Below are 144,179 nucleotides of genomic sequence, written 5' to 3' on the forward strand. Positions count from 1 at the left end.
AGTCATACTGGCCACATGACCATGGAGATGTCTTCAGACAGCACTGGCTCTTTGGACATCACTGGTTCATGGAGATGAGCACTGCCCCCTAGAGTCGGGAACGACTAGCACATATGTGCAAGGGGAACCTTTACCTTTACTTTAAGGGAGTGGTTCTCAACCTCTGGGTTGGGACCCTTTGGGGGTCGAACAATCTTTTCACAGGGATCACCTAAGACCATTGGAAAACACACATTTTTGAAAAAATACAGAAAACATAAAATAATTTGGTTGGGGGTCACCACAACATGAGGAACTGTATTAAAGGGTCGCAGCATTAGGAAGGTTGAGACTCACTGCCTTAAGGGAATAAAGATATTCAGATGAACCCATTTAAGAGGGTAATAAGTAATACACAGTAATAGTGCACTGAAAGACATATATTTGATAATTTACCAGTTTTGAGACATGATGGTTCCTTTTGGTTTTACTTCTCTGAATGTCTGTTTATTGGAGGCTAACATTTCACTTCCCACCAAGGTTTGGAGGTCAGAGGTTTCTAAGGGCTGCAAAAATGGATTGAAGATGGATGTAGTTCAATAAAGACAGTAAAAATTGTTTATTGGATAGTCCCTGAATACTGAAAACCAGTTCATCAAAAACATACATTCCACCCTGAAAATGTTTTTAAAAAATATAAAAAATTTAGGGAAGACCAGGTTCACCGATTTGGGGAAAGGCATGCCAGTCAAAGAGAATCCCTCAAATTTATGTAGCAGTGACAAATCTTCCCTTCCTGGCTTTCTCTAGTTATTTGGACCAAGGAAGATCCCCGGATTGAAACTTCTAGGGAGAATTAATACTTGGAATTCTCTCAAAGTGCCACACCCACCGCTTGCAGGTGCTAAACCAACAGGCCAGGAGGAAAATAGTGGTTGTTTCTATGAATCATAGCCCTTGCCCAGCTGTTGGGCACAGTTGGCAATCAAATACCCACTTGACCCAGAATAGCTTTTTAATTTTTTTTTATTTGCCACACATTCTCTTTGGTGGCAGCTGCTGGCATATTTGTGACCCAAACCGATATTCATGAAATATTATTGCACAGGTTGAAATAAAACAAAGCTGCAGCTGCCATGACCTCCAGCTGGCTGGAGAAGACGCCCTACTCATTTTAAAATACTCTGGTGCAGCTTGAGTTTCTACTTTATTAACTACAGCATTATGAAGCGGCCATGAAGGTTTAGTCTCATCTCCCCTCCCCTCCCCGAAAAAGATAAGCAAGGTTACTTTCAGCAAATGTTTGGCAGTCCAAAAAGTTAGATATTCCCAACCCCTGTTGAAACATGTAACTCCCCCCCCCCCCCCAGCCCGGCGATGTGGGTTCCGCAGTGTGGGAGTCAGCACTACGATTCCCAGAATTCTCCTCTGGCATGGCCACAGACAACAACAGGTTGTATACGCAAAAAGGCTGCTGCGTGGAGCAATTCCAGTCTTTTGTTTTTTTAATGCCGATCCTTTCAGGCATTCTGGTGCCCCTCCATCCACCTACACTCTGGATGACGCGCAGGCATGTCTAAAACTATTAAGAAATGCAAAGGGCATTTCTTAATAGTTTGTGTCTCTGCCTGGAGGGAACATTGAGGATATTAACCAAAGCTGCATATATAATCGAAGGGACAGGAGGACGCCAGGCTGTGACCTGGATCGCAATGCGTTTAGTTCCTTCTGAATGACGCCTTGTTCTGTTAATTCGAAGTGCTGGAATCTTATGTAGAAGATTCTGTTCGATTCCTGAAAATATGAAATAAATGCCCAGATCTCAGCGAGTTTGGCCGTCGTCTAAACCGCAAGAGAGAGTCCTTCTCGCCTCCAAGGCTACGGTGCACCTGCAGAGACGCTGCCACGTGATCGTGAAATGTGTGTAATTCTAGGTGCCGGAATTCCCCGCCCCTTTCCCCGCACCCAACTCATCGTAACTCCTGGTTATCCGAACTACACTACTACGCTACACTGTGGCGGCTTATTTGGTCTGGCTCACGGGCGGTGAATCTGGATCTCAAGTCTGAGAAATCCAGGAGCGCGGAGGACCACCTAGCTAACCACGATTTATTCTCCACGCGCGTAGTTCACAGCAAGGTGCGACCACGAGGCCCGGGGGTGGGTGGGGTGGAGCAATAGGCTTACCCCGATATATCCACGCGTGGAAGGGGATCAGAAACTCCCGTGTTAGACGCCTAACCCGGGAGAAGCGAAAACGCAGCTACGAACAAATACTGGGAAAACCTGATTGATCCAAAGGAAGGAGGCAAAAGAGCGCGGGGGCGGGGGGCGGAGGTCCCACCGGCATTTGTGGACACCCGTTCGGCAGAATTTAAAGTCAACGTGGAATACAAGGCGTGTCGTTAAACCCCCCCCCCCCCCCGGCTCCAGGTTACGAGCGGAGTTGTTGGGCTGCCTTTGCTTTCGGGCCAGCAAGGGTTAAAACGTGGAAGGCGTCTCTGGGCTGCCCCAGAGGTTGGCCCTTCCTGCCGCCACCTCCTCCTCTCCTCTTCTCGAGCGGACTGAAAGCAGCTGGGGCTGAGAATCGTAGCCAAGCGGAGCCGAAGCCACCTCGACTCGCGTTGTTTTCTGCGCCCGCGAGGCTAGCCAGGGCGCTTTCATTGCACGGAGGGGCTTCGGTCTCAGGTAACGCCGGACGTCGTTGCTGCTGTCCCTACGTGGAGAGCGATTCCGGGCTGCGGGACTTCGTGGTTTTGCGGGATGGGTAGGTGGGGGGAGCGAGGACAGATGGGGTCCGCGAAGGGAGGCTTGCCTGCCCTTGCTGGCCGCCGCCGCCGCCGCTTCCTTTAAGAGTGGGGGGCTCATCTGGACGGAGGGAGTGTCTCCCCTTCAGTTTCCTCCCAAGGATCTTCCGTCGCTTTTGCCTTTTCCGTACGTCTTCCCTCTGTTAAAATCCCCTCCTCCATTTCTTATTATAAATTTCGTGTCTGAGGATTCTCACATGACGGCGGATCATTTTCTCTCCCTGAGCAGAGTTTTTTCTCCCAGTTTTTTTTTTTTTGCTGCGCGCTCAAGGCATCCAAGGATTGTGCAGGGCAATGATTTATGTTCGAAGGGACTGGGAATGAGAAAGGAGGGGGAGAAGGGCCACGTCTCCACTTCGGAGAGCCAGCTTGACTAGTGATTTAAAAAAAAAATCTGGGGGCCTCTTCTCGTGTCTCTCTTGGTCCTTTCCTATTCCCGAGGATCCGAAGCTCGATTCTTTATAATGTATTGGGTAGGGCAATGGACTGTTTCTTCAGGGAAGAAAGGAAGGAGGTAGGAGGAAGAGAAAAGTCCCCCCTCCCCGAATAGTTTTGAGGCTGTGTTGTTCTGGTTCTGCTTCTCTGGACAATACTGGCAAGACAAGTAGAAGTTCAGTAGGTGAAGACTGTTCCCGGCATTAGGGGCATTGCTAGGAAATGGTTCCACTTGAGAAACGAAGGGATTTTCCAGGTTTGGCACCGATTTGAAGAAGCACTGGTGGGAACTCCCCCCCCCCTCCTACAGCAACTGGTGGGTTCCTTTTACACTAAACCTCTTCCTTGATTAGCAATAGCTTTTGGAAGCTGTCTGGCTGTTACTCAGGGTGTAAGAAGCGAGTGGGTTCAGTGACTGGCAGAAAAGCTCTCCCAGAAAAGCAAGCAACACACCCCCCCCCACTTCTCTTTGCTATTTGAGCATGAAGGCTGAAGTCCAGCAAATTGCCAAATTGCTGAAACCAAAGTGTTGGCTTGTTGCTTTCTCCAGGGGTGAATAAAAAGCAAGCAAGTCAGTTTGGAGGCCATTGAATGTTAAAGAGGCTTTTAAACTTTACACTCTCCTTCTGAAGATAAAAACAGCTGATTGAGTGAGTGAGAGGGAAACCACTAATAAGGAACAAGGTGCTCCTTTTTTACTGCCAACTGAGAAGGGCAGGGAGATTCCCTTTGCCCAAGGCTGGAAATTCCCAGGTTTCTCTCTCTACTCCTGGCTGAAGAAGGAGGGAGGCAAACAATAGATACTTGTGTTTACTTGTTCACTCTCTGGTGCATCTCAGTATGGAGAATGACTTCTGCATTCTGCAGCCATCTCATCCTGCTTATACCCTCTCTAGGCAGAGCAATTTAGAGGCTTGGTCATCACAGAAGTAGCCACCTGGCCTCTTGGAACCATGTGCTAAGCTCAAATTGTCCAGCTCTTCTTCTTATTGCTTGAAAAGGTGAGTCATCAGGTAGAATGCTCAGTTTAACATCGAGGGAGAGTGAGCAACTAAGCAACCTATCTTTCCCGTCATTTTCTATTAAGCTCCTTTTTACTTCCTTGTCTAAAGAGAAAGACTGAGCATGCAGATATTCCAGTTTTCCCAACTTGGTAACCTGGTGTTATGTCAGATACTAATTACTCATCATTCAACAGGGATGATGGGAGTTTTAGCGCAGCACACCTGGAAAGCACTTCATTGGGGGAAGAATGGGAGAGGGGAGAGGGAAAGTGAGGTAAGCAAATGCTGAACAGCGGTAGTATTGCTTCCTCAAGTCCTACTGAGAAGGTCAGGGAATCTCATAAGGACTGAGCAAATATATAGATGTGACAGCTCTCTTTTTGAAAGAGCAGCTGTTTTGCTCACTGTCCTATCACTTTGAATAATACAGTAAGAAAGATTTGAACCTCTGGGTTGAGTCTCTTCTGCTATCTTAGAACACAAGATAATAAGTTTGGAAGGGACCTTGGAGGTCTTCTACCAGTGAGAAAATGGTTGTTTCTTTAGCGGCCAACCTTTTGTGTTTTGTTGCCTGCCGGATTCACAGAAGCTAAATCAGGGTTGCTTGATTGACTGAAGTTTCCAATTCATAAAACCAGAGATCAAGATTTCAAAACCATTCTGCTGTAGTTGATAAAAATTAAATCAAAAGTAAGCAATTTCCTTATACAGTTTCACACAACATGGGAAAACTGTGAGATAGGATTCCCATATGCTAAGATTGTGTTAGTTTAGCTGTTTTTTTGAAGGACACCTCAATGGTTTGTGAATAAATAAAATTATTACTGTATGTTCAACACATTATGGTTAAAATAAAGGATGGTTTAATATGTAAAACAGCTGCCACGTGGCTGGAAGTTCTAAGTATTTGGAGTAAGAGGTAATAAATGAGAAAATGAATCTGGAGGGCCAAATCTACATGCTACACTGCCCAGAATAAAGCAAATCAAGGGTACAACAGAGGCTGTTTGCTTCTTGGCTCTATACCTCACCTGCCATATTGGGCCTGCAAAGTTCTGAACAACTTGGATTCCACTGATGCTGGAAACTATTTGTTGCCATCTAGAGGTCTTCTACATTTTTGCCTTGTTTGTTGAATCACTTCATTTTTTTGTCTTCAGAAAATTCGAGGATCTTGGAAAACTGGCTGGGCAAGGGAAATTCCAAGGTTTGATGAAAGGTCTTGTTCTTGCTTTCTTTTTCAACTTCCATCTTTTTGGGGGGAGAGGAAGAGAGAGGAGTAACTACAATAAATCACTTCGCCAGTTGCCTCTTTTTCTTTCAGGATAAAAGCATACCCATTTGATTAAGTGTTTGCTGTCCTGTATGGTTAGGCCCTCAGGAGTGTATATATGGGTGTGTGGAAAGAGTTAGTGCCATAAATTGCAATTGCACTTAAACTTATATACCACTTCACAGTGCTTTACAGTCCTCTCTAAGCGGTTTACAGAGTCAGCATATTGTCCCCAACAATCTGGGTCCTCATTTTACCCACCTCAGAAGGATGGAAGGCTGAGTCAACCTTGAGCATGGTGAGATTCAAACTGCCAAACTGCTGACAGCCAGTTATCAGCAGAAGTAGCCTGCCGTACTATACTATAACCACTATGCCACCGCAGCTCTTGATAAAGTTGGCAAAAAAAACCTTTAAATTGTAGGCTGATGTTACTGGTTCCAGTTCATAAGACACACATTCCATAATAGTTGGTTGTTGGGAGTCTGAGGATATTTGGAGGGTTTTTTTTTTAAAAAATAATAATCCCTGAAATCATCATTTTAGATATAGGGGTGGGGTTGAGTGATTGTATGTAATCAGTTGAAGAGAAAAAATAGACAAAAGGGCCTGGCCTTGAAACGTTATTACTAAAAAAAACCTTAGGTGTGACCCAGAAGATGTATGCTGAGGCACGCATCCTTGAATATCTCCACCTGCCCCTATCTTCCAAGATTGTCTCAACTAGTGGTGTCTCCTGGTGATAATTGAATTTGTCTGCCAATCATATTTTGCTAATGAAGTGGCCTAATTTGGCCTAGGTATTTGTGTGACATTTGTAATTTGGAGGTATGAAGAAATTGAGGCCCTCCAAAATTGGGTCTCATATATAGAGATTTGTTAGGGGCTTCTTAGGGAAATTGGAATGCAACAGCAGCAGTATTCTCATTGGTTTCTAGGACAGAACTTCGTTATGGTCATTATCACAACAACTGAAGGATCCCAACAAAGGGCAGCTTTCTCAAGTGAAGTTTCACTTGTTCAGAGTGATAAACCAATTAAGTTAATTCGGGCAAATAACTGTATGAGTTGGTACATTTTATAGTCAAATATGATTGTTCTGACCAAATTTGAGTCACCTCTAAGATTTTCCTGATCCATCTTGATCGAAATGTTGGTGGTTAGGTGCTTAATGGATTATAGTCCTATGTAACTATAGCTCAGAAAAAGATGTCATTGTGTTGATGTAACTGGGGATCTTTTTCAAGTTGCTTAGGAGAGTTATCTTCTTATGTTTAAAATTTAGGATAAAATTGATTTTTTTTGCTAATAGAAAAATAGGCTAGGAATACTTTAAATATATAAATAAATGGATTCTTCTGCAAGGAATAAGAAGAATTGGCAGATGCTATTAAGAAATTAGTATTTACTTCCTAAAATATAACTTGTCTTCCTAACTCTAAAATCTGTTATTTCCCCACCTGTTCGCATCCTGTGGAATACAAGTCAGCTAATGAGGTATAGTGGTTAAGGTATTGGATTTGATGTCAGAGCTGGAAGCCACCTTTGCATTCCCGATTTATCTGATGCATGCCTAATTGGGCCATGTGATGGACAGGTGGGTGCTGGGCAGGGACTTGGACCTTCAACTAGGTGGGGAAAACCTGGAAACTTTCAGATTTGTGTTTTCCCAGATGTGCCAATAGAACATCTCTAATAAAATGGGGACTTTGAGGAATATCAAGCCTCGGAGTCTTCTTTCATTGAGGGTGTTACTTGAAACCCTGACATTAACCCAAATCCATATAATCCCCCCTCTCAATTTCCCACACCATTAAATTTGGCAGGCCGGAAGGCCCAATGCAAAATATGGCTTCCAGGCCTGACACTGAACTCTAGTTCAAGTTTGCTCTCATGGATGGAAGCTCATCGGGTGATTTTTGGCCCTGACATTATTTCTCAGACTATTGTTAGGATAAAATGAAATGAAAGGCCTTTGTAGGCCGGCCTTGAAATCCTGGAGAAACATGGGATATAAATCTAGTAAATCATAGCAACTTAGATGATGGGTGTGGATGCTCTCACAAAACTTTAATGTGGAGAATGGTGCCTTGAAGAAGTGAAGCAGACTTGCCTAGAATTTTACATGCTTCAATAGAAATAATACTTTTCCCTGTAGATTTGGATCACCACATGCAAATTACATGCTTCATTTGGTAACTCTTGAATTTACTAACTAAACCGTTTATCTCTTCCATTTAATCCATTTACAATGGCTTCCATTTGTGGGTACATTTACATTTTCTGAACAAAAAATTCTACCTTGCTGTCTCAGATTATATGGACAAGAACTAAATTATATGCAATGAGTATGAGGTTGGCTTGAATGTTTTGCCTTTTGTTTTGTTGCTATTGTAGTCTTGGATGCTTCTTGGCTGGGCATACAGATATGCCAAATAGCCATAACACTGAAATGGAAACTTCAGGAACTAATGGCTTGCAATTTTATGGATGGATTTAGGCCAAGCTTGGAAAGTTCAAAAAACAACAACAACAACCAAGTAATTTTCTGAAACTCTACATGCAAAGGGCTCATTAACATGCAAGGCAGAAACTAGCTTTCTGCAAAACCTCATAAAAATATAAGCATTCTCAGCTGACCCATTCCAGAGAAGTTGGTTTGTAATCCTTCAAATTATATACAGACGATATAAAGTGGTGACTCAGAGGCAGTTCTTACATGAAAACCAATCGCTATAGAAGCAGGCCTGCCTCATCAGAAAGGAAAACAAATCCTAGTTTTTCTTGAGCACTTCATATATAGCATAGGACAGTTGTTACCCTGTGGGTCCTTTCACAGGGTAACAGCTACAACTTCTATAGTAGCATCATCTTGCCAAAAGATATGAGGAATTTTAATCTTAACAGACATGCTGGACAAGTTTGTGTTACAGTCAGATACTTGATTATTGCATACGCACATACTTTTCTCTGCAGCAATCTAAATATTTCAAGTTAGTAAGAAAATGTTTATTTCATGCAATGAACAGTGACTCCAGACATTAGGTTTTTTTATATTGTGATCTAACCAAACTGCAAATAATATCCTATCTAACTGAACCTCTCAGTTTTGGTGTTAAATATAAATCCTGGTAGAAGAAATGGATCTGCATAGTGCAGCAGTCTATGACATAGCAGCATCATTTTAAACAAAATAGCATAAGGATGACAAATAACACTGCAGTAGGTTTAAGCTGATCTAATATCCCAAAGCTAGAATCTTTCTAAGAATGAGTTGAATTGCAGATTGTTTAAACTATGACTTATGCCAAAATAGAGGGGGGGAAACCCCATATCCTTTCACCAGCTAGTTTAGAAGGCTAAGGCATCAAACTACAAACCAGAACACCTTGAGTTCTAGTCTTGCCTTAGGCACAAAGCCAGATAGGTGACCTTGGGCCACTTGCTGTCTCTCAGCCCTAGGAAGGAGGCAAGGGCAAACTATTTCCCCAAAACATTGCCAAGAAAACTGCAGGGACTAATCCAGGCAATTGCCAGCTGTCAACACTGGCTTCAAAGTGCCAAGAAACAAAACAAAACCTACCTTCCACCGGGCTGGATGCTATTAAAAGGTAAAGGTATCACTGTCAGTTGTGTCCAACTCTAGAGCATGGTGCTCATCTCTGTTTCTTGGCCAAGGGATCCAACATTGTCCAAAGATCATTTCCATTATGTGGCCGGCATGGCTATATCCAAAGGCATAAGAACACAGTTACCGTCTCACCAAAGTGGTACCTATTAATCTACTTGCATTTGTGTGCTTTCAAACTGGTAGGTGGGCAGGATTGCTATTCCATTAAGTAAATGTCAATCTTTCCAACTTGAACATTACAATAGAATGAGGTTATGCACCCAGACAAATTTGCTATAATATTCTCTTATCTTTTGTATGCGTTTAACAAGACCATCTATAGCACCTTGGAAACAATATATATCATTCCCGCATATACATCTTACATTCTACATTCAGTTGTAACAAGGCCTATGGGCTCTGCATTATTCATGTGATGTTTGTTTTCTTTTAATTCATCATTATGAATTAAAATCTAAAATCCAAGAGAACAAGCCACAGATGAATTTGGTAGGTATCTTAATCATAGACAGCATTCATACTATTAAGATCCTGCCATCCTGCATGTACCTGTTGCCAAGGCTTCTCCATCTGCCTAAGAAAACTCAGTGGTTTCAATTCAGATGAGTGAAGGATTGCAGCCAATCTTCCTTGTACCTCCCAGCATCGAGAAGTGAGTTGTGGAATTTTATTCTCTTTTCATTGTCGGCTTTCATGTTGCCTCTCCTTGCCAATCTTCAGTCTCTCTTCCCTTATCCCCCAGAAAAGGATTTTGCTGCTTAGAAATACCTTTCTATATATAGTGATACTCTGGGAATTATAATATTGCATTACTAGTTTTTCTTGAATTGCAATCAAGGTTTGAGGAATAGGCAGGAGCTTGATCGACCAGTGTTCTGGGTACTGGACATATGAGGATGCCAAATGTATGTTCTTGGCTACCTGAAAACAGTGCTGGTTCAGATTAAAAGACTGGCAAGGTTGAAACAGCATTTATTTGGTTTCAGCATATTGTGATGGGTGAACTCAGCTGCTGTAGTTGTAAATGTTGTGACAAGGTAAAGTGTGAATCTAGACACCTGTGGTCTATTCAACAAACCATGGTTATGCAAACCATGAGTCAAGCATGGTTTATGAAGTACTGCTTTTTCTCTCGCATCTGAAAGTACATTAAACTTTTCCTAGCTTGTATGGTGAAATTCCTTTTCTTTTAAAATATATTTCTATTGATGTTGCATTTAAAATAGTGCAGCACAGTGAAGCTGTTATGGCCATACAATCACAGTATATACACATAATCTCATCCATTAGCTGTCAGCCTACTTAATACATTATCTATCCTTCTATCCAATCACATTATTTACAATTGCTCCATCTTGGTGAGATTTCTTTAAGTTAAGACATCCTGAGTTTGAAGATTTTGGCTACTTGCCAGTGTCAATGGGGGAAATCAGCCTTGCATAAAATCTTCAGCCACAGGTTTCTATTTTGGTCTCAAGTAATTTACCTTAATTTTTAATGTTCCACTTGTTTTTCTAGTAGAGGTTGTAGACTATGGTAGGTCAAGCTGTGTGCTGTGTACTCTCAAGAGGTCTGCTCTGAAGCCAATGCAGTGCCCTCCAGATACATTGAGGCTCAAATACTCATGCTGATTGAAACAACAACTTTGATTACTTTGGGAATTTGTCGTCTCAGCACAATTGTTGTCGCAAAGGCTGGGAAGAGCTGGCCTATGGTGTGAACTGTATTTCGCAAAATTTAGGATTTCTGCCAACTGATTTTTTCCCCTGCCTCTGTTATTACTGTGTTTTGAGGGTTTGTGTGTATCTAACTTCCACTACGTGGAAAAGCCAATTGAGGTACGAAAGGAGAGATAGTTTCAGCTCTTTAGGGTCAGATCTCAAGCTGACTTTGGCTGCTTCTGTGACTATTGTGTACTGTGCCCTCTGAAGACCAGCCAAAGCTATGCCTTGTAACATTCATAAACATTTCCTGTGCACGCAGTTCTCTGACTTCAGTCAGCAGCTGAGACCATTGGGGTATAAAGGGTATACATTTTAAGCAGTGAGATATATTCCTCCATTTAAAAAATCTGGTTTGTATATTTACCCAGCTATGTACAGTATAACAATGCTGGATTCCACAGTGATTCTGAGTAGCATAGAACATTAAAAAAATGCAAAATAATACAAAGAAGGAAGCACAATAACATCCAGACAGAGCAATAAAGAATAAAACCTAACATAAATATTCCCATAAGAATCCTACCAATCCTGTTAGACTGTTAGAACATATGCAGGCTAGGGGCCTTAAGAGATTTCTGGGAGGTTGCTGTTCTGGAGGGTGGATGCTGAAACAGAAGATTTATTTCTTGGGTCTCTTACCAAAACATAAGTTTGTTAGATAATACCTGGAGTTCTATGGACGACTTGCCACAGCCGACTTGCTGCAGGAAAACTCATCACAACTAACATTCTGCCCCTCCTTTTGGATCCTTTGTTTGATATTAGTGTAACATTTGTCTCACAGCAAATTCTCCCATGGCGAGTTGGCCCTGGCGGCAAGTTGGCTGTGGCGAGTTGTCATAGGCCCCCTTTCAGCATGCCAAGTCAGTCTGATTGTACAGGATAGCCAGAACTTTTTGGAAGTAGATGGAGATAGATGGTGTTAAAATTCAAAATGTAATGCATTTGTGCTATTCATATCCCCTTTATCTTCATATGTTCCAAACTGCCTTCAAAACACTGTCTGTTGTCTTCTTTTTGCATGGACTTCATTTGGCATGCACTCCTGTGTTAAACACTGTGTGCACTGATACTGTTATGGAAAAGACAGCCTGCTAAAGAAAATGGTAAACTTGGCAGCATTTGCCATGACACACCTCTCTACTCTGTTATAAACACCCTTCAGTTTGATTTCATAGTTGTGCAATTAGAGATTGTTTGATTTAGGCTTAGTGACAGTTTGAACCTAGTCATTTTGGGTTGTAAAGCATGCTTAGCAAGGTCTGTTGGACTCTGCCAATTGTATCAGCAAACGATGGTTTTACACAATGTGTGAAAGTTGCTTTGGTGTGTCTAGTAGAAGAAATTGTTTCTGCTATAGGGTCTACAGATACGAAAGTTTAGACAGAGAAGGAGGAGGAATGTGTTAAGGAAAAAAAAATCATGCTGTTGAAAAATCCAAATGGCAGTGTTTTCTGCCAAGTTACAGATTATTCATTTAAGAGAAAAGTGTTTTCTTCTCAATTTTTTTTATGGTTACAAATGGGTGCCTGCATAAACTTCAGCTTTTTCAATACCACCCCCCCTCTCACAGGGAAAGGTCAAAAGACCCCAGTCTGTCACTTCTGGAAATGTTTCATCTCTGCTTTTAAATCTTGTAAGGTTTTTTTTTTTTTTGAGGCCTTGAGGATAGCTCAGATCAACTGTAAACAATGAGTCAGATATGGTGAATCTTACGAAAAAGATAACAGTCTGGAGAAACTTGTTATTCCACATGACTTCAATCTGCTTATGACAAAAACCTCTCTGGCCACTTAGGGGCAAAGGATGAGGGTGCCCTTCTATCACAGAGACATTCAGCCTATATGCATTGTGTTTCCTCTTTTCGGAAGCATTTTCCAGATTCTCATCCATCTCTGTTCCTTTTTAAAGTGGAGACACCAAAGGTTCAGCCTGATTGCCAATGTGTCATAATGTTTTATGCATATGTGCAGCATTCCTAGAGTAGCATAGCAGCAGAAAAACTGCTGGTTGATACACCATGCAGACAGCAAGTCCTTGTAAATAGCAATAGCATTTACACTTATATACGGCTTCACCATGCTTTACAGCTCTCTCTGAGCCAGAGAGTCAGCATATTTCCCCCAATAATCTGGGGCCTCATTTTTCCAACCTCAGAAGAATGGGAGGCTGAGTCAACCTCAACTGGTGAGAATCGAACTTCCGAATGCCAGTCAGTCAGCAGAAGTAGCCTGCAATACTGCATTCTAATCACTGCTTTCCTATTCATAAATGCATGAATGCTTTGTTAGCTTTTGCAAGATGAAGGGGTAGAGATGAGATATAGGCTTATTGAAACAAGATAGGGATTGGCAATATGATGCTTATGACATCATTAAAACTTCAGAACTGAAAGTGAGGCTGACATGATTTGAGATGTTATCTCCGGCACATTTTCTAATTTACTATATTAATTTTGTAATTGATTTGTAGTGATCACATCTAAAAGGGATCGGATGATAGCACAACTTGAAAAAAAGGTTGACCAGGGCATATTATAAAATACATGAAGCTATTGAGAAAGAGGAAAAAAAGATCCTCACAAATATTCTGACGCTATGTATCTATCAAATACTAGCAGATTTTTAATCTTCAGAGGGGAGAAGGCCTGAAGAGTTTGGAGTCCACTATTCTGAACAGCTGTACTCTGACGTTCATACCTTATTTATTTGCACTAATCTCCTTGTGTGAATCTTCATGGGTGTTTATATTAGGGGAAAGAGATAACTGCATCTTCCCATATATTTTTTAATAATGCATAATTGCTATGTTTTTGCTGTTTTCCAATTGTAAATTTTGGGGGTTTCCAACTGGAGCACGTAAGGCCTCTAAACAGCTGTCATTTCTTCTGAGGAAGAATATTGTTTTGTAGCCCAGGATTGTAAATTTCTAAGCATGTATCAAGCAAGTTTTAATATGAGAAATGAATGGAATAAAAAATTCTACAGATGAGGAGAGGAAAGCTTGCAGTGTTACTTTTTATCCAACTACCATCAATTGGACAGTAGGGACCAACGATAAAAATGAAATAATATTCTTGAAAGATGCTGAGAAAGCATGTGGTAGAAGAAAATGAACTTCATGTGTTAAAAGATGCATGTGGAAAAGACAATTGGCTGAACAAAATTTCCCTCTTTCCATGGAAGGGAACAGTATGAAACAATTTTAGCTTCTGCTAATTATTTAATAATTCCCAGATTTTTGGCTAGCTTATAAATATTTTCCAAATGAAGAACTGATGAAGGAGCAGTGAGCAGCTGCAGCAAGTTGTGGCACTAAGGAGATCTTGATCTAGACCAAGACTGAGAGGCTACTGAAAGAGTAGTCTGGGATAATAGGATTGCACCCTTTTTGGCTTTTCAAATGTTTTTAAAGGCTAGAGCTTAATCTAAAATCATTACCTCAAGAAAATCACTTAATTTTAATTTTTATTACGCTGAGTGACTTGTCCAGGCGGTGCCCAAGAGTCAGTCCTGACTCGAAGCCTTATTTAGATGTTTCTTAGCACTGTTTTGTCGTTTGCTCCCTATTGCCCAAACCAGATATTTTGATCACACTGAGTGACGTGCTTTCCACATAATGCTTAGCAGTAAAACCATTGTTTTGGGTGTGGCATAATATATCTTTCCATCATGGCATTGCATGAAGTGTAAACAAGGTGAATATGAATTCTTCAGCTAATTCTATGCTGTTCAACAATAACTTGGCTTAGGATCATGTTATGAGTGGCAGATTTTTGTTTTATTTGCTCCGTATTTGTTAGAATAGCTTTCTTGGGATTTACAGAAACTTCCTGCTGTTGTTGATATGATGAAAGAGTTGTTGTTGAACCTCAGACTCTGCCCCTTTAGAGTGTGCATGTGATACATTAATGCAGTCATAAAATGGGCAAAGCTTCTGGCACGAGACTGCCCTCCCAACCTCCCTCTGCAGAAGCTGCCAAAAGCTTACTTCATCTCTCTTCACGTAGATGTTTTGCAAACCTGTTGAACCTCTTGTGTTTGGGGTGTTGTTTTTGTTGCAAGAGAGTCCTCTGTATTGAAAGGCCCGGAACTGAAATAGTGTGCATGCAAGTCAAAAATATTAAATTATGTAGAAATCTGATACTTACTGCGTTAAATGCCTCCTCACACCTCTAGCAGAAGAATGCATTCCTCAAATTCTAGACCAAACTTGCTTGGTTGGAATCACTCAGCTCTCCAATTATATGGTCAGCACCAAGTTTTGCCAGTTTGACTGCTATTTGCTAGTTTACTTTGAAGATATTACTTTGAAAGGTCCTCTGAACTGGAAACTTCTATCTACCCCTTTCAAATCTGTTTTTCCAAGCATTCATGAAATAGACAACATTTCTTTCCCACTCCTCACTGTTTGTCCCAGGTTTCTGCATAAAGTACTGAGATATGTCAGATAAACGTCCACCTTGGTGGACTCTTTGAGGGCCCCTCTACAAGAAAAGAAGTCAGCCTGTGCTGGGTGTAGAAAAGAAGTCAGCCTGTGCTGCTAATTTGGGGGCACTTAGCTTGAGCTACTTGAATGAGAAGATAAAAGATAACAATATAACATAACAGTCCTGCATATGTTTACAAATACCGAGGATCTTTTCTGATATCTAGTATTGGTTTCCTCAGGGTTTGAAGCTTGTCTTACAGTAATAATAAGATACTTTTTTTAATTTTAGGAAAGTAGCTTAATAACTGGACCTTCGTTTTTGTCACGGTCTGTAATTTTACAGCCAGATGATAAAAAAGCAGCACATTCTAAACGGTGGTGGGTTGTAGGCGGTATGCCCCGGTACAGGCGTACCAGTGCCTGCCGGGAGCACCAGGTACCATTCCGGTATGGTGCTCCAGAGGGCCCACCCGCCCGCCCTCATTCTTTACCTGTATTTGAAGGAAACGGGCGATTTGTGCATGCGCACGCAGCGTATGGTGCCTGCGCGACGCTCTGCTGAGCAGCTGGGGCGTTGCAGGGCATCGCAGGTGGTAAGGACGCATGTCCATGCTGTGCATGCTGCACACATTCCCGTTGCAATGGGATCCGGAACCCACCACTGATTTTAAGTTATCTCAGTTATCTTGTTTCTCTCTGAGCTTGGTTGTTTTCTTCCAGACATTTCATTACCAGAGGTGGTATTCTGCTGGTTCATCCCAGTTCAAAAGAATCGGTAGCAGCGGCAGCGCATGTGCAATTCTGCGCATGCGCAGAAGCACCGCACATGAGCACTCCTGATTTTGAACCAGTAGCAAAAATAAGAGGAAACCATTACTGTTCATTACCCAAAATAGTTAACATCATCAATGCTAGCCCTCATTTCAATCCTGAGCTACAAATATTCTCCTTTATTGGTCTAAATTATCTTTCTTCCACATCAAGAAGAAAATGTATGTCAGAAATCTTCTAAGGACATAAGAAACACTCAAAGATGCAAGATTAAGAGGAAGCGACCTATAGGGACAGCAAATCGACACAGGTTAATGACTGTGTCATTTCCATTTTGGAATTCTTAAGGTCATTTCCATTTCTGAAATTTTCTACTAATTTTTTCACAGTATTCAGAGTCTTCTGATCAGCACTCATTGTTCTAGGAGCATCAGATAAAAGTATGGTACCAGATCAGCAGTAGTAGATTGGGGCCAGTCTATTCACTTGTTGTTTCACCCTTCCTTCTCCCTCTCCCCCCCTCTCTCTCCCCCTCCCACATATCCTGTTAAGTTCCTGGGAGCATTGCTTGCATACATTTCTTGGCACTACAAAAGAATCCTTCATTTAATATGCAGCATGTGTGGTGGTCTGCAGCTTCTCCTCCCCTTCCTGGTTTTCTGATTTTGCTGTTGCCCTCAGATGCTGAGAATAGAACTTGAATGATTAGCAGGGAATAATAATGGGAGTCAGCCAATGGCCTGGCCCCACACCAGAATTCATCTTGTGGAGTGAATAAGGAAAAAGGAACTTTAAGAAAAAGCAAATAGTAAGGCTTGGTAGGCACAAAATAAAGCCCAATGAATACAAGTTTCTATTTGTCTTCACAGGCCAACCAAAATATCAGCTTCTACTTCTATTTTGCAATGGTAATACAGTGCAAAATGTAGCCTATAAAGAGAGTGATGGCTTGCATATTAATTAAACAATTGATCTCAGCTAATTACACATATTTTTGGAGGGGAAAAGAGCTGCAACTTGAGAAATAGGATGAATGAAGAATAACATAGACTTTATTTTAAGACGGGGGATAAATTTTTACCATTTCTTTTACTCCAACTTAATAGGAAGTAAAAATTAAGTGTTTGTCTTGTACCAAAATAAATAAAATTCTATGTGATCAAGAAAGGAAGACCACACAAACAAGGAGAAGGCTCATTTAAGTAGTATTAAGCTGTAGTTTTGTTATTTGAATGTGAGCACTTTTTGAATTTAGTATCATTTCTAAAATAAATTTGATTTCCAGAAGAAAATAGCTTACATCATATTTCATATTTTGAACAATCTCCTTTAATTTGTTCAGTACAGATTTAGGCTAATTGATTGTATGTATATATGTATGTATATAATTAACCAGTGTAACGCCATATCCTGCGCTGATGAGGCTAGTTTATTTTGCTTTTGCCATCTAATCTAAAATAGTAAAATAAAACTATTTTAAGAAAATATAAGCTATATTCTTATTTTTCTTTGTTTAGGCTGTTTCTAGGTCTAAACATTGTGTTTTACTTTTAACTTCTCAAAATGATTGAAAAATTATTATTAAATCATATGAAACTCCAGTACTGTTATTTTTTTAAACAACAAATCAATTTTAAAAGTTTGATGGTGCAGATTTACTGTTAGTGCTACTTTCTCTCTCTATTATTTTAGCTTATTTTGATGGATTTCCTCTAGAAGAAGTTGGGTTGACAGTCTTCAGGGTTGGATTAGATGATTGATTCATGAATAATTGTCTTTCTAAATAAAATCATTCAATTGTAAGTAACATTAAGACCTGCAGTAAATTAACAAGGCTCTTATTTTGTAATTATATTCCTCCCCCATGAAATGTTACTTATGTTCTTGTCATTAATAGCAGAACTGAATTGTGATCCTCCCACCATTTTACTGCCAACTCCTTGGGTAGCATTTACCTGTTTGATTTGAGAAAGTGGTTCTACTTCTTCACCCTTCTTACCACCCACACTGCTGCTTTGTTGACATTATAGGAGACAGCTTTATTATCAGATTGTAGAAGCTGGCCCTGACCGGAGACCAGTCACCTAACCTGAATCTGTAATTTCAGTAATGGTGCTGGAAAAACAGTGTTTGGCAGATTGAATGTGCAGCTCTCTCCCTTCTATTCATAATTTCAACTGGAAATGAAGACATCCCCACAAGCCAAAGTACTTTCTTGAGTACTGGGAAAATTGTGCCTTTGATGGACAAACTAGTCTCATAACGACCAGCACCTCGGTGACTGAAGAATTGGAATTGCAGATTCGTTTAAAATAATTCAGGTTTCTTTAATCTTTTGTAGTGATTTTTCTTAGGGCTACAACAAGGAACTCAGCAAATATGAGTACCTATAGAGTGTACTGTATTTTTACTTTATTTTTACATTATTTTTTTTTAAAAAAACCTTTCAAAATAGTCCCCTTAGTTATTCTCCCTCCAGCGACCAAGAATTGTGCCACCCAGAATTGCCTTTGGATGGCTATATAAATTTGATAAATAAATAAAATAATAATTAAGGCTATAAACAGAACTTTTTTTAGATTAAGGGCCACATTTGTTCTTTGAGTAATATGCTGGGGGTCATTCTCTGAAAAAGAAGGCTAGAACAAGGCATATATCTAAATTGAAATGTAATTAAATGAATCTAGTGAATATAATTATGATTGTATTATTTCCCTGTCTGCAACCTTAAAAATTATAATTTACTTGCAAGTTAAGAATTGCTTCCAGTGATTTGAGGAACAGCATGGGGTTTTAGGGACTCTTCTAAACTAGAAAGAAGATGCAACAGACATACAATATTGATAAATTTTAAGATTGTACTATGGAGATTAAGCATGTAGCCTTATTCCCCAATTGCATCATAGCACCAGAAACAAGATGCCCAAAAGTTCTTACTCACTCTAGGGCAAATGCAAAATTACATGTTATGCCACATAAAGTGTAATGTAATTAAACCTTTAAAAACATGTGTTCTCTTAGGAATGGAAATAAGTTGAACCCTTGAGTTGAACTCAGTAACATTATAATTAGTTTCTTCTCTCTGCCCAAAACTGTGTTAACTAGGATTATCTTTTGCTAATAGAAACCAAAACAATATTCAGGGTTAGTAATTTAATATGTACCACTCAGGTTCCATACACAGATTCTGAAAAATAGTGATACTAAATTACCCTGCGCTCATTCATACAGTAAAATTATTATATTATTCTGAACTTTATGAAATAATTACTGCAATAACTACAATTTTTAGTACTTTTTGTGGAACTTCCTACGTCAAACATTCCTTACCTTTTTGGCTTCCACACCTCAAGTTTCATGCATCATTGAGTCTCTCGAGTATAATCCAGTCAGAGCAATTTCTGAAGTCAGTAGAAAATATTCTGTAACTTTTGAATTTTTTTCCACGCAAATTTTATACTTAATGTAATTTAGGAATCTATATTTATCTTATTACAATAGTATTAGGAAATTGTACACCTGGAGCCTAGGCATAGAACTGTGTGAAGACTCATTTTGAAGCAATGATTTAAAAGAGATTCACTCTCAGTGTTCGAATTGATGATTTGATTTGAGGCATTGAATTGAATTAGGTACCTTTGAATTGCTTTGGGGAGATATAAACTAATTCAGTGGACTTTCTGATGCTGCTGGCATTGGCAACAGCTTCATGTTGTAGCTTTCTTTGCAGCTTTAGCTAAAGCAGAAGAAACACTGTCTAGTGAGATGGGTTTCTTGAAGTTGTTATGAATAGCAAATGAGCAGGGTCTTTCTCGTGTGTGTGTGTGTGTGTGTGTGTGTGTGTGTGTGAGAGAGAGAGAGAGAGAGAGAGAGAGAGAGAGAGAGAGAGAGAGATCTGTCTTATCATATGTTGAATAAAACTTATGCAAGTGAATCTTTAGATTAGCTTGTGTGGGAATGCACTAATCTGTTTTCTTTATATCATAAGCACTACATATATAAGAGCTTGGTGGCACAGTGGTTAGAATGCCGTATTGCAGGCTAATTCTGCCAACTGCCAGCTGTTTGATCCTGACTGGCTCAAGGTTGACAAAGCCTTCCATCCTTCCGAGGTCAGTAAAATGGGGCTTGTTGGGGGCTATATGCTGACTCTGTAAACCACTTAGAAAGGACTATGAAGTGGTATATCAGTCTAAGTGCTATTGCTATAATAACTGTAACACCCTCTTCTCTGAATGCGGAGAGTATCCACAGGATGACGGTGACTTTGATGCAACTGCACAATTGGAAGCCCCAATTTTTATTTTGCGGTGTTGTGTGCGAAATACATGTAAAAAAGAGGTCAAAGTTTATCAGGCTATTGCAGTTACCATCTTCATGGCCACTTGTGGTAAAGTGGAAGTATATGTATTCTTCATATCACTTATTTCTTCATTTATACATTTTCTTGAATTCAGAAGCTGTCCATTTCCACCAGATTCTGGGCAGTTTACAACATTAAAAGCAAGGAAACAAGGGGATATCCTTCCTATTTTAATTGTGGAACTGTATATTTTATATTTTTGAAATTACATTGTGACCTACAATGGCAATAAGCCTCCATTAATGTAAGGCCCAGACTGAAGAGAAGTCCTATCAAGCTTGCTATTGGAAAACCCTGATAAAGACCTCCTTTCAATGTTCATTTACGTTATAAAAATCAATTCATATACTTTTATCTTTCCTTGGCATTTTCCCCTGTTTAATAATTATCTCCACAGATTCACTTCATGCAGCATCTAATCTAATATAAGCCAAATAAATAGGTGCTTTATTCATTCTTGCACTATAGTGGAATTTATCCATGTTTGATAAGTGCAGCTTTAAAAAAATAAGTATCCCTGGGATTACAGTTCCTAACTACTATCACAGTCATTTGTATACCTTACTGAACATGCCTTTCTCTTCCAAGCTATATATAGCTAATTCTGGGGCTAGAAGTTCTTCTCTAAGCCTCTTGGTCATTGCTGCAGCTTCATTTTAACCTAATAAGCATGCTCCATTGTGGAAAAGAATTTGCTGACTCAATCAATGTAATTGGTTTCAGTAAATTGCATTTGATCTGGAAATCCATACATAGATACAGGGAAATAAATGGTTCACATATTTTTGCTCCCTTCCCCACCTCTTCTTGTGATGAAGTGGTAACATAAGTAGGCCTTACTGGATCCTTCAGCTGCCCTGCCCTGTCCTGGGTCTCGTTTTATCCAGTTAATTCTTGAAAGTCATTCCATGCGCCTGTGGTTTTGAAACTATTATCATAAATGTTGAGGCTGTTGATTATGGGGAATAAATATCTCAAAGTACAGCTGTACATCTTGTACAGATATCACCTTCCCAAAAAAATCTTTTTAGTTCTGTTTTTCATTTAAAATAGTGCAATGTTTTAAATGGTTTCATAAAAACTATATACAATCATTTTGAATGGGGCAACTAATATCCGTATTGTAACTGACGGTTCAAAAACTCCATCCTATTGTTTCAACCAAAAAAAAAAAGTTTAAAAACAAAATAGCTGCCACTTACCATAGAAAGAATGCTTCAAATATCAATCAACCACAGAAAAATCTCTGACAGTCCGAACTAACCGGTGGCCTGGCTCTGCTTAACTTCTAAGTACATGATGGCAAACCTATGGCACATGTGCCCGAAGCGGCATGCAGAGCCATGCTACCTGGCATGTGTGATGTTGCCTGTTCCTCTTCTAGGTTTGTGGCGTGCATGCACATTTGATGATCAGCTGGCCTTTGCGTATGTGGCAGTGCCGGAAACCGGAAGAGCTGGTCCTCTGGTTTCCATCATGTGCATGCATGGTGGCCAGCTGATCATCACATGCGCATGTGCACCAGAAACCAGAAGATCAGCTGGCCAGGGTGCATGCGCACCAGAAACTGGAACTTCATTTCCCGGCATGCACATCCCCCTTCAGCAGCTCCTCTTCTGGGTTGCGGCCCCACTCAGTGCTGTAAAGGTTTGCCATCGTTGTTTTAGGTGGATTCAATTAGACATTGATGATCTTTCAATGAATAGTTTCATAGCCATTTATGGTTTCCAATATCAGCGATTTAAATTGAACCTAGAATCAAATTGGTGTTGGCCTATCTCAGGGGTGTCAAACTCATGGGCATCACATTGTCATCATGTGATGTATCGTGACTCCCTCCCTTTACTAAACCGGGTGTGGGTGTGGTTAGCACGTGATGCATCTGGCCCATGGGCCATATGTTTGACACAGTTGGCCTAGCTGGTCTCAAAGTATAAGTATGGTTTAACCCTGAAAATATCCAAATCTCATTTTGTACTAAAGAATGCTTTTAATTAGTTTTGAAGGCAGCCTTGCACATGCTTCTGAGCATGTTAGGCAAACACTAATATATCTTACTTAATGCTAGCATCACTAGGTGCTTGGGATGCATTAACTATGGGCAATAAGGTCCTGAAGTTCTTACCATGGTTTCTTGTGTTGCTTTTAAGCATGTAGTACTCCCAGTAGAGGAGAACATTCACCATGTTGATGGGTAGCATAGTTCCAGGCAATAAATACTTTTGCCAATAGATAGACAATAGTTTGGAGAATTGGTTTTGAACATACACAGGAAGGCTTTTATAAAAACTTCTGGATGCTTTCAAGTTAGGCTTTTGTTCCGCTACCACAGAATTTTATAGAGGCTCCGAATGAAGCTGCTGGATATGTAATCCTTCCAGGTCTTCCACTTTTTATGAGTTTCCTTCAGCTCAAGCTGAATTCCTGTGGATTTCATGGATGCATTCATATTTTTTTCTTGGCAATGATAGGAAAACGATTTGCCATTAACCTATGTTGGGGATAAGGTTCTGATTCCCAGTCTAGCCTACAGCACTGGAATGTTCTGATGGTCTGCTGTTCCTGAGATCCAAACCTGCTTAGTTTGCCAAAATCATCTAAGAACCCGACTGTGTATCTTTTTTATTTCCAAAAAAACTCTCCAACCTGTCAAAGGGAAACTGGAATAGGTGTGCAGTGCAGTCTTGGTTGTTAGTGTTAAAATCCTGTGAATGCAGAATTTAAGTCTCTTCAGATGTGGGAAAATGTGGATATTTCCAGCTATTTATCAACTAGTGCAGTGTTGGCAAACCTTTTCAGCACCAAGTGCTGAAATGGGAGCATGTATGTATGCGCGTGGGCATGTGCCAGAAAGTGGAAAAGTAGTTGTCCGGTGCACATGTATGCATCGGGAAGATGATCTTCCGGTTTCTAGTGTGCACATGCTCACCAGCCACCTGGTATTCCGCTTTCTGGCATGCCTGCACACATGAAGGCCAGCTAGCATGCACATGCCAGAAACTGGAAAAGCAGCCGCCTGATCTCTTGGTTTATGGCATGCACATGTCCACTGGCCACCTGGTTTTCTGGTTTCTGGTTTGTATTCCTGCACAACGACCAACTGGCTAGCGTGCTGGAACCTGGAAGACCAATAGGCGATGGCTCGCGTGCCCAGAGAGATTGCTCCGTGTGGCACTTCTGGCACATGTGCCATAGGTTCGCCATCACAGGACAAGTACATACAACTCTTGATTTTGATACATACTTAAGAGAAGTTTTCCTAGACATGTTTTTTGTTCTCTTATTGCCTCATGCTTAGAGCTCTCTACTCTCTGGCATTCTTGATGGCATCAATTTCCTCAGTGTGAATTGCCAAAAGGCTAAATTAGGAACAAATGCTTGAACATGCTTATTTCTTCTTCCTTCCCAATTTCTTTTCATTTTATGCTGGGTCAATTTCATTATAAGCTTGAGAGCAAGAATGTGCCATTAAGTCTTAAAAAAAAACACCCTTTCTGGGAATCTTTTGGGCTGAAATGCCTAAATACAAAATGCCTAAAATATTTTTTGTATTATATTTTATTTTTGCATGTTTCAGTTGTAGAAGCTTTTTTGCAGCCATTCCAAACCATCCTTTGCTGGCTCATGGGTCTTTTGTGTTATTCCATCCTTCAGCTACAAGAAGCAAATGTATCCCTGTTAGCTCCTTTTGAAGAACCTGAGAATCCTAAGTACTCCTTATAGTTCTCTACCGACGACTTAATGGCCTATATGAATTTAGGAATAATAAAGGGAGCCCTAACTTTTGAGATTACAGTCCTCCCGCCTCTTAAAATGTCCAAGTTTCAAGTTGGAGTTGCACAAATCTGATTCTGTTCAGGCTTGGTGGGCACGTGATCTCCAAATTTAAAGCATAATGCTCTGTGCAATTGGAAGAGGCCACCCAGCCTGCTTTTGTTCTTAAGTTAGCCCATCTCCAGACGATCTGGACTGAAATGCAGCAACACATATGCCTGTCTGGAGCCCTTGGAATCCCTCCCACCCCACCCACCCCGGTTCTCCATATGTACTTCCCTGTATAAATCCAGCCTCTTCTTCAGTTGCCAAATTCCTGTGGTACTTGACACCATATGTATGTTCTTCCCCAGCCCCTCACTTAGCCAGAGCTCCATCTGCATAGATTCTTCCGGTCAAAGTGATAAATGCTCTTGTGGCTTTTTGACCATGGTGCAACAAATGGTAGAGGAGACTTAGGATAATGTTGACAAATCAGTGTTGGGACTTGGTTATGAAGCTTGCCAATTCTTTAAATAACAAGTATCCATGCTGTTCTATTTAGTGCATTAGGATCACCCAACTATTCAGTAATAGGCGCCATTCTGTTCTGGTCCAGTGAGTATAAAAATCTGTTCATTAATGTGATGCTGCTAATAAGATTTTCCTTGTTTTCTTTGTTTAAAAAAATCTGAAATTTCCCCTTTAGCTTAATATAGACTGAACAACTGCTACTCAACATAATGAGAAGACGTAGCTTGTTGCTCCTTTAGACAAAATTGAATACTGATGTCAGAAGTTGGGTTGTTTGAGTTAGGGCGAGGAGATGGGGAAAATGAGGATGGAGGCCATTATTGGGGGTTGATTAGTGAAAAGTAACATGGAAGAATCCAGAAATCTAATGCTTGGAGTGCTTTTAAGCTTTTAATTAATGTTTGATTATAACATCACGTGTCTCCTTAAATCAGTGCTTCTCAACCTTGGCCCTCCTGAAGATGCGTGGACTTCAACTCCCAGAATCCCCCAACCAGCAGAGCATCTTCAGGTGATCAAGGTTGAGAAACACTGCCTTAAATCATGCAATCTAGAAATATTAAGTGTATAAAGGCTGCACTTGGACTGATGTTGATATAGATAGCCTCCTGTGTCTTTTGCAATATATGTGTCTCAGTTATTTCAGAGATGGGATGTTAAGATGCATATAAACATTTAACCACATTGAACAGCTAATATGACTGACTTTAGTCCTGGCCCAAGAATATGGTTTTTCTAGGTGATGGTGTATGCTACTTAGGTGATGATAACACTACCTATGAATGCTGACATTTGTATTTTTATGAAATTATCCTCTAAGCCTTGGGACCCTGGGCCAGTGCATTTAATGTAGAACTTCAGCATCACTGGTTTTTTTATTGGTGAAAACATTAAAAAATTGAAGTTATGATTTGATAATTAGAAATAGCAATAGCAATACTACTTAGACTTATATATCGCTTTACAGCCCTCTCTAAATGGTTTACATAGTCAATTATTGCTCCCAACAATTTGTGTCCTCATTTTATCTCAGAAGGATAGAGGCTGAGTCAACCTTGAGCCTGGTGAGATTTGAACTGCCAAATTGCAGTCAGCCGACAGTCAGCAGAAATAGCCTGAAGTACTGCACTATAACCACTGCACCACCATTGGTCTTAGAGTAGAGCAGAATGTGGAAAGAAGGGACCCATGATGTAATCTTAAAGATTGTATGTATGTATGTATGTATGTATGTATGTATGTATGTATGTATGTATGTATGTATGTATGTATGGTATTGTATCAGAACCCCTGGTATGCCCAAATATGGGAGGAAGCATACTGCTTCCTTTCTCTGTCTATTGGCTCGTCACAAGAGACCATCACAACAGAAAGCCATTATTTTTACTGTTGCCTTTGTTACATTTGTGTTGCATTTGTGCTGATAAATAAATAAAGGGAGACTAGTATAGATCTATTTCAAGCTATTTAGCTCTCATCAGCTAGCCATACCCTTCCTGGGAATCAAACATATCTCTATCTCTATCTCTATCTCTATCTCTATCTCTATCTCTATCTCTATCTCTATCTCTATCTCTATCTCTATCTCTATCTCTATCTCTATCTCTATCTCTATCTCTATCTCTATCTCTATCTCTATCTATCTATCTATCTATCTATCTATCTATCTATCTATCTATCTATCTATCTATCTATCTATCTATCTATCTTTAAATTGATGTAAAAAGAGACTGGCAGCCACTTGTCTGGAATGGTATAGGTTTTCCTGCTCGAACAAAGGGTTGGACTAAAAGACCTCCAAGTTCCCCTCCAACTCTGTTATTTGACAATTCTGATGTATGGAATATCTTTTTGTTTTTTTTCTTTCTTGGTCTTTTTTCTTTCATTTCTGTTTACTTGCCACTTTTCCTTTCTTTTCTGTTTAAATATGCATTGTTTTTACTTTGTAAAAACACTTCTTTAAATAAAAATTAATTAATCAACTTGAAACTTGTCAGTGGACAAGTCACATTGGGATTTTCCAGTGCATTGGCAACAGTAAATTGGAGGATTCAATGTGCTATGGGTGTTTCAAGGGTATGAAATAAGCCTTTTAATGTTACAATAGTAGTTAAGGAAATGGAGCAAACAAATTACCTCTTGGGTTTAAGCTTTTGTGCATATGTTTAAACCAGATCACATAGCCAACATAATGGTTATCAACTATGTAGAACATTCTATAGTAGGAAGTGAAAATACAGTCTTCTGACTGGGTTCTGTGTGGCTTACGTGCTTTTTTGAGCAAACAAAAATTGTTACCCTCAGTGAAGCAATTAAATTCTTGACAATATTAATTCTGGAGGATTAAATGAAGAATTTATGAATTGTGAGTATTAAATTGGAAGATTTTAAAGGTTAAAGTACAATTGAAACCAGAAACTTTTCTTTGAAGCTAATGGGTAAGGAACTACAAAAAAAAATGTCCCATCATGGGACATTTTTTAAAATAACTGCAGTGAGATGATTACATGCTCAAAAATGAAAAAAGTTCAACACTATCCACAATGGAGGAATTATTGGTGAATATGATTAGAGAAGAATTAATATCTACATTTATGCTTGATTGGAAATCTGGTCTTTTTGCATAAAATGGGGAAAATGTACTTATGATTTGTGGTTTTGATGATTAGAAAAAACTGGAAAGTAGGAAAAAAGTGACTTCTTTTGTAACCACGCAGTGAAAGATAGATGTAATTCTATATATATTTGCTGGAAAGGAAATTGGAAGCTGATTCTGTTTCTTTTTATTCTTTCTCTCTGTACTTTTTTTTGTCCCCTCCCTTCTTCTTTTTCTTACTTTACTTTTTCTTAGTTTAGGTTAGCTTAGTTTAGGTTTTTATGTTCTTTGAAGAATTTTCAATAAAAAGTCTTATTCAAAAATCCCTCCTCCCTATTAGAATAATCTGAATAAACTCAGTGAAGTGTACTGGTCCATTTTAATTTAGGGATGCTTCAGCTGTGCATTCCCAGAGAACTACAAAACATTTTCCTATGTTTTGTAACTGTCTGGATAACTTCCACCATTCCCCAGCTTTGTATACTGTAATTATGCCAGTATTATCTTGCTATAATTCAGTAGGTAATTATACTGGGTTGACGAACTGAAAAATAGTGGTCTTATCCCTGTACGATTTTTCATATTGACTGTTTCTAGGTAGCCTACATAGTTTAACCCATAGGAAAAAACCTTTTCTCTTTTTACGTATGATAAAGCCATTGATATTTGATGCTCAAGATCTTCGACAGAGCCCTTACTTACTTGCATCAAACCACTGTATGAAGTATCTTCCAGCTGTGTCCTCCTGGTGTTTCAGTCATATGTTCTCCAGCCCATGCCTGAGGCAACATTAAGTCATCCTTAGCTATATCTCTGTTAATAGCAATAGCACTTAGACTTATATAGTTATCCACAGAGCTTTACAGCACTCTCTGAGTGGTTTACATAGTCACAATATTGGCCCCAACAATCTTGCTCCTCATTTTACCGACCTCGGAAGGATGGAAATGTGAAAATGCAATCTTCTGCCTCGGTTCTGTGTGGCTTATGTGCCTTGTTTGAGCAAAATAAAAAATTGTTACCATCAGCAAGGCAATTAAACTCTAGAGAATATTAATTCTCGAGAATTAAATGAAGAATATCCCAACATGACTTGTCCATCAAGTTTCAAGGTGATTAATTATTTTTTATTTTTTTAAAAAAAATTACACAAAATACAACCTTGAGTCAACCTTGAGCCGGTGAGGATCGAACTGCCGAAGTGCTGGCAGTCAGCAGAAGCAGTTTGCAGTACTGCCTTCTAACCATTGTGCCACCACAGTGTTAAAGTAGCAATAGCATTTAGACTTACCTACCGCTTCACAGTGCTTACAGCCCTCTCTAAGCAGTTTACAGAGTCAGCTTATTACCCCCAACAATTTGGGTCCTCATTTTATCCATTTCGGAAGGGTGGAAGGTTGAGTCAACCTTGAGCCTGCTGGGATTTGAACTGCCAAATTGCAGTCAGCTGGCAGTCAGCAAAGTAGCCTGCAGTACTGCAGTTTAGCCACCAAGGCTCATAATAATAAGTAATACTTTACCGTCACACACATTTTTTACAGTGGTTGCAACCTGACATGCTTTTACTGATCCATCATTGGCATAGTAAGATGAAGCCCCAATGGGTAAGATTGGTCTAGGTTCTATTAGCTAGTTAGTCTGATGATGGCATACCCATTCCATTCTGAGCCCTGTCCTCTAGGGCTATTTTGTTTTGCAGAGCAGGAAAATTAGTTCTTTCAAATTGGGTTTTCTATTTAACAACTGTGCAATGTCACAGGAGAGAAACTTTCCCCCAATGATTTAATGCTGTTGAGAAAGTAGCCCACTTAACAGATGATACACCCAGGAGAAGGGCTGTACATTGGGGTAATCTCAGTCCTGTACATTGGGGCAATCCAAGTTCCCTATCAGCTGTTAGGTTAAAAGTGCTCGACCCATGTTTAAAAATAGACTGACAGGCTTCTCATGAGTTGTGTAATGTGGTTGGTGACTCTTTTCTGAAGAATCATTCACTGTTTTCCCTTGCTTTTCAGCAGCTGCTCAATGCAACAAATGTTGTTTAGCTGACAATGTCATAGGGCAGAGAGGTTGCACAATGCAATGGGAAAACCTTTTTTTTTTTTTTGCTGCATCACCCTTTTTGATATTGTACTGCAGTGGAAAACTCTTTAATATTGAGTCCCACATTCCTTCTACTTGTTCCTTCAGCTTCCTCTCTCCTCCTCTTCCCATCCCCTCAGTTTGTGGATCAGCTAATGAGACTGGCAAACGTGGTAAGAATTTATTTGGAAATCCTCAAGATCAGCAGTTTTGGGGCTCTGAAAAAGCTGCCCTATTCTATTCACTCTCTTCTTCTTTGGCCTGATCAGCTGTGGGAAGCATGTTTTCCTACTTTTGTTAAATCTGCTGGTCTATTCAGCTTCCTAGGATTGCTTCAATCTCAAACCATTTAAGAAAAGTGATTGGAAATTTGTTCGTTTGTTTGCTGTTCTTTTTTTTAACTTGGTTGTTTTTTTAACAGCTGGTACTATTTTACTGGCAGGAGGAAGCCAGGAAAAATCAACTAGTCTCTTTTATCGATTTATCCAAACACCACAATTTGGTTCTTCCTGTTGCAAGATAAGAATCGGTAGGGGGAGAGGGGCAGCAAATTGTCTGCCAACATGATTATAAGATTGGTGCATATCACTTTAAATATACTCTGGGCATGAACCCTATTTCCTGCCTTAAGGAGAATATACTGTGGATTCACAGCTTTGCCTGCCTGCCTATCTGTCTGTCTGTCTATCTATCTCTGTCTAATAATTGGCATGAGGGAGTTTCCAAGAGGTTATGTATCTAGGCGTGGGTAGGCAGCAGTGAAAATATGTATTCTGGGTGCGGAAAGATTCCAGTTCAGGGCAGGAACAATATAACTCAAGTTTGCATTTTTACAATACTTAAATAGAAATTTTTGATCAAGACATTGTTCCACTTGCAAAGAGAAAATAGTCTGTTATCATCCTTTCCTTTAGTGCAGTCCAGATTCACTGTTAACTTAGCAGTTCACTGGAATGATAGTGTGTGAAAGATCTTTCAGTATGATTGGGACTTAGGAATTAAAATTTTCTAGAGGAAAAAATATATACAAACCTATACTATAACATTATACAGCCAAATTTTCCATTTGTGACACATTATCTATGAGAATAACATTAGCTATGAAGAATGATAAGTATTATTCATTCCCAATCTTTCTTTGTCAACTGTTTTTGTTTTTTTTAGTTCAATGACTCTTGGCTGAACAACTTCATGCAAAAGAAACTAGTTCTTCATATCTGCTGCCCATATGCAAAACTGGTTCCTCTCCTTGAGTCTCTGTTCAGCTTGCTTTGTACAAAGACTGGGGGATTTACTTTGGCAAAGAAGTGAATCCATTCTTTTGGATTTATTCAATAAATATTAGAAATATTACCAGATTTATACTGTAGCTCAGGAGTCCCCAACCCTTTTGGTTCAGTGGCCTGGTGGCGGCGGTAGCGTTCACAATTTCAGCAGCGAGGGAAGAGGGAATAGTTTCATGCATGAAACCTAAATCCTGTGCATGCCTGAATGATGCTTTGCATGCTCACCCACCACTTTGAGGGCCCGATTCCCACTGGACTATGGCCTGGTAGTGGTCCTGGTAGCCCTCCCTGCTATAGATTATTAGGAATTGAAATATGTGTCTGGAGTGCTATGAACATCATTCTTTAGTGCCAATGGGACCTTTTATTTCTTTTTTTTATTGTAAATGAAAATTATGCTTCTAGCTGAAGCTATTGTATCTGTAAAGGTAATGGTTCCCCTCGCACATATGTGCTAGTCGTTCCCGACTCTAGGTGGTGGTGCTCATCTTCATTTCAAAGCTGAAGAGTCAGCGCTGTTTGAAGACATCTCCATAGTCATGTGGCTGGAATGACTAAATGCTGAAGGCTCATGAAACGCTATTACCTTCCCACCAAGATGGTTCCTATTTTTCTACTTGCATTTTTACGTGCTTTCAAATTGCTAGATTGGCAGAAGCTGGGACAAGTAATGAGAACTCACTCTGTTACGCGACACTGGGAATTCGAACTGCCGAACTGCTGACCTTTCTGATAAACACGTTCAGCATCTTAGCTACTGACCCACCATGTCCCTGTAGGGCAGGGGATAAAGTCCTTATGCTATAATAAATCTCTTATCTTTTTTTTTTGTCATAAGTCCCTTAGCTTTAAAAAAAATGTATTTATGTGCTTTTTGGAGACATTATTTACCCTAATTAGCAGAGAAGCCATAAAGAAGACATTAATTATACAAAGGCATTTATATGAATCCCCTTCCACACCCATGACATTCTGAAAGCTATTCTACATTCAGTTGAACATCTCAAGCTTACACACTTCAGGTGCTACCTGAAGAATGAATGGAGAAGTCATTACCATGAAACAGCAGGAGGAATAATTCAGATACAGGGAATTGTATAGGGCTACAGTTGAGTAAAAATAAAGGCATGATCTTGAGAAAAATGTGGACACAGTGCATGCAAGTGTTCTAAGAACAGTACTGCAAATAAAAGGTTGCAAGAAATAAAATAAATGAATAGAAAGTTTCTGGTTTATTTCAGAAATAGATTGGAAATTATTAAATGTCTATGGAGATTTGGTCATGGTTGTCCCAAAGGTGCTTTTGACACTTGAAAAAGCACCTTTGGGACATTTGAAATTGTTTTTTCTGTAAGAGTTGTTGCAGAATATTAACTGAAAGAGTGTCTAAATTCTTCACCTGCTGTATTCTTATTTCTAGCTGTAAACAGCTGAACTTAAGTATACATTCAAATTTGTGGTGTTTAACTCTGTCCCTTATATAGATTGTGTCAGATTCTATTCTTTCAGAGATTCAGTGGTGAATACAATTTGACCAGGTGCCTAACTTTGCATGCAATTCTGCAAAATTCATTTTCTTGCACAAAAGAAAGTGGCTTGTAGAAACTGGAGTTTAGAATAGCAGTTATGATCTCTGTTGTTTCCTCCTGGTGCCACACTGTTACAGGCATTGTGCCTTCTGCATTTAGAACTCAATTTACAAATATGAAATCCAGTTAATTCAAACTAAAAAATCTCTCCAGCTTCAAAATTCCTGAATATTTGGCATAATTCATTTTTGCAACTGATTTAACTGCGAGGTTTCATTGGTAGATGATGAAACAGTTCCCATGTGGTGTACTTTTAATTACAAAATGATGATGTACTGGAACTGCGTAAACCCATCTTCGGATATTTCATTTTGACTGTATTTGACAAGCCTAATCTGATTGGTAGCTACAAACTTCCTGGCTGATTGCCCCCAGGGATGGGTTGACTCCCATTAGTAAACAAGGGGATTATTAATTCTGCCACTGCTTATTAGTTTGCTGCAGGTATGAGGAAAGTATATAGAAGGCTTATTCAAAAGATCACCATACTTACTCATTTAGTTGCTTTTCTTCCCTAACTTTTTTTAAAAAAATAGCTTGATTAAAGAGATTGGAGTTAAAGTTATGTTTATAAATCTTGTCTTTGGAGCCTCAAGCTAACTGACAGACCCAGGTCCTTAGGCTCTTACGGAAGGCCATGAGGGTTGTCCTACTATATATATAATTGCAGAAAAAAGAGAAATGCCATGAGCACAATGGGTAGGTACAGCAGGTTTATAGGTTTTTATAGGTTTTATTTGCATTTGTAGGCCGCCCTTTTCCCTGAGGGGACTCAGGGCGGCTCACAGAAAACCAGGGAAGGGGGAAATACAACATTTGAGATTACAACACATAATAAAATAATGAACAACATGCATACAACATTCGGGCGGGGTAGGAATCCTTATCCCCAGGCCTGACGGGCGAGCCAGTTCTTCAAGGCTGTGCGGAAGGCTTGGACGGTGGAGAGGGTACGAATCTCTACGGGGAGCTCGTTCCAAAGGGTCGGGGCCACTGCTGAGAAGGCCCTCCTCCTTGGGGAGGGCCACTGCTGAGAAGGCCCTCCTTGCACAAGCTCAGATGATCCTTTCATGTATTAATTTATTCTTGAGAGTACCTAAAATATGCACATACTGTATGAAATATTGCGTACTTGTGGAGTTTCAGATAGCTGTTTTCCCACTGGCCCAGCTGAATAACATTCCTAAGGAATTACTGGGACAAGCAGATATTATGGGCTTGAAAATTAGAAGAACAAAAATGAGTTTTTATTAACACAGGGAACAATCTTTCTGAATGGAAAATCAATGTGTGTATTTATGTGTGCACACATATAAGAGCAATTATAGGTTTCCAATCATTTAGTGGCAAGAGATGGTATTTCCCTTCTTGAATGGAATCCAGTTTTCACAGTAAAGGATATAATTATAAGAAATGTGAGGCTCCCATCATAAAAATAATTACTTTGAGAAAGGTAAATTCCTTTGTGCAGTGGTTTCTCTGTTTAGTTTTTTTCAACTATAGCTTTTGTAAATCTCTTATTTCTGCATGTAAGCATATACTGAATGAAGGCAAACATATACATCCCCGGATAATGTTGCAGGAATGTTGTGGAACACATTCTGGTAGAGAGAAGTTGTCTGAGGATGAGCTCCAGCATGAGACTGAAAGCATGGAAGACTAAATCTTTGGTCCTGGCGGCCAACCCAGATTGGCTCCTGCAGAATACTGTATCTCTCACATGGGAGGGCCAACAATAGTTTGTATATAGAAGAGTAGTTGTGTTATAGACTTCACCCCAGTAATAAATAAATAAATAAATAAATATGTGTGTGTGTGTGTGTTTTATTTATATATATATATGTGTGTGTGTACAAATATAACAAAGGCAACAGTAAAAATATTGGGTTTCTGTTGTGATGGACTCTTGTGACGAGCCGATTGACAGATGATGGAAGCAGTTAGCTTCCTCCCATAATTGGGGCTTACCAGGGGTTGTGACTCACTCTCTCTCTCTCTCTCTCTCTCTCTCTCTCTCTCTCTCTCTCTCTCTCTCTCTCTCTCTCTCTCTCTCTCTCTCTCTCTCTCTCTATATATATATATATATATATATATATATATATATATATATATATATATGTGTATGTATGTATGTATGTATGTATGTATGTATGTATGTATGTAATATTTGTGCTGATAAATAAAGGGAGATTAGTATAGATCTATTTCAAGCTATTTAGTTCTCATCAGCTAGCCACATATATATGTGTATATATATATATGTATGTATGTATACACACACACATACATACATACATACATAAACAATGATATTGTTCATTGATGGATCGATGCTTCAGACCCGGTTACAGCACAGAAACCGCTTTGGTCGCATTGACCGATGATCTCTGGAGAGCAGAGATGGAGGACACTCCTCCATCCTGGTCCTCCTTGACCTCTCAGCGGCTTTCGATACCATCGACCATGGTATCCTTCTGCGACGACTGCGGGAGGTGGGGGTGGGAGGCACCGTGTTGCGGTGGTTCTCCTCCTACCTCTCGGACAGGTCACAGTCGGTGTTAGTGGGGGGGCAGAGATCGTCCCCTAGGCCCCTAACTTATGGGGTGCCTCAGGGCTCGGTCTTATCCCCCCTGCTATTCAACATCTACATGAAACCGCTGGGAGAGATCATCCGCAGGCACGGGATCAGATACCATCAATATGCGGACGATACTCAACTGTATCTGTCCGCCCCGTGCCAACTCAATGAAGCGGCAGACGTGATGAGCCGGGGCCTTGAAGCCGTTATGGACTGGATGAGGGTTAACAAGCTTGTGCTCAACCCAGAAAAGACCGAGTGGCTGTTGTGTTTCCCTCCCAAAGATTCGATCAATATTCCATCACTCAGGCTGGGGGGTCAAATTTTATACCCCTCAGAGAGGGTTCGCAACTTGGGAGTCCTCCTGGATTCACAGCTATCATTTGACCACCACTTAACGGCTGTGACCAGGGGGGCATTCGCCCAGGTTCGCCTGGTGCGCCAGTTGCGACCCTACCTGAATCGGGAGGCTCTCACAACAGTCACCCGGGCCCTTGTGACCTCTAGGCTGGAATACTGCAATGTGCTCTACATGGGGCTGCCCTTGAAGAGCATCCGGCGACTTCAGCTAGTACAGAACGCGGCCGCGCGAGTGATTGTGGGTGCACCTCGGTTCACCCACATAACACCTATCCTCCGCGAGCTGCGCTGGCTACCTGTCGAGCTCCGGATGCGCTTCAAGGTGTTACTGGTCACCCATAAAGCCCTACATGGTAGTGGATCTGGGTACTTGAGAGACCGCCTTCTGCCAATTACCTCCCTGCGACCAATAAGATCACATAGATTAGGCCTCCTCCGTATTCCATCGGCCAGCCAGTGTCGGCTGGCAACTACAAGGAGGAGGGCCTTCTCAGTAGTAGCCCCGACCCTTTGGAACGAGCTCCCCGTGGAGATTCGTACCCTCTCCACCATCCAAGCCTTCCGCACAGCCTTGAAGAACTGGCTAGCCCGTCAGGCCTGGGGACAAGGATAGTTGCCCCTCCCGAATGATGAATGTATGTTGTTTGCTATTTTATTATATGTCTCTATGTTTAACGTCTGTATTCCCCCTCCCCGATTTTATGTGAGCCGCCCTGAATCCCCTCAGGGAAAAGGGCGGCCTACAAATATTAATAAAATCTAAATCTAAATCTAAAATATCACTGATTCTGGGTGAGAAAGAGCAAGCTACCCAGAAAATAGCCAGCACCTGTGCTGTTGTTGTCCTGTCTGTTTAAGCCTTTCCCCAGTGCGCAGGACAATGTGCTGTGCTGAGCGAGCATTGTAGTGTGTGAAAGAGAGGAGAGGCAAGGAGGTGTTTGTGTGTAGAAGTAAAGCAGCCTGAAGTAGCTAGAAAGAGATAATTTTCTCTAGTAGGAATAATAGGACTCAAGAGAAGTAGTTGGAATAGCAGTAGTAATAGTAGTGGCCAAGAGTGGAGTAGGGGTAAGTAGTGAATATAGCTGTGAATGCTTGCTTGTGTGTATTTAGGGACCTGTTTTGTTGGCTCTTTTGGGTATGGAGCCCAGTAAATTGAGTATAGTTAAAAGAAACTGAAATTCCGTTGATACAGATTTGTGATGGTTCTTTCAATAACTTAGGGCTAAAGATAATACGGTTAAAGATACATTAAGATTTAACTCTGTTTAGGAAAGTTTCAGATTATAGCTGAGTTGAGTGTGGTCTATGGGCAGATGCTTATGCCAATTTTTGTGCATGAAGTCCAAAGTTGGCCTTTTGTACTTATAATATTGTGCATGTTGCAGGACATGATAGCTGGGCATTAATATGTGAAACAGGAATTTGAACTAATAATGCAGTGCTGATTCAGTTTGCGGTAGCTTTGTCTGATGGATTTCCCTGGGGTTCGTGAGGAGCTATTCAGCAGCGGCTTTCGAAATTCTTTTATTTTTTTTCCATTGGAAAAAAACCTGGAAATATCCTCATACCCTTCTCTCTCTTTCCCACAGTATCTTTTTACACTTCTTTCAGTAGGCTATTTGGAAGCTGAGGCAGTGGAGGAAGAAAGAGGTGGAGCAGCAAAACATGCTATGTTTGGTCTTACTGATGTATGCTTTTCTAAAAAGAAGGCTGAGTTTTATATTACAAAATCGGAATGAATAGATTGTGAATTTGCATCTACAGGAAAAACAATCTATTTTCTGATAAAGCCCAAATGAACAAGATGTGCATGATAGTGTGAACTCCCAAGTATTGAGTTAAATAGGTCTAGAAATCCTGCATTGCCTTAGCATTGTCCTAAATAAAATAACCTATTATGCCATCTTCTATGGGAAACCATTTTGATGCTCAACCTTGCATCCTCCAGATATGTTGGAGCTTCAATTCCCAGATTTCCAAGCTGTTGTTCCTGCTAGTTAAAAACGCTGGGAGCTTAGGGTTTTTGCTGAAGGGTTTCTGCTTGGAAGATGATTCTTGAATGTGGCATTTGCAAACTTCACTTAAATTTTGCCCAAGGAGTATCTTGAGTGGATGCCTAACTCCCAACCAAATTCTGCTTGTATAAATAGCAGTTATACTTACACTACTAAAATACATGGAACAATTACCTTTTTTTGCAATGTGTCTATAATTTAAATTTAAGAAAATGTTTCCTAAGTTGCCTTCCTCCCCCTCCCCTTATTTATCTTGGAAAGAAGAAGAGCTGTTTCTGAAATGCTTAAGATAGAAAATACCAATTTTAGAAAACAGGCTGACCATACCCTACAGCATCTTATCTGCATTCATGCTTCACTCAGCTACTCTCAGTAATGTAATTCCATTTCTTTATCCTGTGAAAATGTTTTCCTCCTTAATTTGGAGTATAATACATAGTATGTAATGTAGTATATAAGATAATGTGTAAGATACTACAATGTGCTAGTGCCTGGGGAGAAAGATGTTCCAATTCCATTCTGATCTTGGTATTGACCTAAATAACCTAACAGGATTAGAAGCAGGTTTTAGACGGGGCAGAATATCTGGCTTTATTCCACTATCCTTTGCTGAATTGCTATCTCTCACAAGGAAGCTCTGAGCTGATCTGTTGCAGGTTGAAGGACTAGCTGCTCTTAAGACTGTCATGTTTTATTTCCTGTTGCATTGTTGTGGAAGGTCATTAAGGATGTTGTCAGATTTTAGTTGCTCAATACGGGTCATGAGAATTGCCAGCTGATTTCCTATTTTAACAGCTTTACGGAAACATTACGGAAAAGGTAAGTTTTTGGTGAGTCATGAAAGAAAATGAAAGTCTCTGATGATTGACTAGATGAGGCAAATGCACATTGTCTCTATTCAGCATTGGTCTCCAACTTTGAAATATCAACACAAACTATAAAGCATGTTGCACAGCTGTTTCATTTCTGTTTGTGTACGGTTAGAAGGCTTCCTTCCTTCCTTCCTTCCTTCCTTCCTTCCTTCCTTCTTTTCTTTCTTTCAAATTTTGAATAGGAGAAACATAAGAACATTTCCTTTTAACAGATCAAGCCGTCTATTGGAAAACAAATACTAAAAAGGAAAGACAATGTGAATCCTATGTTGAGTTAGTTGGCATATCTGGTGTGCAATAGGGGTGGATGAAAAGAGCAAAATAATATCAAAGATGGCCACTCATCTAGTTCCTTCTACTTCCTAGGTCTGAAGAAAAAGAAGAAGAAGAAGAAGAAAGATGGCATCAGGCTGCCTGAAAGTCACAAAATATTTTCTTTTCCTCTTCAACCTCCTTTTCTTTGTAAGTATTTGCAGACAGAATATGAATACGCTGCTTTTAAATTTTAACACGGAGAGGATTTATGCAAGGAGAAGTGAATCAGTGGTCCTCCAGATGTTGCTGAATTACCCCTAGGACATTTCTCACCATTGATGACACATACTGAGTCTTCTGAGAGTCGTAGTTCAGCGTAGTTTTCCCTTCTCTTTCCTTGCCTAACAGCTAGGCAAGTAAATCATAAGACTTATTAGAAACAAGGGTTTCAGCTATCACAAAGTCATTGCCAAAGGGCACCAACACAAGGCATAAACTGAATGTGATGTTTAATGATCATATAGGGAAAAATAAATATGTTTATATTCAGTTGAATTGAGGAACATTTAGCAATATTGAAGATATGGAGGGCTGGGTAACAATCTGGACATTAAGGGTCCCCCCCCCCTTAAAAACATTACTCTAAAGAAGAATTAGCCAAAATGATGGCTTCCAAATGTTTAGGAAATAGCCTCAGTAACATGGCCCCAGCCACTGGGAGGAATAGTTAATGACTTCTGGGACTCTCAAACATTTAGGAGGGTATTAAAATGCTACTGTATTCAAAGATATTGTTAACTGTAGTCAGGATACTGTCTTACCTTGTTTTATGATGACCCATATAAAGGGCATATTGCAAATGAATAATAGAATACATAATAGAAACATTTTATGCAATTTAAGCTAATCAACTCTGTGAAGATATCTTTAATTGAGTTAACAATAATGTAAACTGGTTGATTAAACTTCATTAAGAACTTTAGACTTATTTAGCTTTTCGGTATTATTGAAATCATCAAAATATTATGTTAATGGTCTCATTTCACAATTCAGTAACTTGTTAATTAGCCAGAATAATGAATGCCTTACATTTTTCCCATATAAAATGATTCTCAAAGGGAAAAAAAAACCCATTGGCTAAAGACATGGTATTGATTGTGTATTATCTGTAAAAGTTTTGGTTTAAATGTTTTTTGTGTTGTACACTCTCTTTGGCACACTGCCAAATCGGTAGCCAACACATGTTAATCAAGCCCATTCTAAAAGGATGTTCTGTTTTATGCAACATCACTACAGTGGTCAAGATGGGCAGTAAATCTATTTCTAGGACAAAAATCAGGAAAAAAGAGACTAGACATAAAGATCAACTATTCTTAAAAATGATGTCTGTATCAAAGTTCTCTATGTCACCATTCAGTTGCAGAGGGCCATATAATCTATTAACTAATAGATCTCTCCTGCTCTTGCAGTGAGCTGTCACAAATATTGACTATTTCCCCTTTCACTCCCTTTTTAGATGGGCTCCTTTAACAAAAGTACTAGTATCTTGATTTTTTAAAATGAAGATATAAATTTATACAAAAGGGCCACATAGGAAATGCACTGAATCTGGGTGTCTCTAAATGTTGCTAAATTACAGTTCTTTGCAGCCAGCACTAATATGGGCTTGGTATGAAAGGTTTGGAGGAATCATGTTATATATATTATCTGTTCACAAGAATGTGAATTCATAGCTGCCACTTCTTTAGCTGGTGTTGACTTTCAAAAGCATTGAGTTCTTCTTGAGAACCTGGAATGTCATAATATATGTGCAGTCCAAGCAGAATGGCTCTTTGCAATTGACAGATACAAATTTTGTCAATGCACAGGTTTTCTAAGTGTCATCCAGGGGTTTTGGTATGGCACCTAACATGCCAAAACCACTGGGACCACAGTGGCAAATTTATACCATAATCTTTTAATTTTTAGATCTTAATACTTGTGATCATTTCCAATTCCTAGCCTTCAATTATACTATCTCCTGGTATTGCCACATCAATTACCCATAATTTATTTTTTTCAGCCACAGTTATATCTGATGCATTATGAACCAAGAGCATCAATCTGTATCCAGAAATCCTACAATATTTTAACCCCTTGTTTTACTATTTTCAATTCTATGTTCAGTTTTTCATTCCTGGTGCATGGTAATTTTTACGGATGTTCCAGGAATCATTTTGGTGACTTATTATTTTTATAATAAGTTTATGTATTATATTATTATGTGGTTAATCTTTGGTGAGATTCACAACCCTTGATGACTGGTTGGTAGCTCAACAGCTCAACTCCTAACCAAGGAACTGTTAAGGTAACGTCGGAGGATGTAAGCTGTTCCAAGTAGAGTGGTTTTTTGTAGAATCAGAATGTTCAAGTCTGATAAATGTAAAATTTCCAAATAGCAAGGTAGCCCTTTAGGTATTGCTCCAAGGGCTCCAATTACAATCAGGACAACACACTTTTCAAGTATTGGCTATGCATAGCTTTGTTTTTCCAATTTTCAGCTCACTTCTCAATTACTTCTTTCTTATATTCAGCTTTTGACTTAGTTGTCTTTAAAAAGCCTCCTTTATTTACTTCCTTAATCATTGGTTCTTCACTTTTCTGGATGTAATCATTCAAGCTGTGTTTTTCTTCTTCCACAGTCTGTTTTACTTGTAGGAGTCCTCGACCACCCTTTGCTTTATGTATTTTGTTGTTGTTGTTGTTGTTGTTGTTGTGGTTATGGTGGTGGTGGTGGTGGTGGTGGTGGTGGTAACCTTTGCAGAAGACTACCAGTTAAATACTACCCACATGGTGCATTTCTAACTTATTATTTCTACAATATTTTAGCCAATTAAACGTTGAGTATATTGTAAAGAAGATTTTATAACCCATGCTTTCTCTCCTGGCTGTTTATAAGAAGAAAAAGGGTTAAATTATCTTTTAAATATTAATAAAGGATAAAGATAATAAAAATGAAGATTTTGGTAAGCTTATTTGGAACTGCCAACTATTAGAGGAAACTATTTAACTTGTATGTTTTATTTCTAGCTTTACTTTTTATTTTTATTTATTTCATCAAGACTCAGCCGAGTTATTTTATCTAGATTACATTTTTGCATTTGTCTAATGGTAAAATATGGTGAATCACAAACTGGAAATAAAAATGAGATTTGAAATGTACATTATTTCTGACTTGTTGGCAGTTTTGCATAATAGCTGGATTGAGACCTATAACTATTCTGCTAGTTGCTAGGAGTAGTAAGATATTTTCATTTTTTAAACACTGTACACCATATTAGAAAATACCAACATCAAAATATTTTTATTGAGATGAAATGCATGCCTCATATTTCAGAAAGCACCATCATATTGAACTGATTCCTCTGCTTGCTTCTTTTCATCTGTTCAGTCACATCCAACTTTCAGAGACTTTATGGATTATTCTAAATTCTTTCTAATATTTTACATCTTTATTTAATATTTCTAGGTTTAAAGCAGTATTTTGCTTGATGGAACCTCTCAAGGATGTTACTTGCTGGTCTTGTTTTGTAGTTTCTTCAACTGTACCTACTATAATTGATTTTTGCAAGGAATTCAAATATATGACATGATCAAAATTAGTCAGCCTGCTTGGTAATCTTAGATTCCAGTGGTATTTCTGGTTCAATGTTGGTCTTCTTGTTCCTCATTTTTGCTGTCCAAGGGATGTAGGTAGTAATCTCCAAACCCATAATTTGAGGGAGTCTCGGTTTTTTAATCTTCTTTTCTTATTATTCAAACTTTGTTTTGCAACTATAGGTAGTTATAGGAAAAATGGTCATGTTCATTATTCTGCATTTGGTATCAAAACATTGCTTTTTGAAATCATTTCCATGATAGTCATTGCAGTTCTCCAATTGTTTAACTTTGAGGTCTTTGTTTATTCAGTTATGGACCTGAGAAAAATAAAGTTCTGGAATGATTAATTTCCTTACTGATTTTGATTTTCCAATTATCATCACAACTACCATATATTATTTTTGGTGTTCTGAAGCAATCTCGTCTTTTAAATTTCTGCTTTCACTTTTATATCCTATTCAGTTTTACAGTATGGCAATGTCATCTACTGTATTTTTCGGAGTATAATACAGACCTTTTTTCCTCAAAAAGGCTGAAAATCTGGGTGCATCTTATACACTGAATACAGCATTTTTTGCCTCCCGAAACCCCACCCCCTTCACCAAAATGGCCGTGCATAGTCTTATGGAGGCTTTCAGAGAGCTCCTGGGGGCTGAGGAGAGCGGAAATGAGTAAAAAACCTGCTGTTTTGTGCCCCCCAGCCCCCAGCAGCACTCTATAAGCCTCCATAAGGCTATGCATGCATTTTTTTTGACAAAAAACGGGCACGATTTCATGAAAAACAGGCCATTTTTTGCTCATTTTTGCCCCCCACAACCCCACAGGAACACTCTGCAATCCCCCCCCCAGGCTATTCATGCCTTTTTAAAAAACACGGGCCCATATTGGCGAAAAACAGGCTGTTTTCGGGAGGTTTGCAGAGTGCAAAAACTTTTTTTTTTCCTTTTGAAAAGCTTTTTAACTGATTGATGAGAATTACATTGATCAAGTGCTGTGGCAGCAGAAACAAAGTCTTAGGTGCTGCAGATTGTCAGCGATTTCCTTCTCCAGCACATGGATAAATACACCTGGAAACATCTACCTGCTTACCTACTCTCTCTCTCTTCCTACCTACCTACTGTATTTTTCTCTCTCTCTATTTCTCTCTCCCTAACCCTCTACCTACCAACCTACCTACTCTCTCTCTCCTACCTACCTACCTACTGTATTTCTCTCTCTCTATCTCTCCCTCTATCTACCTACCTACTCTCTCTCTCTCTACCTATCTACTGTATTTCTCTTTCTATTTCTCTCTCTCCATCCCCTGCCTACCTACCTACCTACCTACCTACACACACTCTCTTTGTCCCTACCTACCTACCGCATTTCTCTCTTTCTCTCTGTATCCCTCTACCTACCTACCTACTTACTTTCTCTTGCTCCCTATCTATCTACTGTATTTCTCTATCTATCTATCTATCTATCTATCTATCTATCTATCTATCTATCTATCTATCTATCTATCTATCTATCTATCTATATATATATATATATCCCTCTACCTACCTACCTTCACACACACAGACTCTCCCTACCTACCATATTTCTCTATCCCTCTCTATCCCTCTATCTACCTACTTACTTTTTAAAAAATTGCCTCTTTAAAACCTTGGTGTGTCGTATACTCCGGTGCGTCTTACACTCTGAAAAATAGGGTAGATGTCTTAGATGCTTTTATTTCAATTTTCAATTCATCTAAATTAAAGTTCCTCAAAACTGCCTCAATATATAAATTTAACAGAAAAACTGATAGAATAGTACAAGTGAATCAAGTGTTTTGGAATGCCCCTTTCTTTTAGGTATTTCCGTAATTTTTCATATTCAGTGCAATGAACAGTTTTACTGTATGAAGGATAAATATATGTAATTTTGAAATTTACATGCATGTTCTGTGAAATCTAATTTTATTATTTTTCTAGTTTTATGTTAAACTTCTGCATTTAGCTCATTTGCTTCATCTCTGTTGCCCATAATTTTAGCTTTCTTTCTGGTTCAGCGATTTGGATAGTTTCTTCTGCTCCTGATTTATTTCCTTGTTTTCAGTTTTTTAATGTGTATATGCAACATGTTTCTGAACTGGTTTACTGTGCTGGTTTATTGATGTTTTACATTTCTTCCTTTCTCCTATCTAGTTGTTCTTCCATGGAATTAAGCAAATTGATATTGTTCCTTAATTTCAGCTGAACATAATTTTTTTCATATCATATTTTCTGCATGTTCAAATTTGAATCTGAAACAGACTTTGGCTACAAATAGTTGTGGTCCAAACCGCAGTCTGCAGCAAAAGTAAAGAAATATGTTTTTCCTCATTGTTGGCTGTTTAAGATGTAATTAGAATAGAATAGAACAGAGTTGGAAGGGACCTTAGAGGTCTTCTAGTCCAATCCCCTGCTTAGGAAGGAAACTCTACACCACTTCAGACAAATGGTTATCTAATCTCTTCTGAAAAACTTCCAGTGTTGGAGCATTTACAACTTCTGGAGGCAAGCTGTTCCACTGATTAATTGTTCTAACTGTCAGAAAATTTCTCCTTAGTACTAAGTTGCTTCTCTCCTTGATTAGTTTCCACCCATTGCTTCTTGTTCTACCCTTAGGTACTTTGGACAATAGCTTGACTCCCTCTTCTTTGTGGAATACTGCTATAATGTCACCCCTAGTCCTTCTTTTCATAAGATTAGACCTATCCAGTTCCAGCAAGCGTTCTTTATATGTTTTATCCTCGAGTCCCCTAATTATCTTTGTTGCTCTTCTCTGCACTCTTTCTAGAGTCTCAACATCTTTTTTACATTGTGGCGACCAAAATTGGATGCAGTATTCCAAGTGTGGCCTTACCAAGGCATTATAAAGTGGTATTAACCTTCATGCGATCTTGATTCTATCCCTCTGTTTATACAGCCTAGAACTGTGTTGGCTTTTTTGGCAGCTGCAGCACACTGCTGGCTCATATTTAAGGATTGTCCACTAGGACTCCAAGATCCCTCAACAGTCACCACTATTGAACAAGGTACCACATATACTGTACCTCTGATTTTGTTTTTCTTGCTGAAATGTAGAACCTTACTTTTTTACCATTGAATTTCATTTTGTTGGATAGCGCCCAATGTTCAAGTCTGTCAAGATCCTTCTGTATCTAAAGCCTATCTTCTGGAATTGGCTATTCCTGCCAGCTTGGTGTTGTCTGCAAATTTGATGCGTTCCCCATCTATCCCCTCATCCATTGATAAATATATTGAAGAGTACTAAGCCTAAAACAGAGGCTCGGGGTACCACACTGCATACCTCCCTCCATGTAGATGCAGTTCCATTGAGGACTACATGTTGAGTGTGGTTGGTCAGCCAGTTATGAATCCATCTGGTTTGGTTGAATTGGTTTAGTTGTAGTACAATCCAGTTTGAGATGTCATATATTCAAGTAACCTTCATCAATTTTGCTGTTGGACTCTACAATGAATACTATATATGTTTTGGTACTTGATGTATCATTTCATGAATGTCAGTACAGAACTATTTGATTTGTTCTTCAAATGTATTTGTTGTTCCTGCATAAATTTTGGAAATTGTGACATTTGGTTGTATATCTCAGACAAAACAACCTGTGACCAATTGGGTCATCGTCTTAGAGATATTTCCTTACAGACAAACAGAGTGATTGCTGCTGGTTTGGTTTTAAAATCAAAGGAAATGAAACCCATCATTTTATGAAAGAAGAAAGATCTGTAGCAAGACAAATATAGATGCTTCTTGTTTAACAAAGGATGCTTTTGATGACAACAATTGTGATTGATCTGCCACATTCAGCTGACTATGTCGGAATACTGGTTTTTCCAGATAAATCATTCTCCATGGTTTGTTCCCTCGCTTTATATATAGTGACAGTAAAACATGATTGTGTTCAGAACTGTGTCCACTGAAGAGGAACATCTTCACCTTCTGATGAATTGAGTGTAATTGTTGGAATCATGACAATGTCACTTTTTGCATGCATCAGGGTTTATCTTTGCTACAATGACATTGCTGTGGAGTTCTTCTACAATCATCCCATTTCAAACTTGGAAGATTCCTTATTAAGATTCATTATTAAAATGGCAAGAGATTCTATCTTCCATGCTGTGGAAAATGAGTGGCATTAGCTCCTTCACTCAGAGCATAAAGGAACAATATTATTTCATCATTCCAGGGAAGCAGCTAATTCATGGGTGTCAAACTCATGTCATCATGATGGCATCATGTGACTTAGTGGGACTTTTCCCCCTTTTGCTAAACGGGGCTTGGGTGTGGCCAGTCTGTGACACATTCGACCCTTGGGCCAAGAGTTTGACAGCCCTGAGCTAATGCATGTGGATGATTTTTATCCTCATTTCATTGATGGGAACCATGATAGAGTTCTCTGAAAACAGTTCTACAGGATTGTCAAATGTGGTAGGTGAAATTCACACATTCTTCCATACTTTTTGCTGACAGAAAAATATCTATTTAATTATTTTGATTTTTCTGAATTATGTCTTTTCCAACATCCAGTAAGAAATCTGAATATCTTCCTTTTCCCTGATTCTACCATGTTTCCTTTCAGTTGAAACTTGGCAACACTTATCTATAAGTATGATTTTTTTAATGCCTGAAATGTCCACATCAACACCATTTCCTCATTCTACAACTGATAAAGGCTGATGAAAATAGCAACAGCAGATGGTTAACATTCTCCCAAAGTCCTTTTTCGGTATGGCTTCAAAGCTCTCCCTCTTAACCATGAAGCTTTCATCCCAAAGAAGTCGTCTCACATGTCGAAGCAAATTTGCAGTATTGGAGTTTTCTTCTCCCAATCCACCTTCATTCCCATCTCCTATTAGTCCAAGTGTAGAATCTTGGAATATCCACACAATACAGTGTTTTTGTAAAAGTGTGGTCCTTCTCCAATATTATTATTTTGCACACCGGCATTATCTTGAAAGAATATTGATTCTGTTTTGGAAGGTGCGCTTGAAGATGAACAGTGGCTGGTTCCCTCTTGTAAATTCGAAATCCAAATATTGATGCAACAGCTTCAGAGGATCCACTAAATCTGCCTATCGAGTACTGTGTGATTTCATTTTCTCTGCTCAGTGCAAACATTGCCTGATCACTCCCTGTGTGGTATACTTGATGACATATTTGATGGATTTGACTGATGAGCATATTTCTGCATTGAGATGAAAAGGGACATCTTCAATAGTTGTAAATTATAAGGTACCACCCATTGAGAAGGGTAGTTCAACCTTGTCATCCTACTTGATGTCCTTCAAATCCTCCCATTTCTGAAGAGTGTCTGCTGCAGACAGGATATGAATCATCACCACACCTTGTATGCTCATTGAATGCTTTGGGATACCTCTTACTGCATATACTATGTTTTCAACATGCTGAATTTCTGCTGGACTATTAATCATAACACTGGATAGAAAAAAAAGAGGATGGATAAATATTTGCTAGAATTTTCCAATATATTTGTTAGTGAGAGTAGTAAGGTTTAGTCTAGCCAGATTCTATATATTGTATAAGCAAAAAAACTCTGAACTCTGGCTGAATTGTTCTATGTAAGGGGGGTCCCAACCCCCGGGCTGTGGCCCACTATCGGGCTGTGACCTGTTTGGAACTGGCTGCATGAATGGTTAGGTATGCACACAAATGTGTGTGCCAGCTCATCACTTGTGCAATCCAGTTCCCTTCTCCTCCCTCATCCGGCTGCCAAGCCATAAAGTTTGGAGACTGCTGTTCAACATCATTCTTGGGCTTAGTTTGATATATGTGATGAGTCAATTCTCCACTACTGGGTGAGGGAGAGAGGGGGGATTGCAAGACTGCCTGAGAAACTGTCAAAAAGGGATATCATGTGACTTTTGCAACAGCAGCCAGTGGCACGGAAGAAACCACAACTTCCCCAAATTTCATTTAGTCGGGAGTCATGGATTCTAGATTTTGAACACATGCTGTAATTTAGCCCATTTGAGGTACTTTGGTTCAAAACTTGTTGCCCTGTTTTGCATTGTTTGTCCAGAGCTTTAGTGATTATATATCTTTGAATCTATATAAGAGTCATTCTTCTACCTTTTGGTGCTCAGAATCGTTCAATTCATTTGACAGCTTTCTTCTGCACTGCCAGTTCCATTCCATTCTTTTTGATGTCGTCATTTCCAGAATAGCATATTATAAACTTATTTAACTGAAGATAGATATTTTCAAACACTGATGTTATTAATACCAAAATGCATATGTTTGCCCCATGTCATTTCTTGCTTGCTTGCTGATATCCCAGTTCCCACGCTTCATGCTTCATTCCATGTTCTAGCCCTGTTTGCTTTCCCCCCAGCATGATTTCTTTTGCCATAGGTTTCATCCACTGTGACACTTAAGCAGAGGTACGTTTTCTGCATTATTATTCTTTAGCTTACTTGTACATGCTTACTCTGTGCTCCTCTATAAACCTTATTCTTGATTTTGTAGATTAATGGGGAATGGAAGTAAGTGTCCTTATACCATAAATCTCCACTGATCTATTCAAAGGCCTAGTCATTACCTATTGAAATTCAGCCAGAAAATGTGCTAACATTTCTAGGCAGTATAAAATCTTTTCTCCATATAATCCCAGGGGAAATAAGAGCTACCCCACAGTTTAACAGTCTCTTGGATTTTTCCCACACTTGAAGGAGTACCTGATCATAACCTCCTTTTTTCAAATGTATGGATGTCCCTTCATCTTTTTTCCCTGTGACAGTCATTATTTAAGGGGTCTAATTGTTTGACTGCACCTTTCATCTACCCTGATTATCTGTTTTCCCACCAGTAGCATAAATGTCAAAAACAACAGCATCACAAGTGCTGTGTTTAGGTTACTAAACAACCTTTTGATCTCATTGCTGCAGCATAACTTGCCAAGCAAAAGTTTGGTTCTTGCCTTTCCTTAAATATTGTTGAATGCAGTGTAGTATCTTTTTAATTTCATACATCACAAAATTCAAGCAAATAAACTCATTTATAAAGAATGCATATGTCTAACAAGGTTTCGTGAACATCATATTCAAAGCTCCCTAAAAATTAGGTATTTCAATAGCATCATTCAATGTTGGCCAATATATTCAAATGTTAATCTCCTGTTTCTGGGAAGTCGAGAATGGCAGTATAATTGTCATAAGTTGCCTTTAAGACATGATTTTGAAGTGCTATGTTTGTGAGTTAATTGTATTTGTAATGACTAGCGAGCCATATGTTGCATTTCAAAATAATACATGATGAAATGTTTGATAGTAGGATCAAAACTCTAGGCAGTATAACCTATTTTTCAACATCTATTTCCCAGTAAAGAAAATTTCAGTTGCATTTTATGGACATTCTGATTCCTCTTCCTCTTGCAGTGTCTGTCAATTCTTCTAGGTAAAGATTTCTCAAGTTGGGCAACTTCTAGATGTTTTGATTTTAATTCCCAGAGTTCTGAGCAATGGTGATGCTAACTGGGAATTCTAGAAGTTGAAATGCACATGTCTGGAAATTGCCAAGCTTGGGAAATATTATTCTCAGTCAATGTAGTTTCAGATACTTGAAAAGCTTGAAAGGGCTGTAGAATTCTATATGCCCAGAAATGGAAAGAAGCCTTAACTCCTAAAATAGAAGAAAGGATTGAAAAGATAATGGAACTGGTGGGGATGGCAAATTTGACTGTACTAATTAGGGACAAAATGTAAATAATTTTGTGGTTACTTGGAACCATTTTGGGGCTTTCTGCATGAAAGAGGGAAAAATGAAATTTTAACTTTGGGTTTCAACAATTAAGTGGGTTACCACTATAGAAATGGCTAGTAGTTCTTATTTGGTATAACTAAAAACTTGCTACTTTATTATGCATCTTACTGCATCAGAAAAAGTGGGAAGTTATGGGATTTTTTTTTCTTTATTTCTTTCTTTTCTCACTCTGTGTTCTCTATCCTCTTCCTTACCCGCTTTCCATTATTTTATTTCTATTTGACTTTTATATTAAGAGAAAAAGCTTTTAATAAAAATACATTCCAAAAAGGAAAGCTTCAAAGAAGGATTATTACTTAAAATGGATCTTAACGGTGGGTTAACTTATTACAAGAAACTGCTAAAAAAATAACATAAAATGGTAGAAATTATAACATTAAAAAAAATTATATGACTGCCCAATTCCCAATGATGAATAGGGGGACATAGCAAAATGAAAAATAAAGTGAGATTCAGATAACCATTATGAGCTGGGGCAACTTCGTTGCAAGAGATGTTTGTGGTATTGGGATTTTACTTGCAGTATTGCTTTGAGTTTTGAGTCTTTTCATCCATGTAATTGTACATCCCTTTTATAGGCTTAGTGCTGCCCCACAACTCTACTAAATCACTAGGTAAAATGAGAGGTTTGCTTTCTCAAGTTGTGGATAACCTCTCCCTTTGCCACTTTCTAACTCTGGGCTGTGCAGAGCTTGCGTACAATAAAACTTGCCCAGATAGTGCATCTGGCACACATCTGGAATGGCTTTTCAATTTGCTTTCTGCACTATTTCCCCACTCCCCTCCTTATGCTGTATACTTTGTTGTTTTTAACTTCTGAGCAATCAGCATTCCATTTAAGGCTGCCAAGGACCAAAGGTCATTTATACATGGTTTTAGCATACAAAGGAAGACACTCTTTAAAGAGAAATTGTTACAAGAGGATAGGACTGAATTTGTGTCAGTAGGCGATGTAAAATTCATTGGATACCCATTTGAACTTGTCCTCAGACTAATGGACGACACAGCTAATTCCTGTATATAGCAATCCTGTGTTCAGAAGTTCTTGAACAGAGTGTCCATTGTATTCATGTTTGCTTTCAAAGGATCATAATGCTTAGTTTGGAGAGTGTGTGTAATTACTGAGTCTTTTTTGTTGTAGCTCTAGTCTGAGCTTCTCAGGATACGAACACTATTATATCTTAAATGTCCTCTAGTGTTGTTGCAATCTGTAATGCTATACTAATAAACTCTGGCAATGGAAGATATAAGAATTAAAGCAAATCTGCAGCCAAAAATTTTATGATTTCTATATATAATGGAAATTAGGTCAAGGACTAGCTGGGTAATATTAGGTCAAGAAGGAGTCTCCTTGAATAACCTGGGGATAAAAAATGTGATTCAAAAGGAAATAAGTAAAATAATGTTTAGTTAGGTCATCCCTGTCACAGAAAACATATTTAATTCTCCCTAATTCATCATTATCCATAGACAAGTGACAGGAAAATGACATGCACTGTGTTTAAGATATATACCTTAAATTAAATGCTATTGTAGAAAATGGGACATGGAGGTTGGGACGATCCATATATTCCCTTGTAGGGTGTGAGGGATAAAACCAGGAAGTTATTTTCAGCAGCCTATTTTGAGAACCAGCAGGACAGGTAATTCCGGTTTACTTGATGTTTAAAAATGTTTTGAATTTTGAAGCTTCAGGTGGCACATGATACCAGTCTCTGTGGCAACATTTTCATGGCAAACAACAAGGGACTTCAAGGGACTTAAACTGAATGATTGAGGAGGAGAAGCTGTCAATCTACAATGGTCTACAAAAGAGCATTGTCTTCTGATAATCCCTGCTTGTGTGGTTGGGTTGCCACAGTACTTCAGCGAAATATATATTTTCAGTCTTTCCCTCCCAGCTTTCCCTTCCTTTTGACTTGTGCTAGTGAAGCCAAGTAAATTCTCAGAGCTCTATTGAGATGGTTCTGAGCTGACAGGAGATGGATCAAAGCTGTGTGGTTGAATAACTCCAGAGCTGAGCAGCAAAGTATTTTCCCACAGCACACACAGAAAGAAGCGAGAAGTCCCTTGAGGACTGGCAGAAGAGGGAAACAAGTAGTAGGGAGGAAGAAGCTGAAGGAGAATAAATGACTGGAATTCTTTCCATCAAGACTGTCCCCCTGGTTAGACTAGAGGAAGCAGATGGTTTCTCGAGTTCTTCTCTTTGGTTCCTACCATGGCAATTGGTTCCTACAATTTGCCTCAAGATTTGGAAATCTGATCTTTCATCCCATTTTAAGGCATGACAGCCTATGGGAATCTGAACCAGAATCTTGTGGGTAGTTAATGATAAAATAAAGCTAGACTTTTATTTCTGTGACACCTTGATGCAGGGCTGTCAAACTCCTGGCCCGCAGTCCGGATGCATCATGCACTGGCCATACCCAGGCCCGGTTTAGCGAAAAAAAGGGAAAAAGTCCAATACATCATGTGATGACGCCATGAGTTTGACACCCCTGCCTTAATAGGACAATGTTTCATTTTCTTAGTGATGAAATTTTATTTAGTTCACAGGCAAAGTGTGCATAGGATTTATTTTTCCATCCTATGATGTTCAAGGAAGTATCTATGTGAGCTACTCTTTATCGCTGCGGGTAGAAACCATTTGGGATGATAGCCCTGTCTTGGAATTTGTAATGCTTGTGTTCTAAGAAGCACCTCCTAATAAATTATACATATAACTACTGCCCATTGCGGAAGGTCTAACAGGAAATCTACTAGATCAGACGGATTCATCACTAGTGAGATTCAGTGTTGGGTTTCTGGAAACCACACCTTGTCTACTGGTCATTGTGCTGCCGCTAAGCTATGACCATTTACTCAGCCCATTGCTTTCGAGTTAGTATGTCCTCAAGGCTACCCTAGACATAGTTAAAATTAAAAAAACTTGTTTCACATAATCTGGTATAATGAATATTATCTATTCATAGTTCTGGAGATATGAGTCATGGGCAATCACATTTATAAAAAGTCTCTTGACCATTTCACTTCTAAAATGAAGGCTGCAAGACTGACTAGCAGTCTCAGTTGTATACACACATGAAGCATTCTGCACATGTCCCAAAGTACAGTTTATATTATCTGGAGTAGCATATGGGCAGAGGGAACAGACTCTGGAGGACTTGCCAGAACGTTATTTATGAATGTGTAACTCATTTCACTTAACAGTACTGCAAGTGGTGTTCAAACACAACCTTGGCAACCAGAGCAATAACAGCATCCAAGTCATTTCAGAACCACAGCTGGAAAGATCTCAGTCTCTGCATTTTAAAGTGCTGTTGGCACACTGCAATATTAAAAGATGATTTGCTGTTCATATTTCATGTAGTGTTTCTGGGATAACTATATCTGGGCTGCAAAAATTCTTACAGTCAGTTGATCCGACAAACAAGATTAAAAAAACTCTCCTTGCTGTCGTGTAATAGTCATCCAGATTTTTGCAATCCACATATAATAGCTCTACTTTGCCACGCAGTGAATCAGTGTATTCAACTCTGCACTCGTTCCTCCTTTTTTCTCTGTTGCTGTTAGTGTTTTAGTTCATAAGCTGAACATGATACTGTGTTTCATTAAAGGAACAATACTTCTCATAATTGTTCTGCCCATTGCAAAATTAAAGCTGTTCTATTTCTCCAAATTCATTATGAGTAGCTGTGAGAGGGTTTTTTAAGTCATGAATTTGTCCTACTACATGTGTCATTGCAAGCATGTTTATACATTTAAATGCTGGTACAGCTTTTTGTTTTATGCTACATTTTTTTGCAACAGAAATTTATTATTCTTTCCAGAGAGGAAACATTCCCACCCATCTGTTAGAAAAATAATCCTCTGCTGTAATTTAACTAGTCACCTATTTTCCTTTTGTAAAATATATTAGTCATGTATTTTTCTCAAATCCTGAATAATTGCCATGATGTGGTCAAAATTGTACGATAAAGGCACAAGGCACAACGTGATTAGAGGTACCTCAAACTTTGCATTAACATTCTTTATGGGAAGAAATGGGGTGGGTGGACAGTAAGAAGGCTAGGAGAGGTAAATAGAAAATATGGATTGATCAAAAGAGAGAAGCTGGTAGCTTTTAAGATTGCAGAGCCCAAAATTGTGTTGATGGTCCAATTTATACAGATAGTCTTCAACGTACGGCCACAATTGAGCCCAGAAGTTATGATGTTAAGTGAGAAATTTGCGAAGTGAGTTTTGTTCCCATTTTACAACTTTTCTTGCCATGTTTGTTAAGTGAATCATTGGCTAAGTGCAGTTGTTAAATTAGTAACATGGTTGTTAAGTGAATCTGGTTTCCCCATTGACTTTGTCAGAAGGTCACAAAAGATGGTCACATGACTCCGGGACACTACAACCATCATAAATATATGACAGTAGTTGTCAAGCATCCAACTGTAAATCACATGACCATGGGGATGCTGCAATGGGAATAAGTGTGAAAAACAGTCATAAGTCAATTTTGTAACTTTGAATGGTCGCTAAATGAACTGTTGTAAGTCAAGGACCACCTGTACTGCCAGATATAAGGGTCAATAGGAGGACATTGTGCATCTGGCTTTCTTTCTGTTGCTTGGCAACAAACAGCCCTCTAGGAATGTAATACAGCAGGAGTTCTCACTTGTGTCCAAAACAATTAATTTAGTTACTGCTCCAGGGTTGTAGCTCAAATGACCATAATTGAAGCGCCCTGTCTTGTGGACAAATTTTCTAACCATGAAAAATTCCTCATTTGGAATTTTACAGTTCCCAGAGGGGTGGGGGAATCTCCTTATCATGGGAACAAGGAAGGAGAACAAGAATTTTGGAATCCAGGTTGGAAGGAGGAAAAAGAGTCAGGGTCCACTTTTTTTTTGTTTCTGTTGAGATGGATCCTTTCTGATATTTCATGGAATGCAACAGAACTCTTGTGCTATTAGTTTTGTCAAATCTATTAAAGACAAGATCTCTTTTTCCCCCCCTTTACTGTTCCTTCTAGGAAACAATTTGCAAAATGCAGATGCTCCTATTTAATCATAAAATAAACCCTGGAATGTAACTTAACAGTTGTCAGTTTTGATATTATTCATCCCCTATACAGAGGAGTTGTAATACAAAGAAAGCCCAAGTTTTATCTTCTAGTGAAGGAATTGGGACTCCTCCATTGTTAATGTCTTTTTTGTCTTGCAGCTGAATTCTGTTTTGACATGGAAGTCTACAGAATTGTCCAGATTTATTTATCCATCTCCAGGAATGTTTTGCGATTAGCTGAGCAAAAATGAATTACAGCAGCATAATAATTGCTGCCCTGTTCTCAACTGGTGCTGATGGCAACTTCTGATGATGGGTGGAGATTGCCAGCTGGCAGCCATTTACAACACACTGCTGCACTGCAGTGTGTTTGCAACTGCTTGCCAAGATGTGGCACTGTGCCACTGGATTTACTGCTGGTATGACTGTTGTATGATTTGTAGCCTCATTGAATTTGGTTGGTAGGCAAGTATTTAGCATACATATCCTTTGTAAGGGACTGCAGAGCTCTTCCTGTTTCTATACAATTATACATGGAGGGCCTTGTTTAGTCCTCTAGCTGTTTCCTTGTATTCTTATCATTCATACAAAGGGTGTAGCTCCGTTGTGTACTTTATTATAAGCATAGTAATCAGTCTGAGATTTAATGACATGCTAGAAAGAAAAGGGATGTTTGAGAACCTATGGAGTGTTGTTAAGCCTTTATGCAAAGCTGTCTTCTAAATTATAAACTTGAACGTCTATGGAGATTCTCAGTCATTCAGGTCATGGTTGTCCCAAAGGTGCTTTTTCAAGAGGCAACTAGACTTTCTGGTTTTTCTTTGAAGACGTTTCGCTTCTCATCCAAGAAGCTTCTTCAGCTCTGATTGAATGATGGGGAATGGAAGGATTTATATTCCTTGCAGACAGCTGATCATTTGCATTCTTTGAAACTTGAATCTTGTTCTCACTGAACATTCAAGTTGGTACCTGTGTTACATTTTATGCTGTTTGGGGAGGCTTGCATGGTGGATTGGTTACCCATGTAGAAAACTGAAGCACACTTCTCTATTCATTTAAAATCTTAAGCATTTGAAAAAAACATGATGTTCTCAGCAATCAGTATACTTCTGTTTATACATTTATGTCACTCCTTAACAGGAACTTCATTGGCTATAAAGGCCGAATGAAAATGTAACCCACAGAAATGTTCTACCTTTGTTGAATTGCACCATCATTAATAGGAATTTTCCTGAGTGCCCAGAGACATTTGTATGATTCTAGAAGCCAAGAAATGTGACTGTGTGAGAAGAGAGAAAAACTGTGATATGAAAATAGAAAAATGGCAGGGAGCCATTGTTTCTTTCCCCAATTTTTAATTTTATGTTAAAGAGAATATTTGGCCTTATCTGGTAAGAAAATTGGAATGATTCTGGCAAAATTGTAAGAGATTGTCTGGTTGATTAAGTGCCAAGTCAGTGCTGATTCTTATTTTTAATTATGTCTTTGCGTCACCTCTTTGCGTTACATATTTGTCACATGTATTGGAAAGACTAAATAGATTTTTTTCCCCTCCTTAAAGAACTGCATGTTTTTACATAGACACCATCTGTCTTTTACTGCTGGAAATGACCTGACTCTTTGCAGAAATAATTTTGATAAAGGCATGAAATAAAAAAAAGCTACGACTTTTTGTAATTTGTAATCCTATTTCTATTTTTTCCCATAGTTCAAATTTAGGTTTTGTTTCTGTGAGCTGCTTTGGAGACTCTTGTCATTATACAAATTCATGAAAACAAAATTTAAGATTAATATGATCTTTTTAAGTAACTGAATTTTCTTTTCCAGATCCTGGGTGCTGTCATCCTAGGTTTTGGAATATGGATTTTGGTGGACAAAACAAGCTTCATTTCAGTTCTACGTAAGAAAATTTTTAAGTTTCCTATTGATTCATGTATAGTTTTCTTGCCTTTGAAAGTAAATTACAAAAAGAAGTACTGTACATCTGAAGAACAGCCCATCTTTAGATCTAAGTCCAAAGCAGGGATGGCTTCCTGCTAGATTTAGAAAAGCTTTCTAGAGCTAAGCAGCTTTTTTGTGTGAGGCTACAGCAGGTCAGACCAAGGGTATTATCCTTGAAAAATTCTTTTCATGATCATTTTTATCCCTTTTAGCAGAAATGTGAGGATAGTTTTGAGAAGTTAGCAGATTTTATGATGATTTAAAAAGAAGATATTTTTCCTGTTAAGTTTGCACTATTTCTGCTTTCTATATTTGCATATCTAACTACTCTTAATTGGATCACTTCTGCAATGTTATGTATAAAGAAGAATTAGCCAGACACAAAAATGGCAAGTTGAATTAAGATGTGCCTCCCTTTAATACTCATCTACAGTTTTAAACAGTAAAAAAAAGGATTGGAACATGACCTGGCTTTCTCTTGTGATCTGTAAACCAAATGTTTATAATTCTATAGGCTAGGCAGATCAAAGAAATGCAGTTATTGTTACTGTGTTCTTGTAGTCTTTAATATAAGAGCACTCTTTTATAAAAAAAGTTTTCTTCTATTTTGTAATCAGATTGTGCATGCAGAGATTCCTGTTTCCTTCCCAGAGATTTCCAGATGGACTCTTTTTTCCTCAACTCTCTTGTTTCCTCCTCCTCCTTTTTCCCTGGTAACCTTAACAGAGAGTTTGGGAAGGAACTTGACACAGCAGGGCATTCCATTCTGTTGCCAAAAAGGCCTCCCTCTTGTGCTAGTCTGGAATTTTTCCCAGGGAAAAAAAAGTGGAGGAAAAATTGTGCAAGAGGGAATAGAAATTAGTAGCCTTATGCCAGCAAAGTCTGGGAATTTTTTTCTCGGAAGACCAGGAAGTGCTACAGATCAAGAGCCCAGTTGAGGCAGTGGTCTTGAAGGCTCTGCTTAGCCTGCTTTCTTAAAAAGGCAGCAGCATTTGATGGGACAAACTTGTCAAAGTGTGTAGAATTTCCATCTGGGTGCTGTTCTAAAGCTGAACATCTTAAAAACAGAACATTACTGAATATTTCACATGTGTTTTAAGTCAAAATGGATTATGTAATACTCAGGGGTGGGATTCAGCTAGTTCGCACCTATTAGGGAGAACTGGTTGTTAACTTTCTAAGCAGTTTGGAGAACCGATTGTTGGAAGAAATCTTATTTTGGTTTTTTTCCATTTTACAGGGCTAATCCTGTAAGGAAGGCAAGAAGGAAACATTCTGGTGTTTCTACCCTAATCTTTATTGCCCTGCTTACAGAAACTTCCTCTCCGGTTAACCCTTATTATATTGTAAAGCTAAGCCTAAGCACCCATTGACATGAGTGACATTGACTTGGCCATGTCCTCCTGGTCACATGCCCACCGAGCCACGCCTACCCAGCTGATCATTAGGGCAGAGAATCGGTTGTTAAATTATTTGAATCCCACCACTGGTAGTACTCGTATCAAATTTTGAACTTTTGGATATTATATCAACCCCAGGCAGCATGGCTTGGGGATACAACAGTGGTCATCCAAACATAAGTCAATAAGAATTTATCACCAAGTAAAATCTGGAAAAGACATGCCAACTTCTAACCAACTTCTAACATGGCTAGTAATCTTTTCTTGTTTTATTAAAGTCTAAGAAGAACTAAGTTAGCTAATCTTGGTTTTCCCACAAGCAAACCTACCAATTGGGACATGTTTTCACTTTCCTATATATTCCCCACTGTAATGCCTTTTCATCCTCTCCCCATCTTTCTGGGTCAATTCCTCTCTCTCTCTCTCGACCATTCTTTTAAAATACAGCTTTGTGTATTTTCTCACTATCACATGACCAATAAGTGAGTGCTCAGTTCCCAGCGCAATGTAACAGGATTTAGTTGTTTGTTGTCCAGTGCTTTGATTTCTTGGCTACAGAACTTAAAGCAGAGTGCTTTATCTCTCTTGAACAATTATCTTGCTTTGCTGGAACATAATAAATGTGCATCTGTTATATGTAGTTTCCCCCCCCTCCTTGGGTTTCCACAGAGACCTCATCATCAACTACAAAAGTTGGAGCATACATTCTTACTGGAGTAGGAGCTCTCACCATGTTAATGGGGTTCCTGGGCTGTGTTGGAGCGGTCAATGAGATTCGCTGCCTCTTGGGACTGGTAAGCAGTACATATATTTTTATTTTATCTATTTATGTACTTTGTCAAGCATGTGTAAGATAACAGATATAAGTATAAACATGATTTTGGATACATGAAATGGATATAAATAAAAAGAAACATTAGGACAGGGACCATAGGCACGTTAGTGCGCTTATGCACGCTCCCTTACAGACTTCTTAGGAATGGACTGAGGTCAACAGTAGACAGTCTAAGGTTAAAGTTATGGGGATTTGGGGATGAAATCACAGAGTCAGGTAGAGCATTCCAAGTGTTTACCACTCTGTTGCTGAAGTCATATTTTCTGCAATTGAGTTTGGAGTGCTTTACCTTGAGTTTGCTCATGTATTGTTGTGGTTGATGCTGAAGTAGTCATTGACAGGTAGCACATTCTAGCAGACCATTTTGTGTACTACACTCAGGTCAGACCGAAGGCGGCGTAGTTCTAAGTTGTCTAAGCCCCAAACTTGAAGGTCCAATTTGAAAACTCTTTGATGATTACGATGTTGCTGTTTGTTTATGAATTCTTGTTGACTTGTTAGGTTTTCCATATTTGTATTTGCCATCTTTATTTTTAAAGAAGGTGACAAAACAGTGTGTCTCTCCCATATTCATTCCCGATTGCCAAAATTGCCCCGTCTTTAATTGTGGGAATGGATCTTACAGTAAAGGGAGAAGGCTGCAATCTCACCCAGGAATGTCTTCCATCTCTTGCTGTCTACCAACAAGCTTCTCTTCCTCTAGAGAAAGACTGAAAGTCTGGGATGTTCAAGGAGGATGGAAAAGATCAGTAAAGACTCTTGCACTATTTCAGACCTGTTCAGCTACCCTGTCTACCCTGTCTGTGCCAGATTTCCATTAAAACACCTCATGGAAGCAAGCTTAGCAAATTCTGTTAGCTTATTGTGCTCAGACAGGCAGAAAATGGAAATAAATCTCCTCCTGATGCATCAGCAGATACTCACCAGGCTCCTGGCAAGAAAGCATTCTGGCTTTATAGCTGAAGCTTCCTATTGCATCTGGTTGTACTGTCTTCCATAGGAACCTCCCCCACGAAGAACTTCACTTGTGGGGTGGTACAGATAGTCTTCGACTTATGACCACAAGTAACCCCAACATTTATGTTGCTAAGCGAGACAGTTGTTAAAGTCAGTTTTGGCCCATTTTACGACCTTTCTTGTCACAGTTGTTAGGTGAATCACTGCAGTTGTTATGTTAGTAACATGATTGATAAATGAATCTGGCTTCTGTGTTGACTTTGCTTGGTCACAAAGGGTGATCATATGATCCCAGGACTAGAGATGGTCTTCAGCAGGTTCTGACCAGTTCTGGAGAACCGGTAGAGGAAATTTTGAGTAGTTTGGAGAATCAGTAAATACCACCTCTGACTTACCCCGCCCCCAACTATTCTCTGCCTCCCGAGTCCCAGCTGATCAGGAGGGAATGGGGATTTTACAGTATCCTTCCACTGCCCTGCCCACCCAGCTACACACTACAGACCTGGTAGTAAAAAATTTTGAATCCAATCACTGCCCAGGACACTGCAGGTGTCATAAGTATGAGTTGGTTGCCAAGCATCTGGGTTTTATTCATGTAACTGTAGGGATGCTACAATGGCTGTAAGTATGGAAAATGGTCATAAGTCCCTTTTTTCAGTGGTGTGGTAACTTTGAATGGTCACTAAACTAACTGTTGTAAGTTCAGGACTATCTTTATACCAAGTACTAATGTCACAAATGTGAGAAACACTCTTGATTTATTTTGCAGTATTTTACCTGCCTGTTGCTGATCCTCATAGCCCAAATAGCTGCCGGCCTTCTGATCTATTTCCAGAGGAATGCAGTAAGTGACACTTTTCTTTCCCAATTTCATCTCCCTGTTTCCTTGCTGAAGTTGAGTTTTTGTTGTTCTGATTCTTATACATTTCCAAGTAATGTCTTTAAAACAAGGTTTAGACATGCAGCTTTTCAGCAAGTATCACTATGAAGTCATTGTTTTTTTTAAAATACTCTAACTCTTCCAATCTGACATTCTTCATTTAGGTTGGGATTGCTGCCATTCTTTGTAATTTGCATGAAGTAATAAAATAAATTTAGTGTTTTAATGTTAGTATCTGATTTGTTCCTGATTAGATGGATGTGTGTGTGTGTGTGTGTGTGAGAGAGAGAGAGAGAGAGAGAGGGAGGGAGGGAGGGAGGGAGGGAGAGAGGAAGGGAGGGAGAGAGAGAGAGATATGTCAAAGCACCTGATACCCAAATATGTAGGTGTGGCCTGCTTTCCGGGTCCACTGGTGGAACCTCTTCTAACCGGTTCGGCAGATTTGACGAACTGGTTCTACTGAATAGGTACGAACTGATAGGAACCCACCTCTGGAGAGAGCATACTGCTTCCCTTTTTCCTTTCAGCTCCACTCTAGGAGCCTTCCAGGCAGAAAACCATTTTTGTGTTGCATTTGTGCTGGTAAATAAATAAAGGGAGACTAGTATAGATCTATCTAAATAGGTTGAAATACATCTATACTAGTCTCCCTTTATTTATTTATCAGCACAAATGCAACGTACATACATACATACATACATACATACATACATACATACATACATACTGTACACACACACATGCACACACATACATCAGATAATCTGATTCTTTCTGTTACAAAATTTACAACAGCAAAAATTACAGAACTGTAAATATTAGCTGTGAGTTAACCAAAATGGATTTTTCTGGTTTATGGGGTTTTTTTTTTTAACATTTTTGAATTTCTTAATAAGTAATTAGGAAAATATTTAAGAAAAAAAAGCATGTAATTTTATTTAGGGGGTTTTGAATTCCTGTTTTCAAAACCGCTTACCATCATTCTTAAAATCAGGAACTGAGAATTAAATAGCAAATAATAGAAAGAAAAGAAAAAAGAGAAGCAGAGTGTAGACACCAACTAACTATAAATACTTTATAGAATTTAAGGAGCGTTTTTTCAGTAGCTAATTTTTGTTAATCACCTAGAGTTTAATAATGATTAATTGCTCAAATCTTCCTTTGCTTAAAAGATATACCAATAAGGTGAGAAATAATGGATAACTAGTTTCTTGCTTGTTATATGCATTGGACAAGAAATCTGGATAAACATGAATAGAAATACTGGGCCTACTTTGACTATTTATTACATGCTTTAAGTATTTTCCATTAAAAGTAACAAGTTCAATTCAGCAAGCCAGTGAAATTATAAAAAATTCAAATTTAAAATTCAAAACTGTACAACAGTTGAGACATTAAAACCACTACAGTAAATGAAATCTGAAAACTTTGTGTAAGAAACTTAAATGAAGCAATAGCAAAAGTTTAATTTGGGAAAAAAAATAGGTTTCTAGATGAAGTAAAAGTGGAAAAAAATTCACTGCAGGAATGAATTAAAAAAAAGAATAGAATGTGCAGGCTTGAAATATGTGAATAAAGCATTCAGACCACTTTTTTCTCTTATAATATGCTTCTTTCCACTAACCCGCTTCTTGGAAAGAACCTCTAATTTTTGATTTATAATCTTAGTAATCTCTGTACCCATTTTTGCTATTTTGAGATTTAGTATATGGCTTGTGTAGAATTTAAATTTCCAAACAAGAAAGAAAATGAATTTTGCCTTTAATGTCCAGAGGTTACAAAAGACCAGGAAAAATGGGATGCCATTTCACTTACTCAGCTACAAAACTGTCTTTCAGATTCTTGAACGTTGAGTTTACATTTTAATGTAAATTTAATTAACTTGAACTTTGCAAACCATGAGAGGAAATAACAGTATATTTCAGTTGTTACACTTGTATGGATGTTGTGCAGCAACCTCTAATAAAGAAAAAAAATAAAATATTAATCAGAGAAGCATACAAAAATCTCAATAAAAACTGCTCTGATGCAAAACTTACATATAAAATACATACAATTGTTTTTAAAAAATGTACTAATTTTTCTAAACCCATTTTTGCAAGATAATGTGTAATGGCGATAATAACATTAGAACCTAAGAGTAGTCAAACTTAATCTTTAGTTTAAATTGAAGACAATTGTATATTGTCCCCACCCTTCCTCCCAATACCTTGACTTACAGAAGTCAATGTGGCAATACAGAGTAATGAGTTTAAGTATGTGTGTAGTCTAGTCAGGACAACTTTCAATAAGGTGTAATGTTTGAAAAAGTGAGCAGTCATTGGCAACTTCTACTTGTGGAATATGGGAGGTTTTGCACAAATTTGTTCCTGGCAGTAGAGTGCAATTGCTTCTATCACTCATTTCTCCCCCCCCCCCCATCAAGGTTTTGGTTTTCGCATCTGTGCAGTAAAGATGGAAGGCTACATGTGTTTCTTCAGGCTTGCTTTAATAACAGGGATAGATGAAGCCTTGTTTTTCTTCTTCTTTTGCCTATTGTGGGGAAACCTCTGAGGGAACTAAATGGAGATTCTGTTGGCAGGAGAGGTTCAAAATACCAGACTCTGTTCTTCTTCCCAGTATTCTGGATTATGAAAATAGACTAAGTTTCAACTATAATGTGACTGTTGGGTAGGAAAGCAGCCATCTGTCCTCTCTTACACTGGGTTGAGTCATATTCCATATTTCTGCATTTAGACTGGAGGAGTTTGCTAAATTCCATATATTGTTTCTTCATTTTCATTCAGAGTCATAGAGGCACTTTTCCCCTCTACAATGCTTGCTTTAAAACTTCACGAGTGTCTTTAGAGTTTAGATCTAATGAATTATAAGATTCATTAGTGGATCCTTATTAATCTTTAAACTAACTTTGAATTAAGTTTTCTCCAAGACCCATTTATGTAATTTACACCATTATGCTGCTCTTTGAACCCAGATTCAGTCATACAGTTCTTTAGCCAGTACTCAGTTTGTGTAAATTATTTCCATTTGTTAAAATTGCTGATGGAAGCTCCATTTAATGTAGATTGAAAATATCACAGACTGATATTGCAATGCTCCCTACATATTCATCCTTCTGCCCTTGCTCAGCATTAGGCTTCAGGCCAGCATTAGAGGAAAAGATAAATCTGTGGGTACCTTTCCATGTTCCTCAGAAAATATTTTTCCGGATTAATTTATGTAAGATTTTCGTAGGTTGCCTTAACATTGTCATATGGCAGTAGAAAAGCAACATTTGCAAGTCATCCTGAAAATGAGAATATCCAAACTTCCCAACACTTTTATCATGAAAGGAAAATAAAAGCAATGCAGTAAATGAAAAAAAGGAAATAAAAGAAATTCTGCCATTTCATGCCCATAGTGTCTAACATTAATGCATTTTCAAAAAGCAAATAGTCCTGAGTTTATGTTAATATTGTTAATTTTCCTATGTCTCTCCTGAACAGGAACATGTCCATTATTATGTCCATTATTATAGCAAATTGAAAAAGGAAAAATTCTATGTTGATCAATAACAATAAGTCCCTCTATCTTTAACATGGTGCAATATAATTTTTTAAAAAACCTTGCACAATATTCAAGTAACTATAAATTGCATTCCTTTTCCATTCTTCGGTATACCTTAGTTTTTGACGCTAGTAGACAAAGTAAAAATTGAAAGCGTGAACTGCAGTTTGACTTGAACCCAAGAAAGTTAATTTTTAATGGAAACTTTTGACCTTTGTGGTAATTTCCAGTTTCACTAAGAGGAAGTTGTGAAACATTGTACTGTTCTTGTTTGTCATCATCTTTGCAGTTGGCAGATAGTAATCCAGACACTTGTGCCATTCATAGCTCAAGGGATGAGTTTGCATTTTGCTGACTTGACACTTGCTGGGCTCACACAGCAGGAGGTTTCTGCCATTTGCTCAGACATGTGTCCTAAAAACAAAAAGGACAGATGGCTGCCTTCTTTCCAAATATGAAGTAGTTGGCAATATCTTGCAGCAACTCTGTTTTGCAAGAACTTGATTGCTTGTGTTTCTTTCCTTACTCTGTGTCATCCATATTATCTAATTGCCACAATATGAACCCTGTGAGCTTAGTACTCAGCACCAACAGGCTGATATTCATACTTGTTCTGAAAGATACTGATAGAATAGCTAACAATTACATCATCACAGCTTAGACATTGTTTGTAGCCACTGTGCCTTTTCCTTTTGGAACCTTTTGTAAATCCTGCCTTAGCCATGAAAGCCAGCTGATGACTTTGGGCCAGACACTCTCTTTCAGGTTGTTGTTGTGGGGACAATAGGCGGAAGAAATAGCATATTTATAAAAAAACAGCCAAGGTGAGATACAAACAACCAAACAAACTTTAGGCCTATTTTCTGTATTTGACTTCCTAGACTGAGGATCATGTGACTATTTTTTTCAAAGCCATCTAAGATCATCTATTGTTTCAGAAAAAAATATCCCTAAGGCACCTTGAGGGTGACATATTTACATTTGCCCTGGCTCTACCATTCTCCCACAAAAGGTGGCATCTCTCTGAAGTACTGAACAATGGGGTGATCCAGCAGATTCCAAGAACAGCCAGCATAATAGCAGGCTTAGGTGTCTATCAGGGGCTGTGTGTGTGTATGTGCATGTGTATGTGTGCACGCGTGCATGCATGTGTGTTTATCTGTATAGATTAAAGAGTTGGAAGGGACCTTATAGGTCATCTAGTCCAACCCCCACCAAAGCAGATCTTATACCATTTTTGACAGATGGCAGTCCAGTCTCTTCTTGAAAGCTTCCAATGATGAAGCTCCCACAACCTCTGAAGGCAAACTGTTCCATTGGTTGGTTGCTCTCACTGTCAGAAAATTTCTCGTTATTTCCAGGTTGAATCTCTCCATTATTCCTTGTCTGGCCTTCAGGTGCCTTGGAAAATAGCTTGACCCCTTCCTTTCTGTGGCAGTTCCTCAAATATTGGAACACTGCTATCATGTCTCTCTCGGTCCTTCTCTTCACTAGACTAGCCGTGCCCTATTTGTGTAAGAAAGAGCTACCATGTGAGGAGTTGAAAGGAATTCTCTGGATGGATTATAATCATTGCTCTTTGGGAAAACAGGTTCATTTTAAATAAAACATAATCCTTCAGCATTGAGTGAAATGTTCTGACCCTTCCTTTCTTTTTGTTGACAGAGAAAAAATTTACTGTTGTTGTTCCTCCTTTTCTTTCTCTCTCTCCAGTTCTTACTTGCAGGACATGCTGGAAGACACATCTGGGGCTTCATCAAAAAAGGAAAAGGCTCCCTTATTATGGAATAAAGTTCAAGTAATTTATATATCTTCAAATGTAAGATGGGATTACAAGACCAGTGCTTAATTATATTTTGTATTATTTTTACTAGCTTAAAGCGGAAATGTCTGGGATTGTTAGCGAACTTGTCCAGAATTATAATCCTTATGATGAAACCAACAGGACCCTTGAAAATGCTTGGGACTATGTCCAGTTACAAGTAAGTTGCTATGTAAGAGTTAATGAGACTGTTAGTGATATTGTCAATAATACATATGGTAAGCTTTTTCTTCAATGAGAATAGTAACATCAACAGTGAACTTCATCTAATTTAATCATACTGATTAAAACATATTGATGTTTGAAGATTGGTTACATGCAGAAGTACATGGGTAGAGAACCTTATGAGCCACACACAAGTTCTATACAGTATATGAGGAAAAAGTTGCTTTCATATAGTGGGTCATATCATTAATATACTGTCTTTTTGTTTTCCTCTGGTATTGTTCTCAAGATGCACAGTACAGAGGTATAAACAAGAGATCTTGTTATTTGTTAAAATGTCTTTGCACCAAACAGTGCTCGTGATATGAAGTTCTACTGCATCTCCAAGGAAGTTATTCGATCAGTCACTGCAATCCCAACCTATCTTTTCTCTAAAGCAGTGTTTTTCAAACTTGACCTCTTTAAGATATATGAACCACAACTCCCAGGACATGGTCTTCAACTTGGGGAATTTAAGATGCATGGAATTGAAATCTACACATCTTAAGGAGGTCAAGTTTCAAAAACACGGCTTTAAAAGCTCAAGACACTATACATAATTTCCTCTTTGTATTTTATTCAGTGACTTAGATTAGACAGAGAGATGAGATCACTGAGTTTCTTGCTTGAGCAGAGACTTGAACCTGAATCTCTTCAGTGCTAGTCCAACTCAAATTGAACATGTGTGGAGAATATGGATCCATTGACATGTGTGAATAATTATGCAATATCTACTTTGCCAGATGTAAAGTTTGGCATGTCCTGTACATGAGATATACTTTGGGGTGTTACCACAAAAAAATGAAGCATGCCGGAATTGTTCACGTGTTCAATTACTACAGGGTGCAAAGCTGCATCGTGGCAGTGTATTTATATACATTTTCAACACTGTGACCGCATTTACTAGCGAGTTCCATATGTGAAAACTTGTTGTCAGACAGTTTTCTTATAAATTCAGACATGATTTATTTCATATTTTTATTTGTAGGCTTCACATAAACCAGGGCTCCTGAATCATTCACAATTTGTATACATTGTTGAGGTTGATACTGGTGGCCACCATAATCTGCCTACTACTGATGGCTCTTGACAGCAATCATTTCTGTACTCCTGTCATTCTTACCCAACTAGCCTAAACATCATTTCCCCTGTATGTAGCCTTTGGTGCCATTTAATATAGTTTCAGTTTATCACAGCATCTGGTTGGTAAGAAGCCACAAAAATAAGACTGGGGCATGTTAGCTCTAAGAGGTTACCAGTTATATTGACTTGGTCCAGATATTTGTAGGATATAGATAAATAAAGAGCTGGATTATGTTCCATCAAGTTGGTGTTGTCTTTTAATAATCATACATGGTCTGTTCCTAATTTAGTCCTTCAGGTTTTCCAATGGTGCATTCATCGTTGCTGTAACTGAGTCCATCCACCTTATTATTGGCCATTCTCTTTTTTGCTATCCTTCCATTCCTAGCATTATACTCAGAGGTGGGTTCCTACCAGTTTGCACCAGTTCGGTAGAACCGGTTTGTCAAATCTACTGAACCGGTTAGAAGAGGTTCCACCAGAAAGCAGGCCACACTTACAGAAGAGGTTCCAAATTTTTTTGAAACCCACCACTCACACACACAGACACACACACACACACACACACACAGAGAGAGAGAGAGAGAGAGAGAGAGAGAAAGAAAGAAAGAGAAAGAAAGGAAGAAAGGAAGAAAGAAAAAGAAAGAAAAAAGTGAGAGTGGTGAAAGAAAAAAGGGAAAAAGGGACAGAGAGACAAAAGGAAGGAAGGGGAGAGAGAGAGAGAGAGAGAGAGAGAGAGAGAGAGAGAGAGAGAGAGATCACATGGTTGGCAAGCCGCTCCCACCAGGTCACATGGCCGGCAAGCCACTCCCACAAAGGAAGCCACAACCACAGAGGTTTGAAAAATTTTTGAAACCCACCACTGATTATACTGTAGGTTTTTCAAAAGAACTATAGTCTTTTGCATAAAGTAATCAACGTATGATAATTTGACCCAGATCATTTGAGCTCTGAATAAGAGTTCTGGATTGATTTATTCTATGATGCATTGGCTTTTGGCTTTTTTCTTCTTCTTTGCTATAGTATTCTCAGGAGTCTTCTCCAAAACCAAAGTTCAAAAGCATTAATGCTCTTTCTACTTTATCATGCTTTTTCAAAGTCAAAGGAGATAGATTAGTTGGCTTTTAAGGCTTTATGCAATCTTTACGCTGGAATTAAGGACGCATTTCCCTTAGGCGTTACCTTTTTCTGCTAATTAGAATGTCTTCTAATAGAAAAACTGTTTCGTACATTTGAATAAATGTGGTTCTATTCCTTCTTCTGAGAATTAAAAAGCACATATACAATTTCTCTTTAGTCAAATAAAGCTGTATTAAAATGTGGTGCAGAACTTGTTTGGACTTTTTAACAAACCTAAGCATAACTGAAGACTTGTATTAAATGTAGTCAGTGCTTTTCCTTGGATAAGAGAAGTTGTTTACCCTATAGCAGAAGCAACCTCCAAATTGGTAGCATTATTCTTTGCAGAGTATGATTTGACTTTTTGCAAATTTGTAGTCTTTTCTAGGCCTGCTGCCTCTTCTAGTAGACATGGCAGGGGATAGGGGTAGAGAGAGCATGTACTAGGCATATAATCCATAGCTTAAAATCTCTTTTATACCAATACAGTCATGTTAATTGGACATTGGTGCTTAATACGTTCTTTATCCATTCAGATTCTCTTATCTTAGAGATTATATTGTATTCATCCAATATGAGAGAAATTTGAGTTTGGTTTTCTTCCTAAACTAATTGAGGATATTTTAATTGAAGCTATTAGTTCACAGACTAAGATGTTTTATCATAAATCACAAACCTGTAGAGTATCTCCAAACAAAACAAAACAAAACATCAGTTATGGTCTTTGTAAACCAGAAATGAAACAATGAAATTCATTTCAGCTACTTAGGACTAAGTAAACTCTCAGTTGGTCCAAAAGTTATAATTTCTTCTCACAGTATTGTAGCTATTGCATAGATTACTATTACCATTTTCAGCAGGTTTCTGTTTATATATTCTATTCCCAACAGCAAACCTGCTCTTATTTGCATACAGAACAGTATATTATATAATTAAGGCTTATTTGGTCTTTCTTCACAAATGAAAAGTCTTGCCAACTTTTTATATAATCCTATTTCAACCACAAGCTAAGAGGAGAGAATAGTAGAAGAGCTCCATCTTTTGGTGACTGGCTGTTCTTAACAATTGGTCTTTTTCATGCTAAGGAAATAACCCTCAAGCTGGTGTTTATGAGTGAGACTGGGAAGTTCCTCTGTAACATATTTCTTTGAACACTTTCAAAGAACTAGCAATTCAGGGCGTTGCATTGAATCTGGAGATCTTCAAGCAGAATGAAATCTAACTGTCTGCTGTTCCAGAATACCATTGAGTGAGACCTAACAGATGACACTGTGGAAGTAGACGAATATACAACTTTATGAAGCATCTATTTTTTGGGTGGCTATGCTGGGTTTTACAATTGTTACCCTCCATTTGAAATTGGATCGAGGAAACTCACAAGCAAATAGCGTGCTGGAAATGTTGCATCCAGCTTCATTGTACTATAATGCCATTTTGGTTATAGAATTCTTAACAGACCTTATATGGAGGCAGTTTCTCAGCCAGTGCCCCTATCAGTTGATCTGTAAGCCATTTCCATAGAAGCCCTTGAGGTGTCCATGTAGTTCTTATTAATAGCACCATTTCTGAAAGTACTGATAGTTCTTTCACAATGAACTTCTCACATTTCCAGACAGGTGAAGTCGTTTCATATATTGGAATATGCTTTCATATGAAAGATCTGTTCATTTTTAATAATAAAAATTGTAATAATGTCTACAATATATGCTACCCATCTCACACCTAACAGTGAAAATTATAAGATTTATAAATCTTATAATTTCATACATAAATAAATTCATACAGCTGCCCAAAACACATAAAGTAGCTCCCAAAGTTACCCAAAGGGGGGGGGGGAAATCAACCCACTCCTGCTTATTTTTCTAGTGTGGCAAGTAGAATTATTTTAAATCTCTAAAAGAGGGACATTTTGTTGTCATTTTGTTAATTGTGTACAGGTTGAAATGAATTATCTAGAATTAATAGAGGTGCATTTGACATTGCAGTGTAAATCTAGGGATCCTGGAGATATTAACTTTGGATATATTTTGCCTTTAATGTGACTAAGTGGATGATTCTGCGTAAACAAGACTTGCTACTAATTTTTTTTCTCCTTAAAATTTATTCCAAATTCACAAAATCAGTAATTTCAGTAATTTATTTATGGAATCAATTAACATGGCATCTGCTGCTTGAGTTTTACTATCGTAAATTGTAAAGAAAGTGAGTTTTGCTATATTACGGTGAAGGTGTGCTTTGATTTGCTTGTCCGTTTTGACTCTTGGCAACTACATGGACAAGTCTTTTGTGTTCTAAGTTCTGACTCTCGTCTGCTCCCCTAACGGGAGCCTAGCTCCAACTTAATTAGTTGCTCTGTCTGACAGCTGAGTATAAAAGGGACTGTCAGACAGGCAGTCAGTTGTTGCCTATCACTGAGCTGTTGTACTATTAGCACATGGTTAGAATAAACAGTTAGCTTTTACTTCACTCTGTCTCACCTCAGTTCTTGCACCCCTCACATGCTCTCAGAATAGAACACAGTTTTTGCTGGTGTTTTTTTTAAAAATAATTGTAAGCTACTTATAGCATGTTATTAAGTGAGATAGTTCCACTAAAGAAAATGTAATAGTTAGCAAAAGAGAGAAACCGAAGAAGAATCCTCTCAATGTGTCTTTGTTCTTATGCTCCCAGTTAGTTCAAGACTTTGAGGTTGTTGCTTTTTCAAAGATCTTGTTTATTGGGTACATCAAATCGGCAGGTTCAAAAGTCAAGCCAACTCTGGCATAATTAAAAGTTAGATACTGGCCACCCCCCCTCCCCTTTGTGTCCCAGGTCATGTTAGCCAACCTAGCAGGTAATGAGCCTCTTTGCACTCCCCTCCTGCCGTTGCTAGGATACGGTGGGTCAGCTTCAGCTCTCACAGCCTTATCAGTGTTATAGTCTGGCACTCTGAAATGAAACACTCTACATTCCACAAATCTCCTGTTAAATATTTCCTTCAGTCTTCAAAATCTCCCTTCCCCCCTCCCCTAAGCACAACAACTGAGAAATGAAACAAGAAACTTTTATTAGTCTAGTTAGAGTCGTTTGGATAGGTGACAAAATGGCCTGTGACACTTTTTAAAAATATATTTTTTTATTTTTTTTAAAATCAAATAATACAAACATAATACATGTACATCTAAATACAAAAAAATAAAGACAAAATAAAAAAACAACTAATATTACAGCGCACCCCCCCCCCCCCCGGAGACCCTTTCTTCCCCCTTATATTTCTTCATCTTTAACAACTAAAAGATATACAATATATTCCATTTGTGCCCTTATTACTCTATTCTGAGAACCAGGTGGGTAGGAATGGACAACCTTTATTTGCGCTAACAGCTAACAAGTGAGGCAACTCAGAACCGGCAACAGGGAACTCTCTGTCTGACAGCTCTTTATATAGCAGCTGTCAGACAGGCAGACCAATGGTGAGGATGCGCTCTCCCGCCAAGTGGCTGTCACAGCCCAGCCAATGGGAGGCGCTTCCTGGAAGGCACACTCCTGGATCTTCGATGTAGCTTTGAGGACTTAACACTTATCCCCTTCAAAACAACATATATTTTGGAGTAGGTTTATTCCCTTTGCCTTCCAGCAACACTGATTTTATAAAATCCCCCCATATTTCATTATAATTGTTTTCGTTGCTTAAAAATAATGGCCCTGTGACACTGAACAGGAAGTAACAAGGTGATGTTTTCCTTTAAACATAGCTGCATTGCTGTGGTTGGACTGGGCCAGAAACTTGGAAAAACAACACTCTTCTTCAGGAAAAAAACCAGACATTCTTTCCTTGCTCTTGCTTCAATGACTCCCTTAATGTGCCATCCGAAGTGGGTTTCTGCTCCCTGGATATTACTGCCAACTCTACAATAATGGATGACTCGCCAATTAAAAAGCAGGTAAGTGTCTCATTTGGGGAAGACCAGAGATCTCTTGATTTTAAAAGAAGAGAGGAAAAAATGCGAGCAGCTTTTGTTTACCTGCTTTCTCTTCTTCTTCCCTTCACTCTTATTTTGTTTGACATTTGGTCTGAAAGGTTTTTGGAAGGAGAATATAAAATCTTGCATTCTTTGTAATGACTTTTGAGTTGATCTCAGTTGTCTTCCTAGTAGGAAGGGAAAGTGTTGGAAAGAGGTATGTGAATGCAACCATGGACATCTCCTTGACATGATTACAGACTGCCCATCCCCCCCGTCATTCTGAGAATACATTTTGGCTGCATTTTTATTGTTCATTTTAATTCTTGGAGGCAGTTTTGCCACACTTTATTTGCCTCAATCTCTCCTGTCTTATCGGTCATTTATTTAGCCAATTATTTATCCATACACAGTTTTGATTTCAAAAAAAGCCTCCATTGGAACAAATGCTACATTCACAGACATAGTATAGTATATACTCCAAAACAAAAGTCTTGGCGTTGATGTTATCTTGGCAGTATAATTTGTGATCCTAATAATAGCTTTTGGTGACAAAATCCTGGAATAGGTTTTTATAATATGCAGTTCTTAAGTTAATTTATTGGCTCCAAATTTTAGTTTTTCACTTGGGATATATAAGTGCCATTTTTTCTTCTAGTGCAGACGTATTTCTGATGGATATGGTTCAAATTCAGTGTCCAACATCCCTTAGGACTCTAACTGGGTCACAAGCCAGCAGTAAGGAAATAAAATATCCTGGGGGGAAATTCCTCTTTGTCAGACATAGAGAATCCTGGACTGTTAGATGGCCACAGGTAAGGAAGAGACTGCAGGCACACAAAACGTTCAGCACTTTATTTCCCTGTTTGTTGCAATGCGATCTGCCAGCAGGCTGCCTGAGCTCTCCATTTATTCAGCTCAGCAAGCCTACCGGCCAATGACGGCAGTTTAAATTTCCCGCGGCTTGACAAACCAATCCGTGGGTACATGCAAATTCCCGCTACAACTGTACATATGTAATATGGACTAAAGAGAAAATAATAGCTTTCTAATTTCTTTTGGTCTTATCCAAAATAGCCATTATAAATAGAAAAGATTTCAAAAGTACTCAGGTTCTAGCTCAATAACATTGTCCTGCTTTGGGCAATTATTATCCATAATAATCTTAAAACCTTGGTAAATCAGATGTGGTACATATCTTCCAGGGATGTATGAAAGGTGTGCAGAATTGGTTGCAAGATAACCTTGGCATCATCCTTGGAGTGTGCACGGGGGTTGCAGTCATTGAGGTAAGTGTTCATTTTCCTGCCTTCTGTAAAAAGCTTTTTTGTTAAAAGTTAAAGGTTCCCCATGCACATATGTGCTAGTCCTGACTCTCAGGGGAGTTGCTCATCTCTGTTCCAAAGCTGAACAGCCAGCGCTGTCCGAAGGCGTCTCCGTGATCATGTGGCCAGCATGACTAACATTGAAGGTGCACAGAATGCTGTTACCTTCCCACTAAAGGTGGTCCCTATTTTTCTACTTGCATTTTTACGTGCTTTCATATTGCCAGGTTGGCAGAAGCTGGGAGTAACGGGAGCTCACTCTGTTATGTGGCGTTAGGGATTCGAGCTGCCGAACTGCTGAACTTTCTGATCAACAAGCTCAGTGTCTTAGCCACTGAGCCACCGCTTCCCTTTTTTGTTAGTGGCTGTTTAGAAACGAAGCACAGTATTCTCTGTATGCACAGTACATTGGCTCTTTGGCCTATACTCTTTGGAATACTTAGTACTTAGTGGAAGTTAATCAATTTTCCTATTTATTTATTAAATTTATTTATTTATTTATAAAATACAAAGAAAAATAGGAAATTAAGAGAAGGAAAAAAGATAGGGGAAAAGAAGGTGAGAGGTACAAGGGAAAAAAAGAAAAAAAGTGTTGACTTCTGACTCTTTCTTAGTACAGAACAAGATAAAAACACTCCAGCCTCAACTTTTTGCTTTTGCACATTAGCATATTTCTATAATGACAAATCTTTCTGATCGATAAAACAATAGTCAAAGTTTCATTTTTTTTCATCACAGGCACAAAACCCAGAAGTGATATCCATGTGAAAAATGTACTTAAATATATTCTCCATAATCCATTTTCCAAAAAGTATGAATTGATCTTTCTATTCCTTATTTGTTTATTATATCTTGGCTAAAAGTACATTTTTTTAAATAATCTACATCTACCTGATGATTGGAGCCTTTTAAAGAGGATAGCTTTGATTAAAAGTTTTCCCACCAGCTTCAATTTATTCACATTAGCAATATTTTTTTTGTGATTGAAAACAAAGATGCAAAAGTTGGAATGAGAGAGAATGCATCTGGAGGATATACTATGAACCAGATATAAATAGATCCATACCAAAAGACCCAAATATCTGAGGAGATCTGGTTATTTGCTCCCTCTACAATTCTACATCTTTTTTGTAATAATCTCTCAATTTGTTCTCTCTCTCCCATGGCTGATTGAGATTTACTTCAGCTCAGCAAGTTTCTGATTTCTATTTTTATTATGTATGAATTCTTATCTGCTGATGCTGCTTTTTTGTCCTGACATATTTCAATATGATGACAAATCAACTATATTGGTTACAGCAGGCTGAATATGGTTCATTAACTGCTTCTTACATTTTTATTTGGAACATTTTATTAAACATGTAAAACTAAATGGAGCAGTCCCCTCATTGAGTGTCTGTTCAAATTTACAATTATGCTAAACAAAGGGTACTTAGGAGGAGTCCTTATCGTTGTGTTCATTGCAGCATCCGATGATCATGTGGTCACTATTTGTGTGCTCAGCAACCTGCACACAATTAAAATGTTGCACTATCCTGTGGTCATGTGATCACATTTTGTGCCAGCTTCCAACAAGCAAAGTCAATGCGGAATCTGACAGGAGATTGTAGGTGGCAATTATGTGACTGTGGAATGCTGCAACCTCATAAGATTCGCTTAACAACAGCAATGGGGACTATTGGGACTATCATAAATTGGTGCGGTCATGTAGTGCCCCACATTATGAATGCATCGCTTACCAGTGGAGTTCCCTGTCCCAATGATCGACAGTAAACAAGAACTAACTATAGCAAAACTCATCCATGAATGAAAGTGCTTTTCACAGTAATGCTAGCAAAATATAGCTCCCTCTCTGGAGGAGCTTATGATTGCTGCTTTGACAGGAGGAGGGGGACCAAGAAGACGGAGAAGGTAAAGGGTCAGGGGTGAAATTTAGCAGGTTCTGACAGGTTCTGGAGAACCAGTAGCAGAAATTTTGAGTTAGTTCAGAGAACTGACAAATACCAGAATGTGGCCCCAGAGTGTGATGGGAATAGAGATTTTGCAATATCCTTCCACTGCCATGCCCACCAAGCCCTGCCCACAGAACTGGTAGTAAAAAAAAATCAAATTTCACCACTGCAAAGGGTGTTGAGATAAAACATGTGGTGGTGCAGTGGTTAGAATGCAGTACTACTTCTGCTGATTGCCAGCAGTTCGGCAGTTCCATTCTCACTGGTTCAGGGTTGACTCAGTCTTCCATCCTGTTGGTAAAGGTTGGTAAAATGAGGACCTAGATTGTTGGGAGCAGTATGCCGACTCTGTAAACTACTTAGAGAGGGCTGTAAAAGCACTAGTGTAAGAGGTATTGCTAAAACCAGAACATGCACTTTGGTTAGTCTTACGTGCCGTTATAGGAATGTGTTTGGTCTAAATTTGAACAATCGCTGAAAAACTGAATTCTGTCCAGGGAGTCCCCATTTCTTTATGAGTGCAAAGGACCATCCTTTTCATTCTTCCTTCCCTTTTTTCTCTTGCAGTTGCTGGGAATGGTGCTCTCTATCTGCCTCTGCAAGAACATTCACACTGAAGAGTACACCAAAGTGCCCAAGTACTGAGAGACTGCTGGTCTTGAGAGCTGCCCCACACGAAATCCCCCTTTCTTAAATCCAGACTGTCATCCCTCTGGGTTCAACTCTACAATGTTGCTGCAATTCAATTAGGTTGTGCGGTATTGACGAATTATTCGAGGGACTTGGGCAGCCTCCTTTTAATATCTTGACTGTTCTTTTATGAAACAGGCCATTTAAATCTTCTTCTCCTTGTGAGATACCCTGCACCTTTATTGCCAGCACCTCTTCCTCCCTTCCTTTTATCCACATTTGTCGATTGTGACTAAGCTTAGAGTATTCCCATATTCCAGTTATTGCAGCTGTTTGCTATATGTACATAATCCTTATACTGTTCATCGAGGAAGATTAGGTGGGAGGGGGGCTTTAGCTGTTGTGGTTGGATAGTTTTTTAATCACATGCTTTTAGAAAAACGCACCGTAGAGAGAGGAACGGCTTTCCCTAAATAATCAGATGCCTCTATCTTTTTTAGTTCCTCTGATCTATTGAATTGACACCAGCCAGATCAAGAATTGGACTGTAAGGCACCAAGCTTAAAATCCCACCATTTACCTTTTGAACAGGAATGTATGATATGGAAAAATCTGATATCTTTTTTTCCCCTCATTTCTGTCATACTCCTCCCTTTGGGAGTCCATTACATTGGAGTCATTTTGGTGACTGCATAACCAAGGATGAGTCTGTCTGGGCTCTCTGACATCTACTCCTGGTTTGCCAACTTTATTTGAGGTGGTGATGGAGATATACATATATTTCCATTCACATTATTATGAATCTTCTGTAATTTTGTCTTCTCTTTGTTATGGTGAACTATACAAAATTGACTATTCTTCATGCCAGTAGTGGCAGGGAACACTTTTTCTGGCCTTTAGTTTATATGTACCAAGGAAAGTACATAGCTCTTCTTGCCTCTCTAGTTGGGAATCATGTGACCTTGGAGTCACTGTATTTGCACCAGAACCCATGTTGCAGAAGTCACTGTGAAGAACTTACTGTTGATATTTTTACTGAGAGATGCTTCTCTCTTCAAAAGCCATGCGAGCATCTACATTCTAAAGTGAATGCAAGGAAACAGCCCAGTTTTGTAAGAGAATTCTCTCCTTTCCAGATTAAGGAAAGGATGCTAGTACATAAAACTGTGAAAAAGAAAGACCAGATTGTGGTCACAGTATCATTAGCATTCTCTCCTAACACCATGGCTCTGGTTTTGCATGGAGAGCTTCTATTTGAGGTGTGCCAAAGAAGGCAACCAGGAAATGTTAACATGACCAGAACTACAAATTCCTTACATTAACAATTATTAATGTATAGATCAAAGCATGAATGCTTCGTTCCATCATCTCACAGCACAGAAGGTAGTTTTTGCAAATAGGAAACTTGATCTTGGTCTATTTGGGGAGAATGAAATGGGTCTGAGATAATTTAGAGACCAAATCTAGTTAAGAGTACCTGCATTCCCATGCTTTCCTACCTTACAAATATTATAATTTCGTAACTATAACAAGGGGTGATTTTGCTAGTTTTTGTGCAGTAAGACAGTTGGATGATTCAGAGTCCAGCATTTGAATAATTTCACATTTAACATTCTAGCAAACGTTGGCCATTTTATTTGAAATAATGGTCCAGGTTGGTTCTACTGCCATCATCCACCAGTCGCCGTTTCATTTTTACATGAATTGTAACGCTAGGCTGTGTATGCATCACTTCATGCTTCATTTGATAAACTTCACTCATAAGGTGTTTATGCGATGGTCCTTGTTGTCTGGGATTCAGCTTTGAACAGAAGAACGCTGGAGTCATTTTGGATTTTTTTTGTTTTTGTTTTTAGAAACCACTTCCAAATGAAACAAATGCATGTACAGATTTAACAAATAATGGGCGGGTATTTCAATAATAAAACATTTGCTTAAAAAAAATTACAAAACGTTTCTACTTTCATTCTTGTAGTGTCAACCAATCTTTGTTTAGGAGGCCAATGATGCAAATAGGGATCTGCTGCGCTCAGCAGGGATACTTATGTTGATGAGCATTTGTTGAGCAACAGAACTGGACCGGCCACAATAGGTTTTAGCAGCCTGTTTCAAACAATGACTTTTCCCCAATGTTTTTTTGCATGTAGGACCTCCCTACTCTATGTAGTCCTAACCTACTTATGCTAAATAAGAAGAAAGAAAAGAGACTTCTGTTGGTCTAGATCAGGGGTGGGTTTCTGCCTGCATTATTGCCAGTTTGGTGTGTGATTTTGCACAGGTGTGCTCCTTTCGCTCACTCGTGCACACACAGTTGCCTATAAATAGGTCTGCTCATGCACATAACAAAGGTAAAAAAAAGATGTTGCAGCAACCCTGGAATTGGTTCAGGGACGTGGCGAGCCTACCAGTTTGGAGATCCAGTCACCCAGTTTCCACTACTGGTTCTACCATCTGAACCGGTAGGAACTCACCTCTGGTCTAGTTAAGTTCAGAAATACACTTCCCAAAGAAAATGTGATATCTCATAGGGTAGAATCACAATTAAAAGGAAAGAAAAAGGTTTTGATAACTAGCTAACATTTTGTCCCAAAGGTGCTTTTGTAAGAGGCAACTGGAGTTTCTAGTTTTTCTTTGGAGATGTTTTGGTTCAGAACTGAAGAATCTTCTTGGATGAGAAGAAGAGCCATCAAAGAAAAACCAGAAAGTCCAGCTGTCTCTTGCAAAGGCACCTTTGGAACAAGAGACTGAGAATGTCCATAGACATTTATTTAGCTAACATTTTCTTCATTACTTTTTGCCAAGCTTCTAAAATTGAAGTCCACTAGAGGGTGCTGGTGCTATATTAATTTTAAAAAATGATGAAGTAAACTCCAGCTATTCTTAGTCCCAAGAATATAATGTTTTGGACAGCTTTATGTATTGCATGCAGAATATTTAGAATTCTTAAATTTCGACCATGTTTAGCTTATATTTTTTCTGTGTTCATAATTCCTTGCTTAATTTTTTACAAGGTTACTTTCTCCCAAATCAAGAAATAAATTGCCCCCGAATTTAGACTAATCCTTTTTTTAATTTTACAGAGTTTATTTAAGTGCCACAATGAATTATCTAAACAGTTTCCTTTTAAATAAAAAATGAATAAAAATATGGAATAATGAGTAAAATATAGAAGTAAAAATTTAGAATTTACATTTAAATTATGCATATTTAATAATACGTAAAGGTACTTACACTATATTGCCAAAAGTATTCGCTCACCTGCCTTTACTCGCATATGAAATTACTGTGACATCCCATTCCTAATCCATAGGGTTCAATATGACGTCAGTCCAACCTTTGTAGCTATAACGGCTTCAACTCTTCTGGGAAGGCTGTGCACAAGATTTAGGAGTGTGCTTATGGGAATTTTTGACCAATCTTCCAGAAGCGCATTTGTGAGGTCACACACTGATGTTGGATGAGTTTACGTGGCCTACCACTTCATGGCTGAGTTGCTGTCATTCCCAAACACTTCCACGTTCTTATAATACAGCTGACAGTTGACTGTGGCATATTTAGGAGCGAGGAAATTTGACGACTGGATTTGTTGCACAGTTGGCATCCGATCACAGTTCCACGCTGGAATTCACTGAGCTCCTGAGAGTGACCCATTCTTTCACAAATGTTTGTAAAAACAGTCTGCATGCCTAGGTACTTGATTTTATACACCTGTGGCCATGGAAGTGATTGGAACACCTGATTCTGATTATTTGGATGGGTGAGCAAATACTTTTGGCATATCACCAAAATTGAGACAACTGAGGTATTTAAGGAGAATTTTAATTACCATTGTTTGGGCCTGCTGCATAACCCTACATAAAGGACAGGACTTGATTAAGGTTACTCTCAAGGCCTTGATTCAACGTGCAACTTCATAAGAGTGAAACTGTCTGGGTGAAGGGTAGATGGAAAGTAAAAATTGCTTTGGATTTCAGTTGGTGAGGTGAGGTGAACATTGTTCAACATTGTTTATAGAAGCAAAAACAAATAGCATAGGACCATGATGGTGAACCTATGGTGGCAAGCGGATGCCTCTCTACTGGCATGTTAGCTGTCATCCCTAATGAGCTCCACCGCACATGTCCGTGTGGCTCCCGCCAGCCAGCTGATTTTCAGGTCTCTGCAGCATGTGTGGTTTAATCAAAATGCAGTTAAAACACTATACAAACGATCGAGAATATAATTATATACATCCCACAGGTTGGACTAGAAGACCTCTAAGATCCCTTCCAACTCTGCTATTCTACTCTAAAACCAACAAAAATAATTAAATCCAAAGGACAACATTCTGAAATACTGTCCTTTATAATAAAAGACATACGATGATTGTAATTTTCTTCCAAATTAATGTTTCCCTGTTTAATTTTTGAACTGGAATCTGCATTTTCATGTAGAGTAAAATCTCTTCAATTTAGCTGTAGCAAACAACTGGGTGTCACTTTATTTCCCCCCAAAAAAACTGGGAGTCATTTCATTTTCTCATCCTTCATAAGAATCTTCTAATTACATGAAAATGCCACCAAAAGTACACAAGCCATTTAAGTTTCTGCTGTATTAAATCCAAATGATGTCTTCCACAGTTAGCCGTAAGAAACTGAGCTCTCGATATGCACTAATCTCCAACAAGTAGATAACATGAGAATTGGTGCTGATTTAGGAGTTACAATGTGTGCCAAAAGCTCATCTCTTCCCAACATTATGCATCTCTAGTGCAACATTAACACCACATTGCACAAATAATATTTTTTTCAGACCTAGACATTAGTAAATTCTTCCATTTCAACCACTTCCAAAACTAGTGGTGGTGGCAATTGTTATTCTTTGCAGGGAAATGTTTATGTATAAACTTTATTTCAGCTTTTCTTTCTGCTTCATGTTGGCTGAGGAATAGGACCTATTTTAACTGCCTAGTTTTTGGTGGACTTTTGAATGATTTCTCCTTTGACTCTAATATAAGCTTAAATTCCTTAAACATGAGCTTGAGCAGGAAGAAAAAGAGGAAAAATTACTAACATTCATTTATTCAGCAATAAACAAGCTGAACATATTGAACGTTTCCATGAAGCTATTGAGAAAGCAATAGAAATATTTTTTCCCATCTTTACAGTGGGAGCAGGAAGACAGTAACTTAGCCAAATAGCTGGCATTACATTGTCTTTTCTTTAAAAGTTCAAAATTGGATTTACTTGCTGCATAGTTGCTTTTCCTTCTCATACAATTAAGAGAGCATGTTAACATGATATTATATTCCTAATTTATCATCCTAGTTTTCTCAACTCAATTTTCTTTGTTCACATGAGACACTACACTATGAACAGGACACATGGCCTGAGATTTGATAACAGGCTTTGTTAAAATGCTCTTGGTCAATAACTCTGCAAAGCAGGACTGTTCTGCATTGCTACTTAATGTTGGGTTGAAGGAGTGACATAAATCCAGCTAGTGCCTCATTTGCAAAAGTAGGATGCCTCAACACCACCAATCCAAGTACTGATATTGGGAGCTTGGTCAGCGGAAATAGCTTATGTGTAAGTGTCCATGTAAGATGGCGGTCCACACAGCAATGCTAAGAAATACTTTGATTAAAGTTTTGTTTTATTTAAAGTTAATTCCTCATTCTCTGGTTGTTTGTTATTTATGCTCCAGAATGTAGTTTGGAGTACACAGACTTACTTTAATAACCAAATGCAATTGCTGCCTTTTCTGGGATCATAGAACATCAAATAATAAAAGAGGCCTTGGAGTCTTCTAGTTCAACCCCTTGCTTGAGCAGGACACCCTATACAGGGCGGGGCATAACCTTTTCCTAGGGGGTCACAGCAACACTTGTAATAACAACACAAATAATTCATACACCATTCGAAAGCCCATCAAAAACTGAGTTTATTGACACGATTTAATAGTCAGTATGACCACCATTAGCCCTTCGAACAGCATTCAAACGAGGTGGATAAGAACACAACAAATCTTCAAACAGTTCCGTTCGATTTTCCAGATTTTTCAACACAGTTTCCAAATTCATTCTCAAAGTTTCAACCGAAACAAATTTAACATTTAATAGCTCATTCAATTCAGTTTTTTATGGGCTTTAAAATGAGGTGTCGCGGAAGTTGTAAACTGCTGTCGATCTTGCTGTGACCCCCTAGAAAAAGGTTATGCCCCGCCCTGAAAATCGAACGGAACTGTTTGAAGATTTGTTGTGTTCTTATCCACCTCGTTTGAATGCTGTTCGAAGGGCTAATGGTGGTCATACTGACTATTAAATCATGTCAATAAACTCAGTTTTTGATGGGCTTTCGAATGGTGTATGAATTATTTGTGTTGTTATTACAAGTGTTGCTGTGACCCCCTAGGAAAAGGTTATGCCCCGCCCTGTACATACATGTACAATACTTACATGATCTCAGGAAAGAAGGCACAGCTGCTTTCAGATGTTACAAATGGGAGTGCTGGTAGTACTTGCATGTTCTGAAGTCCGTCATAGAGACTCAGCAGGGAAAAAATAAGGAAACAAATATATTTTAATTCACCACAGGCCCTTGAAGCAATTAAGACTCAAACATGTCAGCAGTTGGAACTACTGGAAGTTGGACTTGAAATAAAAGAAAAGCAGGGGATAAGCTGAGCTCAATACCGTATTATTTATTTAACAAGTGATTGAATAGAATCCATCACTTTGAATGATAGATCATGGCTACGGAAACACAAGAAAGAAAATTAAACCTCTTTGTTACTGATCCAGCATGTCGTAGAAGGCATTCATTCCCTATTTATTTGTAAGATTTATAAACTCCCTCCCTCCAAAGGCTCCAGCTGGTACACAAAATAAATCAAGCACAATACAGAAAAATAATAAAGCTGTAAACAGCAACAAAACAACGTTTGGCAGAACTCCTAACTGTTTGATGAGTAGCAATTTTCACGGAAAAAGTAGAGTTATCTTGGCCTACTTGTGGGTTCAAAGTAATAAGATATAAATTCCTCCAGTGGTGTCAGCAGGCTCGAAATACCATCCGTAACTCTTCTATTCTCACAATAGTAACCTGTGTGAGACAATAGCATGGAAGAGGGTTTTTTTTAAAAGCATGCTCACAACTCTCTTGAATAATCCCCATTAACCAAATCAGGCCAACTTCAGATAGGAAATATGAAGGTATGAAGAAGAATGCTACCTCCAATGTCTAAGCTTTTGGCAACAGCTGCATTTGAATGAGGTCATATCCTGGAGCACCTCTCTATATTCTCTCTCAGGATTAGGAACCCATATGCATCCTGGGGAAGGAAACAGCAGATGTACAAAGGCCAGAGAACAGACAAAACAGGAAAAGGACAAATGCTGAGGACCACAGCAAACAACTGTGGCCTTCAATCAAGGACTTCATTACTTGGCACCATTCAGCTCTCAGTTTTTCTCATCCCCTCTTCTTCCTGTTTATCCATTGCACTTTTCACTTTTTGCCAGCAGGGGTCATTCCCAGACTCTATAACTGAAGGTCTCTGAAGAAATCTGGATTTTATCTGAAAGGAAGGCCACTTTGTCTAAAGATTAACTTTGAAAACGAGAGGGGTCTTCATAGATTTTGCAACAATACATTGAAAGAAACAGATTAGTGTTTTTTCCCCCCTCTCCTTCCTTTGGCAGGAACGTTCAATCTCAAATTCAGGCTTATCTTTTTGAGCAGATGCCGTACAGGATTCTCCATTCTTCTCAGGAAAAATGCAATGTGAGAACTGGCAAGCCTCACAATGAAACTTGGAAAATGATACTGTTATATGCTATTTGGGATTTTAGTCATTCTTTATTTTTTAAATGGAAATAAAAGAAATGTGGTATGCAAATCCCATAAACTGCAGATGCTGGAAAGGTCTAAGCTGTTTCCAATGTTAACAGCTTTCCATCAACTGCTTGTTCTGTGTGATGCAGGTAAGGACAATGATTTGGTGCCTGAAAATCAAATGTAATGGTTTTAGGAAAGAGGTGGGAGCTTTAGTGGGTGTGGCAATGAAGGCAAGCAGGTACAACTGGGATTTTGGGTTGATTTTCCTGGATGTCCTGTTTTTTTAAAGTATGCTAAACCTATTTGGGAATTATTGTATTTTTGCTCCATAAGACGCTCTGGACCATAAGATGCACCTTTGCATTTTTGTTTTGTTTTGGGGAGGAAAACAAGAAAACAAAAAATATGCCTCTGCCTCCCAGCCCCAGCACGTGGTTTATCAGGGCACCGCTCCATTGCACCAGTCACCAGTCAGCTGAGTGAAAGGTGGATCCCAGCCTCCCATAGCCCCACCAATCAGCAGACTGGTCGACCAGGAACTGCGCTATTGCTGCCTCCTTTGTGTTTGCTGCCTCTGCCAGGGTACACTGGAAACTTCACCAGTATTCCCTGGTTATTGCTGCCGCTCACTGCCACTAGCCGCAGGACACCTATTGGCGGTTGGATTGGCCTCCCAGAATACCGCCAATCAGCTGTTCCAGACTGTTGCTGCTGTCACCTATCACCTCCACCATTGTTTGCTGGGTAAATTGCGGCAGTGGAGATAGGTGGCGGCGACAGGTGTCCCACACAGAGGCAGAAAATAAGGTGAATGGAGGCCGAAAATGGGGTGTGCAGATGACAGAATGGTGGGGGCAGGTGGGTGGCCGGAGCTTCGGCAATATGCACTCCATAAGACCACAGACATTTCCACCCACTTTTGGAAGACAAAAAAAGTGTGTCTTATGGAACAAAAAATACAGTACTTTCTAGGGAGGTCTTTTCTTTTTAAAATATAGTCCCTGCCTTAAAATACTGAGAAGCTAATAAATTTCAGGAGTAGTAGTTAGAGAGGATGAAGGGATTTAAAACAGTGCTTGACAACCACAATTGCCAAGATAAAAATCATGAAATGCTACAATGAATGTTTTTCTCATAAAAGCTGAGAAAACTGACTCGTCAAAAGAGCATCGTGTCTTGGCATAATCCGAGTTTAAACCAAGATACTACTAAGAGAAGAATAAGAATAATTGCAAATGACAGTTCAGAGGTTAAGTGATAGGCAGAGGTTTTCACTACTGTCTCTATGAGCAGGAGGTTCTCAGTCATCCGGGTCATGCTTGTCCCAAAGGTGCTCTTTCAAACCACAACAGGACTTTCTTTGTTTTTCCTTGAAGAGTTTTTGCTTCTCATCCAAGAATCTTCTTCAGTTCTGAAGAAGGAAAAACAAAGAAAGTCTCGATGCCTTTTGAGAAAGCATCTTTGGGACAACAGGAGGGATAGTCTATGGCAGTGATGGCAAACATTTTTCTGCTTGGGTGTCAAAAGGGCACGTCCGTGCGTGCCCACACCCATAATGCAATGCCCTCCGCCCCACCTCCCACACATGCACACAGACATCATTGAAGCCTCCAGACTTCCAGTAGGCATGTTGGGCCTGTTTTTCGCCATCCACAGGCTCCGAGGCTTTCCTGAAGCATGGAGAGGGTGAAAACAGCTTCCCCCACGCCCCTGAAGGCTGAAAATCAACTGGCCAGCACGGACATGTGCACTGAAGCTAGGGCCCTCAGATATGGCTCTGCTTGTCACCTGTGGCATGTGTTCCAGAGGTTCACCATCACAGGTCTATGGATTAAAATTGGGAATTTTCACCTTTGGGTGAACAAAAATCATCCCTTTTCTATTGGACTGAACTTTGTTTTAGCAACATCTGAGAAGCCTCAGATGGTGAGAGATGTGTAATCTTTTCAGGTTATAGATCTTCCAATATTTTCTCATTTGGCTCAAACCCAGTTCTTTTTGTGAGTCCTCAATCTGTTGTAATTCTGGGAAGGATAATTCCTAGTCTTCACACAATGTGCCTTGTTTATATGACCTACTACTTTCAGAATGCTGATTCTCCTTCAAAAGCTCCACATCTTGCTCTCTTCCTATATTAGCTGGTCAGAATCATTTTGGAATCAAGCAATGCCAAAGTCAATTTAGATCAGTGGTTTTCGAAGTTGGTAATTTTAAGAGGTGTGGACTTCAACTATGCTGGCTGTGGAATTCTGGGAGTTGAAGTCCATACTTCTTAAATTTACCAAGTTTGAAAAAAAAACACTCATTTAAATAATAAATATTCAAACCCTTACATCCCATTTATATTTTTTTAAAAGATATTTTTGTAAAAAAAAAAAAAGAGCAAAGGAAAAAGAAAAAAAAATAGCACAACGAATAGAAACAGAAAAAGACAAAAAGCTTATAATTATGAAAAATCCAGGAAGCAAACACCCAAAATAATGCATCTTATTAGAGGCTGACTCATAACGTGGCCAACTCCTACATTGTCAGCCCCCCCCCCCTTTTCCCTTCCAGGACATGTCATCTAGAACTGAGCTAAGATAAGCTAAAATTTCCAAAAGGTTAATGTGTTTTACATGCTTTCCCTACCTGCTTTTTTCTTAAGCAGTTATACTGAAGTTTTGATCCCAGATATTAATATATTAATGTATTGGGACAGGGCTATTTTGATTAAGGTTGGTTTTTCAATCATTTTAATCTGTTTGTCTTGTAGTTTAATTTTGTATGGAGGAGTTGGTTTTGGGTTTTTTTTTTTATATGCTGCCTAGAATCCATTGTGGTTGGGCAGCTATAACAAATTTGAATAAACAAAAATAAATAAAACTTCTCTAGGAAAACATTGATATAAAACAATGTTATGTGTGATTATTTTATTCTATGGATATAAATATATTATCATTGTTTTAAACCTAGTGAACCAGTGTTTTAATTCAGAAATTACCACTGACACAGATGCTGCTCTTTTGACTTTTTGTGGCAGCCATATGAAAGACACACACACACACACACACACACACACACACACACACACACACACACAAACAAACAAACATACCGAGAATTGCATGGACTTTTCAGAAGACTGTGTATGTATATCATAAATGTCTTTGGAGATTCTCAATCAACCAAGTCATAGTTGTCTCAAAAGTTTTTTTTCAAAACACAACTGGACTGCGCTTATTTCTTTGCCTTTTGAAAAAGCACCCTTGAGACATGTCTATCATAGTTATTCACATCAGAATCAGAGAAAAACTGCAATATCTAGATGTTTATGTCTCCTGTACAGTGCCTGCTTAATCACAGAAGCCAGCCATAGGAAAAGAGATGGAATGGCAAGTTTTCCTTCCCTTTTCTCCTGCCACAGCATGGATCCCTCCCCCAAAGCGGTAGTGAAACAGGCAGCAACAGAAAAAAGAGGAACAGCTGGATTACAATGTCAATGATAAGCCTTCTATTGAATGGTGAACCTTTACCGACACCTAGCTACACCAGTCTTCTTCTGCTCTATGCTTATTAGCTGCAAGATAAAATACAAACTTTAAGTGAATAATTAAGAAAGCTTAATATTAGTAAAGTTAATGATAGCCAAGGTTATGAATCTAACAGTGTGGTAAAGGACAAAGAAGAGTGAATCACTAGATTCACTAGTCACACAATTACGAGAGCTATCTTCTCTCAAAGATTGTAATGCCTTTCTGTTCCTTGAAACTTTGTTTTGAAAAAGCTGTTGGAAAGTGCTGACTATTTCCTATCCTTTTTCTCTGGGCAGCAATTTCGGTGGATTCAGCAAGTTTTGCAGGGTTACAAAATGTTGCATGCATCTGAAACGAGGGTGGTTCCCCATCACAGGAAGCAACAGAGTAACTGCATAAAGCTGTCCTGTGACCTTCTCATTATAGAGGGATTTGGTCATTCCTGGAATGTAATTTCTTTTAAATCTTTTGTTATGTCCAACTTTATTGAGTGTTAACAAACCATCTTCCCACTTCCTATCCCCTGGCATATTCATGCAGTTTTCTTGTTTTAACTCTGCTATGTTAGCAGGCCTAGAAAACTAATGAAAATAGAATGGAATAGAATAGAATAGAATAGAATAGAATAGATTTCTTTATTGGCCAAGTGTCATTGGACACACAAGGAATTTGTCTTTGGTGAATATGCTCTCAGTGTACATAAAGAAAAATAAAATAGAATACATTCATCAAAAATCATAAGAAAAAATCATCTGTTGTTGGAATAAGCTTCGGTGCATATAAGAGCAAATACCTTCAGCTTGATCATACAACACATTTTTAAGTCAGTCATGACTGTCTTTCACTAAATAAATGATTTAGATGAGAGAAGAGACTTTGCAGATGACGCCAAGCTGGCAGGAATAGCCAACAACCCAGAAGATAGGCTCAAGATATAAAAGGATCTTGACAACTTGAACATCGGGCACTATCTAACAAAATGAAATTCAATGGTAAGAAAAGTAAGGTTCTAAATCAAATGCACAGGTACAGAATATATGGTACCTGGCTCAATAGTATTAGCAGCAGAGGGAACTTGGCGTTCTAGTGGACAATCACTTAAATATGAGACAACAGAGTGCTGCAGCTGCCAAAAAAGCCAACACAATCCTAGGCTGTATTAACGGGGTATCAAGAATCAAGATTAATGGAATGTTAGTACCACTTTATAATGCCTTGGTAAGACCACACCTGGGAATATTGCATCCAGTTTTGGTCATCACAATTTTAAAAAAGGTGTTGAGACTCTAGAAAGAATGCAGAGAAGAGCAACAGAGATGTTTAGGTGATTGGAGGTTAAAACATATGAAGAATGTTTGCAGTAATTGATTACGTCTAATTTAATAAAAAGGTGTGACAGGATAATAGTATTACAATATCTAAGGGGCTGCCACAAAGAAGGAGGGGTCAAAGCACCTGAAGGCAGAAGAAGACGCAATGGATGGAAATTAATCAAGGAGAGAACCAACCTAGAACCAAGGAGAAATTGCCTGGCAGAACAATGAATTAGTGAAATGATATGACTTCACATGTTGTGGGTGCGCCAACACCCACAATTCTAGCAATCTCTAAAAAAAGATTGGACAAAGTTTTGTCTGAAACTGTATAGGGTTTCCTGCCTGACAGAGGTTAGTCTAGAACACCTACAGGGTCCCTTCCAATTCTGTTATTCTGTTAAAACAAATAAAATATTTGTTTTATCTTTATCTATCATTCATGTCGCACACTCCCTTCCTCCCAATGTTTAGAACAGTCTCTCTCTCCTTCCCCCCAGCAATCCATATAATTTGTTTTCAAATCTACAGCTTCTTATAAATAACAAGCTCAGTTGATTAAGGGAAACTTTGTGCATGGAAATCGGGTTACATACATACAGTACATACATACATACATACATACATACATACATACATATATACATATATACATACATAACATACCTCTGCAGAACTGCACTCAACGTTTTCCAAAAGCTATGTGGGATTCTATGATTACAAGTTGTGTACCTTGGCTCTCTAGTTAAGAAGACATCGTTTCCTAAATTACAAGATTAACATCATTCAAAGAGTTTAGTTGTTCTGAAGCTCTAATTAAGAAAATCAAAAGATGGAAAGACCTGTTCTCATTGAAGGCTGCCATCCAGAAACTTCATTAACCTACATGTTGTTTGAATTAGTAATAATCTGTTTGGGTGCCTGAGCATCACCGTGCTGGGGTATGAAGGAGAGTGATATTAACTCTTTGGCTCCTGCATTGTTTTTATGACCTCTGTCTTATGGCACACTGGTTGGAATGCAATTCTGCAGACCATTTTTGCTGACTGCTGGCTGCCAGCAGTTCGAGTCTCACTGGCTCAAGGTTGACTCAACCTTCCATCCTTTCATTGCCAGTAAAATGACTTAGATTGTTAGGGGTAATATGCTGACATTTGTAAACTACTTAGAGAGGGCTGTAAAACATTATGAAATGGTATACAAGTTTAAGTGCTGTTGCTATTGCTATCTTTTTTGGGAAAAATAGCAGCTTTGAGAGTAGTTTTCATCAAGACTGTGGAAGATCAAACTATTCCAAGGTTACTTTCTGCTATTTACATGTGTTTATATTACAATCAAGGTGCATATTTTTTGGATTCACAGTGAATATTCATATTGTCCCTGAGATGAACTTGCTTCAAAAGAAACAGACTGAAGAATTGCAGATTGCAGAACTATTAGGAGGAAAAATGCAGATGTTTGAGATAATGTGTCACACATGTATAATGAATTCAAATAAGCACCTATCCATTTCCTAGAGCAGTTGCTTCATTGTCCTAAAATTCGAGAATTATTTGGATGCAATGTATGCATTGTTTTGAGTGACTTGTTGAATGTTATGGTCCCGTTTGAGGCTCTATAGTGGAGGATCAAGACTTGACAGGTTGTGTTCTTATATATGAAGCTTTAGAAAACAGGACTTATAGATCTGAAGTAGTCATGTAATCAGCCATCTGTTGTAGAAGCACAGCAACACGCTAAGTCACTTAATTTACAGTCCAAACAAGAAAATATTCTCAGATCTCACATGCAGAAAGCTTGAGTGAGTAGAATAGATGTGGAACCCTTAGTCCTCTTTGACCTTGGTTGTTTGCTGGCAGATGTTTCATTAGCAGACAATATCTTCAGTATTAGAAGGGAGTGGGGCTTGATCTCTATTTTTATACAATAGTTTGCTGTAAGTGTTGTTGTTGTTTCCTTCTTAATAATTCCTTGAATAAGTGGTGGTTTGCTGCTTGAGTGTTTGTCTGAGTTGGTATTCCTTGATTATGGTATTGTTTGCTGTTAGATTGTCTGGTGTTAAGCCTGGTGGCAATCCCTGCTTATCTGGGTGATGGAGAGGTGTTCTGGACTCCACCCTCCTTCTTGGTTTTTTTAATTGTCTCTTTCCAGTGGTGTGTAAACATTGTTTGTCTCTTTGTGGCTATTGTTGACTGATTTGTCTGAGTGACAAGCTTCCCAGAAGTTTTGAATTTAGCTTGGTCTAAGATACTCACAGTGTCCTAATTAAAACTATGGTTAAGTCTCTGCCTTCTGATTGCCATTTGTGTTCATGAATACCCTCTACTAGTCTTTTGCCTATCTGTCTTTACATGATGGCTATTACAGACCTTAAACACTATGTTAAAGATGACTCCTGCCCCCCGCTTCTTGGGTTACTGGGTCTTTTGGTTTAATAAAAATGTTCTGGAAGGTTTTAGTTGGTATGTGTACTATGATGTTGTGTGGTTATAATAGGCTGTTGGTTTTTCAGGTTTTTTTTTTACATGTATGGCAATGTTACCTTTTTCATAGCTTGTGTTGGTTGTGCTGTAGTGGGTTAAGTAAGTGGTCAGGCACTTTTTGATAAAGTTGCATGGGTATTTATTTGGTTGGAGATTGTTTCCTTTTTCTGACGTTCTGTCTTGCTGCAATGGATTTGTTATATTCTGAATAATGTTCTGGCACAGCTCCTTTTGTGGGAGACTGAGTAGTAGAGCATTTGATTGCTTTTCAATAGTGTTTCCAATTTGCTGCCATTTTCTCTGCTGATGAGGATATCCAGGAAGGTAGTGGGTTTTTTTCCCCCTTCCCTTGTAAATTTTATTCCTTTGAACACATTGATAGTTTCATATGTGTCTTCTCTAGGTTTTTTTTGTCAAAAATTATGACAAAGGTGTCATCTACATACTAGATCTGTACTTTTCGTTGTATACGAGGGAGTGCTATGGTTTCTAGACACTGTGTTACAGGCTTTGCTGTGAATCCTAAGAATGGTGATTCCGATGGGTGTTCTTCCAATTAGAATAGATGTTCAGTGAAACTCCTAAAAAAATAACCCTCACTTAAAACAAGAAAAAGAATGCATTGGCCAGTGTTATAAAAGGAAGAGCCTGGGAACCAGACTTCTGTTGGCAAACTATTTTCCAAAATCATACTTTACTTCCTGAATGTGTGTGGCTTCTGACTGATTTTTGACAATTTGACACTCAGCTCAAATTTCTGGATTTATCCAGATGGAATCTTGGTGATTGGTTTGTTTTTCCTGAGCGCTTGCATTCCTGCTCTGTGGTTAGATTTATAGTTGAAGTAAACTCTTTGATCTGCATTTGCACTTGTAATTGGTAACTTAGGATGTGGAGTTATGGCAACTGTCTGCAGATCTGCAGGTAAAGTAGCCAGAAGATTACAGAAAGGAGGTGAGTAGCGGAAGGGATGAATGAAGGTAGAGGGGTGGAGGAAGAACAGATTTCCCTCTAACTTCAACTGAGGTGAGTATGTAATATTGTGTTATGTACTATATGCAGAAGTGGTATTCAGCAGTTTCTGATCAGTTCTGGAGAATCGGTAGCAGAAATTTGAGTAGTTTGGTGAACCAGTAAATGCCATCTCTGACTGGCATCTCCCTCATCTATTTTCTGGCTCCTGAGTCCCAGCTGATCGGGAGGAAATGGAGATTTTACAGTATCCTTCCCCTGCCACGCCCAATAAGCCACGCCCACCAAGCCATGGCCACAGAACTGGTAAATAAAATTTTTTGAATCCCAACACTGACTATATGGAATTACAATTTTATCTGAGAAGGCTCCAAAAGGTTAAGCCAACAAAACTTAAGGGACTTATCAGGTGGAATAACAGAACCTTGAAAGCCTGACAGAATATCTCTTTGCCCTCTCTTATACCAAGCAGAATCAAAATGGGGTTATCCTGAGTTTCTTTCCCATCCCCAGGCCTAAACTGACAATTACTTAGTGGTGCTTGTATTCTTTCTTCAAAGCTATCTTCATACTCTAATACAGGGGTGTCAAACTCACGTTGTCACGGCAGCATCATGTGACGTATTGGGACTTTTTCCTCCTTCGTTAAACCAGGTGTGACCAGCATGTGACGCATCCAGCCCAAAGGCTGGCAACTTGACAGCCCTCCTCCTGATGAATTTAACTATTGCCTACTGTGTATCATGCAAACGTCAACCTATAGGTATACCATTTCCTTGAGAAATTTTGTTCCCAAAAACAATCGCAAAAACAAATTTAAATTGATTCCTTCCTTCCTGTTTGCTTAAATTCAAGAAACAAAATGTTGCTTTTTCCACTTTAAAGTTTCTTTTGTGTGGAACATCTGTTTGCAAAAGGGTTAAGCCAAAGAAATGGTGGGGTTAGGGAAAATAGCAAGCAAGTTCGGTTTCAAGTCACCAGAAAAACTTCTTTAGTAGCCAGCCAGCTTTCCTCCCATGCTGCTAATACTAATTGCAAATGGCAGGCAGCTGTCTTCTGAACCTGAGCTCCACTGCTGATCTGTGCTATTCAGATGAGCCCTGGCAGATGATGGCAGTTCACGCTTGACTGTCATTGCTCACTCGCTGATTAGTTCTGGAGGTTTCTCTGCATTTGATTGTTCTCCCCCAGACATTACTGCTTTGCTAGAGCAGCATCTTTTCTATGGGCAGCATCATCCTTTGGTTCTCATTTAATCTAAATGGAGGCTTATTAGTCTCCCAATATGTTTCTTTTCACTCTTTACAATTAGCCAAGGCTGGAAATTAAAGCAAAGTCTTCTTTTCCAGGTGTAGGCTTGGAAGAACTGCGATTGCTTGAAGCAAAGGTATTATTGAAACTTGGCAAGCAAGCTTGTTTGCCAAGGTGTTAGTAGAGAAATTGCTGTGATTTTACATGTGCTTTACACATATATGTGCACACACAATGTAGCCAGGCAAAAAGAAATACAGAAAAATATAGAACTTATCCGGAAACATACATGAAATAGATAATTTTCCTAACAATTGTTTTCTTAGGGAGATTGATATTGGTGGAGTTTTGGCAGCCTAGTTCCTCTAATAGTAGACTAACTGCCTTGCTTTGACTAAAATTTCTAGGATAGACTGCTGTTTAAATATCAAAGGCAAAACAAATGCTACAAATGAGGAACATAACCAAACCCTAAGATTTGAAGCAAAGAGGGTAGCCTTCTGAAAATGGGGTATAACTCTCTGTTTCTCCCAAAACTCTTGAATTTGTTGGAAGAATTGCTGCCCTGCAAGTAACCCGAGGCTGGGGAAAAAACAGCTTGATAGGTTAAACCCAGGATTTTCAGTCTCACTTCTAAATGAATATGAGCCAATGCAAGGCCTATAGCATTGGCATAGTATGGATCCTACTGGCTGTCAGTGCATATTTGAGCTTTGATATCACTTGAAGGTTCCTGATGGTCTTTAAATGTACCTCCATGTAGAGTGCAAGGCAGTAATTTAAGTGAAAAATGATGGTGGCATGAACCACAAAGGCAAGTTCCTCACTTCCAGGTGCTGCAACTAGTACACCAGGCAGAGATGGACAAAAGCCATCTTGGCTATGGTTTCCATTTGTTGATGAAGTAGGAACCAATAATCTAGGAGTACTCCTAAATCATAGACTCTTTTAAGTATAGTGCAACTCCTTACAGCGTTGTCACTAGAACAGTAAGGGAATTCCAAAGTATAAGCACTCAATCTTGTTAAGGTTCATATTGACTTCTTACCCACCCAGACCTTCCAGGTGCTGGGAAAAGACTTTGATAGGATCTCTAGTGAGACCTGGAATAATGGTGTAAAGCTGGGTGGTGATACTAAAGTTGCTGCATGATCTCTCCCAGTGCCTTCAAGCCGACATGAAATAACAGAAGGGAGTTAATGACCCTTGTGTAAATCTACAAGAAAGCTACTAAAGCATTGATGTATTTTCCGACACCATTCTTGGATTTGTCACTGCTTAGAAACCTTTGGAATGGAGCAATTTATAACTCTTATATAGTAAAAACATGTTTTAAAATAATAGTTACTCCTGATGCGTAAATTATTTCCAAACATAGAGTTTGCTTCATACACTTTAAAAAAAAATATTTACAAATAACGATAGAGTAGAACTGTGCATCATGAGACCTTAAAGATATTTCATAATAAGAAAAGCTTAGCACATACAACCTCACACCTTGTAAGCCATGACCTGTAAATTCTGTAAGATGCTTTTTTACACATGACTGGGAAATGGACGATCCTGAGCTTTTTGATGTTTCTTACAGTATTTGAACCATGTTAAATGAGATCAAGTACTTTTCTAGTATGGGAAGCAGCAGCAGCAATGCTTGAGGTATAACACCAACATAATTTACAGGAGCTGTTTTGCAAGGAAGAGCATATTTTCTCAAGGACTAGAAAAATGGAAGGAAACCAGTAGAGTGTGATGAATTAATTTGTTTGCCTGTGTAGCATGACAAGGGTTGCCCAAGGGCTATCTCAGGAACAGAAGTGGTAGAATCCTATATATGCTGCCAAGGTAAAATGCTAATAAGTATACTGTCACTTGGGTTGTAACAGACATTTGTGAAGCCAAACCCATAAAGCATCATAGAGGTTGACAGAATCTGTTAATCCCCTTCTGTGTTATTTTCCCATGTCCATACAAATTCTTCGAAGTAGTTTGCCTATCATACAAAAAGAAGAGCTTGTAAAAGGCAAGCTGTTGGAGCTGATTTGAGATGAGACTAATAGTGTGTGTGTGTGTGTGTGTGTGTGTGTATACACCTAGCTACCTACCTTTAGGTTTACCCTCTGAAATCTGAGTTACAATTTCATTTAGAGGCATGCTGAAGAATAGACCCAGGAAAGCTTATTTACCTTTGGAATAAATAAAATACTTATAGTGGTACCTTGTGTACTGACTGTAATCCATTCCAGGACCTTGGTTGGCACCTGATTTGGTCATGACCATAAGCAAGACTGACTGAGCATGCGCTGACACCAAAAAAAATAGTGTGCAAGGGGAAATCTCTGCGGCATGGTAAATCACTGTGGCTGTGTTTATGCGGCACTGGAGGATGTGTTCATGACTGGAGTGATACTTTTAGCTGATTTTTTGGTCACACCTGAATTGTTCATGGTTTGAGCCATTCGGGACCTAAGATCCCACTGTACTACTATATGCATCAATTTGATGCCGAAGAGTCTATCAGCTTAGGAGTGACTGACTGGTGTAAGAACAATGGCAACAAGTAGCCTAGCTTTTATAGGGAAAGGGTGGGAAGGATGACTACCTGCCTTCCAAGGATTTGGACATTCAGATACTGTCATTATGCCTTTGCACATGCATGCACACACACGTGCGAGCGTGTGCGCACACACACACACACAAACTTTAAATTAAAAAATAAATTGGCGAATAGAAACTGCACGGCTGTCTAGAACTGAGTTCTGGAAGAGAAAGCTGATATGGCATGCTTTGTAGTGATTTGCCTGAACAAAGACTGAGGGAGGCAAATGACTATCAGAAAGAGGCATTTAGAGACCTTCCTCCTATGATGCTCCTTCTGCTAGTTCTGATGTTTGTTCTTGAGGATCATGGAACAAGACAGAATGGGAATCCTGCTTACAAATGACCCATCCTTCTGCCTAACAGTTTCCTATAGAAGTTAGCCAAATGATTTTGGGTGCAATTGTGGAAATCCCCAATACTGGTAGTTCTAAGTAGTGTTGAGATCACCATAATAGGAATATCTCAAAGTTTCCCATTCTTCTCTACAGATCCTGCACTCAAAAACTGTTCTAAGGGTTTCCAAATCCTTTGAAGCACGTTTTCTACAAGAAGAACAGAAAATCAATTTCAATAAAAGGTGACATTCTGATTTTTACAATCTTTAACATGTTATCACTGTTTTCATGCAAGCTTCTACCAGTAGTAGGGTGGGGGAAAGTAATTTTGTTTTATTTTGACTAGTAAAAATTAGTAACCTACTTGTAACTTGATTTTCTTCTTTAGGACGAACCTTTATATTACATAACATATAAACGATTATGTCCTAACTAGCTTTGCTGATCAGTTTCTTATGACTTTTACAGCCATGTGAAAAGCAAGAAAGAAGTACTTCATTTACCAGCTGCATCATGTGAGAGTTATGGAGAAGACAGCATGAGAGAGTGAGACATGTATAGCTAAGGATCTGGTAGTTATGATGAGACTTTACAAGATTCAGTGGGTCAAGAGGATTCACAGCTGTGGTTACTGACACCAAAGATAGTAGATGCTTGTGTAAGGATGATAATAAAGAGTTTCACCTAAATATTCTTCATACTTAGTTTGAAGCTATTTCTGTTGAGCAAGGGGAATTTTCTCTTGTGTTGAATTGTCTCAAATAAGCTCTTTGCCCTTTCACATTTCATAGGTTCTTTGAATGCAGAACTAGTTACTTTATGGAAAGAAATGAACTTTCCCAAGACTTAGTAGAGAGAGAATGAGCCCTTTTCATGGCTTTTCCGGGAAAATAAATTAGCTGTTATTATTTCAATTATCATTTTTTGACTATGGTCTGCTTGGACAGGGGCAAATAATAACTTGCATAAGTCATCCTAAGTGTAATATCTGATAAGATTTTTCTGGTAGTGTCACCTACGTTACAAAATATGCATTTGTAGATTTTCTTTATCACTGTTTCTTGGCCCTGGGGTTTAGTGTTTCCACTGGAGGTGAATATTTGTAGCTGAGGGTTGAACTATGGAATCCTTACAGCTCTCTGAACTTGGTTACTTTCTTGTAGACATTTTCTTACCTGACTAGGTAAAATCTTCAGTGCTAGAAGGGAGTGGGATTTGCTGTCTTTTTATATTCAGTGGCTTGTCTTGTCAGTGTTGGTAAGACTATTGTTTTCTTCTTGGTAGTTTTTTGATTAGATTGTTGTTTGCGGATAGATTATCTGAGTAGGTAGTTCATTGATTGGAGTATTGTTTAAACCAAAAGACCTAGTCCTCCTGTCAGGGTTCCAAGTAACACCCCCATTGAAAGAAGACTCGAAGGCTTGAAGTTCTCCAAAGTTCCATTTTATTAGAGATTTCATATTGGCACATCTGGGAAAACCCAAATCTGAAAGCTTCCAGGTTTTCCCTACCCAAATTAAAATGCAAGCCCCTGCCCAGCACTCACATGTCTATCACATGGTCCAATCAAAGCCTATCCCAACTGGAGATGCCTCCCAGTCACACCCCTTCAGGTGCAGGGCAAAATGTCTTTGACTCTCTAGGACAGGAATGTTATTATGATTATATATTTGCCATACCCCATATAATCCCGCTTTTCCCACAGTATTAAATGTGGCGAAGGCCCAATGCAAAAGATGGCTTCCAGGCCTGACACCAGAAGTGGGTTGCTCCTCGTTCAGCCTGGTTTGGCTGAACCAGTAACGGTGATCTGGCTTGGGTCGCAAAACGGCCCATAGGAGAACTGGTTCGGGGATGTGGCAGCCCTGGATCACTGGCCCTGGGTCTGAACCGATAGGAATCCACCACTGATTCAGACAAATGAGCCATTAAAAGGGACGTAGAAGTAAACAACATTTATACATAATTCAAAAGAGACAATGATAAAACAAAAAAGGAAATAAAAAGACTAGAATACCTCCTCTCCAGAAAGCAATAGTGTGTAACTGGGAATTGTTCCTGGCTGCTTAATCCATTTATGCCTAGAATTTGCCACCACCATATGTATGCTTAGCACTCAGCCTTCCTGAACAATCTCTTATATTTCATGATTTTATGATTCTTCTGCAAGAGAGCATCTGCTTTTTTGCAGCTCACTCATTTGGCCTTCTCAGCTCTCTTAAAGAAATAGGAAAAAGTTGCTTCTAGAATTTGACTGCCTTAACTGGAGAATGAGCAGATTAATTTAATCCATATTCAGATATTTTGGCAGAAAAAGCAAACATCTGATTTCTGCTAAGAGTAAACCAACAATATGGTTTGGCTAACATTAAACAACTGGCAGTTTAGAATACTGGCCAGCTATATACTTCAGTAAAGGGGAGGAAGTAATAAAAAGGAAATTAACTGTGGTAATACAGTTAAAGACATAAGGTGATAACTGGAATTATTTTCTTTTCCATTCAACTTTGGAGGGTGGTGCATTGAAGATTTTTTAAGGGTGCCCCTTTAAACAAAGGAAGTGTTCATCCTGGCCCATTTTACTGAAGACTTTGGAGCTGTGTTCTCATGATGTGACCTAACCCTCTGCAATGGCCTTATACAAGAAATGCCATTGGCTCAAAAATTCTCAGTCTTCCAGAAATAGTTGACGATAGAAGGCAAGGTGTATGCAGTGGGGTATAAATGTAAAAAATAAATGATTAATAAATGGTAATAAAGTTCTTAAATTAGGAAGTCCTTGATGTCAGGCAGCCATATTCCTTTTGGATCTTTGGCCTGCCACACTCTCTATTATTCTACTATGCCGTTTCTATTGTGGGAAAATGGGAGGGGGGATGGTACAGAGTTAAATGCTATGTAGCCAAAATAAAATTTCTTTCTAGAAAGTCAAGGTCATCCTTTGTCTTTGCACCTCTGCACCTCACTGGAACTGGATGGGTGGAACTGCCAGCGTGGCAGTGGAACATTGGACCATGTGATGGACATATGGGTGTCGGGGCAAGATCTTGAACTTTCAACTGGATGGGGAAAACTGGGAAGCTTCCAGATTTGGGTTTTCCCAGATGTGCCAACATGGCTCTCTTAATAAATTGGAACTTTGAGCAATTCTTTGCCTTGGACTCTGATTTAATTTTGGATGCTATTTGGAACCCTGACACTCAATTTACAACAGTTCATTTAGTGATTGTTTGAAGTTACAGAGGCACTGAAAAGTGATTTATGACTGTTTTTCACACTTTTGACCATTGCCACATCCCCATGATCACAAGATCAAGATTCAAATGCTTGGCAACTGACTCATATTTATGACAGTTGCAGTGTCTTTGGGGGGGGCAACTGACTCATATTTATGACAGTTGCAGTGTCTTTGGGGGGGGGGGTCACAGTATCACCTTTTGCAACCTTCTGACAAGCAAAGTCAATAGAGAAGCCGGATTCACTTAAGTTATTAACTATGTTAGTATGTTAGTATTTATGTTACTAACTTAACGATTGCAATGAATCACTTAATGACTGTAGCAAGAAAGGTTGCAAATGGGGCAAAATTCACTTAACAACCGTTTGACTTAGCAACAGAAATTTTGGGCTCAATTGTGGTCATAAGTGAAGGAATCCCTATTGTTAGACTGTGAAGCTGCTGTAAAACTTCTTTTGTCTTTTTTATTATTATTATTATACAATTGTATCACAGCGGCCAATTGTTTCGCCGGATTTGGCATTGGTTACTAGTCGGGCCCCACCCAGGGGCCTAGGACGTCGTAACGTATTTTCGTAATATGCGTGCAGATCCAAGCAGTGCGGTTATTTGCATTTGACTGATGGTGATTTTGTCAATTTTTAACTGTTTCAAATGTAATTCCAGTGCTTTTGGAATAGCACCCAGTGTGCCAATTACCACTGGAATTACGACTGCTGGTTTGTGCCATAGTCGTTGAATTTCAATTTTTAAGTCCTGGTATTTTGCGATTTTTTTCATGTTCCTTCTTAGCGACCCTGCTATCACCTGGTATTGCGATGTCAATGATTGTGACCTTATTTTTCTCAACCAGCGTGATGTCTGGCGTATTATGCACCAGTATTTTGTCTGTTTGTAGGCGAAAATCCCACAAGATCTTGACCATCTGATTTTCGGTGACTTTTTCAGGCTGATGTTCCCACCAGTTTGTTGCTGTTTTAATATTATAATTTTTGCACAAATTCCAATGGATCATTTGTGCTACTGAATTGTGCCGCAATTTATAATCAGTCTGCATGATTTTTTTACAGCAGCTGAGTATGTGATCAACAGTTTCATCAGCTTCTTTGCAAAGTCTGCATTTGGCATCATCAGAGGATTTTTCGATTTTGGCCTTAATGGCATTTGTGCGGATTGCTTGTTCTTGCGCAGCCAGGATTAGTGACTCTGTTTCTTTCTTTAATGTACCTGTTGTTAACCATAACCAAGTTTGTTCACTCTCCACTTTATCTTCTATTTTTTCCAGAAATTGGCCATGCAATACTTTGTTCTGCCAACTCTCCATTCTTGATTTTATCACATCTTTTCTGTATTCTTGTTTCATCTGTTGGGCCTTCAGTAGATTTTTGTTCTTTACTTCGATTAATAGATGTTCTTGACTTTCTTTTAAATAATCAGCCAGTCCATGTTTTTCTTCTTCAACTGTTTGCTTCACTTGTAATAATCCTCTTCCACCTGATTTTCGGGGCAGATATAGTCTATCAGTATCACCACGTGGATGTAAACTGTAGTGCATTGTCATTAGTTTCCTGGTTTTTTGGTCCAAAAGGTCCAAATCAGCTTGTGTCCAGTTAACTATACCAGCTGTGTATCTTATAACTGGTATTGCCCAGGTATTTATGGCTTTGATTGTATTTCCACCGTTTAATTTAGATCTCAAAATTTTCCTAACTCTGTTGGTGTACTCTCGCCTGACAATAGTTTTTACTTCTCCATGCTTGATGTTATCCAACTGCAGAATGCCTAAGTATTTGTAGGCTTCATTTTCTTTGCATTTAATTAATTGGCCATTGGGCATTTCAATTCCCTCACATGCAGTGATTTTGCCCCTTTTTATGGATACAGTGGCTCATTTTTCCATGCCAAACTGCATTGAAATATCGGTGCTGAATACTCGGACTGTGTTTGTCAATGATTGGATTTCTATTTCTGACTTTCCATAAAGTTTCAAATCATCCATATATAGTAAATGCGAAATTTTTTCAGCTTCTTTGACTGTTTGATAGCCTAATTTCATTTTTTTTAAGATTACTGATAGTGGGATCATTGCGATGATGAAGAGAAGAGGTGAAAGTGAATCACCCTGGAAAATTCCTCGCTTGATATTAACCATTCCGTAGATCTCATTCCCTACTGCCAACTCAGTTCTCCATTGTTTCATCGCCTTTTCAGTAAAGAATGTAATATTTTTGCTAATGCCAGTTGTTTCTAAGCATTTTATGATCCAACTATGTGGCAGTGAGTCAAATGCCTTTTTGTAATCAATCCAGACCATATTCAAGTTCGTTTTTCTGTTCTTACAATTTTCTAATATCATTTTATCAATTAGAAGCTGATCTTTTGTGCCCCTGCTCCTTCTTTTGTTGCCTTTTTGCTCTACTGGCAAGATGTTGTTTGTTTCCAAATAATCCATCATGTTATCTGCAATAATGCCTGTGAGTAATTTGAAGGTTGTTGGCAAGCATGTTATTGGTCTGTAGTTTTCAGGTGTTGTTCCTTTAGTTGCATCTTTCTGAATCAAGTATGTTTTTCCAGTTGTCAACCATTCATCAATTTGGCCCTTTTGTAAAATTTCATTCAGTTGCCTGGCCAATATTGCATGTAAACTGCTCAGATATTTGAGCCAGAAACCATGTAATTGATCCTTTCCAGGTGATGTCCAATTCTTTACCTTTTTAACACGATTTTTGACCATCTCAGTTGTTATTTCTAATACTTGCATTTGTTTGTTGCCAATGCTTTTCTCAAAGTCATGTATCCACTTTGCTTCCTTGTTGTAGTCCTTTGCATTTTCCCACAATTCTTTCCAGAATTCAACTGTGGCCTGCTTTTCTGGTTTTTCACTTTTGGTGTCACCATTCACGTTAAGACTTTGATAAAAACGCCGTTGGTCTGATCGAAATTGCTGATTTTGTTTATATTGGATGATTCGTGCCTCATATCTTTCAATTTTTCTAGCTGTTGTTGTTATCTGCTGTTTTACAATATCTACAGCTTCATTGATGTTTCTTGTATCCAATCTATATCTTCTGATTAGCCGATCTATGATTTTGTTGTTTTTAAGCCGTTGCTCATGCATGTTCTTTAAGTTACTAGCATCTGCCCTTAATTTTTTGATTTTTTGTTCTAAACGGATTTTCCACTTTGGCTTTGATGCTTTTTCTGTTGTGTGACAAGGTACTTTAATTTTAATGCCTAGTTCATTAGTGACTATTACAGCTGCGCTGTACATTAACTGGTTTGTTTCCAAGATGGATCCCGGTTCAATTGTTGAAAACACTGCATTAACCATTTTCATGATAGGGGCCAAAATTTTCTTAGGCACAGTTTTTAGTGATGGTAAACGTTGCCTTTCCTTATTAAGCAGAAAATGCTCCATGATCTTATCCTTCAATTCTTTTTGTTTTTGAGTTAGTTCATCAGTTGGTTCAGTGATAACTGGTTCTAGTGGTGGTGATGTTATTGCCTCCCCGAGAGCTTCTTCTGGGAGTTCTACTATAATGTCTTTAGTTGTGTCTTGAATATCAGTTATTTCCGCTTGTGATATTGTTTTTTGGGTTTTGCAATTTGCCTGAATTTCCTCATGTTCAACTTCACTAAACACTTTATTCCGTATAATAAATCGCCTTTGATCTGCTAGTCGTTGTTCACTAACATTTGAATCTGGATATTGTTGTTTCCATAATTCATACATTCGCTTTAAATAACCTTTTTTTTCTGGCTCTGAGTTGTAGTAACAGGCCATTATGGCACGGTTATCATCTGCACTATATTTTTGTCGTTTTGTTGGCTGGTCCACTTGTAGCCCACTTGTCGACGGATGTCCAGGGACCCCAACATCCACCGCGGCCCTTGTTAACCCGCGCGACGACCGATGCGGTATGGAATTCTTATTTGTTTTTTTCACCATATTGTATGGGTTGGCGGGGTTTTTTTTACGGGACCATATGCCAACCTGACCCCAACCCTCCTCCTTTCTCATCCGGGCTTGGGACCGGCAACGGCGGAGTTATTATTATTATTATTACACAATTGTATCACAGCAGCCAGTTGTTTCGCCGGATTTGGCATTGGTTACTAGTCGGGCCCCACCCAGGGGCCTAGGACGTCGTAACGTATTTTCGTAATATGCGTGCAGATCCAAGCAGTGCGGCTTTTTGCATTTGACTGATGGTGATTTTGTCAATTTTAACTGTTTTAAATGTAATTCCAGTGCTTTTGGAATAGCACCCAGTGTGCCAATTACCACTGGAATTACCACTGCTGGTTTGTGCCATAGTCGTTGAATTTCGATTTTTAAGTCCTGGTATCTTGCGATTTTTTCATGTTCCTTCTCGGCGACCCTGCTATCACCTGGTATTGCGATGTATATGATTGTGACCTTATTTTTCTCAACCAGTGTGATGTCTGGTGTATTATGCGCCAGTATTTTGTCGGTTTGTATACGGAAATCCCACAAGATCTTGACCATCTGATTTTCAGTGACTTTTTCAGGCTGATGTTCCCACCAGTTTGTTGCTGTTTTGATATTATAATTTTTGCACAAATTCCAATGGATCATTTGTGCTACTGAATTGTGCCGCAATTTATAATCAGTCTGCGTGATTTTTTTACAGCAGCTGAGTATGTGATCAACAGTTTCATCAGCTTCTTTGCAAAGTCTGCATTTGGCATCATCAGAGGATTTTTCGATTTTGGCCTTAATGGCATTTGTGCGGATAGCTTGTTCTTGCGCAGCCAGGATTAGTGACTCTGTTTCTTTCTTTAATGTACCTGTTGTTAACCATAACCAAGTTTGTTCACTGTCCACTTTATCTTTTATTTTTTCCAGAAATTGGCCATGCAGTGCTTTGTTCTGCCAACTCTCCATTCTTGATTTTATCACATCTTTTCTGTATTCTTGTTTCGTCTGTTGGGCCTTCAGTAGATTTTTGTTCTTTACTTCGATTAATAGATGTTCTTGATTTTCTTTTAAATAATCAGCCAGTCCATGTTTTTCTTCTTCAACTGTTTGCTTCACTTGTAATAATCCTCTTCCACCTGATTTTCGGGGCAGATATAGTCTATCAGTATCACCACGTGGATGTAAACTGTAGTGCATTGTCATTAGTTTCCTGGTTTTTCGGTCCAAAAGGTCCAAATCAGCTTGTGTCCAGTTAACTATACCAGCTGTGTATCTTATAACTGGTATTGCCCAGGTATTTATGGCCTTGATTGTATTTCCACCATTCAATTTAGATTTTAAAATTTTCCTAACTCTGTTGGTGTACTCTCGCCTGACAATAGTTTTTACTTCTCCATGCTTGATGTTATCCAACTGCAGAATGCCTAAGTATTTGTAGGCTTCATTTTCTTTGCATTTAATTAATTGGCCATTGGGCATTTCAATTCCCTCACATGCAGTGATTTTGCCCCTTTTTATGGATACAGTGGCTCATTTTTCCATGCCAAACTGCATTGAAATATCGGTGCTGAATACTCGGACTGTGTTTGTCAATGATTGGATTTCTATTTCTGACTTTCCATAGAGTTTCAAATCATCCATATATAGTAAATGTGAAATTTTTTCAGCTTCTTTGGCTGTTTGGTAGCCTAATTTCATTTTTTTTAAGATTACTGATAGTGGGATCATTGCAATGATGAAGAGAAGAGGTGAAAGTGAATCACCCTGGAAAATTCCTCGCTTGATGTTAACCATTCCGTAGAGCTCATTCCCTACTGCCAACTCAGTTCTCCATTGTTTCATTGCCTTTTCAGTAAAGGATGTAATATTTTTGCTAATGCCAGTTGTTTCTAAGCATTTTATGATCCAACTATGTGGCAGTGAGTCAAATGCCTTTTTGTAATCAATCCAGGCCATATTCAAGTTCGTTTTTCTGTTCTTACAATTTTCTAATATCATTTTATCAATTAGAAGCTGATCTTTTGTGCCCCTGCTCCTTCTTTTGTTGCCTTTTTGCTCTACTGGCAAGATGTTGTTTGTTTCCAAATAATCCATCATGTTATCTGCAATAATGCCTGTGAGTAATTTGAAGGTTGTTGGCAAGCATGTTATTGGTCTGTAGTTTTCAGGTGTTGTTCCTTTAGTTGCATCTTTCTGAATCAAGTATGTTTTTCCAGTTGTCAACCATTCATCAATTTGGCCCTTTTGTAAAATTTCATTCAGTTGCCTGGCCAATATTGCATGTAAACTGGTCAGATATTTGAGCCAGAAACCATGTAATTGGTCCTTTCCAGGTGATGTCCAATTCTTTACCTTTTTAACTCGATTTTTGACCATCTCAGTTGTTATTTCTAATACTTGCATTTGTTTGTTTATTATTTATTTATTATTTTGTTTATTATTTATTATTATTATTATTTGAGTATTATGTAGATCAATATAAAGTGGACTGTGTTAGTAGATTAAATGTTTAATTGTTATATTTTATGTGGTGAATTTTGTTTTAATTGAAATGCATTTATAAGAAATGAACTCTACACAACAGATGACCAAGATACGTCCATCAATTTCTGAGCTAGTGTGTTGACAAGGTATTAGGTCTTGGAAAGTTAATGTACATTTTATGGAGTCCTTTTCCAATACAGCTATTTAATACACTGCTGCTGCCTTTGAGCAGAAAAGTTCCCTTGAACAACAACTTCTGCAGCACATGTGTCTGTCATGCAGGTTTTAAAACACAAGAACCCTGCTAGTAAAATTATATATCAACCCATCCATCTCTCTCTATCCATAGGGATTTAACTACTCTCAATTAACTTTTCTTTCCTAAGATAGATCTTTCTATTCTAGACAGGTACAAAATACAAATGGACGGCTGTAGAAATTGAATAAAGAAATAAATAAAAAAGGAAAATACGTTCTGCAGAGAAATAATACTCTAAAATAAAGTAATAGTTTAAAAATGGGAAGTCTGACATAAATAATTATATTACTCCTTCTCTACCTCTTTCTTAGACCATTCATTGTATACTTTTCAATGCACATATATAAATGAGTGCATCAGTGAGCAGATGGTGGAAAGGGCAGAAACATCTGATTACATGAAATGATCTTTGAGGACCTGGAGGAAAAGAGAGGTGCTTAGCTGCAATGTTGACCACTGTTATTCTCCAAAGAACAATTAAAGGAGAACCACCCAAAGATTCTATCAGTCTTTGTAATCCTAAAGAGATGGGGGAAATCAGAGACTTTGCTTAAGTCTCTTTAAATCTTCCTTGTTGTTAAAAATTGAACCCACAGATGTGTCTAAGTGCAGACATGGATTCAAAATTTTACTTCTAATAGAAATAAACATGATCAGTCCTTGCATCTCACCTGTATTCTTGCATGCAGATTTAGAGAGATATCAGATTGGCAATTTAGATGATTGTTTGATTTCTGTGTTGAACTCAGCCAACTCAGAGTTTGTGGGGTGTGTGTGTGTGTCCAAGGAGCACTCAGTGATTGTCACCCACAGCTATTCCATCTTTGGCATTTTTTGTGGATTTCCTATCTTTGTTTATTCAGCCACTACCTCTGCTAGAGGCTAGATGGTCATCTACCAGAGATGCTGATTGATGGGGGACCTGTACTGAGCAGAGGGGTAGACTAGAAGACCTTGCAATCCTGTGTTTTTATGATTTATGGATCTATTATCATATTAGTGTCCTTCTGTTTGATACTCCAGGTTTCTTCTATTTTTTTCAGACCTCATAAAATCTAATTGTCATGGGAAAGAGTCATGGTTTCATTGCTGGCTCTATTGGGAACCCCCTGACTGGGGTTCTTGTTTATGCTCCTGATAAAATCCTACCTTTTCCCAGTCAGTTACCTTTCACTCCTTATTTCAGATTAATTTGAAATTTTGTCTTGATTTATATCATATAGTAATTTAGGTGAGATTTTGAAGTGTGTGTGTATCTGTGTGTGTGTGTGTGTGTGCGTGTGTGCATGAGGGCTATGTATTGATACTGTACATACATATATACATGCACTTTCTTGTGTAAGTAAATGTGTGATGAGTGTAGAGTGAGCAGTTTGATGTAGAAAACAGATGTCTCAAAAACAGGATGGAAGAGTTGAAGAATGATAAAAGAAGTATTTTTTTAAAAAAATTGTTTTTTGTTTAAAGCTAGGAAGTCATGAATGAAGGCAAAAGCATTGTAGAGTGTCAAAGGGTGAAGATGGTGGCTATTATTGCATGAATATAGCTTGTCTCTTTTTTTCACATGTCAAAAATGCAATAAATGGAAAAAGGGAACAAGACTTGGTTTGCGCAGTCCCACAAACTCCTGGTTTGTTTTAGTGGTGGGTTCTGGATCCCATTCCAACCGGTACAGTTGGAACAGGCCCAGCGGTGTCCACATCGATGTGCACAGCACGTGTGCACATGTACACAGCGGCCGCATGCAACTTAGCACCTCTGCGAGCATCTGCAATGCTCCAGCTGCTCCATGGAGCATCATGCAGGTGCTATACGCGCCATGCGTGTGTACGGAAGTGCAGAACCCTTAAAAGACAAGTAAGGAGCTCAGGCAAGCGGGTGGGCCCTCCCAAGTACTGTACCGGAATGGTATCCGGTGCTCTGGGCAGGCTCCAGTATGCCCGTACTGGGGCGTACCGCCTGCAACCCACCACTGAAGTAACCTAAACAATCACCTAGCCTCTTCCCACTTTCTTTTATTCATGGGCCTATCCAGTGATGTCACTGCAATCTTGTAATGTTAATGCTGTTCTCAGCTTCTCCTCTGCTTCAAATAGAAGTGCAAACACTCCCACCCTAAAATTAATTTCCTTCTGCATTAAATAAATCCCATTTAGTGTACTGCTATACAAGTTGTCCATATACAAGCATTGCTAAATTAATGCATATGTATATGTTGTTAGCAGTGCAAAAATGTTGCTGTTCTTTAAAAAGACAAATGGATTAAAATCTTAAGAAAGATGCCTACCCGGACATGTGGTGTTTATTCAAATGGCTGGAATACAGTGCTCAGAGTTGCCAACAGGCATAACGTAGCATCTGGGTTGGTGCCATGCAAGCAGACAGCTGCTGACTTGTGGGGTAGGGAGATATTTGCCAGCGATCTACTCAGGACCCTGCTGACTGTCTCTCTTGCATGAAAGGCAAAGTATTTATTTAAGGTCATTGCATTGCTGAACTTTTATCATTGCTCTTTAATTGGGCATAACCCACCAATTATGTAATTAGGAAAGTAGAAATAGGGTCCTTCTAATATTTACAATGCCAGCCATGTTCTTTCCAAGAAACTCTGATTCCATCTTGTCTTACCCAGTTTTTCAGCCTCCTCCAAAACTGGTCAGCATCTGTCCGTTCCACTAGGTTGACAAGACCAGGAAATTAGCTCCGCAGGAAGGCTAACACTATTTTTATTGAGACTGCTGTAATAACAGAATCTTGCAAGTCTGATTGCGCTGTACCTCCTCCTCCTTCTTATACTCCAGTGAATGAGGGGAGCAGTTACCTGAAGCATTTCGAAATCTTATCTCATTGATCCACACTTAAAAAAAATACTTCAGCCCCTTTTGCTGAGGTAATAATTCCTGCATATTTCTGTCACGGTCATCTTCCATATTCTCTATAGCACATTACAGCTATTGTGAACATCCGCCATCATTATTGGAGAGTATTGGCTTCCTTCTCTTTTAATTTTTTTTCATTATCATTCTTGTATTTCTGCAAGCCTTACCCTTCCCACAAGCCTGCTGCTACCTCTCTCTTCTTGTCGGTTCACTGTAGCAGCACAAGTTAGATATTAAAGTAGAATAATATGAAGATGACTTTTCCTTGCCAATGTTGTCCTAAGATGATCAGGTACACTTGAAGTGACCTTCATGATGCATCTGGAATTCTAGTGCTGATGGTTCTGAAAATGAAATATCTGTTGGAGGGCCTGATTCCTTACATCTGAATGTGGACTAGTCTCCTTTCTATGACCAGGACCACTAGATCCAGAGCAAGAGTTCTCTCCAATGGGAAAAAGGGTAATTGAAGACGACACTCCCTTTAACCTTTACACCCAAAGGAGACATCAAAAGAGCTTTTCCAAAAGGCAATTGGAGTTTTTTTTTCCTTTGAGAAAGATGTTCCCATGCAAGAAGCTTCTTCAGTTCTGACTGAAATTCATTGGGTCAGGACTGAAGAAGCTTCTTGGATGAGCAGTGAAACATCTAAAAAAAATGAAACAAAATAAAACCTAAGTCCCCTTGCCTTTTGAAAAAGCACTTTTGAGACAATCATGACCTGGATGACCAAGAATCTCCATAGACAGCACAAAGGTTGGTTTGTTACCCAAAGGTTTCAGCTGGTTCCAGTGTTAACCATCAAAGCTCTTCTTTGAAAAAAAAATAAAGGTGGCAAAATCATTAGCTTCACCTAATTCTGCCTCATAGCCAACTTTATTCACAGCATGACAGCAAGTCAAGTCAATTGCTTTGAAGTCATCCTCCAGCCAGTTTCTTTAACTAGTTGACCTTACTCCGGTTTCATTTTTGATTTGGCCAGTCAAGACTTGATTAGGAAATGTGCTTTTTAAATGTAGGGTGGGGCATAAATCTCTATTTAAAAGCAAAGGGGAATGTTCTCTTGAATATGTGCATATCCCAGTGGCAACCTACCTATGCCATCATTCGTAGGACACAAACACTACAAATTGGAGGACTTAGTTGCCCTAAATAAACAGACATTTATTTTGAAGGGGATATTTTGGGACGAGGCATCTGAAGGGAAAAGCAGAAGCAATTCCTCTATCACTTTTCTCCATTCATTGACTAGACTGTTATAAAACTAAAATGAAAACCTAACACACTATCACTAATGTGGAAAGCTACATCACAAAGACAAGCAACCACAAACCAAATTCTTCCTAGCAGTAGTCATCTAGTGAGGCTAATGTTTCTTAATCTTGGCAGTTTTAAGAAGTGCATGCAGGGGAAATTCTGGGGAGTTGAAGTCCTCACTTCTTAAAGTTGTAACACTGATTGAAGTCATTGTTTATCCTCCTGTAGAGATCTAGACACAAGTCCTATCCTAGTTTTCTCGCTCTACAGAAGAGGCTGAGATGCAGAATCATTCTTCATGATACTATTGGCTGGTGGAAAGCTTGATGCTCCCCCACCACCAATTCCAGGGGTGAAATTCAGCAGGTTTTGACAGATTCTGGAGAAACGGAAGGGGAAATTTTGAGTAGTTCGGAGAACCGGCAAGTACCATCTCTGGCTGGCCCCAGAATGGGGTGGGAATGGAGATTTTGCAATATCCGTCCCCCAGGAATGGGGAGGGAATGGAAATTTTGCAGAATCCTTCCCCTGGAGTGGTGACGGAATGGAGATTTTGCAATATCCTTTCTCTGACACACCCATCAAGTCACGCCCACAGAACCAGTAGTAAAAAAAATTGAATTTCGCCACTGCCCAATTCCCAATCATTCTTGGTAGTCTAAACTGAGAGAAGCAGGAATATGGCTAAGATGCTGAGCTTGTCAATCAGAAGGTTGGTAGTTCAGCGGTTCAAATCCCTAGCATCACGTAATGGAGTGAGCTCCCATTACTTGTCCCAGCTTCTGCCAACCTAGCAGTTTGAAAGCATGTAAAAATGCAAGTAGAAAAATAGGGACCACATTTGGTGGGAAGATAACATCATTCCATTCATCTTGGAATTAGAATTAATAGAATCAAATGCACTCTTTTTCCATGTTGCAGTTCAGAAGCTGTGTGTGTCTGCCTTTGCAGAACATTTTGCACATAAAGAGGAAAGATCAAAAGGATGGACTTTCTATTTCACAAAACATCAGACGACACACCTTGAATGATTAAAAAAGTAGCTGGAAGTAACTTCATTCTTTTTCTGGTATATCCAGCTACCCATCTTCCACCCTAAGGTAAAGGCAAAGGTTCTCCTTGCACATATGTGCTAGTCATTTCTGACTCTAAGGGGTGGTGCTCATCTCCGTTTCAAAGCCAAAGAGCCAGCGTTGTCCGAAGACATCTCTGTGGTCATGTGGCTGGCATGACTAAATGCCAAAGATGCATGGAATGCTGTTATCTTCCCACCAAATGTGGTCCCTATTTTTCTACTTGCATTTTTACATGCTTTCAAACTGCTATGTTGGCAGAAGCTGGGACAAGTAATGGGAGCTCACTCCATTACGCGGTGCTAGGGATTTGAACCGCTGAACTACCAACCTTCTGATTGACAACCTAACGCTAAACCTTCCCACCAAAGGTAGCTCCTATTTTCTACTTGCATTTTTATGTGCTTTATAACGGTTCACCGACAAAAGGGCGAAAAACAAAACCGCGCCCGATTAAAACGCGTCACTGACGTCATCAACAGGGCGACAACAGCGCGGAGACAGAAGCACGCTGTAAACCCTAAATCTAAACTTAACCCCTAACCCTAAACCTAAACCTAACCCTAACCCTAAACCTAATCCTAAACCTAACCCTAACCCTAAACCTAACCTTAACCTAACCCTAAACCTAACCCTAACCCTAAACCTAACCGTTAACCTAACCCTAACCCTAACCCTAACCCTAACCCTAACCCGTAACCTAACCCTAACCCTAACCCTAACCCTAACCCTAACCCTAACCCTAACCCTTAACCTAACCCTAAACCTAACCCTTAACCTAACCCTAAAGCTAACCCTAACCCTTAACCTAACCTTAAACCTAACCCTAACCCTAACCCTAACCCTAACCCTAACCCTAACCCTAACCCTAACCCTAACCCTTACCTTAAGTTGAATCGGCTTTCTTTCAATGCACTATTTAAAGCACCCTTCTTTCTCCGCGCTGGCTGTTGTCGCTGCATTGATGACGTCAGCGACGTGGTTTAGTTGGGCGCAGTTTTGTCGTTCGCCCTTTTGACGGGTCACACTTTCTAACTGCTAGGTTGGTAGAAGCTGGGACAAGTAACGGGAGCTCTACTGGGGAAATGGGCGATAGATAAATTTAATAAATAAATAAACACTACTGTTACACAAAAACACTGGTGGCTGGCCAGTAGGCTTCTGGGTGCAGTGCAAGGTACTGGTTGTCTTTCATGGAACTTAATTATTTAAGGACCTGTCTATTCTCCAACTGCCTCTGTTCATCCTGTGAGATTTGATAAGGCAGGCTTTGGGTCCCATCAATTAGCAATGTCATCTTGTGAAAACCAGGAGGGACATCATCTCTGTTGTACTACTGGATGCTTGTAAAGATCCTGCTGCCCTTCAAAACAGCCTTGAAAAAAATGCCTGCCTTTTACTTTAGGCAATGGATTAGGAGTAGGACTGGTGTGTATCTGCTGTGGTGTGTATTATGCTATTTGACAACTGGTCAAGAGGTTTATTTTCCATCTCCTGGTATTTATGAAGTTACTGAACTTATTTTTATTGTACTTTACTAATGGTTTAATGTTTCATTCTTCTTTCTAGTCCTTGTAAGTGAACCAGTTTTGTGGAATTCACTAAAAATTAAAATTATACATTGCTATGCATTGTATTAATTTATTTCTAAGAACACTTCAATTCAAACATTTTTCCTGATTTTTCTTTCTGCTGATGCGATACTTCGTTTAAGTCATTTTCCTGAATGTGATCACATGTCATTTAGTATTTTTTTAGGGGATTTCTAATCTCACATGTGGTAGGAAAAACAGGAACCACTTTCTTTTTTTAGCATTTTACTTCTCATTATGTTGTCCATGAAAAGTTGAGGAACTGGAGTTGGGGAAATAGGTTTATGTCACCTGCAGGTTTAAGATCAATTTATGGTGGAAGATTTCTTTCAGACTGCCAGTCCAACTGCAGTACTCTTAAATACTAAAGCTCCACAGGGCAGGAAAGAAATAACTGTACGTCAAAAGTAGGCAGCTGTTTTTAACTAGCACTGTTTAATGAGGAATTTATCAGAAAGGAAGTTCTAAAAAAGAAACTGAATGTTAGACAGCCCCAGGAGGGACTGTAGACGTTTTCTCAAAGGAGAATCCATCAACCTGATTTCATGGAAACCTCACTGAAAGTTTTAACTGACGGACAACTGAAGTGTTGACATGTATTCAACATTATCTTTGTTATATGCAGAGTAGAATATTAATCATGACCAAAACTGATAAGCTAATAGAGTGAAAAAGATTTGTTCTCAGTTTTCCTGAAAGCTATGCTTATAAATGATCCCAGGACCTAGTGAAAGTGAATTATTCTCTGATTTGCTTTGATGTATTTTCCTGCTTTCTTTTCACATTCCTGGTCTTGGATCAAAATCAGAGATCTACCATTACCTATAAAGAACAACATGGCGGCTTATATATTCTGCCCATCAAGTACAATATACTTTGTAGGATCTAGAAGAAAAGTATACCACCCTTTTCAAATTCATGAATAACTTTGCCTCTTAGAACACTTGCTAAGGAATATACTTCTGAAAATGCGTTGAAATGGTCTAGGAATAAAACTAAATTTGATTTTACTTTATGTATATATAATACATATGCATTTGATTAATTGATTGATTATATGTCATTAAGTTGTTTTTGACCAGAAGAAATCCCATTGGTCAGGGGTGTCAAACTTGCGTCATCAAGGTGTTGTCATGTGACATATTGCAACTTTCCTCCTCCTTCGCTAAATGAGGTGACGGCATGGTCAGCATGTGATGCATCCAGCCACGAGTTTGACAGCCCTGCCATAGGTAGATTTTCTCCATGACAAACAATCTCCCTCCCCCTCCCTCCCTCCCTCCCTCCCTCCCTCCCTCTCTTTCTCTCTGTCAGTCTCTGTTTCAGTCTTTCTAAGATGTTAGAAAGTTAAGAGGTGGAAGAAATTCCCTCAAGCTACCAAAAATCATCAGGGTTGAATGTCAGATATCAATTGGCAGAGCCAGGTCTTGACATCTATCAGAAGTTGAGAAGAGTGAGGGCTTCCTCATCTCTAGGGTTAAGATGTTCCAAAAAGCAGGGCTGTTAGGTAAGATCCCCATTGGGGCAGCGAGTACTTTCAGAGAAGCATTGTTAGAGTTGTGTTGGATAACACACAATCCAGCATACAGAGACACTGCAGTTTAAATAGGCTTTTACTTTCGTGGAAATAGAGGTATCAGAGTCCATCAAACAGTCCAAGTCATACACGGATAAGACAGTCAGTCATCAATGTCTTTCAGTTAAGGGATAATCCAAATAACATAGTCCAGTATCATATAATCAGTTCGGTACTCAAAGTTTGTGAACAGTTGCAAAACTTACAATAGCTCACGGCACTTCCAACTTCCAAAAACACCCAGATCAGATCATCCCAGCATCTAACAAACAGAGCTAACAGTCTTATGGCGGATTGAAGAAAACAGCAACCAATCACATTTTACAGTATGCTTTAAAGAAACAGGTACAACATTGTTACATGATTTATATATTGCCAACCCAACCGTTAGATTATATTCCTAACAAGGGCAATGGCAGAGAATGATCCCATCAGTCAAATTACTTTAACCAATGGCATCTGCAACATTTCCTGATTGCCTGGGTGGGATAGGTTGAAATAGTTAGGACAAGGTGGTTCCTCAGGTAAGTTAGTCCCCTGCCATGAAGGGCTTTAAAGGGGATAACTAGCTTGGAATTGAACTTGGAAGCAAACTGGCAATATAGCTTGCATAGCAGTGGTGTTACCTGTGAAATTTTGGGGCAACTGCAATTCTAAGGCTGGTTGTTCTCCCTGTAGTCATTAGTTTGATTGTGTTTATATTTAATTTTAGCCCCATCTCATTTTGTTTAAATTTTATTACTTCAACTTGCTGATCCTTTGCATTTTCTGCTGTAAATATACTGTCATCAGTTTAGCACAGGTTATTGATGCTTCTTCCTGCTTTTTCAAAATGATGCTCATGTTCTTCCTGTCTAGTTCTCTTAATAGATATTCAGCATATAGGGTGAATAAATAAGGGAAGAGTGCACAGCCTTGTTGTATTCTTATGCCAATCTGGAGCCAGGCTGTTTCGCAATTGTCTGTCTGTACTGAGACTTCCTGATCTGTAATTTAACCAAATTATACACTATTTTTACCAGTATGACTGTTGTTCATTTTGAACAAAAATGTAAAGTTGGGAGACTAATTGTACTCCGAATAGGAACAGTCTAATCTGGTTGAGCAGGACTTTAGAGGGTATACAAAAATGTCACATACACCCCAGACCCCTAACTTTTTAAATTTTAACAATGTTTGTTGACTTACTCTATCACTTTCATTGCTGAAATATGAAACTCGCAGGTTCCTTGGGTAGTACGCATCACAGAATCAGGAATGGGGATTGTCTGTACTTACAACCTATTTACTCTTAAGGGGAACTTCCACTTAGTTTCTTATTTCCCTTATGCTTTTCCATTTCTTCCAAGCCCAGCAGCTGCTAATCTGTTTCCTGTGCAGAAATGCTCCATGTTCATTTTATTTTCAACTTCCATTTCAAGAATTGAAAGAAAGAAGGCTGAATAGCCCAACTATAGGTTGCAACTATAGGTTGCTCAGGCAAAGATTCAGAGTGAATGTCTTCTTACTACAATATTGCTTGCCTGACTTTTGAACCTGAAGCCCTGTTTGTTGCATTTATATCTTTCAGAAGCTAAGGTGATGTACTTCATATTCTCACTCCAATTTTATTCTCACAGAAGTCCTGTGAAGTTGGGTTGCCCCACCTTCATTACTAAGGGTAGGTTGAACCCAAGTCTTTTGTGTTAATTTTTAACATTCTAATCACTGCAAGATGCTTCCTCTTGTCAGGAAACATCTAGCGATGGCATCTTCAGTGCTCCATGTGACTAATTTACCAGGTAGCTACTTCAGGCTTTACTTGGTTTTTTTTTTTTTTATAGATATAGAGATAGTCCTCGAGTCACAACAGTTCATTTAGTGACTGTTCAAAGTTACAACAACACTGAAAAAACTGACCTATGACTGTTTTTCATACTTATGAAGAGCCGAGGTGGCGCAGTGGTTAAATGCAGCACTGCAGGCTACTTCAGCTGACTGCAGTTCTGCAGTTCGGCTGTTCAAACCTCACCGGCTCAGGGTTGACTCAGCCTTCCGTCCTTCCGAGGTGGGTAAAATGAGGACCCGGATTGTTGTTGGGGGCAATATGCTGACTCTGTAAACCGCTTAGAGAGGGCTGAAAGCCCTATGAAGCAGTATATAAGTCTAACTGCTATTGCTATTGCTATTGCTTATGACTGATGCAGAATCTCCAAGTTCGCATGATTTACATTTAGATGTTTGACAAATGGCTCCCATTTATGATGGTTGCAGTGTCCTGGGGTCACACAATCCCCTTTTGTGACCTTGTGGCAAGCAAAGTCAATGGGGAAGCCAGATCTACTTAACAACCAGATTACTAATGTAACAACGGCAGTGATTCACTTAACAACTAAAGCAAGAAAGGTAGTAAAATGGGGCAAAATTAACTAGCAATAGCAGTAGACTTATATACCGCTTCATAGGCCTTTCAGGCCTCTCTAAGCGGTTTACAGAGAGTCAGCATATTGCCCCCAACAATCTGGGTCCTCATTTTACCCACCTGGGAAGGATGGAAGGCTGAGTCAACCCTGAGCCGGTGAGATTTGAACCGCTGACAAATTTCTCACAGCCACATAAAAGTTGGGCTCCATTATGGTCATAAGTTGAGAATAGAATAGAATAGAATAGAATAGAATAGAATAGAATAGAATAGAATTCTTTCTTGGCCAAGTGTGATTCGACACACAAGGAACATATCTTTGGTGCATATACTCTCAGTGTACATAAAGAAAAATTAAATATAATACATACATAAAGAATCATAAGATACAACTTAGTGATAGTCATAGGTTACTAATAAGCAATCAAATTATACTAGGAAACAAATAAAACAATATGAAGTTTAAAGATACAAGCAACATGGTTATAGTTATAAGTGGAAAGAGATAGGTACTAGGAAGGAAGAGAAGAATAATAGTAATACAGTCTTAGTAGATAATTTGACAGTGTTGTGAGGGTTAGTTGTTTAGCAGAGTGATGGCATTTGGGAAAAATTCTCCTTGTGTCTTGTTATTCTGGTGTGCAGAGTCCTATAGTGTCATTTTGAAGATAGAAATTAAAGTTGAAACAATTTATGTTCAAGATGTGAGGGGTCTGTAGATATTTTCACAGCCTCTTTTTGACTCATGCAGTATAAAGATCATCAATGGAAGGCAGGTTGGTAGTAATTATTTTTTTCTGCAGTTCTACCACCATTTCTATGGTTTTGAGCGTATTTAGTTCAAGATTGTTCTGGTTGCACCACAAGGCTAGTTGTTCAACCTCCCATCTGTATGCAGATTCATCTCGAATGAGACCAATCACTGTTGAATCATCTGCAAACTTCAGTATTTTAACAGAGGGATCTTTTGAGATGCAGTCATTGGTGTATAGAGAGAAGAGACATGGAGAGAGCACACAGCCTTGGGAGGCTCCTGTGCTAATTGTACAGGTATCTGATGTGATTTTGCCCAGCTTCAGCTCTGCTTCCTTTCTGTTAGGAAGCTTATGTTTCATTTACAAGTGTGAACAGGTACAGCTAACTGATTTAGTTAGATTAGAAGAATATCTGGAATGATGGTACTGAATGCTGAACTAAAGTCTACAAAGAGAATCCTTGCGTAAGTCTTTGGAGATTCAAGATGTTGTAGGATGTAGTTCAGGGCCGTATTAACAGCATCATCTGTCGATCTATTTGTTCAGTTTGCAAATTGCAGGGGGTCTAACAGCAGATCTGTGATGGTTTTCAAGTGGGACAGCACTAGCCTTTCAAAGGTTTTCATAACTACAGATGTCAGAGCAACTGGTCTATAGTCATTCAGTTCCTTGATGGCAGGCTTCATGTTTTTTTATTAGGACTACGTATACTTCACTATTATTGTTCCAGATACAAAACTGGAACAAGAGATGTAAGTGCAAGTCCACCCTCAAACATGGAAATTCATTGAGTGATTTTGAACCAGACATCCTCTTTACCTAACCTCCCTTTCAGGGTTGGGTTGTAGTGAAGAAAAAGAAGAGAAAGGAAAGTTATGGATACTGCCTAGAACACATCTGGCATGGTAAATAGGACTAAATTAATAAATTATACTTTATTGTCAGGCTACATTAACAGAATCATGCAAATTTAAGAATATATATCTCATACAGCCACTTTTAAATGCTTGATCCATTAGGGCGGTTCCTTCCTAAGTTTCTTTCTTTGACTGTTAAGCCATTTGGGACTCTTGCCAACCTTGTCTGATCAGTTTTTAGGAAGCATCTCTTTCCCCGGGCTCATCCACACATTCCATTGCAAACTACAGAAGGAAAGGCAAGATTATGCATCCAATAAATAAACACACCCATTAAAAATTGCAACAACCAGTTGCTTGATGTGCTTCTCATTATTTATTTAATGTTTCAGTCTAGCCTACCGCTGTGGGATTTCTGGTGGTTTTTCCATCCAAGTGCTAACAAAAGCTGAGTCTACTTACTTTTTACAAGGTCAGCCAAGGTCAGTGAGGTGGCTGTCATACAAAAACACTCAATGATTATAATTCTTAGAGAATGATGGGAATGCTTTAGGAGAACTAGGATAAAATAGCTAAGAAAAACCTCACTGTTTAGTGAAATATGGAGGTACAAGTATGTGACATACCACAATCAGAAAATGTATCCTGGCTTCTGAACAGAACTGACATTAATACAAACTTGAGGAGCTTTCAAATATGACATTTTTTTTTAAAAAAATGCATTTTGTACAGAGGATATCCCAGGATTTTTTTGGGGGGGGGAGGGGGGTTGCAATTCTTAAAATAGCTCTTTAAGTCCCAAAACCTCTCCCAGCTGCAGATCGAAAGAGCAGAGCAAAGAGAGATGAGCAGAAATGCTGAAGAAGAGACCTTTGCCTCTCATTGCCCTTTTCTATGCTATCTTACCATATTTAGACCTTCAACAAACTCTAAATATTTAAAGAGGTTGGGTAAAGAAGAGACCCTGAAAATCCATTCACTCTTTATGCCTTCCACTTCGTTCCTTTTTTCATCTCCAACATGGCTTCCAGAAGAAGTGAACAGTACAATTTGGTCAGTGGTGGGTTTCCAAAATTTTTAGAACCTCTTCTGTAGGTGTGGCCTGCTTTGTGGGAGTGGCTTGCCTGCCATGTGACTGGGTGGGCGTGGCCAACTTGTAAAATGTGGTGAAACTCACTTAACAACCCTCTTGCTTAGCAACCAAAATGTTGGCTCAGAAACTCTGGCATTTGGAGCATGCAAGTCTTAAAGCTGTCAAGTTACAAAACCCTGGCACCCCTAACCCTTTAGGAAAAAACCCCCAGGGATGTTCAAACTTGACAGCTTTAAGACTTTAAGGTTTAGATAGGGCTCTTAGAGGTGGATGGGGTGATTGGTGAGCCAGCCAATCAGTGAACAGCGGGCGGGGCAAGCATGGTGCAGACGGGCGGGGGGAGGGAGCTGGAACTGGTTCTAAATGGCATGGTAGATTTGTGGAACCTCTTCTATAGAAGAGGTTAGAACTGGCAGGAACCCACCCCTGAATTTGGTACAAGAGTCATAAGACTGATAGATTATTGTCTATCAATCTACATAGTTCCAGTCTCAAAGAATGTGGTCTACTCGTACCACATCTCTAATCTTTGGAGCAGGAGGCAGAATTCTCTGTGGCTCCTGAGAAGAATAATCCATACTTGGATTTTCAGTTACCCATAATCTTGTAACTGTCAGGGTTCCAAATAACATCCAAAATTAAATCAGATTCCAAGGCAAAGTATTGCTCAAAGTTCCAACTTATTAAGAGAGTCATGTTGGCACATCTGTGGAAACCCGAATCTGAGCTTTCTGAGTTTCCCCCACCCAGCTGAAAGTTCATGATCTTGCCCTTCACCCACAAGTCCATCACATGGTCCAATCTTGCACTGCCATGCTAGCAGTTCCACCCATCCAGTTCCAGCCAGGTGCAGAGGTGTAGAGACAAAGGATGACCTTGGATTCTAGAAAGGAATTTTATTTTGACAACGTCACATTCTACTCCTTACTATTTCTCCTCCAAATACCCCACTAATGAAACAGCATAGTAGAATAGAACATTAGTGTGGCAGGACAAAGATCCCAAAAGGAACCGGCTGCAGGCCTAACAGTAATACTATTGGCAATAGTTTGAATAACATTCCCTCACTGATAATGTGGGGTACATTTATTTATTCAATTTATATAGCTGCCCATCTCAGGCAAGTGACCATGGACAGCTTACAATTCTAAAACTATAAAACAGTTACAATTATTAAAAACAATAAAAACATTAAAAAAATAAATGCATACAGCAGCTGAGATAATTTACCAATTAAGCAATTAATAGAAAAGCCAAGAAACAGGCCCCTTAATGAATTTGGAGCCCCAGGCCTGGGTACACAGCCAAGTTATGAAAGGCCAACAGAGTTGGGGCCATTCTAATCTTCAAATACATACACTTCTTTCAGTGCTTATATTTGGAGAATCTATATATTCGACCATTTCAACATTAAGTAGACCAATAAATGCATCATTCAGTAAATATCTTGGCTAAGGGACCATTTCTCGCCACATGACTGTGTGATTTCCCTTCCAGACTCTGCTTAAGCAGCAAGAAAGCTGATGGAGGAATTTTATGGATTTGTTTGGCAGTGGTGAAGAAGAGAGGAGGCAGATTAGAAAGATTTTCTTGTCTTTGGAAAAAATGAATTTCTGGGATTAATGTAGGCTATTTCATCCTTATGCAAATATAATGCTCTTATTCTAAATCCAGTAGCAGGATAGCATTTATCCTTACAACTATTCTTGAAGCTTCTTGCCTCAGCATTTCTCCTTCTTGTTTACAAATATACAATCAACCCTGACTGAAATGGTTTTTGCTTCTACAGCAGGGCTGTCAGACTCCCAGCCTACGGGCCGTAAGCATCACGCGCTGGCCACACCCATGCCCGGTTTAGCAAAGGGGGGAAAACTCTCAATATGTCACAAAACACCACTCTGATTACATGAGTTTGGCACCCCTGTTCTACAGGAGACCATTTGTCTTTATGCTGTGCTTGTTCAATGCATTGGACTGTGTCAGCTTTTGGACCATAAATAGTGTTTCACTTTCTTTCCCCCATTAATTCTGGTACAACAATTCTGGTAAAAAAGTGTTTAAGTTCCTCTTCAAAACTTGTTCCTCATCATTCACACTTGAAATTTCTTTTTTAAAGATGCAAATCTATTTAAAAAATAGTGGAGTATCTAGTTTCACCTGTCATGATGCCAGTCAATCAGCATTAGGCAATTTTTTTTGTCTCACACTATTCTTTTTACATTAAAAGAAACACACACATACACACACACACACATGCACACAAAAACCACTGTATTTATTATATAAATTAAGATTACATATCATTCTAATCAATACTATCATATGTAGACAGAACAGCAAAAACACCTAATAACAAACCACATTACAATATTGCTGTGCTAAGGTATCATAACCCCAAAACATTCATTTCACTTAATTTCATAGCTGTAAATGCAAGAGGGGTTGACCAAAGGTCAATGTTCATAAGGTATGATGTGATGATTGTGATCTTTTGGCAACCAACTCTCCATTACTGAAAGTGGAGACAATGAGGCTTCTTTTTGATGGACCCACCTTTCTATTTCTCCCAGGATAGAAAAGATACAGTCTGCCAAAGCATCACTTAAAGAAAGACAACTGTACTGAAGTTGTCCTTGGCATAGTGTGAGCAATCCCAACAGATAGAACTAATGCATTGTTTTTGGGCAGGATCTTTTTAGTGTGCTTTTTTTCCCCTCTCCAAAAACTCCCTAGAATAAACCTTATGGGCTAGAACAAAACAAAGGATGGCAGACTTTTACTTCTGAAGAAAAGACAGAATGTTTAATCATTATATTTTGGTCCACAAATCTTTTCCTGTAGTTTTTTTAAATGATCCATTATGGTTTAGTATAGCAATTACATTTGGGGAAATTTAGCCTTTAGTTAAAACAGTAGTTCTTCACCAAGTATATCCAACCATTGTATTGTAGAAAAGTAAACAGATTTCTTCTATAAATCCACTGAACAGAGGGCCTGAAAGAAACTGAGGTGGTATATCCAAACAGTGGTGAAGCTGTGATATTTCTAACAGCTCTTTAAGAATGGCCAATGTTTCCTTCCAGATGATAGCTTCTTTCTGTCTAAAAAAGAGAGACTGGTTTCCAACTGGAGGAAAAGAAACTAGCAGACTAAGCAGTTAAGTATCTGCATGCAGATTGCTATTAGAAGCTTCACTTTTTAAATAAGAATATATTTTTATAACTGACTCTTAATGTGTTACTGGAATCAAATTGTAGGAAAAATAGGGAATCATTAGAAAGGGAAAGAGAAAAATTGCTCCCTGAGCTGTCCATGCCTGATTTGGACAATTTTATGGAAATTCCAGATGTTGTTATCCAGTTATAACCTTCCCATATTTTACTACTGCCTATTCAACCTTTTTGTTTGACCTACAGTGGAGAAAGAGCAGAAGAACAGCACAATATATGACTGAGGCACTGTTGGAACAGTTTCCTTGCAAAACATGGGTGACATTTTGGGAATCCCTCAGCTTTCTCAAGTGCCTGCTCTCATTTCTGATTTCAAAGCCAAGTGAGAAGCAGATAAACCCAGGCTGTCAAATTCTCCAGCCAGAATGCGAAATTGGCTAATTAGATTCCCTGACCAAACCCTGTGGTACACAGTTGACTAGATTATAAAGCGGCCTAACCATAGATCTCATGTAACATGGCAAGCCATACACCATGATGCACAAATAATAATGGCTGAAGCAGCTACAGTATAATTTGGCATGGTCCCAGTCGTCGATTGGGTCTACAATTCAATCTGTGTAATGTGCACCAGGAGAATCTGTAATTGGGTTTCCAGGCGTGAAGTCATTGATATTTAGAATCAAAGTTGGCAAACGCTCAGGTGCATGTATGGGTTCTTGTTTCCAAAGTGTAAAAAAGAAAAGACTAATTGCAGGAGTGACATTTTCTGCTTTTCACAATTCATTTGTTGCTTTCCTGCTCTAGGGCTCTTGACACAATTTACAGCAGCAAAGAGTGCACCTTGAGAGCACAGATTTTAAAACCAAGATCTGAACAAAAGGGCTGATAGAGAGATGGGAGAATACTGTAGTGCCAGAGTAATCACAGGTCAGCATTAGAAATACTATGTAGTTGCTTTCTATATTTAAAAGGGATTTTTTTTTGCCCCTAGCTATGCAAAGCATCACTCTTTGCCTCTTGTAGACCTAATCAGCCTGCTAATTAGTAGGCATCTGAAAATAATAAATCAAGATCTAATCTGGCTTGCTGGCCCTTCTCATTTGTATTAAAAGAGAGCCTAGCCTTCTTGCTGTTTTTGAACTTTGCACCTCAAAACTTAAGTTTTACATGAAAAGATTGGAAAGGAGACTGATAAACAACCCACCCTGTTTGCACCACTGATACCCAAAGAAAACAAGCAGCCAGCTGGCTTTACATGAGTAAACTGGCCATTTGGATGGAAAAGGGAGAAGAAGGTGAGTGGGTTGTTTGAACAGCTGCAAAGAATTTGCAACTCTTTTTCCTCTCCACTTGCATACCAGCAGTGTCCGTGTGCCAAGCCAAATAGGACAATTCCTAAGAGCAGGCTACTGCAATGCTGCCATATTGAATGGCAGGAGGGGAAACCAGCTGGCGAGAGGACTGAACATGGACATGTGATGGAGCAGTAAGAGACGACTTCAGAGCACCCAGACAATACCAGGGAGTAACAGGGTCCTGACCATATATGCTACAGACAATTAAACTATAGTTTTGGGTGCCGATATCTTATATTTTTACTAACTGGACTGGAAAAAACTGTATTAGCGTGGGTTAATAAGGGCCTAATATAACACCAGTTTTTTCCTCTTTGCTTTTTCTTTTCAATTCTCTCCCAATATTTAGATGAATTTAATCTATCTTCATTTAACTAATTAAAATGAAACCATTTAAAAATTGTGGAAGGGATCACAATTTACAGCACAGCATCATACGTCCTGTATATATCACCATTCTGTTATTCCATCACAGACTGACGGGATAATTGCATTTCAATAGCACTGCAAATGTTTAGCACACTCCCCATATTCCCACTGTAAAGAAACTATATGTTTTCAGTCTAAGAATGTTAGATAATTTTCATTGCTATGTTATTAAGTGAACTTCACCTCATTTGCCCTTCCTAGGTTATTAAGCAAATTGCAATTAGGCTGTCCATTGCATTCCACGTCTCTTCAGATTTTGCTGAGTTCCAAGCTCAGCATTTGCATTGACATATGCATAAATTTTAAAAAAAGATGTTAGGGAAAGTTGATATAAAAATAAACACAGTAATCTTTACATTAAAAATACTGCAGAATGATACCCACAGCCGTGCAAATGAAACTGACCACATTTACAGTTGACTAAGGAGAGGGTGCATGAGTTTGACCAAGTGATAAATGGAAAAGAACATTATTTATTTATTAAGAACCGTAGTGGGACAGTGGTTAGAATGCAGTACTCCAGTATTACGGACTAATTCTGCTGACTGCCGACTGCCAGCAGTTCAAGTCTAGCTGGCTCAAGGTTGACTCAGCCTCCCATCCTTCCGAGGTCAGTAAAATGAGGACCCAGTTTGTTGGGGGCAATAGGCTGACTCTGTAAACTGCTTAGAGAGGGCTGTAAAGCACTGTGAAGTGGTATATAAGGCTAAGTCCTATTGCTATTACTATTACTATTGCTAAGTTACCCAGCCAGATTTCATTCCTAAAATGGGACTAGAACTCACCGTCTCCTGGTTTCTCTCCTGTTGCCTTAACCACTAAACCAAACTGGCTCTTTTATGTTCTATCTTCTTTACTTCCAGTTTCCAGATCCTGAAACCCCAGAAGATGGTAGCCAAGGACCTCAAAGTAGTAGCCTCTTAAGTCTTAAAGAAGTACAGCACCATATATTTTTTTCTTTCATAAATGTATTTATCAAAATATTGACATCTGTCTGTCGTTTGCATCCCAATATAGCAACACAATATGCAGCAGGGAGAACTTCCATTAGTTTAACATCAGAATGTTGGAGAGATGGTTGGAGAAAGAAGAGAAGACAGGATTTCTCCATCCTTTTTATTTATTTCCTTCCACTGCAAACACCAGAAGGAACTAAAACTTCCAATCGTTTATGCTAAGTCCCAAGCCTTACCATGCAATACCTTGTTTTTGTCTCATGCATTACATTTTCTATGCTGCCCTAAATTTATATATTTCTGGAAGTAGTTACCCAGCTAGATTTCGGCAATGATCAAATAAGCCCACCTTCAGCAGCTTTTCCTCATAGATTTATTATGAAATATTATTTTAATTACATTGTGTTTTATTAATAAATTGGTGAAAAATCTAATACTGCTGTAAGTTTAGAATGGGCATCTGTCACCCAGGATCACATTTGACCATAAGCCCCCTGCCTTTTATTCTGATTCCCACAAGCATGTTTGTGTTATCAAAATTCATTAGCATGATTTGTCGTGTGTCAGGGGAAAAATTATAACAATAAAATATTGTAAACCAGAGGTCCCCAACCCTCAGTCCGTGGACTGGCACTGGTTTGCAGCATGCCAAAAACCAGGCCATGCAAGGGAATCCCCAGCATGCAGGCAGCACACAAAAGCACACCCCCTCTGGTCCACAGAAAAAACTCTGTCCATAGTGGAACTGGTTCCTGGTGTCCAAATGTTTTTTTTTGGGGGGGGGTCACTGGTGTAAGTCCTATTGTAGCATTACTAGAATTTAATCCAACAAATGAACAAGCCCTAATTTCTGTACTCCTGTCTGAAATATTCCAGCTTTGCCCAACTGTATTATGCAGGCCCAAATGTTTTGTATTACAGCCCACCTATAGGAACTCTAATCAGTTAAATGTGGGAAGGTTGTGCACTCCTCCATGGCCTAAGATAGAAACTGAAAAACTAAATAAACTGATACCTGAAATAAAAGTAAGTGGCAGGCATTTTTTAAGAGAGCCATTGATCATGTTACAGCTAACAAGCTGACCAAAACCCAGTTAAGCATGGTGATTACTACATGTACAGCCAAAGCCCTTCTAATTGCTCAGCTGATGGCATAATGGTCTCTCTGAGGATTTGGCCTCAGTCCGATAATGACGCAGCTGGCTGACTCACCCAGAAGAATAATTTCTACTTTATTAGAACTATGATTTCCAGCTCAGTAATTCCAGAATATGTTTATTCCTTAGGGGGATACATACTTGCTCATTGAGCTAGGTACTTTTTTTATTTTGCTTTGCTTCATTTTCTTCTCCTATCTACAATGGTTGCCAGGAAGGGCTAATTTCTAAGCAAGTTTCCACAAAGCTTTTCCTCTCCATACTAGCAGAACTCAGTTTGTGCCATTTTTCTACAATTTCTCCAAAACATCCTAAAATAGTTGAAATATATTTTGTTTACAAAATAAGAAAACAGTGAATATGAGAGGCACAGAATTTTGGGTTACCCTTTCAGTTATTTCACCACATTTGACAGAAATAATAGCTTCGAAACATTTGCAATGGCCAGTTAAGTTTCTACTTTTGGCTTTTGAGATGCTTCCTAGTCTTCCTTGCAGATTTCTTCTAGCTCAGAAATATTGTTTAGTCCCTTACATTATACTGAATATTTGAGATATTATTTATCTCAAACAAATAATATTTATTTATCAGATAGTATTTAAGTCTCAGGGCTGTGAAAGTCATTCCAAAACTTTTTATCCTTTGTTACATCTGGTTGATTTGGAGTTTATCCCAAAGGTGCTTTTCAAAAGGCCACTGGACTTTGAGGTGTTTTTTTTAAATGTTTGGTCCTTGAAAATGTTTGGCTTCTCATCCAATAAGCTTTTGTAGTTCTTCCATCAAACCAAGGAAGTCTAGTTGCCTTTTAAAAAGCACTTTTAGGACAAATCAATCTCCACAGATATTTGGAATTTAATGTTGTGGCCCACCAGTGGCCAGCAGAGCTGGCAACAGATTTGGACAGGAGGTTGGGGAGGAACATGGGCCAGTCCAGGAGTCTGGGAAAGCCTCTGATGAGGGCTCTGTGTCAGAGGCAGAGAGGGGGCCAGAGCCATATGCCAGTTATCATCTGCCTTCAAAGTCAGACATCAGTGAGGCAGTCAAACAACTGGAGCCTGTTCTCAGTGTACGCATGCGCAGAGTTGCTAGATGAAGGGAACAGCTAAAGAACAGGGGTTGACTTGGGAGTAAGGCCATAGGTGGATGATGAATGGCTCCTTCCAGACAAAATAAAAGAGGAGCAAAAGGAGAGTGGAGTTTGCAGGAGATAATTAGTTCAATTAATTGGTTTGTGACTCTCCGAGACTCCTTGCCAAGTTTTGCAGATATTGGCCTGTCAGCTCTCTAAGCCAGATAAGGTCTGTGACTGTATATCCTCCCTTGAAAGACTTTGCTGTATGTGAATGAGCAGAATTCACAGTAAATTAATAAAAGGGTTTTTTGTTGGGATAAGGAATTTGCTTCATACTCTTGGTAAGCTTGGGTCAGAACATTTATGTTTTGGATACATTTGTCTTTCAGAAGTATCAAAACCCTATTTGGTTTTATTGTTTTTAATAACTAGGGAATATTAGTTTCTACAATATGTTAATATTAACTTTAATCTATTGTTCCTTCCATCCAAACAATGGGTTCTATGCCACATAATAGAGATCTATGCTGCATAATAGAGATTCACCTATGCATAACAGCGGCAAGGTGTTCTTTCCTTCAAATTGTTCCTTTCTTTTTCTCTAAATCTTGCATAGTAGCTGAACACTTCTGTGTTCCCAAGTGTTATATTCTAAAATATTCCAGGCTTATCATTTATTGTTTATCATTCATAAACAATTATTTTTGTAATGGGGTCAGGCAAAAGGTTTCTTTCTGAAAATGCTCCCAAGCATTTTCATGTTTATATCAAGCACTGTTCAGTGGACCCATCAATTCCAGAAAATTATTTGCAATGATTGAGGATTCCTTTTGCAGATCTTACCAATTTACAGCTGTCCTAGCAGAGATCTTTCTTTGCTAGCTGAAAACATTCAGATTTTTTTTAAAAAAAATAGTTCCCCCTACTTTATCAAAATAAATTATCTGCATTTTCCAATAATGATAGTCGTATACTACAATTATCTGAAGACAGCATTGAATCCCCACTCCAACCAAATATTTTTCTATCACTATCAGTGTCTCCCCCCCTCCCCCGAGTGTTATAAATATTGCTGGACCCAAATGATGTTTTAAATCTCTGCAACAAACTTGTGTAGAACATTTCAGTGAATCATTCCTCTCAGGTTCTGTGAGGAAAATAAACACTGAGAGCTAAGAATATGTCAGTGGTAGAACTATATTTGGGGTAGGAGTGAAGTGGAGGGAACCAATGGGCATTTTTCTTTTGGGTTTAATTGAATCATAAACAATCAATAGCCTGCAGAGTATAGAAAAATGACCACAGGCTTGACATGTCTATGGAGATTCTCAATCATTCAGGTCATGGTTGTCCCAAAGGTGCTTTTTCAAGAGGCAACTGGACTTTCTGGTTTTTCTTTAAAGATGTTTCCCTTCTTATCCAAGAAGCTTCTTCAGCTTTGGTCTTCAAAGAAAAACCAGAAAGTCCAGTTGCCTCTTGAAAAAGTACCTTTGGAACATGGGATTGACATTTCCTATTGGGGTTTGCATTGTGCTTCTTCGTACATATGAGCTGTTTTGATCCTTAGAGCAAATGGCAGGAAATAGATAAGGGGAAGTGTCTTTACATGCTGCCTATTTCTCACATGGTCTGTGGTTAATTACAAACCTATGGCTTATCAGGCAAAGAGAGCCTTCTTGTCTCCCTCTTCTGATTCCCTCTCCGAAAGATGTAGTTTGGATGGAAGACTTTTTAATCTCATATATTTACTCAGTGAATGTTTGCTAGCATTCACTGATAACTGGGCTAATCCTTTATTCTGCATTCAAGACCACAATATTATGAAGGTTTGTTTTTTTAATCCAACATGTTACTCATTAATGCTTTTAGCATTCTACATATGCTCAGCACTTTATCTTCTAACAAGGGTTCCTGCTGAATTCAAACTTCCCACATTTATACCCGTATTACAACAACTTTTGTTTTAAATAACCTACAAGAACAACACATTGCTCTCAAACTTTGGCACTAATTCTAATTTTGGAGAATTTGTTCTTCATCCCAATTTGTTAAGCATTTTATCTAACAGGAGAAAGGCTCTATTTTCTCCAGCTATCCTTGGATTGACCATGTAGTGAAGCAGTATTATATTACACATGATCATTTGAGGAAGCTTCTAGAAGAAGCCTCTGAGCTCAAAGTTCAGAATTGGAACCATTTAAAGATTAAACAAAAACTGGCAGAGAAGCCCAACTACCTTTTGCATTAAAAACAACAATAGTAAATGCAATACCCTGTTCCCCAGTTTGCTTTTGTGAATATTTCTTTGAATCAAAGATAATGTTCCAAGAAAAAAAGCTGTTTCCCAAAACTACCTTGCCTAAGTGGGCCGCAGAATGCAGCAAACATTTTAGAATATGCATATTTTTAGAGAGAGTTAATCACCAACATTTTAAAAAAGGGCAAATTGAACCAAAATAATGGCACAACTTTCTTGGAATCAAACATTAAAGTGGAGGGAAAAAATCACCCAGCACCTCACCAACTTTAAATGCTGGTGCTGCTCCCAATGCAAGAGAAAAATGAAAAATGAAACAACCTTATTATGGCTTCCTTTGACTGTGTGCGGACTAGATAAATAGCCCACTCTCCAGAATAGGTACTTTTAACTGAAAGGCTATATTGTATATAGCATATGTAGCAGGAAAATGCTTAATATGAAGCTTCTCCTAAGCTTTGGAATTTTTCTGAAGCAGGCCAGCCCTTTCCTCCCTCGATTCCCAAATACCTCTCCCACCCTTCCTGAGAGATGGTCTGTTCCTAGGCAAGTTTGCTTACTTTAACTCTCACAAAATAAACATTTATTTAAAGACATTTTCTCCAAGCTACTCTTTCCTATTCTGAGGAACATTGTCTCACCCCTCCTTTTGTTTTCCTTTTTAAATGGCCTTGTCCTTCATTTTTAAGAGCAGCTGGAAATAACAAACTGTTGCTCCTTTACAAGTAGTTTCCGAAATGAGGGGACAACCTCAGCCCTTCTTGAGCCTTGAGGTTAATTGGGTAGGATCTGGGGTGGGGTTAAAATTAATAGCCTTCCAAATGTTTGAGGTTAAGCACAGAGAGGGGAATTTTGCATCAGGCGCACACACTCTGCAATACTGGGGCAGTCTGTAAAATACTGTGGCTGGGCCTGTGGGGATTTTTTTTTTGTCTTGGATGAGACCTAACAAGGACTCCAGAAGTTGTTGGACAATATGAGGACTGGCTTATGAAGGTCTTTTGAAGAAGCCTCATTTGTGAGAATTGGCTCCAACCAGGGGTGAAATCCAGCAGGTTTTGACAGGTGCTGGAGAACTGGTAGCATAGATTTTGAGTAGTTCAGAGAACCGGCAAATACCACCTCTGGCTAGCCCCAGAGTGGGGTGGGAATAGAGATTTTGCGGCATCCTTCCCCTGCCACGCCCACCAAGCCACGCCCACAGAACCGGTAGTAAAAAAAATTGAATTTCACCATTGGATCCAACTTATCAGAGGCTGAATCTGGACATACCCCAATTTGTATAACAACGCTTTAGCTGAAAATATGTGGGTGCATTCCAAGATGCGCAAACAAGAGTGTGAACATTACAGTTTAACCCCTGTATAGCAGTAATTCTTAAATCAGCATGTTTAGCCTCTTTGTGGAACTATCAGTTTTTCAGATCCAAAGATCAGCCAGCCCTTCCTTTTCACAGATCAAAAACTGCTCCCCTTCCTTCACCAGCAGATTTGAGTGTCATTCACATATTTCCCTAATAAATATCAGTTTTCGATGACCTCAGAGGATGGTCTGGAAAACTCTTGATTTCACATCTAATAAATATCTGTTTAAATAATGCAAATCTGATATTATGGAAAGCAGATTTAGAGGGAAAGTGTTGAGGGTTTGTGGGTACTATATATAGACAGACTCAAGTGGCTTAAAAAAACAAATTTTATAGAATTTTATAGAAATTTTACATGTAATCAGCATGACTCTAGCCCTCTCAGCTACACAAATTCTGTAAAATGCCTGAACCACATCTCTATTCCAAAAACTTGTCAGGCACTGATCCTGCAGCTGGCATCCTTAGCTTGAAGATGATTCAAGGGAATGTTCCATTTGGTGGAGCACAGAGTGCCTGAGGGGGACTCTTGACAGCCATAAAGAGAGAACTGTATCACCCTTAATGGCAGGGAGAAATCCATCAGGAAATGCTGAATAGTGGAAAGGGAACAAACTCTTTTTCACACAGCCCAACTTTAGCTTGGATTATGATGATAGCAAGCTTGTCACAGTAGCAGGATCCTAAGGGAGAAGATTAGCAAATTGCCTTTCTGCAGCTAGCAGAGGCAGACTTTCAGTTTATTTACTTATTTATTTGTTACAGGCGCTTTTATACCCCTTTAATTTTAAAAAAATCCAGCATTAATATTTACTGCAGCTTATTTTATGTACATTTATCTTGTTCTCTCCAGACCAAAACACTGACCGATATGGTTGAAAAAGCTTCTTCCCTCCATCCCTCCCAGAAGTCATATAGGGCATGATTAGTGACATCAGTGTCACAGTCAGTGACACCGGCCTTTTCAGACTAGAACAACAACAAAAATTGTCATACATTTCAGCCCAGTACATCAGACGGCAATTTTTAAAGTAAGCAAAGAGTATTCTCAAATGGCCTTCCCAGTCCTTCAGTATCTTCATAAGATTTTCCTGTATGCCTGATACCCCAAATCATGCTTTTTGTGGTGCATATTATCCTGTATAATTTTTAAAAAGTAGATACTCTATGTTAAACAAAGAGAAGATTGCAACAGGCCATCCATTTTTATTTCCACACATGCATCTGGACTTATATTTGTGAATTCTTAGATTAAAAAAAAAATTCAGGTAGCTGTGGACGTCTGGTTAGTTTCAAAGGGTGCTCCCTCGCATAGTGTAGAAAGTTAGCCTCCACCCCTTTCCTAGGAAAATGGGATGTTTTAGGAAATATTAAAAATTGTATTTGTATTTAAGTTTATTTATATGCCGCCCTTTTCCCTGAGGGGACTCAGGGCGGCTTACAACTTAAAAAGGGGGGGGGGAACAAACTTTTAACATATAGAACAAACATCATTAAAACACAACATTCATACCATTTGGGCGGGTTGCAATCTTTAGCCCCAGGCCTGACAGGAAAGCCAGTTTTTAAGGGCTGTGCGGAAGGTCTGGAGGGTGGTGAGGGTACGAATCTCCACGGGGAGATCGTTCCATAGGGTCGGAGCTGCCACCGAGAAGGCTCTCCTCCGCGTGGTTGCCAGTCGACATTGACCGGCGGATGGAACTCGGAGGAGGCCTAATCGGTGAGATCTAATTGGTCGAATGGAGGTGGAAAAGGGCAGAATATTTCCCTTAAAAGGGAGGCAGAAGCCTATCCCCCTCCCTTTGTCAATGGGTCATTAAGGCCTGAGCCAATCTATTCTACCTAGCAAAGATCTGCCTCCTTCAGCTTCAGGGTGATGGGATTAAGACATGGCCCTCAGGACATGATAGGATTAGCTCTCTACCCATGTCACCACATGGCATCTGGGAAGATTACATCAGCCAGCAAGGCTCATCCAAGCCTGGGAGACAGACAGCCTACAAAGCTAGCTAAGTTCCCCGCCCCCTGGGAGTCTGACCACCAATCAGAATACATTTCTTACACAGGAATAGGAAGCTCTAAGGTTGGGCTCAGGAGAGGATATAACCCACCCTCTCCCTTGCCCTTTCCCCCCAGGACCTCAAACCATGTGGTCCTGTCCATCATTAAAAACCATCTTCAAAACAGATGCCATATTTCCAGTGTCTTTCTCCCCACTTGGAACTGAACCCAGAAGGATATTTCTTCCAACAATTGAAAAAAAAAGACAAAGGTTTATGAAATGTGAGTTATCTAAGAGCAATTGTTTTGTTTTGTTTCCCCAATGTACATGTGAGCCATAGGCAGATATGTACATTGGGGAAACGAAACAACCATTTCATAAGCATATGGCATAACATAAGAGAACAAACACATCAGGACTAAATTCAGCAGTCCATCTGCATTTAAAAGACACAAGCCACTCTTCTGAAGGAAGCAAAGTCTACAGAGAGGTTTGAAAGAGGGGACAAAGAGGCCATCTATGTCAAAATTGACCAGCCCTTTTTCAACAGAGAGCTGGTGGGGTGGGGTGGGGGAATACAACATCATTAATCTCCAATCTACAACACAGTCTTTTCAACAGTTCCAAGAAGGCTCCACACCCATTTGCATCACTCAGATGACCCTGATGACACAGATAAATTTTCAGGTGACCTTAACGACTCACTAAAAGAATGCAAATGACCAGCTGTTTGCACGGAGTATATATCCTTCCATTACCCACCATCCAGTCAGAGCTGAAGAAGCTTCTTGTATGAAAAGCGAAACATCTTCAAAGAAAAACCAGAAAGTCCAGTTGCCTCTTGAAAAAGCACCTTTGGGACAACCATGACGTGGATGACTGAGAGTTCCATAGACGGTTTTGAAAAGGATTTCTGCAAGTACCCCACAGGGAAAGGAAATTCGATAATTGCAGAATAGGTAGACAGTTCAATGGCTGCCATAATTATTGCCTACTTGTGCATGTTTTATTGTAGGTGACTAATTGAAATTACATTAATATTATGATTCCATTATTGCTGAGCAAGATGCTGGCTGTAGTGGGTTCCTGGTGGGATAAGAATCAGCAACAATTGAAGTACTGTAGTCTACTCAAAGTGTCAGTGTTAAATAACAAAGACTCAGAGTTATTCATTATTAAGGCTTTAAGATTTTTCAATATAAAAGGGCTAGCCTAGTTGTTGCATAATCAGACTGAAAACCTAATTGCAACTTGGCTCTTGATTTTTCCCATTCAAACAGTGTTGAAGACTGTCCTGATATTCTAAATATTCTACAAATGCTTATTAAATTCATAGCGCTCACTTTATTTGTTTTTTTTTAAATTTAGCATCTGCAATAAAGATGAGTATTAATGTGTTTCAACTACAACTCAGCTTGGTTCAGGCAAATAAATTTAATCAATAATATAATAATAACGGTGAAGTCCTTGTTTTTTCTGATTCTCGGAATATATCATATTCTGTTATTTCTTGCTGCTGCTGTTTTTGAGGATCTAGGAAAAAGGTGTTCGTTGCCCTCAGAAATACTAGAAGAGGAAAAGGACATCTCTAAATGAAAATCAGAGAGGATGCTGTTATTAATATGGGAGAGCAGCTTTTCCTGAATGCAAGTGTTCAATCATCATTTTCTTTCATGGTGATATTTGATATAATAGGAGATACGGAAGCTCTGCTGACTTGATGATATGAAAAATAAAGGTCATATCTGGGAAACAGGTTTAAAACCAACAGAGTGATAAAAACAGGGATAAAAGGTTCAGGGAAAGTGTATATAATATAATTATACACAAACACAAACATATGGTTACAGGAATTGGGTATGTCTAGTTTAATAGAAAGAAGGACTAGGGGAGACAGGATAGCAGTGTTCCAATATATCAGGGGTTGCCACAAAGAAGAGGGAGTCAAACTATTTTCCAAGGCATCTGAGGGTAGAACAAGAAGCAATGGGTGGCATCTAATCAAGGAGAGAAGCAACTTAGAACTGAGGAGGAATTTCCTGACAGTTAGAACAATTAATCAGTGGAACAGCTTGCCTCCAGAAGTTGGGAATGCCCCAACACTGGAAGTCTTTAAGAAGATGTTGGATAGCCATTTGTCTGAAACGGTATAGGGTTTTCTGCCTAGGCAGGGGTTGGACTAGAAGACCTCCAAGGTCCTTTCCAACTCTGCTATTGTATTATTGCATTATATGCACACACATATGTTTTGAAGGAATACAATATGCTGCCTTTTCATAATTCTCATAGCTGGTTGCTGAATAATACATCTGATCTAATAATGCTGTATTGTTTTAAAGTAAACTAACAATAAATAATATTATACTTTATACTATTCTATAGTCCAGGGTTGGCTGTCCCGAAATATCGGAGGAAACAATATGCAACACTGTCTGATAAATACGGAAAGTTATTCTGAAATTGCCTTGATTTAAACACAATGGTGCTTTCTTTATAGGAGAGTTGTATCACCTGTCCCATAACTTCTTCAATCTCTTTCCTTCTTAATCCCTCCTTCCCTCAGTGTGTATGTAAGAAAAGCAGCATCTTGTGTTACATAATGTTAGCGGCTAATAACAGGTACATTTTGTGTTTTATGTATAAGCATTTTTTGTGTTTGACCCTTGAATGATGGCAATAAGAAACAATTTACTCTGGGCTATAAATTTTTGAAAGAGTTGATACACGCACATCCCCAGTACATAAATAAAGTTGGTAAAAGTAGCTGGCACTTTGATGAGGCCCCTTATTTTCAAACAATGAAGATGGGAACCTGGGGTTTACAGGCTACATCCCTGGAGCATCCCAGCCAGCAACACTGAAAATCAGTAGCAAAACCACAGGTTTTCAGTGTTGCAATTTTTCGCTTAAAAAGAGAGGCATCTTTTTGTTTCTTCCCAGATGGGTTGAGTTTTTCTGATTTTGTTTTTAAAATGGTATATTTAAAAAAATGCTATTTATGAAAGTGTTTATTTTTTTATGGCCTTCACCCCTTCCATCTTTGGTTCCATTTCTCCCCCTGCTTCCCCTTCCTATTCACTTACTTTCCTAATTGGAATGGAAAGGAGGGTTGAGAGAGAAGAACCGCCCTTCGAAATATAAAGAGATATACAATATTTTTCATACAATAATCATACTTCAAAGTATGTATTAATTTTGTATTAATTTTGAGGGCCCCAAATTGATAAAGTGTAATATTATTTTTATGGCATAATATCTCATACTGTGCCCAGAATCACCCTCCAATTCTTATAACCTGCCTTTATGATGCAGTTTCTGTTTTTCCATCTCATTCTCTGGGTAATTTTGAGTCTCCTTTATTGTTATGAGGTGAGGAAGGGCACGCAATGTGCAATTCTTTTTCAGTTGCATATCACTTCTCAATACCCAGCTTCTTGGCCCGTCCCATTAGTTTATCTGAAAGGGCCCCTGAGAGGCTACTCAAAATCTTCTGGGAAGATTTAATTGAACCATGGGAAACCAAAGAGGCATTTCATCTGTTTTCACTTATTGGAGAAAAAATATTTTCTATCACAAAAGATAATAACGTTTCAGGAGAATTTCTCATAGGTGGGAAGTGAAGACATGAAGAGGCTTGTTTTTTCATTGTGTGTTTTCAAGTTAGCATCCCATCTGTGAGAATCCAACTTATAAAAGCATCGGTAACATGTCCCGTCTTCCCTGGACTATGGAATCCTTCTGTAACAGTTCAGCTCCCACCTCTGTGTTTGTGGGATCTGTTTTCTCTCTTTTTATACACACTTCCATTTTCTACTCACCAGCATCGCCTGAGCAGTCTTTCCTCCACATGCTAGGAAATTTAATAATATCTCATCTGCACAAATGTTGTTTTTTTTTTTTTTGTAAATTGAGCTTCTTCAAATATACAGAGAAATCCTTTTGAGTTCTGAAAATTACATTTTTTTGTGGTTAACCCCTAGGAAGCCAACAATGGATGGTGTGGCAGTTGATTCACCACTCTCTTCATCATAATCTTGTGGTGCAGTGAAGATTGGCTGATGCAGAGGAAACTTTGTGATGGCTAGAAAAGGTGTCAGGTTGGTGTTAAATGGATTAAAGCAAGTCCAACTCTTTCAGAGAAATTGCATCTTATCCCATCCCTGCACTGAGCAGAACTAAAGATCTCTCTCAATTCCCAAGGTTTCGTCACTGAAGAATAAAAAAAGAGGATTCTTTCTGCATGACTGCTGCAATACTACCCTGGAGGAACCAATCAGGGTCTTAGTGGAAGCACAAAATAAAAACAGGAATAGCTTTTGACTTATGTGCTTTTCTCATGGGAAATTAAAATCTGTTCTAAATTACTCCATTTTGCCCTGAAAACTGGGCTTCAGCACATTTCCAGTAAGCATGTTTAGCTTCATACTTTCAACCCAACATGCACAATGCATGTTTTAAGAGCAGTTTTACTATTCAGAGATAATTATTATTTTATCCTTGGAATAGAACTGTCTTAGGATGGAACCTAGAGGTCTCAAAATGCCTTCCACAATTCCTCTGGGTCTTTTCAACCCCTTGTTTTGAAGGAACAGCTGATTGTTTCCTTCTGCCATTCTTATCTCCCAGAACTTATTTCACTTGGCAACTTTCCTGTCCTCTTAGCAAGTGAGAGTGATACAGGACTCTCAAACACAATGCTGACTTCCTGGGGATTAAAAAATAAAGGGGGAGGGAAAAGGGAATAATTTATCTAGGAGTCTAGAACATGTAAATGTAGATTAGAAGATTTTAATTCTCCTTTGGAAGATAAATCAATCGCACAAGGGATAAAAAATAAACTTTTACTACAAAAGAATGATGCAAAATTACAATCCCTCTTTAGCTTTAAAGAAAGCTAAAGAAAGCTTTAGCTTTATTGAAATCCTCCAATATCCAGTATGTCCCATGATCTACTAGCCAACCTGCACAAACATATATAACCATCCTGTTTGATTGTAATTATATGATCCAATCATTATAGAGTTTCTGGACTCTATAATGGATTACTACCATTCAAAAAAAAAATTACAGAGAAAGCAAGAGAAATCCAATAGTTTTTAAGTGACTTGTCAGCAATGAATTAGTTCATGTTCTTCAGTTTGACCTTTACTGCAAGCATTACCTCTTTGACTAAGACATATGTTTTTGTTAAATATATATTTAATAATGCTGAAATATATTATCGGAATATATTTTATTCAATAGTAAAACCTCAGGTAAAGATAATAATACATATACAGATACCACCATATACAGCACCTAAAAACCTACAACATTAGGCTATTAGATCTGGAATAGTCCAGAAAAACAAAGGCATGTAACATAAAAATGAAAATTTTTGGAGCAATAGGAAGACTTCCGATACTTTTAAAGAGATGGCAGCAATGAGACCTTTGCAGACCCCAACTCATTCATTCATTCCATTCAGAAGACTGTCTTTATCTCCAGCCTGAAAATGTGACTCTATATAGATCCTAAATGGTGCATAATTTATCTTAGCCCCAGATAGAGTTTCCTCGTATGGCAACTCAAATTTAGCAGTTAAGATTATAATCTGTAACCTGAGATTGCTGCTGCCAGTCAATATAGACAGTATAGATGCCTCCCCCCTCCTTCCCTCCCCCTTCTCTCTCTCTCTCTCTCTCTCTCTCTCTCTCTCTCTCTCTCTCTCTCTCTTTTTCTCTCTCTCTCTCTGGAACACTCATCTGATTTGGCATGAGGCAATTCTATGCAATCAGGGTGAAATATGAAACTAAAAAAAACATATACATTTACATGAACCAATAAACATCTGCATATACAACACATACTCTTCAAAAAGTCACTTTGTCTACTGAGCAAATAGATAGGCAGATGATGCTGTTAATATGGCTCTACACTATATCCTACAACATTTTGAATCTCCAAGGACCTAAGCAAAGGTCCTTTTTGTAGACTTTAGCTGGGCATTCAGTACCATCATTCCAGATATTCTTCTAACTAAACTGATTCGGCTAGCATGCCTGACTACACTTGTAAATGGATCATAAACTTTCTAACCGACAGGAATCAGCAGATGAAGCTAGGCAAAATCACATCATATACCTATACAATTAGCACAGAGCCACCACCCCTCAAAGCCAGGGCTGTATGCTCTCTCCACTTCTATTCCCTCGCTATATACCAATGACTGCATCTCAAAGGATCCCTCTGTTAAAGAACTGAAGTTTGCAGATGACACAACAGTGATTGGTCTCATTCGACAAAACCACGAATCTGCATACAGATGGGAAGTTGTACAACTAGCCTTGTGGTGCAGCTGGAACAATCTTGAACTGAACACAATGTAGCAATGATAGAAGGTGTTAGGAGAAGCCCTTCTATTCTACCACCTCTTACAATACTAGACAACCACAGTATCAATAGTAGAGACCTTCAGGTTTCTAGGTTCTATATTATCTCAAGTCCTAAAATGTCAAAAATGTTATCAAAAAACATAACAAAGAATGTTCTTCCTGCACCAACTCAGAAAGCCCAGCCTGCCCAAAGAGCTGCTGATGCAGTTCTACAAAGGAATTATTGAGTCTGTCATTTGCACCTCTATAACTGTCTGGTTTGGCACAGCAACCAAATAAGACAGATACTGACTTCAATGGATAGTTAGAACAGAAAAAACAATTGCTACCCACCTATCTTCCATTGATAACCTGTATACTGCACAAGCCAGACGAAGGTGTGAAAATATCTACAGACCCCTCACATCCTGAATATAAGCTGTTTCAACTTCTTTTTTCCAGATGACACTATAGAATTGCACGTGCTGGCCAGCTGAGTTCAGCCTTTTTTAAAGCCATTTTTTGCCCTCCTCAGACCCCAGAGGCTTTATAGGAGCCTGGGGAGGGCAAAAAGAGCTGCCACCCCGAAGACCTCCGGAGGCTTCAGGAGCTTCTCTGAAGCCCCCAGAGTGCAAAAAACCTGGCCCTATGGGCAAACCAGAAGTTTAGGAACGGACCTGGTTTCCTCGTAGGGTCAGTTTAAGCCCTCTGGAGGATTCAGAGACTTTCAGGAGGCTTCCCTGAAGCCTCTGGAGGGCTAAAAATGACGCCATGAGCAAACTGGGACTTCCGGTTTGCTCATAGGGTCATTTTTAGTCCTCCAGAGGCTTCAGGGAAGCCTCCTGAAAGTCTCTGAAGCCTCCGGAGGGCTTAAACTGACCCTTTGAGCAAACTGGAAGCGACTTCCGGTTTGCTCATAGGTCATTTTTTGCCCTCCAAAAGTTTCAGGGAAGCCTCCCTGAACTCTCCCAAGCGCCTCCGGGGGAGGCTGTTTTTGCCCTCCCCAGGCTCCTATAAAGCCTCTGGAGCCTGGGGAGGATGAAAAAAGAATGCAAAAATGGGGGGAAGCGTGCATGCACACTGGGAGGGTCACATGTTGCATTATGGGTATGGCATGCCCGTGCACAACCCCCCTGCGCTCCCCCCACTTATGGCACATGAGCCAAAAAAGGTTCGCCATCACTGCTATAGAGCGCTGCATGCCAAAACAACTAGACACAAGGACAGTCCCCCCACCCCATGCCATCTTTCTGTTAAACAACTAATTCCCTCAACACTGTCAAACTACTAATAGGGCTGTATTAATTATAATCCTTTTCATCTTTCCTATGATCTATTTCTTTATCTTCTTATGACTATAACTTTGTTTCTTGTTTCTTATGATTTATATTAATTGTTTTATTTAGTATCCTGGTATGATTTATGTTAATTGCTTATTTAGAATCCTATGACTGTCACTAAGTAATGTATTTTATGAATATATTTTATGATGATTATGATCATGATTTATTATGTTGCTTTTATGTACACTGAGAGCTTATGCACAAATTTATTTTGTGTCCAATCACACTTGGGCAATGAAGAATTCTACTCTACTCTACTCCATTCTATGCTACTCTACTCTACACTACACTACTCTATTCTATTCAGATCATAATTACAATATGCACAAAAAGAGATCACAACACTCTACCACCACCACTATGTTGATTATCTTACTCACACATATACCTATACACCTCTATAATTAGGGATGCTTATATGGTATTGGAGAGATGAAAAAGGTATTGGCAGTAGCATGAATCAAGGGACTATTTTCATGTGGACTTCAGGACAGAACAGAAATGAAAAAAAAATAAAAATCCCATCCCAAACTGTTGCAATCTAAAAAATTGCAATTTTAAAGAGCAGAAATGTTTACCCACATTTAATGTTGCAACTACTTTGGCTCAAAGATTCTGTTACATAACTGTACTATTAATTAGATGTCATAGAAATAGTTGGCCTAAATGGTCTCTATCGATTATATTAAGCTAGGTTGAAGCATAATGTATAATATGCAATAATTAAACTTAAGTATGTTAATGGCAATTATTCATAGGAACTATGTAAAATATGGTAATTGGGATAAATAACCCACCATTTTTATCTGGGTTCTTGCTGCAATTGAAAACATTTGACTCTGTTGTGCAATTTCCTGATTCCTAGTTTCAAAAATCCTTTCTGCTTTTCCTGCTCTTTTATAACTTTGTTTTCTTTCCCCCTGCTGCTTCATTATAATGTTGGATCATTGACATACATACATACATACATACATACATACATACATACATACATACATACATGTGTGTGTGTGTGTGTGTGTGTGTGTGTGTTGTGTAAGTCACTTTATATGATTTTTTGAGAGTCAGGGCAAAGCAGAGTATACATTTCTTCAATAAATGAGAACAGCTATCAAAATTCTTTCCTGTGACAAATCCATGGCTATTTCAGTAAAATCAGTGGAGCTGAGCTTGTGGGGTTAGTTTGTTCTAAGGAAGCATAATTTATATATAAACTGAGTTTATATGAAAGTCAAAGAAACAGGACATTTTTAAAGAGAAATTTGATTTTAGAGCTAGCTTGGAATTCTCTAGAGTGACTCTCACACACATACCTACAAACATTTATAGCTATCCTGCTGGGTTTTTTTTGATGCAGTTCAACAAAGCAAAGAAACAATTCCTACTGCTAAGAAAACCTGCCCATTCAAAATCCAAATACAAAAATAATATTGTGCTTCTGAAATTTTCAGGGCTCAACCTTCTGTAGCCAACTGGTTGAGTTCCGTTATGCCCTTAAACATCTCTAACCTTTGCAAAATGCTACTGCAGCACTTGTAGGTTAATTGGTGACCTCTGGGGAGACAACCCTGGTCTCTTGGCTAATCTATCAATGGTGGATGGACTGAGAGATCAAAGTGCCTAGAGCAAGGTCAGTAAGGTTCTCTCTGGCCACCTGTTTTCACAGTGAGCCCAGATGGTCAGTTATCAGCAAAGATCATCATCAAAGACACTTTCTGGCCTCTGCCTTCATGACTTTCCCTGCTCCCAAATATCTAAAAGTATGAAATACACTCATTGCAGTATATTTGAGCATTGCATTCAGGACTAAGCATCACTGCACTCAATCTATATTTGTCCTTCTGTGAGCCTAATACCTTCATCAAATAACCTCAACAGAGCAGATGTGAAAACTCAGGCACTGGGTGAATTAAGCCTGGGATGTAATTCACAAAAATATTGTAAGGACCAACATTTATTGTTAAAATGCTCTGCAAACATTCATCAGGAAACTTTACTCGGCCTAAGATCTGAACAGAACAATCTGAAGCCACTAACAATCCGGATGCCATTTAACTGTAGTATCGTCTTTATTGTAAGCAGCTATTTTGGAAACTTTACCAATCAGCTCTTTTGTTAGAAACATAACAGCAAGCAAGCAAGCAAGCAAGCAAGAAAGAAAGAAAGAAAGAAAGAAAGAAAGAAAGAAAGAAGGAAGGAAGGAAGGAAGGAAGGAAGGAAGGAAGGAAGGAAAGAAAGAAAGAAAGAAAGAAAAAGAAAGAAAAAGAAAGAAAGAAAGAAAGAAAGAAAGAAAGAAAGAAAGAAAGAAAGAAAGGGGGAAACTACTAGGGAAAATCCTGATTGTTAGGCTGGATTAAATAACCCTAAGGTACTATAATTAATGGAATTGTTTCCCAAAGATGTAGTAGTTTTCCACCTTGGTACATTAAACTTTCAGTTTGGTAGACTTTTGAAAAAGGTTTTGTGTAACTAGGCTAAATATGTTGTGATTTACTCCATAAACTACAGTTATAGGCTGAATTTTCCTTCTTCGAAGACTTGCCTGTTTT

General features: G+C 38.8%; 1 protein-coding gene across 2 annotated transcripts; it reads left to right on the top strand.

Moving 5' to 3' along the window:
• The first annotated feature begins 2,003 nt into the window (after nucleotides 1–2,003).
• Nucleotides 2,004–78,428, top strand: CD82 (CD82 molecule). Of its 2 annotated transcripts, none has more exons than XM_087719941.1 (9): nucleotides 2,004–2,118; nucleotides 38,450–38,545; nucleotides 56,669–56,741; nucleotides 58,852–58,976; nucleotides 60,744–60,818; nucleotides 66,275–66,382; nucleotides 72,363–72,551; nucleotides 73,775–73,858; nucleotides 76,414–78,428. In XM_087719941.1, exons 2-9 carry the CDS (start codon nucleotides 38,483–38,485, stop codon nucleotides 76,489–76,491), a joined length of 795 nt encoding a protein of 264 aa, XP_087576067.1. In that variant the 5' UTR covers nucleotides 2,004–2,118; nucleotides 38,450–38,482; the 3' UTR covers nucleotides 76,492–78,428. The 2 variants fall into 2 exon arrangements, with proteins under 2 accessions (XP_087576067.1, XP_087576065.1); XM_087719939.1 differs by lacking the exon at nucleotides 2,004–2,118 and adding an exon at nucleotides 2,518–2,667.
• Nucleotides 78,429–144,179: the final 65,751 nt, after the last annotated feature.

The sequence above is a fragment of the Thamnophis sirtalis genome, unplaced genomic scaffold (genome assembly GCF_051295495.1).
Source record: "Thamnophis sirtalis isolate CommonGarterSnake01/CBP01778 unplaced genomic scaffold, rThaSir2_p1.2 scaffold_1, whole genome shotgun sequence".
In the NCBI taxonomy this organism is placed as follows: Eukaryota; Metazoa; Chordata; class Lepidosauria; order Squamata; family Natricidae; genus Thamnophis; species Thamnophis sirtalis.

Coding starts and splice junctions, on each gene's coding strand:
- CD82 (XM_087719941.1), top strand. CDS start 38,483: ATGGCATCAGGCTGCCTGAAAGTCACAAAATATTTTCTTTTCCTCTTC. Junction 58,977..60,743: donor TTCGCTGCCTCTTGGGACTG/GTAAGCAGTACA, acceptor TTTATTTTGCAG/TATTTTACCTGCCTGTTGCT. Junction 73,859..76,413: donor CGGGGGTTGCAGTCATTGAG/GTAAGTGTTCAT, acceptor TTTCTCTTGCAG/TTGCTGGGAATGGTGCTCTC.